Source organism: Canis lupus, chromosome 7 (assembly GCF_048164855.1).
Source record: "Canis lupus baileyi chromosome 7, mCanLup2.hap1, whole genome shotgun sequence".
NCBI classification, from domain to species: domain Eukaryota; kingdom Metazoa; phylum Chordata; class Mammalia; order Carnivora; family Canidae; genus Canis; species Canis lupus.
This window is the reverse complement of record NC_132844.1, coordinates 30,082,171-30,226,349: the sequence shown is the minus strand read 5'-3', so window position 1 is coordinate 30,226,349 and position 144,179 is coordinate 30,082,171. Positions and strand designations below refer to the sequence as shown.

General features: G+C 35.7%; 3 long non-coding RNA genes across 9 annotated transcripts; 2 read left to right on the top strand and 1 right to left on the bottom strand.

Moving 5' to 3' along the window:
• Window positions 1-54,711: 54,711 nt before the first annotated feature.
• LOC140636267 (uncharacterized) lies at window positions 54,712-109,332 on the bottom strand. Of its 6 annotated transcripts, none has more exons than XR_012033563.1 (6): window positions 109,049-109,332; window positions 101,142-101,211; window positions 80,034-80,110; window positions 62,504-62,602; window positions 55,951-56,102; window positions 54,712-55,527 (listed from the first exon to the last, which is right to left on the bottom strand). It is a non-coding gene; the product is annotated as an uncharacterized lncRNA (long non-coding RNA). The 6 variants fall into 6 exon arrangements; XR_012033562.1 differs by having other exon boundaries at window positions 101,142-101,207; window positions 109,049-109,331; XR_012033564.1 differs by lacking the exon at window positions 80,034-80,110 and having other exon boundaries at window positions 109,049-109,329.
• Window positions 79,704-97,801, top strand: LOC140636269 (uncharacterized). Its single transcript, XR_012033569.1, has 3 exons — window positions 79,704-80,241; window positions 92,843-92,952; window positions 97,637-97,801. It is a non-coding gene; the product is annotated as an uncharacterized lncRNA (long non-coding RNA).
• LOC140636268 (uncharacterized) lies at window positions 107,217-114,765 on the top strand. 2 transcript variants are annotated; one of them, XR_012033567.1, is made up of 3 exons: window positions 107,217-107,361; window positions 110,662-110,799; window positions 114,663-114,765. It is a non-coding gene; the product is annotated as an uncharacterized lncRNA (long non-coding RNA). The 2 variants fall into 2 exon arrangements; XR_012033568.1 differs by lacking the exon at window positions 107,217-107,361 and adding an exon at window positions 109,212-109,439.
• Window positions 114,766-144,179: the final 29,414 nt, after the last annotated feature.

The following is a 144,179-nucleotide window of genomic DNA, read 5'->3' as shown; positions in this document are numbered from 1 at the left end:
GTGAGACTTAGAGCTGAGTCCATCATGGGATCACTTCATAGCCATGTTGACTTGAATCAATCCCTTAAACTTTCTAAACTTCAATTTTCTTGTGTAGACAGTAGAAGGCATTAGAGATGGGCAGGCAGAAAGACCTAGTCATTCTGGTGACAGATTCCTAAGGTTATATTGCAACTCTACTTTTAGCTGAGTAAAGGAGCAAATGAATATCTCCAAGCCTTGATGTCTTCCTCAACAAAAGTATGAATAATAGTACCCATTTCCTAGGGTTGCTGTGAGGATTTGTTAAGGTATACAGCACCGACACACTATTACATGGTAAGCACTCAGTCCAGGTTAATTATTACCATTATTATTATGAGGCTTTTGTAAAGACTCAAGGACTATGTATGTGTGCTGGACATCTATTTGCCTCTTCTAGATCTGCCTCCCAACTTTCTGCAGCCTAATTTATGCTGGGTCTAAACTGAGCTCAGAGGCATCTATCAGAGGCATCTTTGTCCTCTGACTCCAGTCAGACCAGTGGAGACATAAGGAGATGGGCTGCCTCCCTGGGAAGGCTCCACTGGTCAGCTCTCTGCTGATGGCCCCAGCTCCTATTGGATGGCTCTCTCCACAGAGCTCTCTGTTCTCTCTCTCTCAGAGCTAGTAACCATTCTCTCCTTTTGATAATGACTTCCTGCTATTATGAGCTCTGGGGTACTATACTATATTGGTTTTCCTTGACTCTGTCTGCTTCCTTGTTTGTAAGTAGTCCCTTTATTAAATTCTGCACAGTTTGATCATGTGAACCGTTTCTTACCTGAAATTCAGTTGATATAATGTACATCAGGGTATTTTTTTTTAAGATTTTATTTATTCATGAGAGACACAAAGAGAGAGAGAGAGAGAGAGGCAGAGACACAGGCAGAGGGAGAAGCAGGCTCCATGCAGGGAGCCTGACATGGGACTCGATGCCGGGTCCCCAGGATCAGGCCCTGGACAGAAGGCGGCACTAAACCAGGCTGCCCCATCAGAGTAATTTGTGAAGTTACAACACACATGCCTTTAGCCTTCATGCTTATTTTTCTTTGCATCCTGAGCAACTAGTAGCAGTATTTAAACACTTACAAGAATAATTTTTTTTAAAAATCCGTTGTTCCAGGGCAGCCTGGGTGACTCAGCAGTTTAGCGCCGCCTTCATCCCAGGGCATGACCCTGGAGATCTGAGATCGAGTCCCACGTCAGGCTCCCTGCATGGAGCCTGCTTCTCCCTTTGCCTGTCTCTCTCTCTCTCTCTCTCTCTCTCTCTCATAAATAAATAAATAAATAAATAAATAAATAAATAAATAAATAAATAAATAAATCTTAAAAATATCATGAAAATCCATTGTTCCAGATTTTAAAAACTGTACTGTCTACAAAATATCTCCTAGATATCCCTTAGGAACCTCCACCTCAACATGTCTACCACTGATTCATCATCTACCACCTTGTCAACCTGCTCCTCCTTTTGTATTCTTAAACATTGTTGTTAAGAATATCACCACCATTCTGACTACCCATGTGAAAACCTTGAGTCATGTTAGCCTCTCCCTAGGACCTCATGTCCAATATGTATAAGGGGAAGGCAAATATCAAGAAAACTGGATAAAGTAGCATTGATCTGTGTACCATTTACTCCTTTTTCACAACTATTTCTTCAGTTACACTTTCCAGCATAGCTGTGATCACAATTGCTATCATCTGATAAATCTCTTATAACTTTGTTTTATCCCTTCGGACAATAAAGGATAAAAATATCCTCACTAGAGGGTAGTGATTTTTGAAGGTTTAAGTGTGTCTTATTCATTGTTTATTCTGAGCACAATTCTGAGCTTCTGGCACATAGTAGATATTCAACAAGTGAATGAATAAAAGATGGAGAAAGAATTAACTTTCTCTGGAAAAAAACTATGTTCTGTTTCTGAATCTTTGTGATACAAGATTAGAAACAAGTAATTTAAAAGGCACTGATATTTTGCAGAATGACACTTCTCATTCTTACTAGGTGTTCTTGGCTAAACCTTTTGTAAGAAGTTTAGCATCTCTCGTCAGCACCAAAGGACAAAAACCATTACCAGGTGCTAAGTTCACCTTTGCAAGGTGAATACCTTAGAGCCATTGGAGAACTAGAGATGCTTATGTTGCTCCACAAGACTTTGCCTCTGTGACTTCCCTCTAACACCCTCATTCTCTGGCCTCTTTGTCTAAGCTTCCAGGTTAAAGTCCTCTTGCTATTGTCACCTGTTTGCTTGAACCATAGTTTTTTCCAGCTGTTAGCTGTAGTGCAGTAACCATTTAAAGGCCTATCACACTTCCTCCTAGAGATAATTGATTCTAATGAGGCATGAAAGAATCCATTGGAATAAGTAGTAGACAAGTTTCAGTTTCTTTTCCTAAAAAATAAAATTCTTAAATTTGATCATGTGTGAAAGTAAGCCATTTTAATGAAAGGAACTGATTTTAAAAAATCATCTTTTGTCATTAAACTCTCTGAACAGAGAGGGTAGTTGGGCCAAGGCAACGTAATTGAGATTCATGTTTATTATTCCTTTGGTCCTGCCCTAATGGATTCATGAGAATTGACTATAATGAACAAACAATGGTTCTGATGAATGAGTTTATTGGTTAATTCATAAAACATATGGCAGGCTTCCTCTGCCAGAAGTATTTGGGCAAAGGAAAAGCAAATGAAAATCAAGAATAAATAAATGATATGACATGAAAACAATGTTTTGAAGCAAACTAGAAAGGTCAACTAATTAGGATTTTATTGATCCGGAAAAAAGAAAATCCCAGTTCGATTCTAAGCACATTTATATAAAGCTCAGTTTAAATTGAATGTAAAGACTGTTTCATTAAAACCCAATGGAAGCTGCCCCAATTCTCACATTCTTCTCTATGTTATCACAGTTTTGCTCTATAAAATGCATGCTACAAAATTAATGAGTGCTATACAGAAGAAGTAGTTACCATCTTCATATTAGTCTAGACAAGTATGCCTATGCTGTTTTATTTTTAAAAAACTCAAAAACACAATGATTTAACAAAAAATTATTTCTGTCTCATTCAAAGTGTACTGCCACTCCAGGTAATTCTTTGATTTTGTTTTACTTCCATTGTAACATGTACTTCCAAGATGATTGATCAGTTTATCAGAGAAGATGGTGGTAAAGGATCTTCTACCAATAATTAAATACTCTAGCCAAACTATGTCACATAATACCTGTCACATAATAATAACAAAATTCTTTGATTTTGTTTTACTTCCATTGTAACATGTACTTCCAAGATGATTGATCAGTTTATCAGAGAAGATGGTGCTAAAGGATCTTCTACCAATAATTAAATACTCCAGCCAAACTATGTCACATAATACCTGATGTCAAGGACTCAGAACCATTACCATAACACAAAATGCTATAGAACTGCAATAAGTACTGCCTCAATTCCCTCCAAGTGCAGACCATAGTCAAGATTCTTCTTGGTTTGTATCTTATTCTGCATTGGAGGATGCTATATCTTTACCAGAAGATTATAGTAGGAGGCACCTCCATTTGACCTCTGGTTGCACCATTTCCAGGATGATTAAGTCTGGACAAATTATTGAACTTCTCCAAGTCTCATTTTTCTTATTTGTTAGGTAGGAATAATAGTATCTATTGTATAAGATTGTAAGATTAAAAGGAATGATATATGGAAAGTGTTAGCACTGAATAAGAAGTGAATATATGCTTGGCCATCCCAGAAAGTTCACTCAGACCCAAATATGCACTTGCTATCTATGTATTCATATCTTTCCCATCTACTGATTAATGCCTGTGAGAAAAAGAAATTAAGCAGCATTGGCCAGAGAAGACTGAACTAGGGGACAAGCAAATGTTGGGATCTAAAATCTCAGTGTAGAGACTATGAAGTGTCTGTGTCACTAGATTGAGAGCTGTCTCTGAGTCCTATAAATGCTATACTATAAATGAACTTCAGTAAGAGCTTTGCCAGTTCTTTAAAAACGATGGTGATAGACAATAGGCAATCTAATTCTCTGGAACCAATTCGAAGCTGATTTAAGTTTATTTTGAAATATAAACAATAGTCTATATTTGCCTTGTAGATAAAGCTTACATAAGACATGACTCAAAAGTACGGTTTGCTTTTTAAACTTGCTTTTAGGAAGAGGGATAGCTGTAACTCTATTTAAACAAAGCCCATTATATGAAAAATTGGAAAATGTGTAAAATAATTGGAGGTATAATTCCTTACTCTACAACAGGATTCAGGATAGAATCTATTTAAATATCAACATATGCCTTCACTTTAAAACATTTTTATTCATCAAAATTTTCAGAGTACAACTCTAATTGTATGGGTGTCTATGAAAGCTGTGGATCATGACAAGAAGACATTATTTCCCTTCTTCCTTTCTGCGGCTTTCCAAAAGAATTGTGTCAGTATCCAAGTAAGCATAATTGTAGGAATTTAAATTATGATTTCCAACCCTCAGAGAAAAAGATTATTTCTAGAATGACTATATTTTTGAAATGTCTAGTTTTCAACAATAAATGTAATGAAAGAAATAAGTATGGCCTGTAATTAAGGGAAGAAAAAGAAAAAACATAAAAATCTCTAGAAGCTGTTCCTGACAAAGCCGTGATGTCAGATTTACTAAACAAAGACTTTAAATGGTTTAGATGTATTGAAAGTACAAAAGGAAACCATGTCTGAAGAACTACAGGAAAATTTGAGAACAAAATCACCAAACATGTCAATAAAGACATAGAAAGTATAAAAAGATACTCAGAAAGTCTGGAGTTGAAAAGTATAGTAACTGAAATGAGAAATTCTATAAAAATTCTGAGCAGATTTGAGCTAACAAAATAGAGGAGCAGTGAACTTGAAGGTAGTTTACTCAGTCAATGGAACAGAAAGAAAAAACACATAAAAGTGAACAGAGCCTCAGAGAATTAGTGGACCACCATCAACTGTACCAACATAGGTATAATGATAATCTCAGAAGGAGAGAAAAGATATAAGGAAGCAGAACATTTGGAGAAATAATGGCTGAAACTTCCCAAGTTTGATTTAAAAAAACTAACCTTCACACCCAAGAAACTGAATGAATTACAAATAGGATAAACCAATGAGATCCCCACCAAGATAAATCATAATAGAACTATTGAAAGTCAAAGATAAGGAAAAATCTTGAAAGCAATAAGAAAAGACAAACCAATTTTAAAAATGAGCTAAGGATCTGAATAGAAATTTCTCAAAATAATACATACAAATGGCCAATAAGCACATGAAAAGATGCTCAATACCATTAGCCAATTAGGGTAAACCAAATCAAAACCAAAATGTATAAACATCCAACAAGATGGCTAGAATTAAAAAGGCAGGCAAATACAAGCACTGGCATAGATGTAAAGAAATTGGAAGCCTCAAATTTTGCTGATATAAAAGTAAAATGGTGTAGCCATTACAATTTAGCAGTTACTCTAAAAGTCAAGTGTAGAGTTACCATAAATAAGATCTAGCAATCCCATTCCTGTGTATGCCCAAGAGAATTGGAAACATATATCCATATAAAAACTTATACACAAAGGTCAGGACAGCATTATTTGTGGGTTTTTAAAAGATTTTATTTATTTATTTGAGAGAGAGAGTGAGATCATGAGCAAAGGGAAGGGGCAGAGGGAGAGAGAGAAGCAAACTCCCTGCTGAGGAGGGAGCCCAATATGGGGCTGGATCTCAGAACCCTGAGATCATGACATAAGCCAAAAGCAGATGCTTAACTGACTGAGCCACCCAGGTACCCCGTAACAGCATTATTTGTAATAGCCAATAAGTAAAAACAACCCAAATGGTCACGAATTGATGAGTGGAAAAACGAAATGTAGTGTAGTCATACAATGGAATATTATTCAGTCATACAAAAGGAAGGAAGTACTGATGCATGATACGATATAGATGAACCTTGAAAACATTACACTAAGTCAAAGAAAAGAGACACAAAAGATCAGATATTGTGTGATTCCATTTATATGAAATTTCAAAAATAGGCAATTTGGTAAAGACAATTTAGAAAATTGCTTAGTGGTTGCCAGGGGCTAGAAGTGGGGAGGAATATGGAATGAGTGCTAATGGGGACAGAGTCTCTTTTGGGTGTGGAAAAAATGTTTTAGAGTTAGGTAGGTGGTGATTTCATAACCTTGTGAATATACTAAAATACACTGAATTTTACACTTTAAAAGTATGAATTTTTATGGTATGGTATGTGAATTTTTAAAAAACCTATGGAAATATCTAAAAATTTTTTTTAAATAATCAAATAACTTTATAACCTGGAAACAAGCACCACTCTACTAACATTCCTGAGTATTCCATTCCAGTCTCTCTTATATACATATTTTTATTAGATTTGTTTGTGTGTATTATATACTTATATATATAAATCCCCCCCCCCCGCCATGGTATTGTGAGGTGTTTTTTTTTTTTAAGGACAAAATATTAAGATATATTCTAAAGGAATCATTTTTTGAAAAAGTCAGCTAGTCTTATGTCAATATTTCAGTTTACACCACTCTGCTGCTTGGGCATAAAATGCATTCTAGGGGCAGGTCTTCACCTTGAAAATGATTTTGAAGAGTGATGAAATTGAGTGTTGAGATTTACTAAGTACCAAGATGTAACAAGAACATTTTTCAGCATGATATCTTTACAAAACTTTTTCTTTCTCCCTGAGCATTCCTTCCTTTTATAAAAGTATCCCTGTTTTTGAGCACAGGTCTGTAGTCAAAGGCTATAAGATAGCTAATGATTAACTGCCTGCCCTGATTACTTGCCAAGCTAATGTTATACAGGAATACTGCATGTTGAATGATAAAAACCTTGGTTACCACACATTAACTCTGGTACAATGTGTATTTTAAATGTTCCCCATTTGAGTAGGAAAGTTCAGTACATTTTAAGTGTTTTTTTTGTTTGTTTGTATTTCACTCAAGTACTAAAACGGCATACCATGCTTTTCCGAGTGTACAAACAACTCCAGTGTCCTAATTTAGAAATAAAAATTAAGAATAGATTAAGACATCAAATTAAGATACAGAAGGATTGTGATCCTTCCCAGGCATTTACATGATATAAAAGATTTTTGAAGCAAAGAATGATTCTTGTAAAATCCTACCCATAGTATAGATATATTTCAAAAGATGGTTTAAGTTAAATATATGGTCTAGCTGCTAGCCATTAGAAAGCATTCATATAATGCTTTGTTTTCTAGGCCCTTGACAGTATTAGATTGATTATCAGTTATAGCATAATAATGGCCCATTTTATTTAGATAATTTAGATAATAATGGCAATTGAAATGCTCATGGTTAAATTTGCTCAAACCCACTCCGGGACTCAATAGCAGCTTGAAAATCTTGGTCCTTTAATTCTCAGGCCTGGTTCTAATGCAGCTGGGTCACAAGGCCTTTATAATAGAACTCATACAAACATATTTTGTGTGAGGCAACTAGTTAGAAAAAATATGACCTTTCAAATTATATCACCATTTTCCACATAAAAGCCATAGCCAGCCTTTTAATTCATGCAACCTTTGGAAGCCATAAAATCGCTCTCCAGGGAGAGTTGTAGATTTGATTGGGTGACTGTTCCTTTAGACTCAGAGTAGGTGGGAGCCAGCCACACACAGCACATCCCAGGAAGTATTGAAATCCACTCAACATGGTGAAATTTGCTGCCTGAAGAAGACTTGTTTGAGCCTGCAATGGACTTCCTAAAGACAGAGTTATTTATGCTGGCTAAAGGTTTAATCTTTATCTCTTGATTGCAAACCAAAGAAAACTTTTAGACTTGCCAAATACCTAGAGAGGAATGTTTCATAACTGTTAACAAATACAAGACCCTATAAATGGAAATGCTAAGAGTATTTATGCATAAAAATCGAAGTCATCATAAAATAAAATGCTCTATGATGAAAAATAGGTATATTTAATGGAATTTCCATTTTTTAGGCAATATTACCCTCCTTTTATGTTTTTTTTTTTTCACCTTGGTTGGTATACTCTTTAATCCCCATCACCTATTTCACCTATCCCCCCATTCTCTCTGGTAACCATCAGTTTGTTCTGTCTACTTAAAGGCCTATTTCTTGGTTTGTCTCTCTCTCTCTATTTCTTTTGCTAGCTTGTTTTGTTTCTTCAATTCCACGTATGAGTGAGATCATATAAGATTTGTCTTTCTCTGACTGACTTATTTTGCTTAGCATTATATTCTCTACCTCTTGCCTCTTGTAAATGGCAAGATTTCATTCTTTGTTATGGCTGAAAAGTACATCTATCAAAGGACTCTTGGGCTGCTTCCATAGTTCGGCTATTGTAAATAATGTTCCAATAAACATAGGGGTGCATTTATCTCTTTGAGTTAGTGTTTTTGGATTTTGGGGGTAAATACCCATCCCAACAACACTGCAAGGAGGTTCCTTTTTCTCTGTCTTTGCCATACCAAAACTAAAGCTGGGATTTCTATCTTTTAGTAGGGTAGTTTTACTTTAGAACTTGGTGAATGGCTGGTTAAACAAAGGAAAAAGCAGAGGGCTTGAAAACTGTCTATTTTAATATCTTAAAAAGTTATCCTGTTTTTGATATGAAGTCTTCTTTATACTATAGCTGCCTTGTAGGAAATACTAAAAAGTTGAATGAAGGGAAAAATACAACTAAAAATTTTTTAATTTATGTTTAGTACTTTTTTTAACATAGAGATTTATATATACAGGTGGGATTTTATTTTGTATATATCTTTAAATCTACTTTTGTTCATAGAACCATAAAATATAGCATTCCCTCCATGTAATTACAAATTCTGTGAGACCATCCTTTTAAACTGCTGTTTAATTTTCCAATATAAAAATGTACCATAATTTACTGAAATATTCCATTATTGATGAACATTTAGACAATTTTCCATTTTTTGTATTATAAGTAACAATAGTGAACATCTTTGTGAATAAAAGGTTTTCATGTATTTCAGCTTCTGTTTGGAATTGATGAACAGATAACATACTAACTCACCTTCATCACTGAAGATGAAAATCACCAACAGCCTTTCTTTTTCCTTCAGGTATATTACAGTCTTTTTGCATTTATAATCATTAAATTTGGCTACAAGCCAAGGAATTGGGTTCAGTACTGCATTTTTTACTTGCATATCACTAATATTCCTTAGATTTCTTGGATGATAATTCCTTTGCCTTAACACCACAAAGCCATTTAAGCTATAAAAATGAACTTTGAACAAGAGATAACTAGAAAAATGATCTAACAAAGAAGCAGAGTTAGTTATACTCGACTCTGGTGATTCTGAAGCAGCTTTGAAAATCATTTTATCGTATGCTTTATTGCCATAAAGTTTAAACCCTAGTAGGGCCTGAAGGGACAACTTTTCAAATACAGGTTTTCTTGTATAGCTGCCTCCTAGAAATGCCTAGAGTTCTCTAAACTACATTAGAAAACTCACTGGTTTGGGGACATGTAACAATAGCACACAGACTTTCATAACTGGGTGAACAAACAGTTCTTTTCTGTTTCAGGGAAATTTTAAAATGCAAAGCAAGGCCTGCCATCCTCAGAGGCAATATTGGCATCCTGAGACAATTTTGGCCATCAGATTCCTGAGTGTTTGGCCAACAGCTGTGGCCAAAATGGATAATTGTACCTAGTTAAATATAGTTCTCTCTGACATCACACATCATAGAGGAAAGCAGCACCACACATTTTTCTTCAAAGAGGGTGAATTCGTATAGATGATTCAGAATCAAGGAATGAAAATGACAACAGACATTCAGATGCAACACTGAAAACAAAAATCTCTCCAAGTTTGTTGGCTAAAGAGACAGTAGAAAATTCCCAAGTAGAATGGAGAGACGTGACTCCTGTGGTTAGTGACAAGGAGTCATTTGCAGCACCACCAGAAAGTAAAGGGGAGGCAACAGAGCAAGGCCCTGTTACGTCTGTTTACTAAGCTCTGTAGGCTTCACCAGCTATCATGTAGTCTTTTTATGGAAACTAGATAAACAACATGCGTCACTGTGGCCATTTCACTCTATCAGTGAAGTAGGAAGAAGAGTTCTATGAACTGTAGATATCTGTAGTATCTAAGTCTCACCAAGCAATTATTAGACAAAAGAAAGAAATTGAAATGTATTCTGCCAAAGACTGAATTTTTTTAAAATTTTATTTATTTATTCATGAGAGACACAGAGAGAGGCAGAGACATAGCGGGAGAAACAAGCTCCTCACAGGATGCCCAATGTGGGACTTGAGCCATGGACCTGGGATTACACCCTGAGCTGAAGGCAGACCCTCAACTGCTGAGCCACTCTGGTGTCCCAAGACTCAATTTTTAAAAAACAAATCAAACAGAAAAATATTTCTAAACATACAGAGCCTACCAAATGTTCCCAGGGGCATCCGTGTGAGTATAACACCCTCCCTATCATCCCCCATGTTTGGGGTTTTCCAGGTCAACTTTCTATCCCCAACTCAGAAACACTTCTAGGAACTCTAATCCTCCCAAGATTTAAAATATCTGGACCTGTGTCTCCTACTACAGTCTTGTGCTTTAGGCATAGAAAGGAGAGGAATGAGGGCAGAGGATGTCTACCCTCTCTTCAACTCTACCTTCCTCTAATGTCTGCTTATCAACAGTTGTTGATTGAGGAGTTGGTATATTGTGGGCTTGCTTCTTTTTGTGCTTGCTGAGTTGTTTTTTGTTTTTGTTTGTTTATGTGCTTGCTGAGTTTTGATGGATCCTTACCCTTCCTTCTCATCCCTCTTCTTGGTGATTTCAGGTTATTTAACAGGATATATCCCTGAGGGGATTGGGGTGTGTAGGAATGAACATAATGTGGTGTGCATAATGTGGAACAGGCCGATACCTACTTATGTAATAATGGAAAGGGAAATGGGTTTGGAGTCAATCAGGGTCAGAATCCTGGAGACACCATTTACACAGACAGTTCTTTTAAGCTTGAATGTCAGTTTTCCTTAAAATGCACCTAGTAACATCCAATGCAAGGAACTTCTGGATATACTAAGTAAACTAATGCACGTGAAATGATTGTTAAGTTATAGATGGTCAGTCTTGGGGTTAGTTTCCTTCCCTCTCCTACTCAGTTTTCTATCTTCCTAGACCCTCTTTCATAGCATATCTGACACAGACAAACCAATTAGTGGCTGTTGACTGAATGAACTAGTGTGAATATGCTGATAAATAGGCTCTGTTTGCAAATATGTATAGTGAAATCCCCTTTGTGATCAGCCCAAATTCTTGATGTGCTCGGGGACTTCCTTGGGCTCCAGAATTCTCCAAGCAGGCAGCAAGAGGGAAATGAGATGTATGCTATTGTTGTTTTTTACGTGGGTCAATGTATATAAGTACCCTATCAAGTAGATTTTTGCACAGAGTAGATTTATACTAATTTTCTATTTCTAGGGAAGAGTTTCTCATATTATATTCTTCTGTGCTTACTAGAAAAGCCTTAAATAGCATGATCTCTGCTAACCTCTCCATCCCATTTCCTGTTATCTTGCCTCCCTTCCAGTACTTCAACACCTTCTAAATTAAATTTTAAATAATTCTCAGTGCTTCCGCATGAGTCATTCCTTCATTGATTCATCTTTCCCTCAATCCCTCCACCCACTATCAATTAACTAATCCTTTAGTCAATGGTTACTTCTGGGAAGACTTTCCTAAAATCACCTTTCCCCTTTTCATGGTTCTCTGGACTTTTCCTTTTTCATCTACCATGTTTAAAATCTTATTGTCTGCTAGTTTGGTTGCTGTCTTCCTCTCTAAATTCTCATCTTCATGAGAGCAGAATGGACATCTCTTTTGCTTTCTTTTGTGTTCCTTTAGTACTCCACATTTCCTGGCACATAGTAGATGTTTTAAAATATGTGTTCAAGGAATGAGTAAGGAGAGAAAGATACTTCATTAATTCACACTTTCCTCTTCTTCAAGTAATACTCTTCTCAGTAAGAAATGGTTGGATATATTTCCCACAGCATCATTTTATATAATTTGGGGAACCTGAAGATGACTATTTCTATCTGAACTTTTGGTGCCTAATGTTGTTGAAAACCAGCTTCTCATAATAAAATACAACCAAATTTCCAGTGGGCAAACATAGGAACTATAGGAGGAAACACCCTTTTTAAAAAGGCAAGTTCTGTGGGTCATTCACTTCTGATGAGCCACAGAAGCAATTTATTTATTATCTCCAATTTTATTAACACCTACCCATGACTTTTTAATAAGGATACAACTATATACTTCTGATTTCCTCAGAATCTTTATGATGTTATAGGTGCAGGTACACTCCTTCAGTAAATACAAAATTATTCATAAGGTGTATAACATCACAGAAAGTTTGTCAAAGAAAATTTTAAAAGGTAACTAGAGTGCAATTGCTTGAGTGGTGTTACTAGGTTACTATTCAGTAAACCTTCCACTTATCTTGGGCTTCTGGTGTTTTCAATTCCATTTAACGAGGGTTGGAGCTACCTTGATGTGTCTAGCCCTGTAATTTATTAAGAGTCTGGCCAGAAGGGTGGTTATTCATAATAACAGGAGGCTGAGTGTGTTTTTTAAAAACCTACAGCTAGAGAAATGAACCAAATTATCAAGAAGGACAGTGGAAGGAAGTTTTGAATGACTTATTTTGATTTTTTTTCTTAGTATCTGACTGCATGTAATTTTTCAGAATACTCACCCTACCAGTATAAATTGGAAAATTGATAACTGTTCATGGTATTAACATTTTAAACTATAAGACACATATATTGTGTCCCTAAATGTTGTCTGTTAGCACAGGTAGAAGAAAATTGAATGGTATGTTTTTCACTTGTTCAAGTTATTTGCTTATTAAAATGGAACAATGGCAGCACAGCTTTCTCAGAAATATAAGAAGAACCATCCATAGACTTTCATAAAACATGAATATTGAGTGATATAAATGGAACATAAAAATAGCTATGGACTTTGATCTTCATATAGGTCTAACAGAGCTGTAAAAAAAATTAAAAGAAACTCAGTAAATAAGAAGAGTGATTCATTTATTAAGGCAGGAAATCTTATGTATCTTTTAGCAGCTAATATCTGTCAGAGATAGCACTGGGAGCAAGGAGGAAGAGGAATTAAAACTGTGGAAGAATAGAGAGGGATGCTGAACTCTGGGAGTCAGACCTCCAAATTAAATACTTCTAGTAATGTTGGGCAGGTGTTTTCATAGATAAGCAAAGGACTAAGAAAACACAGCAAGAATTCTAATGCTTCCCGGAGGAGTTCAGAGGGGCTTCAGAAAACAGCCTTGAACGGGCAATCAGAAATGGGTGCATATTTCTCTACTGAAATATCCATAGGGTACTAAGACAGTCTACTGCACTGCTGCACTGAAAGCTTGATGAAAGAAAATCAAACAAATCTGAGAACAGATCGCTATTATAAATTACCTGACGTAAGCCTTTCTATGTGGACCTCAGGTTCACACAACTAAATCCAAGATAACATTAACAACCACAACAGTTACTACTACTGCTATAACTAACATTCATTCATGATCTATTAAAAATTACCATTTATTAAATATTAAAAATCTATAGTATGTAATGCTAGGTACCAGTCTTTAATTTCTATAGCCAGGTGATGAAAATATCATCCCCACTTAACAGATGAAAACTTTGGGATGAAGGGAGGTTAAGTAAATTGTCTAAGTTATACAGTCAGGAGTGGTGGAATGAGGATTCAAATTAGAGTCTGACTTCAAGGTGTATGTTTCTACTTTCTTTCAATCCAGGAAAGTATTTAAGAAATTAAGGTTTTAAAGGCATGAGACAGATAAGATGACAGGTTCTCTTCAATTAACAGTGAAGATATGTGATGCACTGAAGCAAGAGGCAGAAGTAGAATGTGCCTGGAAGTGGCAAACATGGTTCTTTTATTCTGGAAAATTTCAAACAGCAAAAAAAGGCATACTATAGTAAAACAAACCCATGCACTCATCACCTGCTTTCAGCAATTATCAACATTTTGCCAGTTCTGTCTTATCTCCCCCAACTTTGTTTTTTACTTGAGTATTTAAATGCAAATGCAAGATATCAAATCTTTTTTTTTCTCCTATAAATACTTCAATATGTATCTCTATTTGAAAAGGATATTTTCCCTCTGTTACCATCATAGACATATTTGAAAAGTATTATTCTCTTTAAATAGAAAATGATACGACTTGAATGTTTTCAAAATTAAAATATAGCTCATATAAGAATAAAAATAACAAAAAAACTTTTAGCTATACTATTTAACATGTAAAGTCATATTGACATTACTCAAATCACATGCAAATAAAGTGATTCTGAATGATCAACTTTTGATTATTTTAGGGACACATAATTTATAGGTGTAAGGAAGCAGAAATCCTTCATTGACTCGATGAATGAGGACATGTATTGAACAGTGAAATACAGCTTAAAAATGTGTCTTGTGAAAATACATAAGACATAATTTAAAAATCCTGCTCTTTAAACATATTAGACAAGAAGAAAATATACAAACACAAAATAAATAATGCTAGAAAACACATAGGTGTTCTCATTCAGCTGTATTAAAACAATAAAAGGGGGTTCCTGGGTGTCTCAGTCAGTTAAGCGTCTTCCTTCCACTCAGCTCATAATCCTAGGGTCTGGGATTGAGCCCTGTGTCAGGCTCTCTGTTCAGCAGGGAGCCTGCTTCTCCCTCTCCCTCTGCTTCTGCTGTTCTGCCTACTTGTGTGTACCCATGTGCTCTCTATCTCTCTCTCTCTGTCTGTCAAATAAATAAATAAAATCTTTAAAATAAATAAATAAATAAAACAAAAAAGAAAGAGCTAGAATAAATTCAACTACACATTTATTCTAGTCAATATTTATGTCAATACATGTGTCATTTTTATAAGCAAGTTTCTTTTCCTCTTTCAAAACCATTCAGCTATAATGCCCATCTCACAATCACCTGCACCCCAGTTGTGTAGATCAAAGTCTCAAGTCATTATGTTAAACAAGGAGCCAAGCTCTAACAAACATAATTGAATCATGATAAAAATGGATAATTGGTTAAATAGTTTACTGGCCCAACTTATGCACAAGGAAAATAAAGCATAAAATATAATTTTGCCAGAATATCACAGTAGAGCCTTCATAAAGGGTATTGAGGCTAGGTCTACAAAAATTTAGCCAAATTGGACTGGAAATCAATAACAAAATAAACAAAATCCATGTTTCTGATTAGTACATTGCTTGCCAGTAGCTCCACTAGCAGCTAGAACCCCCAGCATTTTCCTCCACTGATCTTGAGGCCATCTTTTCAAACAAAAATGCTCTTGAAAGGCCCCAAAGTCAGTTCCTACAGGCATATGCTGACTCAGTGAAGAAAGGCCAGCCAAGCACCACTGAAAGCTCACCTGGTTGAGGATCCATGAGCTGGTCAGTTCACCTCTGATGTGAGAAAAAGAACAGTTCGTTTCTTCTCTAATTAGATACTAGCAAACTAAATGAGTAGATTCATAAGAGTAGGCTATCATTTTACCACCTGGATGAGAAAACGAGAGATGCCAGAGATATGATTCTTCAGCAAATTGGCTACAGCTGCCAAATTGCAGATTTAGGCAGCCCAAGACAGCAACTATACAACAGAATATCTGTGTTAGACCTAAAATTTTCCTGAAACATGTTTTTATATATCTTCTGCTGCAATCATCAGGTATGTTCGCGTATATGCTAAGAAGTGCAGATTGGGTATTAGTTTGTCTTTCTAACTGGATTGAGTCAGTCAAAGGGCACTGAAAGGATTGACTCATTTAAAGTTCATGACTTTAACTTTTCTGTGCCTCAACTTTTTCATCTGTAAAATGAATAAGACAGACTAATATCTTTCTAACAGTACCTTCTACTTTGAGCTGAAAATAAATAAAATGCATTTTAAAAATTAAACATGCAAACTATAATTTTTATCGTGGATGACTTTCCTCTTTAAGCTATTTTTTGGTCTCATTTTCTTGTGTTTTGTACCTACTTTTGTAGCACAGGACTTCTTAATATTTTACACATAAAGGAAAATTGGTCAAATGTAATGGTTAAAACAATCAGATGTTAGTCTATGAAGGTGCTTAAATCTTCAAGATCAATAATATTTTAAGTAACAAGCTCAAAGAACATGTAATTAATGAACAAAATAAATATAATCTCAAGAAATAGATAATTTGCAACTTTCTTGGGTTTAGTATGTGTAAACTTCTTTTTGGACTTCAGGAAAAAGATGCAGCAAAAGTAATTATTGTACACATCACATGTTGATTTTAGACTTCACTAAAAAATGTGATTAGAGTTTGGTTCACAAAATGTTAACAGAGAAATTGTTTTAATATCTGGTAATTTTCATTGAGTAAAAAGTTTAGGGAAGTAAGAAAGACTAATGTCCTTTTTGTCCTTTATATTCTATTCCTCCCCATTCTGTCCTTGTATATATGTATTAGGGGAGGATGAGGGATAATAGGAGGAAAGCTTTATTTTAAAAGGACTATTTTTTCTGGACAATTTCCAATCTAAATTCCTAAGGAAAAAAATGTTTTCTGTGGAACTTCTACTTTGTAGATACTAGTTTCTACTGTTATTCTCAGAACAGCACAGTGATTTGGTGTGTTCACTCTGAAATTAGACTTACTGAGTTTGTATCTCTGCTTCACCACTGAACTAGATATGTTACAGAGATCAAATTATTTAGCAATTCTGTTTCCATAATCTGATCCATGGAGTAGGAATAATGTGAAGTGGTTATGAAGGTTCAATGAGCTAATACAGTATAATTGCTCAATAAGTTTTACTTATTCCAGATATGTTGCACATTAAATAAAACCTCTGTTTGCTGTGGAAAGTACTTTAATCTTCTTTGCTATGTTTGAAAATAAGAGATGCTTAAAGTAAAAAGAAATAAAAAAAAAAAAGAATTCTACTAGCTGTAGAAGAAACAGATACTAAATATAACTTAGAATTGAAAGGGAAGACTCCTGGTAAGGAAAGACCTAATCATGTCAGAAGAAAGAATTGCCCATAAAACTTTTCCTTTTTTCTCATGAAACTTGAACTGTTGCTAACAGAGGTCACCTTGGGAAAGCAGAATCCTGCAGGCACTGGTGTAGACACAGTTCTTTTGGAGTACAGCCCAGAGATACAAATCAAAATTATCCAGCTTTCATTCTCTGTAACTTAGTGAGTAATTCCTGAGAACCTAAGTTCTAAGAAATTAGTCAAGAGGGGAATAATCTCTATCAGGTTCATAAAAATGGTCATTGTAATATTATGTATAATAATGAAAAACCAACAAATGACTTAAATATCTCATGGGAGAAAGTCTAATTGATGGAATATTATATCATTAATAAACTCATACATGTAACTTTAATACATAAAAATAAAGCTTAATATTAAGAGAAAAAAGGTCTTGAAAGTGTATATATCACATTACTATAACTGTGTAAACAAGTTATAAATATTTTGTGTAATTATATAATTACAGGCAATAAGGGACTTGGAAGAAAACAACTGGGTTTTGTCTGGAACAATCAAGAGTAAATTTCTTTGAATTGTTCCATATTGATACTTAAAGAATAATACAAAATTAAAGCACAAACATATATGAAATACAACACAAGAACTAATCAATTTGTTTTTAAAAACTGATAGTTTAAATTACTGCTGGAGTTCACTAACTCTTGAAGGATTTTTCTATTGCCTTTCTGCTGGTACACTGTACAACATACATGTGATAGGAAACCTGCATTATGACTTGGTAGGTTTGAAGTGAGAAAATAACTATAAAGAATAGGAGACAGAGTAGAAACCAACATGAACCAAACACCTACTATGTAATATGTAAGCTTTTAAAAATATGACTTCTCATTGGAAATACTATAAGAAAATTATGATTTATTCCAAATTACAAAAATGTATCCAGTACCACTCTAGACAAGCACAATGCTAGCCTCTAGGAATTCCATAAAACTGCAAATGTAGACTGGAAAGAGTATGTGTCCAGTCATAAGTAGATCCTGAATCCTGTCATTGCTGACTTCAGCAACAAATTTCAGCCTCATGCTCAGAAACGTGACTCCACAAAGCACAACTGAGCTGATTGGACCTAAGGATTGGACCGGCAACCTCATGGCAGAAACCAGCAGAATACCAATATAAGACCGACTGTCTGCTCTTCCCAGTGTCAAGGGGAATCATAAGGACAAAGAGACACCATCTTGGGAAGGAAAAAGGAAAAGGGAGAAGACACCATGATGAGGACACAAACTTAGAACTCTTGGGAATATTTACCTCAAAAAGAGATCTGAAATCTCAACAGACTGATTAAACTGGAGGAGGCAGAGAAACCATTATCTGGGAATACTTTTCTTTCTCCTTGCCACTTTGAGGAGTATCATGGGAAGGGAGGGGGAGGAGTTTATAGGAACATTAGACAGGTGATAGAAAATAGTGTTAATTTTCTTTGCTTAAGCAGTATATGAATACCCTTCTATGTTGTAGGCACTCGTAAAGCAGAAATTACATTTTATTATTCTACTTCCCTGACATTAAAAATTAGAACATTTGCCCCTAATAGTTATATAAGAAATGACACTAAATGAATAAATCATAAGAATTGAAGGGATCAAAGAAGCATCCTAATTCATCATCCTGATTTCAGGTAGACTCATAATTCAGCACAGAAACCTTTTGCCTGAGGACCTGAAGCATTTATAGTGGGATTTGTTCTTTGTCTGTTGTGATAAAGATGCAGAACAGCCACTCTGCCAGGCCTCTATTTCCTTTTCCTTCTTCCTTTCATTTTGGTTGCGGACTGTTGGTGGTGATGGTTTTTTTGGGCTTTTTTTTGTTTTGTTTTGTTTTGTTTTGTTTTTCACTATTAATAAATTTCTGTCCTTCCTGTCTCCACTCCTCATATAGTTTATACTTCCGACTAAGAAAACGCTACTCTTATTGAATCATTTAGGACAAATATTAGACCAAAATAGCAAAAGGATTGTTTAATCAAGGAAAAAAACTTGTCTGAAGATTACTCTTTGAGTGTTTGAATCCTCCTGATAAACTAGCCCAATCAATTTTATACAATAATTAAACTATAAAACACACCATATACCCAGTTTTCCAGCTTCACCAAGTTTTGTTTTGCTTTTTTCTCATTTTCCTTTTATCTTATTCATTTGCTGATTTTTTTTCCTTTAAAGAGAGGGCAAAGCCTTACCTAGTTACATCTGCTTTGGGGACATTTATTTAGAATGAAATAATGATTTGTAATTACAGTTTAATGTTTCAAAGTAGAAAACTGTGCCAAAATGCTTAACCAAATGTAGATTTGGTTGGGACTCCAGAGTTCCTTCTAAGTTAAGGCCTTGGAAAGTCTAAACCATTGCTTATCTTTAATTTATGGTTCTCACCTAAAGGCGTCACTGAACTGATTGTTCACCAGGTTAAAATTTTGGCTTAGAAAAGTTGTGTAACGCAGAACAAACTTCAAGACAAATTCACATTGTATTCTTTTTCTGTTATGTCATCTGTTTCTCTCAACTAAAAACTCCCTCGTTTAGATGTATCCAATCCTAATTAACAGAGCCATCTACAAAAGTGGTCTAAGATAATGGCAGAGCATTGGATGAGCTCTCCTGAGATTTCCACGCTCTTTCATTTCCTTTTTTCTAATTTTGGCTTCATAAAATACTGCTTGTAGCTTCCCATCAGAAATTATCTGGAACATTTTAGCCTTCTAATCTGCACAATATAAAGGATCTGTGTATCTATAAGTTTAGAGTAAAATATTATGACGTAGAACTGTGTTTTTCTTGAGTTTTCTTAAACTTCCAGACCTTTGGCACTTCATTTTTTTAAAAAAGATTTAATTTATTTATTAGAGAGAGCAAGGACAGCATGAGCAGGGAGTGGAGGGAGGGAGAAGCAGACTTCCCCTGAGTAGGGAGCCTCATGTGGGACTCCATTCCAGGACTCCAGGATCATGACCTGAGGCAAAAGCAGATACCTAACTGACTGAGCCACCCAGGTGCCCACCCCCCCCCCCCCCGCCTTGGCACTTTAAATGGAAATCCTTACAAAATAAAATTTTCCCCTTTGTGCCTGGACACACAGTCCAGCCTTCTAGAGAACCAGAGATGATCAAGGTAACTATGGGATACTGAGGGCACCATGGCTTCATTCCAGCATTTAGTACAGTACTCTGCCATAGTGAAGTGCGTCATACAGGATATTAGCAAGAAACAGATTGTACACTCAAACTGGGTCTTTTGAGGAAAGATTTGCACAGGTACTATTTATGAAGGTGAGGGAAAGTTAAGGAAACCACAAGTACCTAGAAGTGAAGAACAGCAGGATCAGAATGAGTGACTGATAGCATTCTGAGGCTGAAGTGCCAAAAGGAGGAAGCAGTTACCAGAACTTATTGACAGGGGGCAGAGATAGAAGACTCATGTGGAAAAGGCTGTTGGCAAGGTTGATCTAAGTAGAGAGATGCAACCCACCCACATGAACTCCTCCTTGTGCTCCATAGCTTGCAACAGATGATAAGTGAGTCTACTGATGCAGGTCAGACTCTTGGAGAAACAGAAGGGTGGACCCTGGATCTGAAGGAGCAAATAAATGAGATATAAAATTAGTTGGGATTGATCAGCTCAACGAGGGATATATGGCTGGGGGACTACTGAACTTGCAAGCCAGCTGAGGCTGGGGTCCCTTCATGATCTGGGAGAACTGTTATTGGCCTTGGGGTACAGGTGGCTCTGTACATGGGTAAAGAGCACCGTAGCTTACAGAAAGTAGTGCAGTGGTAGCTGTGACAGAGAGAGAGCATGTTTTGAGGTTAAGGCAGTCAGCCCTGTTTTTAATTTTATTTTTATTTTTTTAATTTTTTTAAAAAGATTTTATTTATTTATTTTAGAGAGAGAGAGAGAGAAAGCATGAGCAGGCAGGAGAGCAGAAGGAGAGGGAGGGGGAAAGAATCTCTCAGCAGACTCCACACTAAGCACAGAGTCCAACAGGGTGCTCAGTCTCAAGACCCTGATATCAAGAGCTGAAACCAAGAGTCAGATGCTTAACTGACTGAGCCACTCAGGCACTGGGGCAAAGAGAGGGAGGGAGACTAAAAGGCCCCATAACCAGTTGTCAGAGACCAACTTGAGAGGAAAGAGAACATTGAAGGATGGGCCACCAATGCAAAAGAATGAAGGGACCAAGATTGCCTGTAGTTACCATAGGCCACAAGGTTTAGGAGAGAGACATTAGAACCTGACCACAACAACATTATTCTCTGCTCTGATTGGTTATGTCTGTGCCCAGGATCACTAAGAAAGCATATATATAAATTTTCCTAGAATGCCACTTTGATTCTTTTCAATTAATTACCTTTTATTTCTAAAACCCCATATTAAAGGTACTAGAAACTGTTCTTTAACAGAGAAAAAAAAAAGCTGCCAATGTAATTATGATATATTGTCAATTGTAAGATGCAATCTGGTTGTAAAGATTTTTTTTTAAAGGAGGACTGTCTTAGAGCCTATAAAATATTGTACCTATATTCTATCAGTTCATTGCCACTGATGTTAGAATTAATGTTAACTTGAATGAGTCATCTAGGATACTGTGTACCCTAAAAATGTTCCCTGCTGATGCCAGACGGGACATTAACATGTCAGTAAAGTATATAAGATGATGCCAACCAAGGAGGCAAAACCTTTTTTAAGCCGGACATGGGATATATTTTTTATTTAAATATCATGCAGTGTTCAGTTCTTACCCCTAGATAATATCAAACCTAGGAAAATGGAATTTGAATGAAGTTAGCATGACTTGTTCCCTACCCCTTTCTTTCACGTTATTCTTGTGGTATTCTTTTCTATCATCATCACCATTGCTTTCATTTTGCAGTCTCTTGGAATTGCTGACAATTTAAGTCAGTGGTCCTCAACCTGACTGTACATCAGAATTACCTGAGAAACTTTTGGAAAAATATACTCCTAAAATTCAAAAGCTTAATAATATACTCTGGTGACCAGACTATGGAGAAAGCCTCAAACAATGCTGGTGGGAATGGAAAATAGCATACAACCCCTATGGAGGAGAGTTTGGCAATATATATCAAAATGCCTTCTGACCCAGAAATCCTACTGATAAGAATTTACCCTAACGGATAAACTGCTGTAAGTATATACATGCACACAGAGAAGGTTAGTCACTGTAGCAAATTATTATTTGTCATGGCCAAATATTGGAAACCACCCAGCTCTATCCATAGGAGGCCGGTTGAAGAAACCCTGCTACATCTACACAATAGACCACTATTTTACAGTAGAGTTGTAAGAAAGAATGAGGATCACCTCTGAGAATGGATATGGATTGGAAAAAAGCAAGGTACCAAAAAATGTGCTACCATTTTTAATATATCTACCTACATAAATATAGAGTTGTTTATTTTGACCAAATATATATATATATGGTGTGTCTGGGTGGCTCAGTTAGTTAAGCATCCTACTCTTGGTTTCAGCTCAGATCATGACCTCAGGGTCATGAGATGGAGCCCTACATTGAGCTCTGCACTCAGCATAGCATCTGCGCATCCCTCTTCCTCTGCTTCTCCCTTCACTTGTGCCCTCTCTCTCTCTCAAATAAATAAATAAATAAAATCTTTTTTAAAAAGCTAGATCAAAAGAATATAAACAATTCCCTCTTTGCGATCGGAAGAAGAAAGGGAGTGGTGACAGGAATTGGAAGGTATATGAGACTTCTCTGAGTACAGTCTTTTTATAGTTGAGGATGTTTTTGAGCCCTGTCAATATTTCATGTTTTCAAAAATCAAATTATATCAACAAGGATGAAAAAAGACTCTAAATTTAATTCAAACAGAAAAAATGAACTCAGTGTTGTATTACTATGATAACGGAAGTGTTTTTTGTTTATTTGTTTGTTTTTAAAGATTTCATGAGAGACAGAGAGAGAGAGGCAGAGACCTAGGCAGAGAGAGAAGCAGGCTCCCTGCAGGAGCCTGATGTGGGACTTTATCCCAGACCCTGGGATCATTCCCTGAGTCAAATGTAGACGGTCAAGTAGACGGTCAACCGTTGAGCCACCCATCATCCTGATGACACAAGTTTTAAAAGGAGTATTCAGATAACTCTTGAACACATTTTTCTTGACTGTATAACCTTAATGAGACATTTTCTGAAGGTAGAAAGAAAAATAATAATATCATGAACATTACTTAGGAGGATTGTCTATGATTCTTAAAACTACTTTTTTGTGTGTATTGTAAGACAAAGCCAATGAGTAAATATATTGATGGTGTTCAGATTTAGTGTTCTCACTGTGGGAGAAGCAATGTATAAATATGGAGTAGGGAAGGTAAAGAGAAGCCCTGGAGTGCGGATTTGAAGTGGAGTTGACACTGTGAACCTATCATTTAAAAAATATATAAATTCCTAGCTCAGTCCACCAGAGGGGCCCAGAAGCAATTTCACCCAGAGGAAATGAACATTCTAGTACCAAGATCTTGGTTTTAAAATACCATTCACCACTGAAAGGAACCAGTGTTCTCTGGATAAAGATTTGACTCCAGATCAGAGACGAGAACATACAAGGTGAGCCTGGAACATATCACGTGAGAAAGCAGTGTAAGTGTCCAGAAAATGATAAGTACATGTCAAAAGGACAAAGCAAGCATGAAGCACCAAATAATGGATACACTGGGACAGTATGGTGATTAGAAAATTGAAAAAAATGAATTTTTAAAAAATCCACGGTATATAAAAATACTGGAGGAGGGAGTCTTCACAAAAGATACCAACTAATAAATGTAGAAAGAATAATAAAATTAGGAAATCATTATTTTGCAGTCTCCAATGTGGCTCAGAAAAGATCACCAATTCATGCTAAAAGTGCTGGATAAAAGTGTGTGGGGAATATAATATTCACATAGTATCAAAATATCATCCCATGGATTATTTATTAATTGTAAAGGGAAAGGGATACTTTTAAAATGAAAAAAAAAAAAAAGTGGCAGACATCATCTTAACCAGGTGACCAAACTTAATACAAAACTAGCATACTGCTATCTCTTGAAGTGATGTAATGGGATATATATATAATAGCATCTGTGTAGTATTTTTACTGAAAATGTTTAACCTGACTCATGAGAATATAATCAGGACGCCTGGGTGGCTTGGGACACCTGGGTGGCTCAGCGGTTAAGCATCTGCCTTTGGCTCATGGCATGATCCCAGAGTCCTGGGATCGAGTCCCACATCGGGCTCCCTGCATGAGGCCTGCTTCTCCCTCTGTCTCTTCTCTCTCCCTCTCATGAATAAATAAATAATATCTTTAAAGAAAAAAGAATATAATCATATAATCATATTCAGAGACATTCCACAAAACAATTAGCCTGAACTCTCCAAAAATAGCAATTTCATGAAAGGAAAAACATAGGTAGGAAAATGTTTTGGACTAAAAAAGTCTACAAACAGAACAACTAAATACAATTCAATGATCAAACATTATTAATATTTAAATATACAGGTATTCTCTAAGGCATTTTTAAGGCTTTTTAAACTGGTTAGAGTGTTTTATTTCACAATGAAAATATAATTTCAAGTGTAGGAATTGTTTTACATTTGTTAAAAATAAAAGCTGTAGCTTATATGATTTCTCCTTTTCTCTCTGCCCAACCAATTTAGAATAATTGTTTTACAGCTAGTTGACCACATAAAAACTCACCAAAGAAAGGAAGTTGAAAAGTAACCACAACAAATAAACCAAAGAAGAAAGCAAATTGAAACAATTCATGCATATGGACAAGGGCCTTGGCTTTTTAATCATTTCTTCTAATTAGCACAAGACCTTTTATATGACAGGTGCTTGTCATAGCCCAAGACTGAGCCAGTTAAATAAAGGTTATAAGATGACTCAGGAATATAGCACAACATGGGGATAAAGTTTCTAGAACATAGAACAAGGCAGAAAAGCCATGGTGATGACTGAAGCACAGGAATAGAATTTCCAGTGATAGATGATACATCCCAAAGTGTGGGTCAGCAGTGCGGATGGTAAAAACCTGGTGTTCAAGCTGCCCCTCTTTTTTTCTACACCCTTGGCAGACATCAGTTTTTAATTGCCATATTATTTCCCATTGTCTCACTATCTTTTTCAACCCGGTGCTCAAAGTCACCACCGACAGTTTGAAAATAAATGCATTCTAGATGAAATAAATAAGGACTGAAGTTTAAAAATTCTTCTTATTTCAGATTAGACTAGAGTTTCAAGCAGAGGAGAGGCCATATCCCCATAGCTTTGAGAGGAAGCTTGCCAGGCTAGCAACCGAGAAGGATGAACAGTGCTCAATAACTTTTAAATTAGAAAGTGAACTAAAGTATGGAAGTGCAACAAAAAATAATTTCCTTCTACATTGCAGCATGTATCATGTCCTCAAAACATGATATGTCAATTGGTTGTCTAAGTGAGAGCAAGACTGCTGACCCATTTCATAAAGGCAAGTTTCTGACTGAGATATCAGAAAGCAAGTCTGAACTAGATGGCTATAAAGGTGTTATCTTAGAGTTTTTGTGGGGCTGGTGGTACCTGCTAACCTGTAGTGTTTGAAATACATTCAAAGGAATTCTTGATTGTGGTTTCCCTATCTGATTCCTTTATAAATAACACCCATGCTTTTTCACTTTTTGAAGTTTTACCATTATAAATTTTCTTCCAAAACTAGGCTATCAGGCACAAAATAGAATCTACAATAAAGCAGTTTGAAATTGTATGTAAAATGACATGTTTTTGAGAAATGTTTGTGCAGCATTTTTTGTTTGGAAAATATTTTTTATTGCAAACATCCTATCTAATTATACTTCCTAGTTATTTACGGGCTGGCTCACCCTTACATTACATATGTGAAAAACAAGACAGACAAGTAAATTCAATTTGAGTTAGCTAACCTTTGCATGCCTCCTAGCCAATGGAAATCAAAATAACTTGCCCAAATTATACAGTAAAATCAATCATCCAGCCATGATCAAAACCTTCAATCTCTAAAGCTTTAGCTCAGTTCACTGAACAATTCAGCCCTTCATAAGGATTTTATTACTTTGTAATATACCGATTTTTTTCTTGAAAAATTGAAGTCTGCCTTTCAGCTTCCATGTTTAAGTATATAGTTGTCAAAATTATAATTGTTGACTATTTAAGAAATAATGTAACCATTTATTTGATCTGTATCTTCTTTAATAGTCCCCAATATTGCTGTATTTTTTCCACAACTTGTAATTATAAACATGCCCAGTATTCTTCAATTTTATGAAATCTCCTAACCCTATGACTTCTTTGATTATTACTTTCATTCTCCTTCTTGTTTCAGTCAAACTTACTGACAGAGTAGTCTACATTCACAGTCTTAATTCTGGCACTACTCAATCACTTTTCAGTCCACTGAATTTTGCTCTCTGCTCCAACCAATCAACTGATAAGGTTTTTTTTCAACTGATAAGTTTTGTTCAAGTGTATCAATAAGTCTTCATCTTACATAACTAAAACTTTATACCAATTGCTCTACAACATAACACCTACTGTAATGTGCACTTAAAAGCTTGTTAACAGAGTAGATCTCATGCTAAGTTGTTTTTTGTTTTGTTTTGTTTTGTTTTACCACAAATAAAAATTTACGAGACACAAGGAAATTTGGAGGTGACAGATACATCATTTGGTGGTACCTATGGCTTCACAGGCATATATATATGCCCCAAACCCTAAAATTGTATACATTAGAAATGTGAAAATTTTTGTATAGCAATTACACTCAATAAAGCTGTTTAAGAGTTGTATATCAGTAACCTTAATTATTTCCAACTCCAAATGGCACTTTAAGACTTTATCTTTCTGGATCTCACTGATGCATCTGACTTTGTTGAGTTCTCTTTGTTGCCTCTCTTTTTGCCTCTGTCCATTCCTATTTTCTCTCTTTCATGTACTATTACTATTTGTATTTCTGAGCTCCATTCTTGTTCCACTGCTTTTCTTTATTTAAAGATTTTATTTATTTGACAGAGAGAAAGAACACAAGCAAGGGGAGCGGGAGAGGGAGAAGCAGACTCTCCATTGAGTAGGGAAGCCCAACGTGGGGCTCGATCCCAGGATCCTGGGATCATGACCTGAGTCAAAGGCAGATACTTTAACCAACTGAACCACCCAGGTGCCTGGTCCACTACTTTTCATATGGCAGAGCTTCTCTTTTGACTGTCATCCACTCTCAGGACCTTGACTACCTCCTGTATGCTAGTGATTTCCAAAACTAAATCCCTATCCATGACTTTTACTCCAGATTTCAGACTCACATTTACAAATATGTATTGGACATTTCCAATCTTATGAGATCCATAGGCTAATTATTCAAAGTACATTTTATCCTCAATCCTGCTCTTTTTGTGTTCTCTATGTCACTTAATGAATCAACATTTACCAAATCTTAAATCTGAGAGCTTTGCTGGCTTTCTTCTTGCCCTTACCTTCAATATTCAATTAATCAATTTCCTTCAATTATATGTCCTAAATATTTATTAATCTTATATTCTATACATCGACTATCTCCATCATAATTTAATTGTCTCTGATAATTTTAATTGTGTTCTGGTTGAGTTCCTTGTTTCTAGTCTTGACTTCTTCAAATTCATTCATTGCACCAAAGCCACAATAAAAAATCTGACAATCATTCTCCAAAGTTTCCCTATAGCTTACAGAATAAAATCCAAGCTTATCAGGTTGGCAAAAAGGATTTTATAACTTGGCTCCAATCTACCATTGCCAAATATGCCTGATACTCCCTGCTTCAGAATTTATTTAGCAATACCAAAATGTTTATAATTTCCCATCCACATAAAACTTTATCAGGCCTTGTCTTTTGGCTCTGTCTGGTTTTTCCCCATGACAGTCATTAGTACTATCCACCACTATTTCCAAACATTCTCCTGTGGATACATGATAGGATAGTACTTGCCACTACTGAAGTTAGCCACAATCTTGTGACTTGCTTTGGCCAATGAAAAGTGAGTAAAGGCAATGTGTGTCATATCCAAGCATAAGCTTTTATGGAGCAGGTGTATGATTTTCCATCTTTTTTCCTCCTGTCATGGCAACTAACAACATTACAGATAATGGACTATCAGTTTCAGTCCTTGAGTAAGGATAATGTCCTGAGAGGAACATGAAACATAAGGTTGAAATAAACCTGTGTTTTCAGCCCTTAAGAATTTTGAGATATTACTGCAGCATATTCTAACTTATCCTGACACACATTCCTTATTATAATCTTTTTATATAATTATTACTTATGCTTCAAATTTGACTTGGTTATTATTTCCTTGAATTTCTAGGGTATTTCCTTAACTATAAAATGGGGATAATAGAGCCATTGTAGGCTTAAAAGGGTTAATTCATGCAAAATACTTAAAATGGTAATTATCTAGCTATTAGCTTAATAAGACATGCCTATTTATGTGGTTGTTATTATGACGAAACTATCAGTTACCTGATTCACATCTCTTTCCGTTTTGCATTTCATGTATATACATGAAACTATAGTTGCTAATGTCAGGACTAGTAATGTCCAGAATAAAAAAGGAAGTGGTATAGACACTGCAGTCAGGCTTCAGCAACACTCATAGTCAAGGTTTGTTCATGCAGTTAATGTCTCTGAGCTTCAGTTTCTTCAGTTGTAATACAGGAATAGTAATATATGAATTTTTTTTTAATTTCAGGATTGAACTAAAGCACACATACTAACACCATATCTGCTACATGGTAATTTCTCAATATGTGATTATCATTTCTAGTTACTGTCACGCTTAACATCTATCATCACAAATTCTGTGGAAAGGCTGTCATTCTGTGTTGTGAATAGATTATGACTTTGTTGCATACACTACAATTTACAAGACTAGGAGTTACCTAAGGGCAGGTATCCCCATTTATCCAGAATACCACATATAGTGTTCAATAAATATGTATTGAATTCAGCTGACTTTTTTTTTAAAGATTTTGTTTATTTGAGAGAGACAGAGAGATAGCAAGAAAGAGCACAAGCAGGGAGAAGAGGGAGACGCAGGTTCCCTGAGGGCAGGGAGCCTAACCTGGACCCTGGGATCATGACCTGAGCCAAAGGCAGACAGACACTTAACCAACTAAGCCACTCAGGCACCCTACAGCTGGCGTTTTAATTAAATGTCTTGCTTAGTAACCTAAACTTATAAGGTAAGTCATCATGTTGAGAACAGAGTTAAGGCTACATTTAATGATGGCATAAATCCCAGTTGTCTTGCAGCTGGGAGACCGCCACCTTCGGTATGCTGTTGGTGTATAAAATTGCCCCTCCATCTGAACTGTTCGGAGTTGCCACCTATGATATAGCTAATTGTTCACAAATAGTGAGCACACATTTGTATCAGGAGAACAATGAGTGTGTCTTCGGGCAATGAGATACTGACGTATTTATCTGCAAGCTTCAGCTGGCTGGAGAATAAAAAATATTTGGAGGTTGAAATCTCAGCTCCCATTTTAAGGGGCAGCAACAAACACAAACTGCCGAAAGGATCTGTTGAGCTCTATGTGAAGGCAACCAGTGGAGTAACTGATAAAAGACTGTATTATTAATTGAGGAATTGCATGGGCACTTGGGTGGCATAGCCCCTTATGCATCTGTTTCTTCTTAATCAGGTCATGATCTCAGGGTTATGAGATTCAGCCGCATGCACGGGGCTCAGCTCAGCAAGGACTCTGCTTGCCCCCCACCCATGCCAAATAAATAAATAAATAAATAAATAAATAAATAAATAAATAAATTCCTTTAAAAAATAAATTTAGGAATTCTGTCACTTACCTCATGGAAATAATTAGCATAGAAATTCGAAAATTGGGGAAACTGGCTATAAAAGTATAATATACTTTGTATTTCATGCTTTGAATTATTTTCAACAGAGAATGGGAGCATGGGAGTTTTAAAACAATCTATAGAAACTCAATAACCTGCCAAACAACCACAAATCAGAAGAAAAAAAGACAAAACTCAGAATAATTGAATGCAGTTCAATAAGCACACAGAAAATACCATCAGAAGGTTCTGACAAACTAGTATTGAACAAAGAGAATTTGTGATTCTTTTTTCCATGCCACATGGTTCAGAAAAAGAAATCCTTACAACTAAGGTCACACAAATATTATGACAGTCAACTGGGAAACAGACCACTTGTCCTTTATGACGTGATACATGACTTGTTCAGTTTGCTCTTTGAATACTATAATCATTTCAGGTATCTCAAAGATACCTACAGGAAAGAAAACCAAAGACCAGCCTTCATCCTACACAGTGAAGATAATGCCATTGGCAAGACACCAGCCCGCCAGACCACACCAGCACTTTTGGCCTATGACCACCAATGACAATGCTGTAGACAATAAGTAACTAAACACCAAGTCTTGAGGAATCCATGTGATCTTGTTCTGCTTCCTTATGCAAATGCATTCATATTTCTTACCTACCTGATCATGCACAGGTTCCAATTAAAGTAGCTAGCATAAAATAGCTAAAGTTTCCATTAGCTAAAATAAATATGTGCATACATTAATTTTTTAAGGTGCATTATTCTTTGTCTAATTTACATTTTGTCAGGCACAAGAAAAATTGTTTTTGGCAAAAAAAAACCATAAAGAAAACACAGAAGAAAAAGAAACAGTTGCTAGAACATTTTATTCAGATCTCTTCCTGAAACTTTATCTGGAAAGTCATTTTAGAAAGCATAATACATAATCTGCTAAAAATTTTAAAAGTGACTGGGAATTTTTATTATCAATTCTGATGTTTTGACCAAAACTTTATTTTCTACCTCTAAGGGCCAAATTCTGCATTGACAAATGCTTTTATTCCCACAGCCTTTCTGGATTTCATGGTGCATAAAGTTATTCCAAGATTTTAGGAATTGGATGACTTTTTGATTCCTAGTGGTTTTGTGAGAAACGATATTTGTGAAGAAAGCAATGAACTGAGATTTAATTTCTCCAGCATTTTTTTTTCTAGCTCAAACAATTAATTTTGTGGGCACCATAGAAATGCTTGATTCTTACCTATATTGCTTAGTGTGGCAGAATGGAAGAGGAAAAAAAATGCTGGGCTTGAAAATTAAATCAAAATTGAGTTCTCACTCAACCTCTTACTAGTTTCATGAAAGCTATATAACTACTCAGAAATATAGTTTCCTTCCCTTTCCTACCCCCTCTCCTTCCCTTCTCTCTTCATTCCCTACCTTCTTTCTTTTCCCTCCTTTCTTTCTTTGTCCTTTCTTTCCCTTTCTTCTCTTTTTTCTTCCCTGCCTCTGTTTCTCTTGCTCCCTCCCTTCCTTCTGTCTCTCTTCCTTCTTTCTTTTTCCTCTCATTTATCTGAGTTATCTAGAACTATCTACATTAAAAGATTATTGGGAAGAATAAGCATATGAGAACACATTGAACAGTGCCTGGAATGTAGGTCCTCCATAAGCATTAGTTTAATTTCTTCACCATCTTGCCATCTGAGCAGTCCCAATTTGCTGATGAACAGAACACCTCACGCTTCTCACATTTTGGCATATATCAGAGTTATCTGGAAGTCTTGTTAAACACAGATTACTAGGATGCCTGGGTGGCTGAGCGGTTGGTTGAGTGTCTGCCTTTGGCTCAGGGTGTGATCCTGGAGTCCCAGGATTGACTCCCACGTTGGTCTCCTTGTATGGAGCCTGCTTCACCCTCTGCCTATGTCTCTGCCTCTCTCGGTGTCTCTCGTGAATAAATAAATAAAATCTTTTAAAAAATAAAATAAACACAGATTCCTGAGCTTCACCCACAGAAAAGTAGGCCTTGAGTGTCACTGATTATTCAAACAGATGGCAAACAAGTTTTATCTTTTGGATCAACTCCAATTGACTGGTGTGCTGTGTTCAGTTCTGAGGCCAGAAGATTGTGTTTTGAAGTGCTGAATATTTAACATCTCTACTCTCCCTGCAGTAACTTTTTTTCCTCATCCAACTTGTCCATTTCTCAGTCAAAATGCTGAATCAATCTCGGATTCTAGCAACTGTAAGCCATATGACCAATCCTCATACAAATCAGCACAATTCAGCATTTCTTCATCTACTTCCTGGTACCAGATCTCTCAAACCCAAAGATACCTCAGGGATAAATACCCATACATGTCCATCAGGCACAGAGAACTCATAAAGTCCAGAAAAAGAAGTAGTAACAACAAAATAAAAATAAGTAATAACTTATCTGACTATGGGCCAGACCCTAAAATAAATGCTTTAATAAGCATTATTTTATTTAATTTTCCCAACAATTCTATGAAATAAATATACATACCCCAGCTTAGAAATAAATGATGTTTAGAAGAATTTTCCCAAAGTCATCCAGAAAGTAAGTTAAATATTTCTGATCCCAAAGGCTGTGTTTGAAATCCCTGTAGAACTAGGAGGTAAAAACATCAAGCACGTTCTCTGGTTATTAGGAAAAAACCTATTGTCTTTTGGGGGTTAGGATTTGTTTTGTTTTGTTTCATAAAATGGATGAGATCCATCACTTTTATATGTAATATTTAAGTGAAGTATTGGACACCTGTATAAATGGTGTTCTATGCAATTATAGAGTCACTTCTAAATATAAATCATGTATATGTGCTCTACCTTAGTATTCTTCAATAGTAGTCTTTGTTATCAGCTGTTCTTTTTTATTATTTTTTTAATGTATTTATTCATGAGAGACAGACAGAGAGAGAGACGCAGAGACACAGGCAGAGGGAGAAGCAGGCTCCATGTAGGGAGCCTGACGTGGAACTCGATCCTAGGTCTCCAGGATCACACCCTGGGCCGAAGGCAGCGCTAAACCACTGAGCCACCGGGGCTGCCTGTTATCAGCTGTTCCTCCCATAGAAATACCTCATGTAAAAAGCAACACATTTTTTGAAAGAGTGGGGGAGGGGCAGAATGAAGGGGAGAGAGAATCTTAAGCAGGCTCCATACCCAGTGTGACACCCAGAGCAAGGCTCAGTTTCATAACACTGAGATCACAGCCTGAGCCAAAATCAAGAGTCAGACAGCTTAACCAATTGAGCCACCCAGGTACCCTAAAAAAATAACACATCTTAACTCAGGTCTGATGATTCTTGTTCATCCCCAGGTTCTAAATTTAATGCATATTCAATGCTTTGCTAGCCTTTAATATTAAAATGCCCTTACTTTTTACTTGTAAGGCACCAGGGTCATTTTTGATTAAAGATTTCTTCCTTCTGCATGTTCATTATCAAATTAATTTAATTTATGTATATCAATGCCTGATCCATCCCTTATTTTTAAGAAAGTGTGTATTTTAAAGTGTGTCAGTTCATTGGTGAATTACAAGTATGCTAGGAATAATTTAATATGACTGCTTAATAAAGAAGGGCTGCTATAAAAATCATTTCCTCAAAGCTCTAGAGAATTTAGTTAGTGGTAAAATCAGGAGTTGCCCCCACCCAGGGTGGTGGTATGTTTATGAAAATGGATAATCAAAGCCATTTTGAAATGTCATTCATTCTATTCCTTTTATGTTTGGGAAACTTCTCTGAAATAACATATTTGTTTGTGTTGATAGAAATTAATTTGACACTTGGAAATGTTGCTTCAAGGATAGTACTATCAATTGTTTTTAAGCTTTCTTATTCCCTTGGACAACTCATACTGCCATGAGCACCATGGAGGGAAATAGCCTGGTATTTGTTTTGCTCTGCACCTCACAGAGCTGTCTTTGAGATCAAAGAGATTCCTGTGTGAGAAGGAGGTCCACGGAGTACAGGGTGAACAAGCAGCTGATGCCAAACAGGCAGGGGAGTATGATTGTTGAGACCAACTTCCAAGTCACCAAAAATATCATCAGCTAACTTACAGAAATAAGAATCACAGGATTATAGAGCTTTAAAGCCCAAAAGTACATTAAAGAAAACCCAGTCTGACATTTTTATTTCACAACTGATTATACTAAAGGAGAAAGAGCATCCTAAGGCCACAAAGCCAACTGAAAAAAAAAAAAAAGTATATTAAAATAATCACAAATAATGCTATGAGAAATCCTTACAGTCTTGGCCCAAGTCAGAATTTTTCAGAATAAAAATCAAGTGACACATTCATCAACATACAGCCACATATAGGTGGGGAAGAGCTTCAAGATAATATGGAGGAAGAAAACCAAAAGTCAAGAGTCTTTTGTAAAAAAGTGGAAATTAGATTTTTCATACTCCATTTACTTATGTCTATAAACATCTTAAGAATGAATTAGAGAAACAGTTACTGAAAAAGTGAAAAAAATCCTTTTGACTGGGACATCTTTTGTTCCGTTTCAGACCAACGTATATCTGGTTTCCATGGTGACTTCCAGGGAGTTACATTCAGCAAGTGACCTATGAATAGATGACTTTGGTCACTAGGAGAAGAGAAGCATTAAGATGGGATCCTAACGAAAAGACTGGGAGGACACAAAGAAGAAATTTTGCCCACTTTACACTCTGGCTTATGTAGTGATATCCAGTACTAACTGTGGTACCATCATGGCTTAACCACAAGACTAATGAGTTTGATACCATGATTCTAAAATAGACTTTATCTAAGCAAATCTACTATAGAATTTGGGTCTACAAATTATGATAAATATAGTAATACAGCATAAAGCTACAAATTAATACACACACATGGGCAAATAATGCCCCTAGAATTAACTCAAAATGTTACAGAAGGAAACTTGTCATATTTATCAGTACAGTGAGTAAATGTTTGCCTTCTCTGCCAATAGGTGGTATAGGTACTTAAGCAGTATAGGTACCTGTTTACTTACAAGGCTGGCATTGATTCCCTTGTTGCTAAGGGAGACTATTTAAGTTGATTTCACACTATAACCAAAAGGTTTCATATCTCTACTTTGGGAGGAGTGGATGACTTCTATAACTGAAAGCCGGGGTGTTCTCTATGTGATCAGGCCCTGCCTATGTGTTTGTTTGAATAATTTCTAATAATGTTGGTGTTAAAACCAGGTATGGTGTTCTTTCTGGTTATCATACACATTTAACTGGCATTCATGACAGTATTCAAGAGAAGAAAATGATAATATAAAATTAGCAACTGGTTGATTTGGTATGTATTCTAGATGGACTATTCACTATCTTCTGAACATCTGTGCTCTTTCATACCTATGTTAATTGCACACTCCATCTTAGCTGCTTAGAATACCCTTTCTTTCCCAGCAGTGCATTCCTAGCTACTCCGGAAGAGTCAATTTTCTTTATCTTTCCTTTAGTATTATAAAATAATGTATGGATAGCATTACAGATTGCTTTCCTCATCTAACAATGTATTTAGATTATTCCATACTCCTTCATTCCACATTAGCATATATGGATGTATTTTTAATCCACTGCAAGATTCCATTGGGTCACATAACATAATCTGTTTAATCAAACTCTTACTGAAGGATATTAGTTGTGTCTGCTGTGTGCAATTACACAAAAGACTGCAAAGATAGAGCGTAGTTTGTATGTATGTGTCTTTAAACACATGTGAACGTATAGCTAGAAATTACTGGGTTAAAGAGCATTGTTTATTTTAAATTAAAAGACTCATTAAAAGACTTCATTATATTTATCCCTGCTAAACTTCATTTTGTTTGTTTCAACCATTCTGCCAGCCTGTTTTGCAATGCCATGGTTCATTGCATTCAGTCCCCCTCCCCAGCCTGTGCTTATGTCCTTCAGTAAAGTACAGCATTGACTTCATTCAAGTTTTTGGTCACAATGTGCAGTGACCAGGGCCTATCCACTTTATGTCCTTTGGCCCTGCCCATTCTTACAGAATATCCCATGGGGCCTCTTAGTCCTGGGCTTGTTATAGAGGCTCAGTGTCCTATCTCTGAGCTCTGAAACATGCTTAGTACTCTCCTTCACAGGAGCTATAAATGGGGCTGTTTCTGCCATATTTAAATGAGTGTTGTTTACCCCCACCTCTCACCACTCATCCTGCCTTCTCATAGTTGTTTTTGTCAGCTGTATAATCAATCCTGGTGAGTCATATCTTAACTACTGAGGGAAAGGAGATGAAGGAAAAGCTGAGAGAAACAGGTTCCTGATTTAGCGTATAAAATCCACTGACTAGATGAACAGAAGTTCCGGGTTTGTTTTCCACCAACTGATATACTTGAATGTTATGAAATCATCTGATTTATCAGATATATTCACAGAAAGTTTTCTTTTTTGTTTCTTTCCTTTAAAATGGTAAATTTATTTTTTGAAAAATAAAACTGATCACCGGTTGACTGAACTTAACTCAATCCCCTTTGCCATTCTTTTCTTTTCTTATTATAGTCATCATATTTTAATCTGCATATGATTAAAATTTATTCTAATTCCTAGCACATTCTTCCAGATCTTTTCTCCAAATCTTTTAATCGGTATGCACTGCCTAGACATACCCACAGAGCTATGTCCCAGGGCATGAGATGCCCAAACCCCTTGTCAGAGGACAAGAAGGGTGGGGCAGGCAGGAAGGGGTAGACTTTTTCAAATCACAGCATGTCTAGACTTATGCCCAAATACATTGGTTCATGATAAAGTAGTAAGTAGGACTTTTGTGGAAAAATATATGGTAGAGAAAACAACACAGAAGCTTACATCCTTTGAAAATTGGACATAGCATAGGGTTCAGGAATTGTCTAGCCACAGGTTGTTTACATGTGGTCTGAGCATTTTCTTAATGTAATCCTGTACTTAAGTGTATATAGGTTTAGCTAGAAAAGAGAAAGATGAACATCAAAGTTGTTGCAATGCCAGAAGAAAATTACAGGGTGTTTCCATGTTGAAAGATCACTAGTTTTCACTATTGGTTTGGGGCAATGAATTATCCATAAATAAAAACCTTAGAGACTTCTGACCAAAAACATATACTGTGTTTACAAAAAGTACAAGTTCAGTGAGTAGGAGCTCCTATCTCAAAAGATCAAGTATGCTCAATTAGGAAAAAAGAATTAGAGGAACTGAAGGTATTTAAGTAGCTTTGGAAACCTTGTGCCAACACATTCTAGAGGTTTGTTTGTTTGTTTGTTCCCAATATTGATTTATTAATGCTACAAAAAAACGCTAAAATCTTGTAATAGCTAATTTTATTTAGAAAGGTTTGGAAACAATAATGACTTTCACTTATTGTTTGCTTACTCTGTGCCAGGCATTATAGAAGTTTACTTGCATCATCCCATATGATCCTCACAATAATCCTTCCATTCATCGGTCAGCACAGGTTCTGTAGCTATGACAAACCCAGATATCTCAGCACACTTAACAACACACAAGTTTATATGATCCAGTGTGAATCAGGTAACTTTCCAGGGTGATCATTCTATGCTTTCAGATCACTTCAACACAGGACAGGTAAAGATTGCACTATAGCAAGAAAATTCTTTGGGCTAGAAGTAACATACATCACTTTTTTTCACAGCCCATTGACCATAATGAAGTCATGTGGCTAAGCATAACTGCAAAGGAGCTTGTAAATGTGAAGTATATGAATATTTAGTGAGCAGTAAATGTCTTTTTCATATTCTGTGAAGTATACATTATCTCCATCTTATAAATGAAGAAAGTGAAGCATATCTATACATTCTAAAGCTAGGGAGGTAAATCTGGAATTCAAACCCTAAACAACCAGCTGCTCAAATCTGTGAGCCATTTTTGTTTTGCAAATAGTCATGCCTTATTCATCTTTGTAAAAATTCTATATACTGACAAATTAGCAAATGATTTGAATGTGGCTATATGTGGCTTTTCCATGAATTAAGTCATATAATTATTTCTTAAGTCCTTAAATAGATTATAATTGACATACTTGTTATCTCTACAATCCCAAAACACAGAACACACAAAGAAGACTAAACTATTTAGTTGAATGAAACAATTTTTAGCTCCCCATTATTACTTTCATTTTTGGCCAGATATTTGTAATTTTACCTTCTGATAGCAGAATAAATAAAAGCAAAGGCCTTTCCAGAAAAATAAGAAATTTATTTATTTTCATTTTTCTAAGCTTGACTTTTAATTCAGGTAAAGAAAACATCACTGAAAAATTATTAAAGGCTGACATATACTATAAAGTAGCAGAAAAGGAAACATTACTACCCGTCATCATCATTTTATATGATTTGGCTATTGCTTTCTTTTTTACTCATAATTATTATTTTCAGTTTCTGGGATAGTTATGATTTTACATGAGTTTTTACCAGATTCCTTCCTCTGTCTTTGTATGTATGTATGTGTGTGTGTGTATATAGATTTTTTTCCTAATTGTTCCTTTCAATTGTCCAGATATTTTCACTTTACAGCTTTACCAGAACCTCTTTGTACCCTCAAATAACACTGTTCTTAGCACCAACACATACTTAAGTATTACTTACAGAGTTAAGAGGTGACATGAGCTTTTTATAATGTCTTTCCCAATGAATGTTCATTTTCTTTATTTTCTCCAAGTGTCTATGATGTTTTGGTCTGTCCTTTCAAAGAGATCATACATTTTTCTAACATCCCAACCTTGATTATGTAATACCTTTAGCATTACCTGTTCATTATATGTCTTTGTCACTCATTTTCTATATAACATCTATATAACTATATGTTAATGAACAAATGTTCTTTTTTGCTTTTTCAATTATGTCTTTTTGTGTAAATTCATCTATTGATACTTCAGCACTTTGAATAAAATGACCAAGTAATCAAATCTGCTTGAGCATAATTTGTTTTGTTGATATTGCTGTTTTTTATATTCAAACATGAATAAAGTTTAAAACTTCAAATATGTTGTGATTAATTTCTCTTTAACCAGTGAGTTACTTTCTTAAAATTGTCAAGCCAATTAATTGGAACCTCACCACTGGCATTCTAAGGGTTGCCATAAAAATAAGTCTTAATTTTTTTAAACAAATATTGGGTGCCAAACATCATGTTGTGTACAAAAGGCACATCAGAGAAAAACATAGGCAAAGTGCAGACCTTCATAGAGCTTACATTCTGGTCAAAGAGGAAGAAAATAAATAAAGCAAACAGCTATAAAAATTATTATGACAAAGTTATGTGATATAAAACAAAACACAACAACAAAAAACTTAAGGTATCTGTATTCTCAATAGTGACATCAGGAAAGACTTCCCTGAGGCAGTCATAGTTAAACTCTTGTCTACTAAACAAAAAGGTTCTTAAAGTGGGATTAGCATGGGGTCTTGAGGAGAGAGAGAACTCTGTATTGAGAGAAGTTTGAATTTTATTGTGGAAATGGGAAGTACTTGAGTTTTAAGCAGGGAAGTAGAATGATTCCAGTTGTGTTTGCATCAACAGGTATTTTTTAAGCACCTATTATGTGTCAGGCACTGTTCTGGCATTGGGGATACAGCAATCAATAAATATCATCTGGTGGTGTGGAGATCTCATTCTAGTGTTTTAAAAATATCCTAATGATTGCTAGGGGGAGAAGGGAGTTGGGCAGACAAGATTATGAGAAGTCAAAAAAGAAGTTTATTACAAGAATCCAGGGGAGAGATGATGAATGCAGCAGTCCAGTTGAAAGACTCACCTACCCTAGGATGATTTCATGAATAAGATGCTTTTAATACATATACCCTGTCTTTTACAATCAAACCAGGGCAAAATTGAAAACTACAAAGGTACAAAGTAATATGTAACAGAGTATACATTAATCATTAAATCAAAATATATTGTATACAAATATAAATTCCAGATTGATTATAGATCTTAACATACATAAATAAAAATATAAAATGTACAGAAATATTTTCCCAATCTTGCTGTGGGGAAAAGCTTTTGTAAGTATAATGTGAAACACAGAAACAATAAAAGAAAAAGTGAAAAATTTAACTACATAAAAACAAAAATGGTAGGGGAGCTAGCAACATGCATACAAAGGTTAAATGATAATACAGAAAGACTTCCAAAAATCAATACAAAGCATTTTTTTAGAAACACACTTTAATTTTTGTCAATATTAGCAGGATATATTCCATCTAACTTGAATGCCTCCTACTGTTCTCATTCAACAAAGTTCAATAAATGTCTCTTTACTCCTAATACATGCCAAATGCTAGGGAGTTCAGTATGAACAAAACAGAATTTTACCACTCACTAGCTTCCAGTTCAGATTTGATACTTGTATGATAAAAGCACTTAATAATAATCAGATGTTATAGGATCATCTCTCTACATCCCCAATAATAAATAATCTCAATGTTTGTCTTTCCTCATAGTTCTGTAATTATTTCCATTGTTCTTTATAAATATAGTTCTCACACTATAGAGTTCCAAATGGGGTTATGGATATTTTTTGAAGGAATACTTCCTATTTCCTAATTAATCATCCTTTTAACAAATGTATTGAGCTCACACTGTGTACTCAGACTATAATATATGCTGGGATTATAAAGATGAATAAATAAGGTTCTTGCATTCAAGGAATTTACAGGCTAGAGGAAAAGTAGACTAATAAACCAACAAATATGAAATGGTAAGGTATATGCTATGATAGAAAATCATATGGTCCTAGCTAGAAAAATAGAAGAAGGCCATCCAAATTGGTACTGGGAAAGGAGAAAGTCTGTGGAGGTTTCTGGATTAATGGTGGTAAAATTTAATCAAAATCCTCAAGAACAAGTAGATTTCAGCTAAGTCAAAAAGGGTGGGGGACATTCTCAGCAGAGGGACTAGAATATACAAGGGCACACAATAGTGTTTGGGAAATTGCGAAAGAGTAAAATGTGCATGACAATAAGGACAGAAAATGAGGTTAAAAGGAAGATAGGGTTTTAAGAAGTATTCTGAAAGCTATTGGGAAATGATGAAGAAATTTAAAGAGGAGTTTGACAAGATACATTTAAATTTAACAATTACCGTGGAAGTATTATGGAACATCATTAAGTGGCAATTGCATAAATCCATCTCAAAAGTGATAGGAACTGAATGAAAGCAAGGCTGGATCAGCTATAATGAATATGAGAAAAATTTAAAACACAGTTGCTGACTATTAGATGAGGAGATGGGAGAATAAATGAAAAAGAAAGGTCCAAAATGACCCCAAGTTTTCTAGTGTTGATGCTACAGTGAATAATGGTTCCATTCATGAAGATGAGGCTTTAAAGAAGAGGTCTGGAAGTAAAGAAGATAAATTCAATTTGCTCACATTGGATTTAAGGTGACTTCATTAGCTAACTAAAGATATCCAGGAGGTTATCAAGTATTTGGGTTTGGGGTTCAGGAAAGATGACTGGACAGCATTCAGATTCATTACTATACAAATGAAAACAAAAGTCATGGGTTAATATAAGACCACCCAGGCAGAATATGTTGAGTGAGAAGACTAGATATATATATATTTTTTAAAGATTTTATTTATTCATGAGAGACACAGAGAGAGAGAGAGAGGCAGAGACACAGAGGGAGAAGTAGGCTCCATGCAGGGAGCCCCATATGGGACGGAGTCTGGGACCATAGGATCACGCCCTGGGCTGAAGACGCTCAACCATTGAGCCACCCAGGCAACCCAAGAAAACTGTATACATTAAAAAAGAGTCCTAGAAGCCAACTTGGAGTGAACAAAGTGGTAAGGAGTAGCCAGAAGAATATGAAATTAATCAGGAGCCTATAATGACACAAACGCCAATGGAAGAACTGTAGGGTATATCATTGATACATTACAAGATAAATAAAAACATAAATTTGTCTCTTCATGATTTTTCTGAACAATGTGATTTAGTTTCATGGATTTAAGTATTTTTTTTAATTTTTTATTTATTTATTTATGATAGTCACAGAGAGAGAGAGAGACAGAGACAGAGACAGAGACACAGGCAGAGGGAGAAGCAGGCTCCATGCACCGGGAGCCCGATGTGGGATTCGATCCCGGGTCTCCAGGATCACGCCCTGGGCCAAAGGCAGGCGCTAAACCGCTACGCCACCCAGGGATCCCTGGATTTAAGTATTTCTTATATGTAGATGATTCCCAAATGTTTATCTGTATATAGATAACTATTTCTTTTATGCATTCCATTTACCTTCCAAAATTCTCTATCAATCCCAAAGCATCTACAAAGCAGTATGTCTTAGTAATAAGACTGTGGACTCAAGAACTGGGCTGCCTCTTAGATGGACCTAGAGAGTATTATGCTAAGTGAAATAAGTCAGACTAAGAAAGACAAATACAATATGATTTCACTCATATGGGGAATCTAAAAAAACAAAACAAGTCAATAAGCAAAAAACAAAATCAAATCTATAAATGCAGAGAATAAACTGATGGTTACTAGAAGGAAGAGAGGGGAGAGGATAGGCATAAGGAGTGAAGAAGAGTGGGAGTTGGAGGCTTCCAGTTATGGAGTGAATAAGTCATGGAAATAAAAGGCACAGCATAGAGAATATAGTCAATGATATTGTAATAGCATTGTAAGATGACAGATGGTAGTTACAATTGTGGTGAACATAGCATAATTTATAAAGAAGTTAAATTGCTATGTTGGACACCTGAAACTAATATAATATTGTGTGTTAACTACTAAAAAATTAAGAAATAAAAAAGCTGAGCTGCCTTTGTTTGATCCTTATTTCTTCACATCATTTAGTCTTTGTATGCCTTGGTTCCTCATCTGTATAATGGGGATGATGATAATAATAAAAATAATACCTAATTCATAGGATTATAACAAGGATTAGTTAGTACATGCAAAGTAGTTAAAAGTATTGTGTGTGGCACAAAGTGAATACACAATAAGTATGTACAAAACTAAATATATTAACCTTTCTCTGACACTTCCCATATTCTTCTATTAATGGTCTCATCATCTTCCAATCCCTCAGGTTGCAGTTTTGGTGTTATTCAATGGAATGTGAACTCTGAGGACTGGGACTGTGCCTGCCCTTTCTACTGCTCTGATGGCATCATCTAGATAGAGTGTGTCTCACACTGAGTGTTCAACAAATACCTGTTGAATGAATATTCAGTGTTGAATGACTTACAATTATTCCTTCTCTCCCTTACTCTTAACACTTCAGCTATTAAACCTATTGATTCTGCTTCTATAATATCACTCACTTTTACATCTTCTTTTTTGTCCACTGTCTCTACTTTAATTCAGATTCTTATTATCTTTAGGTTGACTACTGTGAAGCCTTCTACCTGGACTCCTGTGTCTCTCCCTCTCCACTCAGGCTCTCTTTCCTCCTTTTCACCTTTTCCTCTCCTTACACACATGCATCTACATGGATCACACTGACACTAGATTAACCTTCTCAAAATAATTCTAGTTACCCTAGAATTAAGACCTTTTCTCATATCACCCTAATTGGTTTTTCAATCTTGTGTCCTGATTTGGATCAGAGAACTAAAATGGAAATATATATGAACAAATTTAAATTTCAATGTACATTAAGTTGCAAGACATAGTAAATAAATTATTATCATATCTTATGGAGGAGATTCCTTAGATTGGTACAACTAGGAAATGTTTTTAATGAACTATAGTTCTGGATTGAGCCTTTAAAAAAGGGTAGAACTCAGGTAAGCAGCACAGTTCAGAGAAGGGTGTTCTAAGATGACAGAATATGCAAATATAGGAATGCCTACGGAATGTACATGGACCAGCAGTAGATTTGAAATACTTTAAAAGAAGGTAAGTTAGATAGAAAACATGGGGTTTGAATTGTGATGATGAAATTCAAATGCAAAGTAATTGAAGAATCAAATAACATATCAGAGAAAGAATTCATTGATCTGAGTGGTATATCCAATGTCAATAGAAAGGAGAGAGAGAATTCTAAAATGGTTTTGAGTTATCAGGAGTGTTGATAAATATGGGACTATGTTGAAAGAAAGCTGTTTAGAGCCAAAAGAAGATAAGCACAGAATCAGATCTGTTAAGTTCCAAAAGAGGACCCCAGTGGAGATATCCAATGGAGAAGAGCTTGAGCTCAAGTGAGTATTATGGTCTAGACCAAGAATTTTGAAGACATCTAAAAACAGATGGTTGTTGTAGCAATGAAAGTGGATAAAATCGCTGAGTAGACGGGGAATGAGTATTGGTGGGAGGAGAAGCCACCAACTGAGAGTAAATATTGGGTTGGACTAAGAATAGAAGTGTGTCCTAAATACTAAAAGTTTCAAATAGTGTTGGTGAAGAGACCCTTATGTTTTCAATAAAGACAAATATGGATTTTGTTGTGTTCAATAAGGGCCCAAGTAATGTTAGGTAACCAGAATGCACAATGGACTATTTAACAAACGCTATAAACCTTATTCAACAATGCTAAGTGACCTAGGAGGATTAAGATTTTAAATATGCTTTGGAGCTAGGGATTAGTATGATATTCAGAGTAGAAGGCCATCATCTCATAGATAAATAATTACCTTGGAACTACTCATCTTTGGCTAACATCATTCAAAGATGGGTTATCTAATAGCTTTTACCTTGAATAAAGTTCAAAAGCTGATTTTGGAGAGAGAGGAATGGCAAAGTAGAGCAAGAATCCCAGGGTTCTAGGATGGAAATGAAGGAAATAAGTAGGACATACATTGACCATCAGAGGTTGGTCACTTAAATGCATTAGAAGATTCTACAATACACAGTGAGATATGTAGAAATAGCATATAAATGCAAAACATGATGATGATGATGACAAGGTTATTTTGTCTGTTTTGTTCATTAATCTATCCCCAGAGCAGTCATGTTACATAATAGGTTTTTATAAATGTTAGTTGAGTGAATGACTGAATTTATTAATAACCCTTGACAGAACATAAAGGAACAAAATTATGGGAAAAAAGATCTACAAGAAGGAATTTTTTTTTTGTTTTGATTTGTTTGCTGAGAAATAAAGATCTAGTACAGAGAATGAGTCCAAAAGGAAAAAGACTTTTTGAAACAATATAATTCACAGAATGTGCATACATCCCAAGAGCCCTCAGCTTATTGACACATCTTCCCCAGTCTGATTATGTCAATGCACAATATTTAATATATTTAATCTGAAAGGTACAAAACAAACATGAATATCTTCCTCTATAGTATCATCTGTGTCTAAAGACTCTGGCTATAATCCTTAGTTGTATTTTATTTTTATTTTTTTAATATTTTATTTATTATTCATGAGAGACATACAGAGAGAGAGGCAGTGACACAGGCAGAGGGAGAAGCAGGCTCCATGAAGGGAGCCCGATGTAGGACTCGATCCTGGAAGTCCAGGATTACGCCCTGAGCTGAGGGTAGACGCTCAACCTCTGAGCCACCTACATGTCCCCTTAGTTGTATTTTAGCATAGAAGGCATATTAAGGGACATTTGACCACATCCAGTCAAACAAAGGCTTAATTGTTTTGATACTATTCAAATATTAGGAATTATAAACATTGATAGCAATCTACATTTCTTTAACCTGCTACATTTACAAATATTCTTCACTTCTTTTACTTTACTTGCCAGTTGGAACTACTCTATATATAGACAAGACAAGATAGATGAATAATGAATGCTCAGGGAGCTTACAGGATTTACTTTGGACCACCTGATTAGAGGCCGAGCAGGGACTAGAATTTAGTGTGCCCAACCCAAACCAGCATTCTTTCCAGTACCCCAGACAGACAAATCTTAGACCACAATTGAGTCACATTTGAGAACATGGCTATGGCCCATGGTGCACAAGCTCTTTCTTAGTCTGGTGGTTTAAGCACCACTTGGCTTCAGCACAGAACTTCAGCCTAGTGACCTAGTGCTGCATCTCAGAGTACACTGTAGAAATCTGGGTATGAATCTTAAGGCAAACACTGTCCTTTTCCAGAACAGTAGGCACTGGCATCCCTTAGTGTACATTTTGTTCAGGGAAAGTAATTGTTCTGAGGTCAAGACAGAGCATCTGAGCCATAGACTTCTATCAGCTTTCCTTCACAGCACTGGTTCTGGGTAATGTTATTGGGAAACACCAGCCAATTCCCCTTTCGATGAACAATATAAAATGCTGCAAGTAGCCACTCCAAAATTACTTTATGAAAGATTTAAAAATACTGTAGTAGACTAATAAACCTATTTTTCAATCCTTTTGTTGCATATCTTAGAAAGGCACATATCCTGAAGGAAAGCACATTCTATCCTATACCGGATTTGGTTTTTCATTCTTTGCCTGCTATGAGACTTTGATCAAAGCACTTGCTTTTCCTAAGCCTCAATTTCCTTATAAGAAAAAAAATCTCTTCTGTGATATCATTTGGGTATTTTAAATACTGAGATTTGATTGAATTACATTTTAAAACTTGAACACTAAAATATCTGAAATATAAAAATAAGTTTAAAAATGTTGAATCTGTTAATACCTGTCAAAACTGGGGGTTATCTCTTTTTTTTTTTTCCATATCTCTTTTTTTTCATTCTGAGCTTTCTTGGGTCCTTATTCATTTACCCAAGAAAGCTTAATTTAGAATTGGCCTGATTCAGAGTCTTTAGGATTGGTTAGGAGAATCTTAAGTGCCACTTAAATGCCACCTTCCATTTCCTGGGCAAGAGTGCCTGGGCTGGCACAACCCCACAGCCCAGCAGGGCAGTGGCAGTTGTGGTAGGAGCTGCAGAGGGGTTGCTGTTTCAGCCCCTAAAATTAGTGCTTGGAGAGGTGGAAATTCCAGTAGTCTCTGATCAGATGGTCCGGAACTAGAAATAACAGGAGTGAGAAGTTCATGAAAGAGAAGGCTACAATCCCAAGGGAAATTTGCACAAGTGCTACACACGACTTTCAGCAAAAAGGATTTCTACTCCATTCCTCCCTGTCTATCTCTTGATTTTCTGTCTTCTTCCAGCTATTGACATTTAATAATATTAAATTTTGTGGCAACTGTATCTGGACTCACACAGAGAGAACACCCTCCTCACCTCTCCTGTCCTCCTCTTTCCTCTTCCTCACATTCTTTTTTCTGTTTTTCTTTATCACCTCCCCCTCTTTCTGATTGCAATACCTCTAATACAATATATACCCCAGCAATTCTTACACACTTTTTGAAATGTCAGGCAAGGAATAAACACAAAATGCACAAAAGGACCTGTGAAAACCCACGTGAGACTTCTCTCCCAGACCTCATCTCATGGTCACTCATTCAGTGACTGATTAGGTGACCTGTAAAAGTGTAATCTTCCAGTAAAGGAGGAAAATATATAATACACGTCAGTGCCAACAGTCAATTTTTCAAGAAGTTCCTTACCTTTTTGGAAGTAAGATAAATTATGAACCCCTAAATTGGTATTCAAAGCTGGCACACAACAGCTCCATCTAGAACCTAGCAGCTCGTGATTCCTGATAATGAGGCAAGGAGCTGATAGAAATAGAGACACTGATAGTTCTGATTATTCAGCCATTGAACTGATAATTAAGAGGAAGGCCTGGGATTATCTACATCAAGATAAAGAGCTCCAAAAGATTAATCAGTTTGAGAAGGGGAATATCAGTTAACTGCCTTCTTAACTATTTTGAGAGTATTGGCACTAAGCAAAAGAATGACAAAGACAATACGTACATCCATTCTTACCCATCTTCAAGCTGTGCCTATAAATTCAGTAAAGCAGAATCATCTATAATTATTTACATGACAAAAGGAAGCTAATCAAATATTGTAGATTCTCTGGTCATATACCTTACACTCCAACTATATCAATTTTCTTACGTTTTTCAAACAACCCTGGCCTATTCATGACCACTAAGCATTTGAAAACATTAACTTCCCTGTCTGAAATCTCTTCTCTCCAGGTTGTGGTATACTGCTATCCATTCTTCAAAACCAACTCAAATGTTCTTTGTGAAGCAGTTTTTTGCAGTAGACTCCCCTAACAGAGTTAAAAACTTTCTCATGGGAGTGGCCCCCAAAATTGATTTCTTTCTTTTTATAGAATTAGGCACATTATATTGTAATTAAATGTGTGTGTCATTTCTTTCTGTCTTCCCTCTCTACCTTACCGCAGAACCTGGGTTTCACTGGAGAAGAGCCATTTCCTAATTATCTTCTTGTCCTTAGCACAGATGTAATACATAGTAAGTGCTCAATATATACTGAAGATGAGTTGAGAATGCAGATGAAGTGGTTAGAGATGGGATTGGAGGTACCAGGGGCCTAGCGAGTAAATTCACAAAAGTCCATGGATGGCCAGGCCTTGGGCAAAGCTCTCATCTCTCCATGCAATATTAGATAATACCTAAAAGATAAGTAAGTTGTATGTTCGTGCTGTAAGATTTTGAAGAGTAGTCCACAAAATGGAATGAACTTTCTATAACCATTTAGAAAACTAAAGACAAGGAAACCATTCCTGAACATAGTTCAATGATAAAAAAAAAATTAAAAAAAAAAAAAGCTATCTAAAGTCTCAGATGAGGATTAATCCCCATTAGTGAATTCTGGATTAACTCAAACATCCAAGTTTCCAAAACTCTGGAGTGGAACATTAAGAAGGAAAAAAATCTACAACCACAAGTAGAGCAGTGATGAGTACTTCACAAACATAAAAGAATCGTAATCTCTAGTTTTTCTTCCTTTTTACAGAAAGCTTACAAATGCTTCACTCTGCATAATTAATGTAATGATATGAAAAGCTACTGCTTATAACTTCCCATAGTTGACCAGATGGGGAGATGTCCGGGAAGGCTGGGAAAAGCTTGTTGTTACCTCACAGATTCTGGGAACAGATCTCACTCATCTGTATGACTTCACGCACATTGCACTTGAATCTGAAGTGAAGTCCAAGACAATTTCACAAGAGGTGAAATTTAGAATTTTTCAAAGAAGGGAAAATAAAACATCATCCATGTCTGGGCAAGAGCACTGAGGCAGACTCAACATGTGTTTATGAACATGGGAATGATGACTTATGCATGTTAAAGGAGGCAGAAATATATTTTTCTTTGCAATTATCTCTGCATTTTTGAGGTACAGAAATGTGTGAACCCTGAGACAAAAGCAGGGGAAAAAAAACATCAAGAAGACAGCAAAACTATACCACAGTTTCCACTGAGGTGTGGTATGCAAGAACCTGCAGGCAAAGAGACCAACAAGGGGAATTACCCATTGAGAGGCTCAGGCATGACTCTGTATTTGGCTTAGCCTCTCTAAAAAGCACTGAGAAAGAACTTGAGAGGAGAAACACCAGGACTTGTATTCATAAATCCACTCTGGGAAGACACAGCTGTAAAGACTGCTGGTTCATCAGAGGACAGGAGGAAGAGCAGGTTTGACAGGAATGGTATTTGTGCTGCTGACAGTTCTGTTGTGCTCTGTGCTGCTGCAAAGCTATAAGGGAAGCAAGGACAAAAGGGCATTGATGCTTGCTTGGCACTGTCTGAATGAGAGAAAGTTGTGTAAGGGGCCAGCAGGCCGGTAGAATGAATGGCATCATTTAGAGCCAGAAGTCAAGCAGAAGGGATGAGGCAGGAACATTTTCATTTCTATGTTCCATCCACACAGTCCCTAGAATTGTTCCCCATATACTTGGGAACTTGGTCAATATTAATTAGGAAGAAGGAGGAAGCACACTTAGAAGCATGAAGTACCATTGAAAAAGACTAAACGTGGGTAGAGAAAAACAGAAGAAAAAAAAAATAGGGAAGGCATACTCATTTTGAAAGTTGGGGTTAAATCTGTAAGCTTTTAGCCTGATTGAAAAGCCGAATCCAAGCATAAATTCAGTTTTAGGATCTTAAAGCAGTCAAGACTGAGTTCGTGACTGTAGCAAAAAAAAGTTTTCCTTCGTTTGTGTTTGTTTGTTTGTTTGTTTTATAATGGAAAGAAAGAGAAAGAATAAGGTCCAGAATATCAAGCATTGCTGAAATTCTCTGTTATTAATGAACTGGGGGCCTGAAAGGCAAGAAGCTCATTAGTGGCTTCTGTGGAGAAGTCTGGGGCACTCAATGCTAGAAGGAAATGGAAAAGCGGCCAGTTAACAGCAGGAACATCTAAATCATCACACTTAGGAGGAGAACTGGAAAAACAAGACAGCATTTTACCCTCCACAGAAAAATAATAGTGAAAGAAAGCCTTCATTGAGTATATATTCGGAATGTCTTAAGTCAGGCTGCTAAATAAATAGTTGCTGTTGATGAAGGCAAGAAGATAAACAGGCATTCATAACAGTCAGAAGGGGAGGGAGCCTTGGCTGTGGGATTGAGTGCACCTACAATTCTAGATCACTAAATCTAACATATCCTAGATAATACTTTTTTTCTTTTTTTTTAAGATTGATTGATTGATTGATTGATTGATTCATGAGAGACACAGAGGGAAACAGAGAGGCAGAGACACAGGCAGAGGGAGAAGCAGGCTCCACACAGGGAGCCTGATGTGGGACTCGATCCTGGGTCTCCAGGATCATGCCCTGGGTTGAAGGCAGACGCTAAACCACTGAGCCACCCAGGGATCCCACCCTAGGTAATACTGACTCAGAAATGACAATACAATTTCCCTTCAGTCTGTGGCAAGTACTAGGTACAACCTATTAAAATATAATATGGCTTGGTGTGGTGGTCTGGGTCATATCAAATAATCCACCAATATTTATTAACTATACTATGTACAAGGTACTACGCTAATCACTGTGGTGGGACATGGAAGCATCCCTCTTCCCAAAACATTTCCTACGTATGTGGAGAAACAGGATTTAAACACATAAAAGGATAGTATAACCAGCAGTGCAATTCCCAGCATAGCACTGAATGGCCAAATGATGATAAATATTCCAGGAGTTAAAAGGAGGGCAAGACTGCCGGAGTACAAGGCATTTGAGTGCACTATTCAGAGACAAAAGTACACTTGATTGAAAGGGAGTTTAGAAAGCAATGCAGTACAAAACTTTTTAGAAATAAAATGAAGGTCCTAAGAAATAGTAATTTATCTACAGTGTCACAGTGACTAGTAGTCTTTCAGAGGGATTTAGTAGTATTTGAATCCAAACTCCACCATGTATTATTGGCAAGTTACTTAACCTGTCTACATTTAGTTAATGAATAAAATAGGGATAATAATACTCAGCACAAACTAAAGGGAGAATTAACTACAATTATTATTATTGCAATTATTCAGACACGATGTTCTTTCCCTCTGATCCAAACTCAGCCTCAAAATCTTTCTCAACACAGAGCACCAATCAGATTTTCCTAATTGTACAGAATTTCTAGTGATAATAAACATATTTTTCAATATCAAGGAAGTTTTTACTGTTATTGATGACAAAGACTAGAAACAGATTTAAAAACACAATTCTTTTTAAATGTGCCATCTAACTCCTCGTTAAACCTAAATTATTTCTTGGTTTGATTTGCAGTTTCCACGCCCCACTAGATTATTTCCATTAACTCAAACCAATTACTCAGAGATTCTCCAAAATACCTGATTGCTCCCACAGAGTCTTCTTCAAAATGCAGTTTACCTTTTCATTTTTAGATATGCCAAGCAGTGTTGTAGTTTAGTTTATTAGGTGGCATGTCATGAGGAGGATGTTCATTAGTCTCTTATATTGGAAAAGCTGAACTTCCCCCCACTTCAGCCTTTCAAATGAGGAGGCTCAGGCCAATTATAGTCACCTCCAGTTATTTTAAATATTCCCTTCCACCATCATTTAGCTGCTTTTCATTTACTAGGCAGCGTAATCTAGAAGCCACCAAATGTTAAATGTGGGAAGGGACCTTAGAAGTGATTTCGTTCACTCCTATCTAATGCACAGATCCTTGTCACTGAAGATTATCTTCTGAGGCAAGTTGGAAGTTACCCATCCCATTTATTCAGCAAAACTGAATTAAAGACATGTTCATCACATGAAGAAAAGTCAAAATACTAGATCAGGAGCACCAGTGAAACAGAGAGCCTACCTATTCCTGGTATTTTCCAGGTATTCCATTCCTGTTCCTCCCTCCCAGGCCATTGACTGCTTACCCAATTCAGTGCAATATTGTATTTGTATCAGACACTGTGGAACTCTGAGAGGTGAGGCTGAAGACACCTTCATGCTGAGTGATCAACAACATCATAAGTAAAAAACAGAACAATGTGAAAATAATTGAGATTAAAATGCCAGCCCTACATGGTTCAAAGGGCATGTTTGCAATGCAGCAACTCCCAACTGCAGAAAGAAGAGGATGTTGGGATGGGAATAGCATGGATGACAGTTCTTTCCAGACTATTTAATGGGAAGATTGTGTGTTGTGTCCAGCTTCATAATGGAGGAAATTTAAAAGCCTTGCTGAAGAAATTCTGATGGAAGTGCTCAGTTGCAGACCACTATTTACCTCCTTTGATTCGCTAAAGTATAAATAATCAAAATGATACATAAATTTAATTGCTGGTGTCGTGTAGTTATTTTTGAGGAACAGCCACAAATCTGAGATCTGGTATTTAACAAACAACTCAGGCTACCTACTCAGACTAAACACATAGTGTGTTTTCCAGGCTGTAATTTTATAAAAACAAAATGTCTTGAGAGAGAGAACAAGCTAGTACTATTGCTTTAAAAATCACGTTAGGAAAAGTTTCCTTACTAAACTAAAATAAAACATAGACAATCTAATCCATTTTGCTGGCTGGTCCTGATCCGCCGTCCTGCTGTGCCGTGTTATTACCTTCATTTCATTGACATCCTACACGTTTGTCTTCCCTCTAACAGTCTTTAGGAGCTGGTAAACTCTTTTCTCTTGTGTTTTGTTTCTCCAAGAACAGAGGTTTATAGACATTTTAGTTCTGGACTCCCTAAACTCTTAAAACTTAGAGACCCAAAAGATCTTTTGGTGTGTGTGTTATATCTATCAATATCTGACATATTGGAAATTAAACACATCTTTATAAAAAATAATTGCTTTAAAGCCAAACACAATTTAGTGAGAAGAGTGGCACTTTTTTTTACTTTTTTAATGTGAATCTCTTTAATGTCTGGAAGCTGGATTCTCATATTTACATCTATGTTTAATCTGCTGGGATATGTTATTTGAGTTGAAGTATATAAAAAAATCCAGCCTCATACAGATATGCAGATAGAAAAGGGAAATTTATTCTAATAACCTTTCAGAGAATTATATTCTTCCAACATTCTACTCAAAATCAACTAGTAGTAATTTCTTAAAGATTAGTTGCAATGTGAAATCTGAAATATTTTTAATGAACACTTCATATTCTGTTACACTAAAATCCATTGGTATATCTTGCATTTTGGGGGGCTTTAAAAAGAGTTTTTTTAAAGATTTTATTTGAGAAAGAGAGAGAGAGAGTTTGAGTAGGATGAGGGGCAGAGGGAGAAGCAGACTCCCTGCTGAGCAGGGATGATGCCAGGCTTAATCTTGGGACTCCAGGATCATGACCTGAGATGAAGACAGATGCTCAACTGACTGAGCCACCCAGGCCCCCTGTATTTTGCATTTTGAATGGACCTTTTAGTCATGAATGACTTTACAACATCACACATTGATCATTTACAGTTGTTATTGTTGGCCTGGCTGAGAGACAGGGGCACCCAAAATGGCGGACATCTCAAATTGGGTCAAAATGGCTGATCTTCCCGCCAAAGCAGCCATGACCACCACATCATCTCCAGTAAATCAAAGCCTAGATGGGAAACCGAAACTTTCCATCCAGGACTTTCCAGCCAAGGACCACCCCCAACCAATCACCTAGGGACACGGTGTTCCCTTGCCTAATTTGGCAAGGGACCCACCCGGATCTGGACCCAGAACCAATAAGGCTTAAAAACCCCCACACTCCCCAACCCTGGTGCGACTTCCCTGACTCAGGCCACCTCTCCGAGTCACGGAACCTCGCCCGGGAGTGCTCCCCATTAAAGCACTCTCGAAGCTACTGCCTGGCTCTGCTGTTTTTTTTTGTTTTTTTTTTTTTGGTTTTTTTGTTTTTTGTTTTTTGTTTTCTTTTTCTTGGAAAAAGCCTAACAGTTATCATATAGTAACTTTAAAAAATCACATGCATCTGTGAGATCACAGTCGCTTTAGAAAGTCTTGAAATATTAGGAAGATTTTAAGCTCATGCTAGTGGATATGTTTTCCAAAATTCTGGGTATTGTTTTAAAAGTTGTATTTTATCATTGACAATAAATATTGTCAGTTATTTTCTCTGCAGTGTCAGTCACACTTTATTCATGTTTCAGAAAATGTGTACCCAACTCTGAACTATCATGGTCTGTCTGTCAGACATTCTTTCACATAAAAAATAGAAAGCACTTTCCATGGGAAAAGTGGCTGGTTCAACTCACAACCCAATTGATTACACAGTACTTTACCTAGAGATAACCACTATACTTTGATATGTAGTAGAAGTGATTTACTGTACCTCTCATAGAATATCAAAAAGATGTGTACTCAAAGATCAAGACAACTATTTAGTAATTTATGTTGCTTTAGCAAGAACAATTTAAATGAAGCTGCTTTTTTAAAAAATTGTTTGTTTGTTTATTGTGACTATTTAGTGAAGAAGAATACAATGACCCCTAGTACAGTTTGGAACCACTGCCTTGATTTGTGGTAAGGCACCAGTAGTGTTATTCACCATTGTTTTTCCCCATCAGTGTAAATGCAACACAGTGAGAAATGCAAATAATGCTTAGTATTGTTATGAAAATCATTTTGACCTTCAGACACCCTAAAAGTGGTTTGAACACCCATAGGGATCCAAGGAACGAAGTTTGAGAACTTTTCCGTAGAGTACCTCAACAAAATTTGCAAGCCAGCAAAACTCTGTGTTACAGGAAGACCAACCAAATGGATAGCAGTCATTTAAAAAGCTTTCTTCATAAGTGATTTATAATAAAGCCAATGAGAATCTCAGATACAAGAATGCTGCATTCCCAAAATAAAACCTGTACCTTTTGCACCACAAATTTTGCCCATAACTCTTGATTACTTAAATCCATCTGTGCCTCAGATCTTGCAGCTATAAAAAATGGAAATAAAAAGCACTTATAAGAATTTTTGGAAGATGAGATAACTTCAAGTCAGGAGAGTACTTAGCACAGTGCTTGGCACATAGTAAGTACAAAATAAATCTTACTGGCTACTATTTTATCCATAATCCATCAGCCTTAATTTCCCTCACTGTTGCTCAAAATGGATATCCTCCCTTGTGAATGTTATAGACATTTCATTTTTTCACAAGTGCAAGTTCTTCAAAGAGGACATCTTTGACTCATGAGTGTGAAGTTATTTACAGTACTTATCTTTGATGAAAATATAACTGTGCTCCTCCTTCTTTTAGTGTTCTCACATCACAATGCTGTTTGAAATTTTCTTCCTGAAAAGATTTTAAAAATAAACTTAATACTGTCAAGGTAAAAATCCAAAACAAAATGCAGAGCCTATATAATTAATGCCTACTATGTTTTATCTATAAACTGAGGGCAAAGCGTAGCTCTCAGCCCTTATACAGTGCAACTGTTAACTCAGAATGATGGAAGTTATAGTGAGTTTAAGAGTTTCATTGTACAGCTCAAGATTTTAATAGCTGAATAGCATAAAATATTACTCTTGACATAGCTTGACATTTTCTTTTATTAGAAAATATTTTTAAATAGCTAAGGAACAACACCATTAGCAAAAATATTTAATTTTTCAGAATATTACACTGGGTGCCGGCTGGCAGAGGATGAGACATGCTGCTCGGTACAAATTTTGCAAGCTGAATGAAGGCTTTGAATTTGAATGAATGTTCACATACCTCACAAAATGTTGCCTTCCTTCTGGCTTGGACTTTGAGAAATACCTCTGTCAGTGTTTACACAGTATTAGGAGGGCTCCATGGTTTATGCTCAGATTAGCCTATTTTCCTCCCAGCGCATGGCTCTCAAATCCACATGTGGAAGTGTTTCTCTGAGGGCAGGAATAAGTTAAGCATGTGCTTCAAGAGTTCCTGCAGTCATGAATAATCAAAGTCTAATAGAGGCAATCAGTTTGAGAAATATTTGATTTCAGACAAGGTCTCATCTTAGCAAGCCACATTATAGGGAGAAAAACTTGAGTTCTTAAACAATATGTGAAAGTAAGTCCTCCCTATCCCATTTCCCTGAAAACCCATAAAACATCTATATGAGTTTTAGGCAACAATTGCCATATTAAAAATGAAAGTTAGACATAGGATTAGGATAGTGTAAAATGTAGCTAAATCACTTTCTATGTCTCTGATACATGCTTCTGAACTGGCCTTGAAATGAGGAAATACTGAGTTAATTGAAAGACACACCCCCCTTCCCGACACTGACACTGACTATGGACATATATGGAAATGGATGATGACGTGTTATCTAATCAGTTTATGGATATTAAGCCAGTGAGGAATACCTTTGCTAGAACAATATGAAGAAGAACTGTGCATTGTAGGTATCAATGGCTAGAAAACAATGGTAGGAACGCATCCGTCTAAGCACACTCTTATCAGGATGCCGGGTGGCTCAGTGGTTGAGTATTTGCCTTCCATTCAGGGCATGATCCTGGAGTCCTAGGATGGAGTCCCACATAGGACTCTCTGTGGGGAGTCTGCTTCTCCCTCTGCCTATGTCTCTGCCTCTCTCTGTGTGTCTCTCATGAATAAATAAATAAACAAATGTTTAAAAAAAATAGGCACACCCTATCAATCAAAGTCTTAATGTGTATTTAATTGTGTTCAGTGGACTTAGACTCCATTTCAACAACAATGCTTGGTGCAGATCATGAGCCTAAGAGGGAGACACTACAAGGGGCAACATGTGCTAAAGAAAGGGTATCCAGTGGGCAGAGTGCTCTTGGCTATAGGAAGGAAAGAATATGAAGCTCTGCCATCCTCCTAAGCAGCAAAAACATGTCTTCAAATATACCCATAAAGACAAGTGAATGAGTGAGTATGTAGACAAATAGACAGATCACAAGTAATTCATCAGTAGAGAACCCAAGCATCTTCTGCAACTTGCATAGGTACTACAATGAATAATTCACTTTCTTCCTTCATTTCTGCAGCCCCTTGAGCTCTACTTAATCCTTGCATAAAGTGACAGCTGGAAGTAGTATTTCACTTTTATAACTTTCAGAACATTTCTTGCAGTCAAGTATTTGGTTTTATGCCCATGTTTGTTTTTGCACCTCCTTGTGCTACACAGCAACCCTGCCTTCTCCAAGCCAAGGCCAGACAGTCTGGAAGACAAATTCCAAATGGCTGACAGTGCCAGGTTCCAGATATAAAAAGGCATCTTTCCTCTGTCTCTCTCTTTTCTGGTGACAGAGAGAGTGATTTCTCTGCAATGTGACATTTGAAATTATGCCTAGCTTTTGCTAAAGATAAGCAAGCTTCCAGCCCTGAAAGAATTGGGAGGACAGAGGATTTGAGAGCCCAAAAAGTGTCGAGAGGTTTATTTCTCACCCACTTGTATGATTCTGGTAAAAGCCAACCACACTCAATCACCTTCTCTCCATTTCTAGGATTCTGGACATTCCAATGAGACACACAAGTGCACACACACAAGCAGAAATAAAATAAAATAGTCAAAGATAGTTAATTGAATAAGAGAAGTAGCTAGACTTTCTAGTAAAGAGAATAAGAAAGAAAACCAGAGACATATTGTACATAAGTATCTTTTATCATTTCATAATGTCAAAATTAAGGCAATATTAATGTTTAAAAAACTGTGGAAGACTTTACTAAAATTAAAAGCTTACATGTTTACCTCTGGAAACAGGTTGTCTTCCCTTCTGTTGAACTTACAAAGTATTTAATAGTTTTCTGTCTTTGACACTTTATACCAGCATTAAACATAGTAGGCACCAGTTACAATGAGAATTATAAAAAAATGAAATTCTGGGGAATCAAAAGCCACAATCCTATAGCTTCTTATTACCTCCCATTCTTACTATCAACAGCAGACTTCACACCATCCCTGAAAAATTTCAGATGCCAATTCCCTTTTATTCTAATTACTCTCTGCAAGTATCATCTGGATAGTATCACCTTCTTAAATTTCTATAACAGTTCCCAAATTTCTTCAGTTAAAAGCAAAGCTCATGGGGTGCCTGAGTGGCCCAGTTGGTTGAGCATCCTACTCCTGATCTCAGCTCAGGTCTTGATCTCAGGGTCTTGAGTTCAGACCCCACATTAAGCTCCATGCTTTTTTTTTTTTTCTTTTTAAGTACAACAACAAAAAAAGACATCAAGGTGAATGAAGTCCATACACAGGGAACAACATGATGTACAAGGGCACAGAGGAAAGAAAGAATATAGTTCAGCGAAGTAAAGGAGAAACAGCATGTGGCCAAAGTATAAAGCATATGTGGTGGGTCATGAAACCCTTCTATTAGGTAAGGGTCACTCACTGAAAGCTCTCATAGCATTTGATTTTAACTCTAGTATAATGAGATAACATCAAAGATTTTAAGTAAGAGGACTTAAACATGGTAATTTTGGTATTTTAGAAAGATTTCTCCAAGAGATCCATGGAAAATGGATTTATAAAGGACCAATCCAAAAATTATATATATATATATATATATATATATATATATATATATATATATATATATGGAGAGTATGGAAAGAAAGATATGGACAGATGAAACCCAGAAACCAAACAGAAAAAAATCTAGTCATAAATTGTATTGGGGATTTGTTGCGAGAGAGAGAAATCAAATGATTCCCAGTTAATGATTTTGTGACTTTGAAGAATGATCAGGTCTGGGAGAAGATATAAACTCAATTATGGACATGTTGCTTTTGAATGACCTCTGCCTATGTACAAGCCTTTGCTGTAAGGCATGTAGTGGAGCAGGAGGTACATATTTTGGAGTCATCAGCCTAATAGTTACAAATGTATTAATTAAAAACTAGGGAAGTAGATGAGATTTATTTGGGTTTTATACCTAAAACACATAATCAGTGGTCTAAAAGGTGAGTCAAAAGACTGATGTCATTGAAACCAAGGGAGAAGAGAGTTCTAAGAAAAAGTGGTTAACAGTATAAAAACAGCAAAAGTGTCCAGTAAGATAAAGCCTAAAACTATCAGTGTATGTGGCACCTCTGTTACCTTTCCACAACAGTTTCAAATGTTAGGCATAGAAATCAGAGTGTAAGAAGTTGAGGAGGCAAGAAAGGCCAGACATGGAGAAAATACAGCATCTGAATCACCCAAGATGGGCTAGATTTTGCTGCTAGAACCACTTTCAAATTTAAGTGGTTCTACACACACAAAGGTTTATTTTTCATTATGCTATAGGTTTAATGCGGGTCATCAGGAGATTCTGCTCCACACAGGAGACTCCACTCAACACATGCATTAGCAATTGTGGCAACAAGATAAAGAGAGAACTACACACTGACAACTAAGTACCTTATCCTGGAAGCAACACTTGACACTTCATTCTTATTTTACTGGCCAACACAAGCCATATGGCCACAGAAGGCAGAGAAATACAATACTACCTTGTGTCCAGAAAAAGAACTAGAATATTCATGTACAGGCTTCATGAGGGGATTAGGGCATCGCTAAATACAAAAGGTTATTAAATTGAAGGACAGATTTCTGTTTTTAAGAGGAGACAGGCAACGGCACTGGTGAAATGCATTTCCACAGCTCATACTTTGTGCTCTTCTGTGCAACTTACTCAGTAAGCCTCATTCATGTCTAACCTCTTTGTAGGAATATCCTTCATACTAGATTGGTTATATCTTCAAAACTCTGCTCAAGAATTACTTCATGTGTGAAGCTATCCATGGATAAGACTACATGGCTATATGTGTCTAATTTTGTAAGGTAAGTATATTTCCTCCTGTTTTTGTTGTTAACTTTTCACATGTTGAAGTCTTTCCTGCTATCCCTCTAAAGAGCAAGAATGTTCCCTCTTGTTTCTTTTCTTTCCATGTGGTAACTGGCCACAAGGTGTATATACTCAATCCATGATGTTTCTTTATGTCCAGAGAAGTCCCTTCTGCAGTATTTTGAGTCTGACCACCCCTGAGGACATAGAGTCATTTATACAATGGTTTATGAAGAAAACTGCAGCTTGTTTTTTTCCATGGCTAAAGAAGCAGGAAATTCAGCAGCAGTGGCCTAACTCTTATGGAAACTCCACCCTGTGTACTGGCACCATGGTAATTTTGCCTAGTGTGCTTTCTGGGACTAGCCCAAACCTGTCAAGTTCTCCCTTTAAGAACTTGCAGATGCATCCACCACATATTTATGCACTCACATTCATATGCAAAGAAGTTGCTACTGCTACCGAGATGAGACACCTCATCAAGAAGGTTTACAACTGAGTTGTTTTTATGATGACAGATGTATTCAGATTTGCCTTCATTCTTTCATCTGGTCCTCCAGGACCATGGCCATACATGTGCAGAGTACTTTTCTGAGTTCAGAGTACAATCTGGCCTGCAGGACATGTGTGCTAACTGGCTCCTATGCATTGAAACCATAACCTAGGCCTCACTAGCACAATCCAATCTCCTGAGCTAAACAACCACAGATATGCAAACTCAGATGGGCTTTGGAAGTGAAACAGGTGCACATGCATTGTGCTAAGGATTTCCATTATGCTCAGAGCTGAAAATTTAGATTCAGTCATTACATTTCTGAGCTAGGAGGAGTCACAGAAACCACCCACACACAAAATAAATAGGTCAATACATAACCCAGACAGACTAGAAGAGAGTTTTTAAAGAAAAGGGAAAATTTGTCAAGAAATGTGGTTAGTGGGAAGATGAGTTAGGCAGCAAGGACAGTGTATAATTGAGAAAAGCTAAACAGCAGCTATTTGGATGTGTCCTAAGGACAGGATCTATTGTGATCCAGTAAAGCTACTAAAGGTCTTTCTCACAGAAGTGAGAAAATACAATTTTTGGCCCTAATTCCAATTCTTGATTCAGGGTAAAAGAAATACTAAAGAAGACTTACCGCCAAATTGTAATCATAAATAACTTTCTTCTCAAGTGAGTTGACGCTAGTTGGCACTTATCAGCTTACAGGTCAGCACAAATGTTTTTATAATGAACCATAAAGGCGGAAAAGTATAGTCTAGACTGGCATCAGAAAGCTTGCTGCTTTCTTTCAGCAATTCGATTGAGTCTGACTTGGGATGACTGGCCAAAACTGATAGTATCAACTCCCTGACCTGTTGAAGGGCAGAATCTTACCTTTTAAGTGGTGTAAATTGTTGGAACAATAGGCAATGTGTATCTCAGAGCTGGGTGGTCTGGGCCACTGAGTGGCTCCCAGTGTAATTAATTGCTCATGCTTTTCTCCCTACCTCTTCTCACTAAGCACACATTTCTTTTATTAATTTTTTCTCTATACTCCTGCTATTTTCTTATTCAGTTTGTCTCTATCTAATACGGTTTAGTCCTGCTAATCTGCTAATGGTTCCCACTACAAGCTTCATGGAAGGATTGAAGAGCCTGCTGTCTCATTATCTATAGTGAAGTGCTGCTAAAATGGAAGCTCCCCAAGGGCAGAAATCATATCTGCTTTGCACATATTAGGCCCTCAATAAACATAGACACATAGTGTTTAATATGTTTTCAATAGTTGAAACATATTTCTCTTAAACCTTTGATAAAAATATGTATGAACAATATTGTGGTACTATATCCCATCCCCACTCCCCAGACATGCTAAAGCACCAGGAGCAGAAAGCTGCTTGTTATAGACTGCATCCCCCCAAAATTAATACACTGAAATCTAATCCCCAAAGTGATAGTATTTGGAGTGGGGCATTTGAGAGGAATTTAGGTCATAAAAGCAGAGTCCTCATGAATGGGATTAGTGTCTTTATATCAAGAGACCAGAAAGCCCTCTCTCCACCACATGAAAATACAAAATGTTAGCAGTCTGCATCCCAGAATTGGGCCCTCACCAAAGCCTGACCATGCTATCCCTCTGATCTCAGATTTTTCAGCCTCTAGAACTATGAGAAATATATTTCTATTGTTTATAAGCCACCCAGTTTATGACTTTTTGTTATAATAGCCCAAACAGACTAAGACACTGTTTATGGAGTATCAAGTGTTTCCAGCCAGACTCTCAATCAATGGTTCTATTTCAGTAAAATCAAGAGAATAGAAATGGCAATAGAACTAGGAAATAGTTTGGATGTCCCTAGCTTGTATACTCATTTAGAACAAGACTTCACAGGATTTTGGAAACTCATGTTGTCACTTTTGGCTTTCTAATATTTTCCCCAACAGCTAAAAATCTCATTCCATTAAAAAAAAAAAAAAAAAAAAAGAAAAAAGAAAAAAAAAGGAGTGTGATAAGTACAATAGGAAGTCTGTAGGAAACTCTGAGGAATGTGAGCTTCTTATCGGAGAGGTCCTGGGGTGCAGCTCAGCAGACTTGTTGAAAGAGGATAGGTCCAAACTGCAGTAGAAAGAAACAAGCAATGTTTAGCACTTCTGATCTATAAAAGAGGGGAGATGTTTTCCAATTTTATACCTCAAGTACCTAATGTCCTGACCTATCCTTTCAAATTCCATTGACTGGTTACCAGCACAGGCCAGTTGACCCATGAAGCCCTCCAAATAATTATTCAAATTTTTTTTTTTTTACATACTTTGAATTTAGAGACTCAAACTAAAATCACCTACTATAAAAGACTTTTCTATTTTAAATTTGAGGCTTTTTTTTTTTTTTTTTTTTTTTTGACAAGAGCAATAGAAATTTTAGAGTAAACCATCATTAGTGCACCCAGCATTCTACCTTCCAAATTGTCTTTAGGAAAATCAATAGTCTACAACCTTGCTATTCTTTGAAAGCAGAAACACAGACTACTTTTATCCAGGAGACCGAGGAGGGTCTTTGCAGATACAGGCCATTCCTACAATTTAAATGTAAATAGAAGGAAATGACTTAAGAAATTCAAAGATCTGTAATTTCTTATGGCCTAGCCAGGTGAAACTAAGTCTCACCCCATTTACCAATGGGATGACAAAGTCTTTTACCTTAATATCACAACTCAATTTTGTGACATACTTTTTGGCTACTACATATTAATACATGGTCTAGTAGTGGTCTAGTGGTCTAGTGGTGCTTTTCCCAGTTCCTGTGTTAACCCAGGAATGTGCATCAGAGAGCTTGCCCCTTAGGGAGGGAAGTTAGTATTTTCCAAGGGAAGAGAGCCCAAAAGAATGATATTGTGATAACCTCACCTTATCTCAACATGCCCCTATGTACATTAGATAAACCTTTTACATCTAGAAATGTAATGGCCACCTCATATCTTAGCACACCTTAGCATAGGAATCCCTAAAACCCAAGAGCCAAAATTACAAAACAAAAAGTAATCTTTAGTGGAATAATTTGAAACCAAATCTTATCTCCTTTCAGGCACTGAAAAGAAAAAGAAAAACCTTGTGAAGTAGTGAAATACTCTAAATTCACAGATAAAACATCATCTGAGGGGATCCCTGGGTGGCTCAGCAGTTTAGCACCTGCCTTTGGCCGAGGGTGCGATCCTGGAGACCGGGGATCCAGTCCCATGTCGGGCTCCCGGCATGGAGCCTGCTTCTCCCTCCTCCTGTGTCTCTGCCTCTCTCTCTCTCTCTCTCTCTCTCTGTCTGTCTGTCTATCATGGATAAATAAGTAAATAAATAAATTTTTTAAAAAATACATCATCTGAATCATTAGATTTAAGTAGACATACCCTGAACAGTGAAACAAATTTTTTTCATTTTTAAAAAACAAATAAACTGATTATTCTTTTAGGGGATCCAAACTATTCACTCTAAGAAAGAATATGAAATAGCCACTTTCTGTGTAAAAAAAAAAAAAATGAGTTCTTAGATTTGGACAACCTGGAAAATCCCACTTCTCTCTCTCCTAAATAAATATCTTTGTTTGTCCTTTTGAAGATTAAAAATTTAACACTTTAAACACTCTGTAGTATTAGTAGTAGTTGGGATAAAGCATAGGCAAAATCAAGATTTTTTTTCAGAAAAATTTAATTATACCTTAATGGTATACTTTTCAGTGAAAGGGGGAACATTTTAAAGCAAACTTACTCTATTTGCTTATTAAGGGATAACTCCATTGGATTTTTAAACTTCTAAAAAATAATGACACCAAAGTATTAATCAAAGTTTATCAACAGCCACATGTGGTTCAAGGCAACATCGTGGTCTACCTTAGACAACACTGTCATTTCAAAATAATAAATAGTAAGGAATGAAGGAGACTGTAATTACCATTAACCACAATGAGTACTGCAGAACTTTCATCCAAGTTAAGGCAAGTCACGTGATGGTGGTTGAAAAAGCAAGAAGGAAATTAATAATCATAGAAAGTTTAATATGAATTAGAACACTCTCTCAAAGTATCTCACTTAATCTTCACAACAAACTTTAAAATACATATTATTATCCTGAGGCAAATGATGAAACCAAAGCTCCAAGACAAATTATTTCCTCAAGTTCTGTAAGCGAATGATCAGCAGGGCCTTAAGGTATACACACTATGAACTGTACTAGGTAGCCAGTATATGCCTATATTTGTGTTTTAAGATCACATTGTACTTCTGAGCCTTGCTTAGAGACACTGATGACTGTTAGCAGTACTGGCATGTTACAAAATAGCTCAGTGAGTTTGCATCCAGATCCTGAGGCTCAGCTGTCATATGTGAGTAATAAAACCAGTGAGAGGCAAAACTGTGAAGTTGGCAGACATGGTCTTTATTGCTTCTACCCTATTTTCCCCGAAGGCACCCGGATGCCTTTCAGATGCCTGGCACCTTCAGCTAGCCCAAGCACTGAAATGAAGTGGCCACACCAGCCCATACAGAACTGCATATTGCCTTGATTTATAATCACTTGAGTGTCTACCTGCCCATACTCTCCACTAGATTGTGAACTCCAAAAGGACACTGAGAGCATCTCATTTTTCTATGTTCTGTGATACCCCAAAATAGGTGCGCAATGAATATTTCCAGAGAAAATTTATGACAGGATTGAACTCCCTCCCAACAGTAACCAAAATATTTTAGGCCTGTATTTCCACTGTACAGTTCTCCAGTCTTTGCTTCTTAAGATGACAAACAAGCAGGAGTGTCTGGGTGGATCAGTCAGTTAAGCATCTGCCTTCAGCTCAGGTCATTATCTCAGGGTCCTGTGATTGAGCTCTGTATCAGGGTCCCTGCTCAGTGGGGAGTCTGCTTCTTCTGCCTCTCCCCGTTGCTTGTGCTGATTGAACTCTCTCTTTCACTCAAATAAATAAATAAAATATTTTTTTAAAAGATGACAAACAACTAATAATATGGGCTATTAACCTATTAAGAAAGGACTCACTGCTTGACACTCTCAGATCCATATATCAGTATTGTTGTATATGCATGCATGTGTTTTGAAGACTAAATACCTAGTCTTTGTGGTATATCCACTGGCTACTTCAAACTTGGGCATTTCAACACAAGTTATTAGAGCAGTATCTCATTAAGATCAAATATGGCACAATAACAATGCATAGAGCACAACCATCATGCCAATGCCTAGGGTGGTCTCGTTAACAACAGTAGAAAACTATAGGCAGAAAGCAGATGAATGCTAATAGTACACACTTGACACATATTATCTTATTTAATCCTTGTAACATTCTTTAAGGCAGATACTATTCTAATTTTATTAAAGAAAAAAAAGCCAGAAAAAATATATATTTTGCCAGGACCAAACGTGAAGTAAATGATAGAGATAGCATTCAGAACTGTCCTAGCAATAGCTTCCTTTTACTACACCTGAATCCCCTGGTCCTCGAAGCACAACATCTCCAAAGAAACGAGAGCTTTAAATGATACACTGGACCAGATGGATTTCACAGATATCTACAGAACTTTACATCCAAAATCAACTGAATACACATTCTTCTCAAGTTCACATGGAACTTTCTCCAGAATAAACCACATACTGGGTCACAAATCGGGTCTGAACCAATACCAAAAGATTAGGATCGTCCCCTGCATATTCTCAGACCATAATGCCCTAAGATCAGGAACAAGACAGGGATGTCCACTCTCACCACTGCTATTCAACATAGTACTGGAAGTCCTAGCCTCAGCAATCAGACAACAAAAATACATTAAAGGCATTCAAATTGGCAAAAAAAGAAGTCAAACTCTCCCTCTTCGCTGATGACATGATACTCTACATAGAAAACCCAAAAGCCTCCATGCCAAGATTGTTAGAACTCATACAGCAATTTGGTAGCGTGGCAGGATACAAAATCAATGCCCAGAAATCAGTGGCATTTCTATACACTAACAATGAGACTGAAGAAAGAGAAATTAAGGAGTCAATCCCATTTACAATTGCACCCAAAAGCATAAGATACCTAGGAATAAACCTAACCAAAGAGGTAAAGGATCTATACCCTCAAAACTATAGAACACTTCTGAAAGAAATTGAGGAAGACACAAAGAGATGGAAAAATATTCCATGCTCATGGACTGGCAGAATTAATATTGTGAAAATGTCAATGTTACCCAGGGCAATATACACGTTTAATGCAATCCCTATCAAAATACCATGGACTTTCTTCAGAGAGTTAGAACAAATTATTTTAAGATTTGTGTGGAATCAGAAAAGACCATATCTGGGGGCATCACAATGCCAGATTTCAAGTTGTACTACAAAGCTGTGGTCATCAAGACAGTGTGGTACTGGCACAAAAACAGACACATAGATCAATGGAACAGAATAGAAAACCGAGAAGTGGACCCTCAACTTTATGGTCAACTAATATTCGATAAAGGAGGAAACACTATCCATTGGAAGAAAAACAGTCTCCTCAATAAATGGTGCTGGGAAAATTGGACATCCACCTGCAGAAGAATGAAACTAGACCACTCTCTTTCATCATACACAAAGATAAACTCAAAATGGATGAAAGATCTTAATGTGAGACAAGATTCCATCAAAATCCTAGAGGAGAACACAGGCAACACCCTTTTTGAACTCAGCCACAGTAACTTCTTGCAAGATACATCCATGAAGGCAAAAGAAACAAAAGCAAAAATTAACTATTGGGACTTCATCAAGATAAGAAGCTTTTGCACAGCAAAAGAAACAGTCAACAAAACTATCAGACAAGCTACAGAATAGGAGAAGATATTTGCAAATGACGTATCTGAAAGGGCTAGTTTCCAGTGAGAATGGGGAACATTAACAAGGCAGGAAACCACAAATGTTGGAGAGGATGCAGAGAAAAGGGAACCCTCTTACGCTGTTGGTGGGAATGTGAAGTGATGCAGCCACTCTGGAAAACTGTGTGGAGGTTCCTCAAAGAGTTAAAAATAGACCTGCCCTATGACCCAGCAATTGCACTGTTGGGGATTTACCCCAAAGATACAGATGCAATGAAACGCCGAGACACCTGCACCCCGATGTTTATAGCATAATGTCCACAATAGCCAAACTGTGGAAGGAGCCTCGGTGTCCATCGAAAGATGAATGGATAAAGAAGATGTGGTTTATGTATACAATGGAATATTACTCAGCCGCTAAAAATGACAAATAACCACCATTTGCTTCAACGTGGATAGACCTGGAGGGTATTATGCTGAGCGAAGTAAGTCAATCGGAGAAGGACAAACATTATATGTTCTCTCATTCATTTGGGGAATATAAATAATAGTGAAAGGGAATATAAGGGAAGGGAGAAGAAATGTGTGGGAAATACCAGAAAGGGAGACAGAACATAAAGACTCCTAACTCTGGGAAATGAACTAGAGGTGGTGGGGGGTGAATGGGTGATGGGCACTGGGGGGGCACTTGACGGGATGAGCACTGGGTGTTATTCTGTATGTTGGTAAATTGAACACCAATAAAAAATAAATTTATTATAAAAAAAAAAGAAAGAGAAATTAGAAAGGGAAATTAGCCAATATGAGCAATCAACCAAAAGAAAATACACTAGAAGAAGGAGGAGGAGGAGAAGTAGAGGAGGAGAGACTTGGGGGCCAATGGGGCTATAACAAAATACTAACATTTGTGTCATTGGAATCCTGGAAGGGGAAGAGAAAGAAAGTGATCCTGAAAATCTATACTTTTCAAACATATAATTCACCCAAACTTAAAGTAATAATGGCTGCTAACTTCCCAAACTTGATAAGAGATGTAAACTAAGAGATTCAAGAAGTTTAGCAAACCATAAATAGAATAAAGCCAAAGAAATCCACTTTAAGATATATCCTAATTAAACTCAAAGTGACACAATGTTTTAAAAGTGCTGCAAGAAAATAACCATCAACCCTGAATCCCATTCTCAGAAAAAATATCCTTTAAGAATGAAGGGGAAATCAAGAAATTCTCAGATGAAGGAAAACAAAGAGTTTGTTACCAGCAGAGCTATCCTAAAAGTATAGCTAAGTAAAGTTGTCTAAGAGGAAAGGAAATAAGAAAGAAAGAACCTTGGAACATCAGGAAGGATCAACAGTACAACAAGCAGAAATATGGGTTAAAAAATACATTTTGTTCTTCTTGTGAATTTTCTAAATTAGTTTGATAGCTAAAGCAAAAGTTTTTGCATTGTATTTTGCACTTCTAAATGAATGTAAAGGAAACATTTAAGACAATTATATTATAAATTTGATAGAATAAAAGGATGTAATAGGAGATAGGATTTCTATACTTTACCCAAACTGGTAAAATGGCAACATAAGTGGATGGTTATGTTATGCATATACAACAGAATATCTAGTCATATGTCAAGTCTTTTTTTAAAGTTACACAAAGAAATACACTAAAAAATACTATGGATAAATAAAAAATGGAATTCTAAAAAATATTCAAATAACCCACAGGAAGATAGAGAATAAAAACAGAAATGAAAAACTGAAGGAACAAACAGAAACCAAAAGGAAAATGGCAGACTTATGTTCTAACTTATCAATAACTGTATTAAATCTAAATATATTTGACAGAAGAAGCAAAATTCACAATTTAAACTCCCCTCCAAAAAGAGAAGTTCCCATACCTAGATGTTTCCACTAGAGAATTTTACCAAATGTATATGTAAGAATCAAGCCAAGTCTACACAATGTTTTGCAGAAAATAGAAGAGAAGGGAACACTTCCCAACTCATTTTATGAAACTAGTATTACCTTGATTCCAAAATCCATATAAAAACAGTACAAAAAAAAAGACTATTATTGCTCATGAATATGTTAAGCATATAAAAATACTTAACAAATATTAGCAAATAGAATTAAGCTATATATAAAAAGATCATACACAATGACCAAGTGGGGTTTTTCTATGAATTCAAGTCTGAGTCAATATTCAAAAATCAGTCTCTACATTTTACCATATTAACAGGCCAAAGAAGAAAAATTGCATGATCATATCAGTTGATGTAGAAAATTAGACAAAACTCAAAAACTATTCATATTAAAAATTCTTATCAAAATGTAAATAGAGGAAAGTTTCCTTAGCGTGATAAATAGAATCCTTAAAAAAAAAAGCCTATAGCTATATTATACTTAATGATGAAATACTGAATAATTTCGCCCTAAAATCAGCAATAAGGTAAAGATGTCCTCTTTTATTCAAGATAGTGCTTAAAGTTCTAGTCAATGCAATAAGGCAAGAAGAGGAAATAAAAAGCATACATGTCAGGAATGAAGAAATAAAACTCTCCCTTTTTGTAGATGACATCAAATAATCTACAGAAAGACTACAAGACCTACAGAGTCCAACAAGGTCACAGGAAAAAAAGCAAACATGAAAGTCTATTGTATTTCCATCTACTGATAGAGGACACAAGTACCTAAATTAAAAACACAATACAATTTACAATTGCTCAAAATTTGAAATACTCAAATATAAATTTAGTAACATGTACACAATTTATATTAAAAACTACACAACGCTGATGAAAGAAAAGGTTTAAACAAATGGGGAGATATACCATGTTCATGGATTGGTTCATGGTTTAATATGTCAGTTCTCTCCAAAACTGATATATAAATTTAACATCATATTTAAGCAAAATCCTAGCGACACTATTTGCAAATACAGGCAAAATTATTCTAAAATTTATGTAGAAAGGCAGTTATGTAGTTTAGGTAAAATAATTTTTTAAAAAAAGAATAAAATGAGAGGAACAAATCTGCTTGATTCCAAGACTTATTACATAGTTACAGTAATCAACCCTTACATAGATACATACGTCATTAAATCAGAACACAGAAATAGACCTACACAAATATGATGTCAATTTTTTTTTAAATATTTTATTTATTTATTCATGATAGTCACACAGAGAGAGAGAGGCAGAGACACAGGCAGAGGGAGAAGCAGGCTCCATGCACCGGGAGCCCGACGTGGGATTCGATCCCGGGTCTCCAGGATCATGCCCTGGGCCAAAGGCAGGCACCAAACCGCTGCGCCACCCAAAAATTGATAAGTCAATTTTTGACAAAACTGCAAAAACATTTCAGTGGAGGAAAGAAAGCTTTTCTAACAAATGATGTTAAAGCAATTGAGCATCCATAGTCAGAGAGAACAAGAGAGGGAGAAAGAAGAAGAGGAAGAAGAAGGAGGAGGAGGAAGAAGCTGGCGGAGGGGGAAAAGAATAGAAAAAGAAGAAGAAAAGGAGGAGATCACAGGGTTGGGGTGGGGGTGGGGTAGGGATTAAAATTCTCCAAACACAGCAACAATAACATCAAAATCCTATTAGAAAATGGGCACAAGACAAAGAGATATTTTATGGAGGAGAATATACAGATGGCAAATAATAAGTACATGAAAAATGTTCAGTATCATCACCCATTAGGGCAATAGGAATTGAAACCACAATAGGACCTCACTGTGTATCTATGAGAATGGCTAAAATAAAAAACAATAGTGACATAGACTGCTGGCAAGAATGCAGAGGAACTAGATCTCTTCTATATTGCTGCTGGAAGTGTAAATGCTACAGCCACTCTGCAAGACCAGTTTGGAGGTTTCTTTTAAAAAGTAAACATACACTCATGTGGAATTTAAGAAATAAAACAGATGAACATAAGAGAAGGGAAGGAAAAATAAAATACGATGAAAATAGAGAGGGAGGCAAACCATAGGAGATGCTGAACTTAGGAGGCAAACTAAGAGTTTGCTAGAGGGGTGATGGTTGGGGGGAATGGTAATTGGGTGATGGGAATTAAGGAGGGCACTTAATGTAACAACTATAGAAATATCCCTCGAAGTATAATCTTAAGGAGGGTACTTGATGTAATGAGCACTGAGTGTTTTAGGCAACAGATGAATCACTAAATCCTACCGCTGAAACTAATAAAAATAAAAACTTTAAAAAAAAAGTAAACATGCACCTATCTTGTGGCCCAGCAACTATACTACTGGATATATTTTCCACAAAGAAAAGAGACATTTTTATACACAATTTTGAACACAAACTAAATATAAATTTTTGTAGCAGCTTTGTTCATAACAGACTCAAACTGGAAACAACCCAGATGTTTAACAGGTGAATTGTTAAACAAACTGTGGTACATCCATACTGTGAAATACTACCAAGAAATAAAACAAACTATTGCCACACAGAGTGATCTGGATGGATCTTCAGAGAAATATGCTGTGTGGAAAAAGCCAGTCAGAAAAGATAACATACTGCATGATTCTATTTTTATAGCATTCTTGAAATGACAAAATCATAAAAATGGTAAACATATTAGTGATTCCCAGTGGTTAGGCAAGGGATGAGGGCAGGTGAGAAGTGGATGTGCCTTAAAAGAGCAGCATGAGAGGTCCTCGTGCTAATGGAATGTTTTAGATCTTGACTGTATCAATGTCAACATCCAGGTTGTGATACTGTACTCTAGTTCTGCAAGATGTTACCTTTGGGAGAAACTGGGAAACAGGTCCGTGAATATCTTTGTATTATTTCTTACAATTGCATATGAATCTATAGTTTTCTTAAAACAAAACCCCAAAAAGCTTAATCAAAAAAATAATACCCAGAAGTCTCCAAAATAGAATAAATACAGATCATTTGAAAAATACATTTTTTGAGATGTACCTATATGGTACTTGATATCTTCTAGTAGCTATTTAGAAACTGAAAATTTTCATCATGGAGATTAAATTAATGTTACTTTTTCTAAAAAAGAGAGAGAGAGAGACTTGGAAGAGGTATGGCAAATAGTATTGAACTCAGAGGCATTCTTCATGGAAAAGGGGGTTATAATGAAAAAGCAATGTCTGTCATGGGTCTTGGAGGTGGGAGGTTATCTGTAGCCTATGTGCCATGTAATTACCATTTCTGACGTGGAGTTTAGAGATTTAACTTAAAGGTTTATTGGTAGGATTTCTGACAGCTTGGGAGCTCCAAAGACTAGAACTTTCCAAAACAGCACTCATTTTAGCTTCACTCAAAACCTAGAGTTTAGAAGTGTACGTGGGCTGTCATTTTGGCTGTGCCGAGTTAAAATCCCTGGGCTACAGAGTTGGCTGTTTAGCTGATATTCCACATTGATCATTTGCTGGCCCACAAATACATTATGCAGTTCATTGCTCAAGAAAATTTTCTCTTTGTTTGAGTTACGGGGATTAAAAGCATTACAGTTTAATCCCTTTGATGCATCCAGGCCATTTTGAAATTGAATGTTTTTCTATTAACTCTCCTACTGGGAACCAATTCACTGCCACTGTAGCAACAGAGCCAGGCAATCCTGATTAATTACAGAATTTCTGCCCTTCTGCCTCCATGAGTCTTTCTAAAATATCTAATAACAAAAGCACTTAAATAAATCTATGGATTTAATCAATATTTCATGTAGTTTGGAATAAGAAACCTCAAAATTTTTCAATATAGTGAGGGAGAGAGATGAAAATTAGTAGATGAAAGAATCTGGTGTTTAAGAATTCATATGTATTAGAGGCTCAGGCCGTGTCAACTTGCAAACTCACCAAAAAATGAATCCTATGTTAAAAAATCAGCATACATTAGGTTTATTACAACTGTTGAAGGGAAGAACATGAGTTTCTAAGTTAAATTATACATTTAATTCAGAAACTATCATGCTGCTGTCAGATTTATAGCCTCCAATTTATAGAAACCAAGGCATAATAAACTGTCAGGGAAGGAATTGTCTGCTCATTAGATCTGCTTTTAGAAGATGAGCTAGACTGAACATTCTCCATATGGGAACCACAAGATGAATGAAGAATTCAATTTGGGCAGCCCAGGTGGCTCAGCGGTTTAGCACCGCCTTCAGCCCAGGGGGTGATCCTGGAGAGACCCGGGATGGAGTCCCATGTCAGGCTCCCTGCATGGAACCTGCTTCTCCCTCTGCCTGTGTCTCTGCCTCTCTCTCTCTCTCTCTCTCTCTGTCTCTCTCTCTCTCTGTCTCTCATGAATAAATAAATAAAATCTTTTTTAAAAATTTTGATTTGCTTTCTTTTGTCAACAGTGCCTATGGAAAGAACTGTATCAGAAGGACATGCCTGATAGAGAAAAAATGAATATAATACTTCACTTTCTATACCACAGAAAAATGAAAGAAAATACAGGGGAAATTTTAAGCATCTCAAATGCAGGCTAGCACATATCAAAAAATAAATCTGCCCATTGAATAATAAACGAAAAAGTGGTGTGACTTCAGAAGGTCTAGCATCATAGGAAAGCCACAGTATGGAATCTGTTTCTATGCTTAAAAACCAGAATTTGTACTAACTTAAAATTCATAACCACTTCAACATCATTTATCACTGGCATCCATTCGGCAAAATATTTCATACATCAACAAGGATCAGCTCTACACATGACTATTTTTCGTGGCATTATCTTATTTTCTTACACTCAAAAATGGGATTCATTTCTTGAGACCTGCATTATAGACATATGCTAAAGAGAACAGCAATGCTGGGGAATCATGGTTAAAAACAAAGCACTATGCTCAATACATCATGAAATTATTACCTGGTGTCCGTACACACAGAGTCCTCAGAAATGAATTTAGTCATTTGCATGAGTGCAGTGAACTACACCTCTTTGAAATTTGAAAGGTAAAGTTTAAGAGGTGTCATTTGTCAATCTCATAAGAAAATCATAATCTGCTTTTCCCTAAATATTATCCTGGGAGCTATACTCTTTTCTCAAGATCATCTGTGCTTTCAAATGTTATAAAATTCATTTCCTTTATTTAGCAAAATTTATTCATTTGGAATACCACCAACTATTCATAGATTTTATATTTTTATTCTCTAACAAATATTTTCATTCCCATTTTCTTTTGTATTTTCTTTTTACTTTTCGAAATTTAATCATTTTTACTAGCATTATTTGGTTTCTATGTTTGCATAGCATTGTGCTAAATGCTGAAAGACATATATAGTGATGAGTCCTGGTTTCCACCCTCTGGGTAGCTTTCTCTCTATTGGGAGAAATCATATAAACCAAACAGAGGGAGCTTCATTGAGGATCCTGCTGCTCAGAGGGTGGTTTTCAGACAGAAATGCGCATCTGAGAGTTTGTTAGAAATGCAGAGTCTGATATATTCTCCCATTCAGGAGGTTTTCTTTTTGTTTTGTTAATGGTTTCCTACGGTGTGCAAAAGTTTTTACCAAATAGTTGTAGTTCCTATAGTTTATCTTTGCTGTTATCTCCTTTGCCTCAGGAGATCTATCTAGAAAAAATGTTGCTATGCCTTATGTCAGAGAAGTCACTGCCTATTCTAGGATTTTTATGGTTTCAGGTCTCACGTTTTTTTTTCTTCTAAGTTTTTATTTAAATTCCAGCTAGTTAACATACAGTACAATATTAGCTTCAGAGGTAAAATTTTGTGATTCATCACTTATATGCAATACCTGGTGCTCATCACTATACCTATATATGCCCTTTTTAATATCTATCACCTGTGTAACCCATTCCATACCAAATCCACCCCCCACACACACACCCACACATCTCTCCTCCAGTAACCATCAGTTTGGGCTCTTTCCATAGTTTGGCTATTGTTGATAATGCTGCTATAAACATAAGAGTGCATGTATCCCTTCAAATCAGTATTTTTATATCCTTTGGGTAAATATCTAGTAGTGCAATTGCTGAATAGTTGGATGGTTTTATTTTTAACTTTTTGAGGAACCTCTCTACTGTTTTCCAGAGTGGCTGCACCAGTTTGCATTCCCACCAACAGTAAGAGTTTGCCTTTCTGCACATCCTCCCCAACACCTCGAGTTTCCTATCTTGTTAACTTAGTCATTTTGACTGGTATGAGTGACATCTCATTGTAGTTTTAATTTGTTTATCCCTGATGATGAGTGATGTTGAGCATCTTTTCATGTGTCTGTTAGCCATCTGTATGTCTTCTATGGAAAAATGTCTATTCATGTCTTCTGCCAATTTTTAATTGGATTATTTGGGTTTGGGATGTTCAGTTTTATAAGTTCTTTTATCTATTTTGGATATTAACCCTTTATCAGATATGTCTTCTCCCATTCTATGGGTTACCTATTAGTTTTGTTGGTTGTTTCCTTCACTATGCAGAAGATTTTTATGTTAATGAAGTACCAATAGTTTATTTTTGCTTTGTTTCCCTTGCCTTAGGTGATCTATCTAATAAGAAGTTTATGCAGCTGATGCCAAAGAGGGTACTGCCTTGTTCTCCATGTTGTGCCCAAGATTGTGAATCCGAGAAACCACCAAGGAGCCGACACCCATGCAAGCCACGAGGGTTTATTAGCAAGCTCGAGCTTGGGTCCAAGTATACCCTACACAGCGGAGCAGGGACTTGGACCCAAAGTGGGTTACAGCTGGGTTTTTTATAAGCTGGTCTAGGGGATTTTCAGAAGGGATGGAGGAATTTCTCAAGTTCTGTTTACATTCTGATATGGGGCTTTCAAGGGCATTGAGCTCTGTTCTCATTCTAATATGGGACTTTCTACCATGGACCTGGGCTCTGTTGTCTTTCTGATATGGGATTCTCTGCCGAGGGCAATTCTGAGCTCTGTTGTCTTTTTGATATGGGATTCCCTGCGAGGACATTGAGGACATTCTGCAGTTCTTCCTATAAAGTTCAGCTCTTATTCACAGGGGCCTAAGATGGCTGTACTTGTGCTAATGCTAAACTTGAGGTGGAATGGCCTTGATTTTTCTCGGCCTCCATACTCCAGGATTTTGATGGTTTCCTATTTCACATTTAGGCCATTTTGAATTTATTTTTGTGTATGGTGTAAGACAGTGGTCCAATTTCCTTCTTTTGCATGTAGCTGTTCAGTTTTCTCAACATCATTTGTTGAAGAGACTGTCTTTTTTTCCACTGGATATTCTTTTCTTCTTTGTCAAAGACCAATTCCCCCCCCCCCAAAAAAAAGACCAATTGCCCATATAGTTGTGGGACCATTTCTGGGTTCCATTGATCTATATATCTTTTTTTGTGCCAGTACCATACTGTCTTGATGAATACAGTCTGTAATACAGTTTGAAGTCCAGAATTGTGATACCACCAGCTTTTCTTTTCTTTTTCAATATTGCTTTGGCTATTCAGGCTTGGGGTCTTTTGTAGTTCCATACACATTTTATGATTGTTTGTTCTAGCAGTGTGAAAAATGACGATGATATTTTGATAGAGATTACATTAAATGTATAGATTTCTTTGGGTAATATAGACATTTTAAAAATATTTGTTCTTCCAAGCCATGGACATGGCATGTTTTTCCATTTCTTTGTGTCATCTTCAATTTCTTTCATAAGTGTTCTGTAGTTCTCAGAGTACAGATCTTTTACTTCTTTGGTAAGATTTATTCCTGGGCTTCTTATGGTTTTTGGTGCAATTGTAAATGTGATCAATTCCTTGATTTCTCTTTCTGCCACTTTATTATTTCTGTACATTGATTTAGGATCCTGCAATTTTACTAAATTCATGTAGCAATTCTAGCAGTTTTTTGGTGGAGTCTTTTTGGATTTACTATGTAGAGTAGATTACTACATAATCTGCAAATAGTGAAAGTTTGGCTTCTTCCTTGTCCATTTGGATGCTCTTCATTTCTTTTTGTTGTCTGATTGCTGTGGCTAGGATTTCCAGTCCTATGTTAAATAACAGTGGTAAGAGTGAACATCCCTTTCTTGTTTTTGTCATGTCTCATTTTTAGTTCGTTAATCCATTTTGAGTTTATTTTTGTGCATGGTACAAGAAAGTGGTCCAGTTTCAGTCTTTTACATGTAACTGTCCAGTTTTACCACCACTATTTATTGAAGATACTATCTTTCCTCCTTTGTATATTCTTGCCTCCTTTCTCATAGGTTGCCAGACCCTGTAAGTTTGTGTTTACTTCTGGATTCTCTATTCTATTTCATTGATCTGTGTGTCAATTTCTGCAATACTCTACTGTGGAGAAAAAGGAACCATCATACATTGTGAGAATGTAAATCAGCACAGCCACTGTGGCAATTAGTATGGAGGTTTCTCAAAGAATTAAAAATAGAAATACCATATACAACAATAATTCCACCACTGGTATTTACCCAAAGGATAAAAGAATCCACTAATTTGAAAAAATATATGCAGCCATATGTTTATTACAGCATTATTGATGGAAGATATGGAAGCGACCTAAGAATTCACTGATAGATGAATGGATAAAGAAGACGTGGTATACACATACACACACCCCTGATATTACACAGCTTAAAAAAAAAGGATGAGACTGTGCCATTTTCAACAACATGGATGGACCTAGAGGGTATTATGGTAAATGAAATATGTCAGACTGAGAAAGACAAATACCATATGAATACACTCATAGGTGGAATTAAAAAAATGAATAAACAAAAAGCAGAATCAGAGCTGTTAATACAGAGAACCAGTTAATGGTTGCCAGAGGGAAGGAGATAGGCTTGGGCAAAATGGGTGTAGAGAAGTAAGAGATATAATCTTCCAGTTATGGAATTAATAAGTCATGAGAATAAAAGATACAACATAGGGAACATAATAGTCAATGATATTGCAATAGCATTATGTGTTGATAAATGGTAACTATACTTGTGCTGAGCATAGCATAACATATAGAGAATATAGAGAAGTTGAGTCACTATGTTGTACACCTGAAACTAATCTAACATTGTATGTCAACTGTATTCAAATTTAAAAATTATTTTTTAAAAATACAGAGTCTGAGGCCCCTCACCTGTCTTATTGGATCAGAAGCTGCATTTTAAAACAGTTTTCAGATTAGTTCCTAATACAGTATGAAGATTGGATAAGGGGTTGGTATTGAATATGAATTGAGTATTCTGAAAACCAGCCTCAAAGTTCCACAGAGTATCATTGGCAGAACAATTTTGGAAGAACTTCTTCACAGTCATTTTTTGGTGTCATATTTAGATTTTGAATCTTACCTGGGTCTGAGGATAACTGAGCAATTAAATGGATGGGAATCCATTTAAAAATAAATAACTTAAAGGCTTTAAGAAAACTTTTAAATTAAAAGATGCCACAGTTCTGCCTGTTATTCTGTGTATCAGATTTTTTAATGTAATTCAGAATTCTCCTGACATCACTAGCTTACAAGTAAAAATAAGGTCGGATTTATATTAATACTCAAATTACTTAGATTTCTAGCTCCCTAGTGATCAGAGGAGCAATGAAGTTATTCACTAACCCAACCTCTAACACCTTACTAACTTTATAAAAATTTATTGTTGTAAAATATAGATAAGATTAAATTTACCATTGTAACCACTTTTAAGTGCACAATTCAGTGGCATTAAGTACATTCACATTGTTGTGAAACCATCACCACTATCTATTTCCAGAACTTTTTTTTATCACTTTAAATAGAACCTCTTGTATGTAATAGCAGTAGTTCCCTCTTGCCTCTTCTCCCAGTCCCTGGCAACCCACCATTCTGCTTTCTGTCTCTATAAATTTGACTATGCTAAATACTTCATGTTGGTGGACTCTTACAGTATTTGTCCTTTTGTTACTAGCTCGTTTCACTTAGTATAATGTCTTTAGGATACATCCATGTTGTAGTATATGCCAAAATTCCGTTCCTTCTTAGAGCTGAATAATATTCTATTATCTGTACATAACACTTTTTGTTTACCTACTCATCTATTAAAGATATATGGGCTGTGTCCACCTTTTGGCTATTGTGAATAATACTGCTACTACAGCTTGCTATATTACTGAAAGCTATTGAGAGCTACCTTTGTCTTGCTGTTAAGCTGGGCAAGTTAGGCTCATTCCATAGAGACTGTCACCACATACATAACAGAACCCCCGGGGGAAATGTATCCCATTCCATTCTACTGTTGCTAAAGTTTAGCATCACTGCCCAAACAAAACACTCACTGCAAGTGCTAGCTATCAGAGTTGCTGTTACTTCTTTCCAAAACACAGAATTCCTGGTGAGAAGAAGATCCCTTCCCCCAGCATTAAGCTTACACTCAAAACTGACCTGGTTGCTATGTGTACAATATTGTCAGCCATTACCTGTCATTCAGAGGCAGGTGATTTCCCCCAAAGCACTCCATGAGTGTGTTAGAGGTGACCCCAGTGTCAATCAGAATATTCCAGAATCAGTCAGTTCTCTATGCCAACAACCCATGGCCTAGAGTACAATCTAAGAAGCCAGTTTTTGGAATGTGTACCTTATACCTTATAACCTCTAAGACCTATAGACCACTAGGTTTCATGGAGCAGCATGAAGACTCCATCTGCCTACAGAGATAGAGCCAGGCTTGGCTTAGTCAAGAAGTGTCATTGTATTCTCTATAGTACAGGAGTGAATATTTGTTTTATATCTCTATGAAACTAAATCTGATTTCTCCGGGATACTCCATTAGACATGTATACACTTACCTTTGGAGGTCTGCTGGGGCAGGCCCACAAGAACTCTAATCAAATAAAGGAGTAGCCCTCTGCAAGAAGAACTCATCCTGGGAGAAAGGAGAATCAATCAAATGAATTTGATCTAACAACTAAACCTCAGGTGTTTAATAAGAGTCATGGCAATTCTGAATGCAGTATGGCATCTATCTCTCAGGTCTGACCTCAAACACACAAACAGGTGAGTCCTAGGGAGCAAGGTATTCTGAGAAACACTAGAAACATTCTTTCTATTAACTCTATAAGGTACTGACACTTAGCAAATACACTGGTGGTGTGTATGTGCTATCATGTAATGCAAAAGTGGTGGTTTGTAAGGAGTGAGCACTCCAGTTCTGCAAGGAACATATAAAGCTTTGGTGCCTGTGTGACTTGAGGCAACCTGATGGACCAGTATACAGGCTAGTGTCTGAAGCAAGTGTGAGGATGGAGGTGAGTGGCAAAAAAGAGTGGCATTGGTGTGAGTAGAAGTGATTTCAAAGTTGCACAGGTAGGGGCGCCTGGGTGGTTCAGCGGTTGAGCCTCTGTCTTTGGCTCAGGGCATGATCCCAGAGTCCTAGGATCAAGTTCCACATTGGGCTTCCTGTGTGGAACCTGCTTCTCCTTCTGCTTGTGTCTCTGCCCCTCCCCCTCTGTGTCTCTCATGAGTAAATAAATAAAATCTTTAAAAAAAAAGTTTCACAGGTATTGGTGCTCACAGAGATGCTCATGCCAGCTGATGGAAGCATTGTGATTAGAAAGGGCAAGTGGGGAGCAACTTCATACAACTTTGCTAGTCATGGCCTTTCCTTAAGGGAACTGGGGCAGGAGAGTAGAAAATGGTACATGCTATGGTGTGTCATAGGATCTGTGTCTGACCATGTGTGAACACTCCAAGGGACTCTCAATTAGGATGAGATGAAATTCCAACTCATACTATCAAAGGGTTCCAATTACTTTTATCATGGATTTGTTTGGACTTAGGAGGCACATGGCTCCTTAACTGAGGTACATAAAGGCTAATTTGAGAATGTTTCTTTAACATAATCAGATGATCAAATTTTCACTTCTTACCTGTCTCCTAGACAAGATTTTATTTCCCTATGCTATTTGTTTCTAATAGTGTCTTTTATGTTTGTAAGAATGAGGAACATTTAACTATTTACTGTTCTTAAATAGTGAACTATTTACTTCTTATAATATAGAGTAGGGGTCACAGCTTCAAGGACAATGGGTGATTAAACAGGTAACTATGTGTGAGTGAGTGACATGATGATTATAAGACAATAGGGAGTGGCTAGAGAAAGTGCAGTCCCTTTCTAAAGGCATGCTATTTCACTAAAAACAAAACTCAAAACTCAAACCCAAAACTTTTCTAGGCCTAACAAAACTTATCTATGGGCCATATTAAGCCAAGACCAACTCTCCTCCCAGGATCATCACCCAGTCTTCATTTTCTAATCCTCACGACAAAGAAAGTTACTCTCACCGCAACACTAATGAGATCAATGATCTTTTTCATTAACATGGATGAACACCAACAGAAATATATTACTTCAGTTATTCTAGAAACTTATCAAAATCAGAGACCCTACTGTTTTGTACTCTGAGTACTTAACCAATTTACAAATACCAGGCATCATGATCTCATGGGGAAACCACATCAGATATATAGGAGTGGTAACATCTAACAATCACAGAGTGCTCATTTCTTGCTAGGCATTATATTAAGAATGTTCCATATGCTGTCTTATTTGCTCTTCCCAACTAACTTACTATATAAGTGTTATCATTATCCTGGGTTTACATATGAAGGGACTAATGCTAAAGTCAAAAAATGGTAAGCAGAGATTCCATGACTCCAAAGTCCATGATTTTAACCAAAATGTAAATACTTATGATAAAGCAAGAGTGTGAGTCAGCAGCTCAAGTATTGCATAATCAGGTGGAGCAAAGATATTGTATATAGGTAAAATTTAACAGAGAATTATTGCTTGCAAAAATAAACCTTTGGCACTTCATACAGAAGGTAGGAGTAGGGAGGGGGTCCCAGGGATTTTGGATGGGAGTTTGGTGGTAGGAGGTGGATGTCAGTGGGTTAGTGTGAGGTGGGGTCTGACCAAGGGTGTATGGAGATAGCCTTGAAGCCCAGCTACCCCTCTACCATAATTTCTCTCTGTCCCTCCCTCCTCCTCTACCCTCATCTGTCCAATTATACAACTTCCAACTAAGAAGAACTAAACTAAAACTTAGGGGAAAAAAATACTCTATTTCATATATTTGAAGCACATTTGATTTTTCTGTCTACCTCCCAACCTACCTCTTGGGGGTTTATCCTCTACCAAATTAGGAAAATAGAAAAGTTGTAAACTTTAATAATATAGAGAAAAGGACAGAATACTTTTCCGTTTATAACATACCAGTTATGTTCTAGGCAGTGAGTTTGATTATGCACTGGCTGTTTCCCTCAGAGGGAAGGGCTGGAAGAGATCAGAGAGAATGAACCCCAACTCCCACAGAAGTTTGAGAGGCAGAGTAAAGTGTTTCTCTGCCTTGTCTTTGGACTGTATGTGGATGGGTGGGGGGGGATTTGTGGCACTAATGTTTCTGACAATGAACAAAATCTCCCCATGCTTCCTAATGTCACTCTGTGATGGCTTATTTTATGTGCCAATTTGTCTAGGTTATAGCACCCACACATATGGTAGAACATTATTCTAGATGTTTCTGTGAATATAGTTTTTATATGAGATTTACATTTAAATCAGTATACTTTAAGTAAGGCAGATCACCCTTCATAATGAGGTGGACCTTATCCAATCAATTGGAAGCCTTAATAGAAAAAGACTGATCTCCCTAGAAGAAAGGTTAGTTCTACCATCAGACCACCTCTGGACTCAAATGGGCACACTTCCCTGGGTTTCCAGCCTGCCAGCCAGCCTTCAGATTTTGGACTTTTTAAGCTTCTTTAACTGCATTAGCCAGCTTTTTAAAAATCTCTCTTTCTCTCTTTCTCTAAAAAGAAAAAGAGATACATATATATACAGATATATGCAGCTACACACACATACCACACATCTCACATCTTGTTCTATTTCTCTGGAGAAACTTGACTAATATCTTATTTTATCACTTTTTTTTTTTTTTTTTAAAGACTATTTGAGAGAGAAAGAGCACAAGCAGGGGACAGGAGCAGAGGGAGAGGAAGCAGCAGACTTTCTGCTGTGCAGGGAGCTCCATGCAGGGATTGATCCCAGGGCCCTGGACCATGACTTGAGCCCAAAGCAGGCACTATAACTGACTAAGCCATCCAGGTACCCCTATCAGTTCTAAGATATACTTTTCTCTCTCTCTCTTTTTTTTTTTTTTTTGCATTTTAACATCTCTGAAGTCATAAGGTATCTTAAATTGATATTATTTTAAATGAAATCTGATTTTTCTTAGTTTGACAAAATATTCAGCATCCCCCCAACTAGATCTTAATTTGCAACATGCAGGCCAATAGATTGTTGGATTGAGCCAACTGATTATATAGTACAACCATCTATGATATGTGTAGTTATGCAGTGACTTCTCTCCAAAGGACCTAGGAACTCTGTGAAGTTTTAAATAATTATTTCCTGGGGGCCTGGATGGCTTAGTTGGTTAAGCATCTGCCTTTGGCTCAGGTCATGATCCCGGATCCTGGGACTGAGCAACCTTGTCAGGCTCCTGCTCAGCGGGGAGTCTGTTTTTCCCTCTGCCCCTCCTCCTCTGCTCATGCTCTGTCTCTGGCTTTCTTTCTCTCATATAAATAAATAAAGAAAGAAATATTTTCCATAATCCTATCATTCGGCTGCCATCTGTAAACTCTGAAAAATAATTTTTTTCTAGGGAATGAACATTATGAATGCTATGAAGGACATAGAATCTTAAAAGAATGTTTTGGAAGGGGAGACTATGAAAAGATAATACAAGATATTTCTTCTTAAGTAAGCCTCATTGCACGACTTACATCCCACTTTCTTTCAGTACAGTTTTCTAATACTTCAGCCACTTTACTCTGTTGCAAGTGATGGCATTTTGTTTTTCTACCAGCCAAATTTTCAAAAGAACTGGATAACTGGCCAATGCTACAACACTTTTTTGACATATCAGCTTGTTATATAAGATTAAGAGCTCCTTGAAGGTAGGAGTAGGTCTTAGGTGTGTATGTATCTCTAGTACTAAGCATGTGTACATGGTGTACATTGATATTTGTCAATACGTGCATGTCATTGAATGTGTTGACTACATTGTAGAGTGTTAGTGAATGTCCAGGCATCCAAGGCAGATTGTCTTTTCCAGGTTGTGAAAACCCTGAAGGTGGCTTATTCAAAATAGCAAAGGCTTGGTGCTTCAAAACACTGGTTTGAATTCTGGTTCTGCCACTTACAGGCTGGGTGACTAGTATATTAGTTAATTTTTCTGAGCTTCAGATTTTCGCACTTGGAAAGGAAACATTATAATATCTATGTTGAAGAGTTTTGTGAGGGTTAAAGTAACTTTTGAAAGAAGCAGGCACTTCATACTCTCATAGAAATGTGGTAGGTAACTCTCAGTGTTCTATTACCCCTCTTTGCTTCCCTACTATAGCACTAGGCACAGTGCCTAGCACTTGGAAGATATTCAATCATGTTTGTTGAATGAATCACAAAGAAGTGTCTTGATGGAAAACACACACTATTTTTGGCTTTCTATACAACATGCAATAAATTTTACAGCCTGACTCTTAAGAATCATTCATGATGCTTCTTTTACTCAGAATTCAATATTTTCAACTTAAGAGCCTAGGCTCTCTCCCTCTCATTTATAAAAATTATCTTAATTTAAATGAAAACCAACCAACCATCAAACAAAATTACGAGTACTTTAAATCACAGAACTTACCTCACGTTTATGGTATTACTAGGTTGGATTTTCATATGGGGAACTAAAATGCTTATTTTTAGCTTTTAAGAGATAATCACAACACTGACATTTTAGTGTCAAAATTATTTCCTCTCTCATTTCTTACTTTCCTTCCTTTTTCTTCTGTCCTACCCACCATCTGTTTGAGAGTTCAATGAATGAATCATCCAACAGGCAAACGAACTCTGGATGACACATTACTTTAAGCCACATCTGAAATAAATTGAAAGTTTAAAAGGCCACATAGCATCAATCGATGTGCATGCTATTCTCGCTGAAAGACAATCAGATGCCAGAAGGGCCTTTTGTAACACACTGTCCCAGGAACTATCAGTTCCAACATCCACATGTACATTCTTCATGTGAAACATTGGCAGCCATTTTGTACTTACTGTTGCATGTTCATAACTCTTGATATAAATGATTCACCACATTATGGTAGCATTTGGTCAGAGAAGTGAAACTAATAGCTAAAAGACAATGTCAAAACCAAGTTTCAGGAGGCAATAGGAAGAACAAAGCCTAGACAGACTAGAAGCTGAGTGCAGACAGATGGAAGGAAGGTAGGAAGGAAGGAGATGTGGGTTGGTGGATGGATTTAGGGCCAGATTAGCTCAAAAACCTGAATCAAATTTCAACTCTACATTGTAGAAATTGAGCAGAAGCTCAATTTGTTCCCAAATAATCTGTTGCCAAACAGAAACTTCATATATTCAGTGGAATCATTTAACAAAGGACATGAGGGATATATCACTGAACAAAACAAAAATCTATAAACTCAGAGATTTTGCTCCAGTAGGGAAAGATATAATAAACAATTAATGTAACCAATAAATAAACTATAAAATATATTGAAAGAGAAAGAGAAGTCCTATAGAGGAAGAAAAAGGTCAGAATAAGGAGTAGTATAAATGCGAGACTACCAGAGTGAAAGTTTCAATTTAAATGAATATGTAGCCTTAACATGAGGATTACTTAAATATCAATTGGAATGACTGAAATGGCAGAATCACAAAATTTTTTTAAAAAGCAACATTAAACAAAGAGGGATGCCTGGGTGGCTCAGTGGTTGAGCGTCTGCCTTAGGCTCCGGACGTGGTCACAGAGACCCGGGATCAAGTCCCATATTGGGCTCCCTGCAGGAAGCCTGCTTCTCCCTCTACCTATGTCTCTGCCTCTGTCTCTGTGTCTCTCATGGATAAATAAATGAAATCTTTTTTTTTTCTTTAAGCAACATTCCACAAAGAGAGGAATTTTATGACATATAAAAAAACACAGTCTTCATTGAACTTAAATAAAGCCCTGAAAACATTTCAAAGATACTTATTTATATTCTTTTTAATAAAACTCTGTACTATTAAAACAAAGAACACAGGTATGTGAATTTCACTTACTGGCAAGGTTAAAGTCCTTTAAACTCAGTCTCATCTCATTGTCCATGTGACTGATATTATCCCTATTTTACAGGTGGGGACATTGAGGGCCAAAGAATGTTTATGACTAAACACAATGAGTCAGTGGTAAGGATTATGGAAAATGAATGACCTAGGCAGCATACAAATGACTTCATCTTATGTGGGTTTGGCTATGTAAGTTACATTATCTCAGCAGTTTTGTGAACATGGTTTTCTTCATGATTATCCCTCTTCCTGTCTGGTTGTCCCAAGAGACCTGGCTATTGAGAAAAGCTCTGTGAGAGCTGAGAATGAGTGCAAATGCCTGAGAGATACCATAGCTGTATGCAGAATGTGCCATGCTACAGATTTTTCTCTAATGAAGGAATTCAGAAAAAAGACTAGCTACTGCCAACCAGTTTAAGTTCCAAGGGTTTTTTTTTTTTTTTTTTCCTCCTAGAAAAGTGCCTTCTTGGCTCTCACTTCATAGGAAAGTGACAGTCTTTACAGTAAATCAGTCCCTTATCTCCTTTTCACTTTTTCAATCTTAAGAACATGGTTAATACCATGATGTGTGGTTCAGCTAATGAACTCCCTGATTACACTTGGCAAATGACAGGAATGACAGCAACTCCATTAAACTTATGGGATGATTATTCATTTAAATTTGGAATTCAAGATAAAATTGGGAAATTCGTCAAGGAGAGGCAAACTTTTCAGGTGGTCCTATCATATAATTTGAAATTTTGGGTCAACAGAATGCAGCTAAGTATTTATTTCTGTAACTGGATTATTTTGAAAATTTTCCAAGTTACTGCAGACTAAACTTAAAACAGGATATTATATTAATCAAATCCTAAATATGGTTTAAGAGTTTATGATAAACTGGTTTCCTTGAAACTTCTTTCATTTGTGTTAACTGTACTATTTTCTCATTAAAGCGTTAAAGATAAATGTGCAATGCTGTTAACCCATTTTGCTTCTTGGATTATTATGTTCACACATTTACACACACAGATGGAGTGCCTAATTATCCAGGATAAAAGGCTTTGAATATTCAAACTATTTTTGCCCAAGGCTACTTAATTTATCCACCTTTATTCCATTAGTGGCCATTTTCCTTACCTTGAAAGTTATCAGGTTTAAAACCCCAGGAATTCCAAAACAAACAACTCTTCCCTCCCTCTGTCATCCTTGTTCTGCTGCTTCTGACCTTGACCCTAAAAACTAATCATGCCTTATAAGAGCCAGTCAAGCTGACTTGAGTTAAGGTCAATTTAATTAGAACTTGAGTGTGCGATCAGGTGTATGAATTTTTCCCCCTTCCAGAAAGAGGTCAGAAACATGAGAATGGAGCCCCGATCTGGTTTAAGAGAAAAATAAATTGGTTTCACAGTGACCACTGTGATGTCTGGCTATCTAATTTCTCAGTTGGATTACAACTAGGCGCCCTACATACAGCTAGTCTCAATAGTTACACAAGGCTACCAGAAGGAAACTTTAACTGGTGAGAATGCTGGACCTAGAGCTGTCCAGGAAACTGGGAACAGGGTGACATCAGCTGGCCTCCAGAAATTTTGAGAACTTCCATTTGGCTTCCAAGAACAATTGAAGGTGTTAATTCTGATTTATAAAACTGTCTGTGTTTTGGATGCTAGTTACCTTAGAAATCAGCTCCGAGGTTGTAAAGAGTTCCCAGATTTACACTTCAGACACCCAGAAGCAACACCCTTCCATGAAAAGCCAAGATGACTAGAATTAATGGCAGCCTTAATCACAGGACCCTATTTTGTACATTCAGTTCCCACCACCAACCCCGGCTTCCCTTACTAAGTAGAAATGTGAATGTAGGAAAACTTTAGCACTAAAAGCTTAATATTTCTGACATTGAAGGTCCAATTTTAGAAGAGTTTAACAAAAATTTTAAGTATATATTTTAATAAATTATTGCTTATACATTATACCATATGTTTATTTTTATTAGATCTCACTAGCAAGGACACATTCTCATGAGCAGTGAGATTTAAATACATTAAGGGGTCACCTTCTGTGAATGGATTTTTTTTTTAATCTACCTTATATTTATACCAGCTTTTAAAAAGGATTTGGTAGAATTTTTTTTCCATAAGCCTTCTGTGAGGTTGATTAACCTGCATACACTTGTACCCTTACTATCATATTCTAATTACTCAACTATCTTCTCATTTTTCCAAGAAATCCTAAAAATTCTTTGATCCAAATAGTGAACTATTGAGGCTGTCTGGTAGTTCAAGTATTCCCTGGAACTAGCAGTATCCTCAATGCTCAGTGCTACTCCTTTTTAATATTTTATAGTGTTCTAGGACAATTCTGTAACATTCTTTTCACCTGCAGCTTGTCTTCCTCATATTTTCTTCACAAAGAATAAAATAGAAGTAAACTGGTTAAGAGGCTTACTTAAAGCCATCCAACAGATTGATAATAGAAGTAGCATTGGCATACCCTGTCTCCTTGAAGAAAGCTTTTTGTGGGTATGCATTTTTCTACCAACTAAATTACCCTGTACAATATCAGCAGACAGTCTCAAGACAAACTGTTCTTGCTGGTTTTGTTAAAACATGGATATGGAGCACACATATATGAGAAGATCATAGAAAAGAATAAGAAATAAGTAGAGTCAATTCAATATTTAAGTATGAGTAAAATACATAAATTATGTACAATTAAAAGTGTATAACTTTGAAATTGGACAGTTATTGATAGCCTTAAATACTCTTGCATTGGTATCAAAAGCAGAGAACTGTTGTGCTAACACACTAGGAAGACCAGCAGTTACTCATTCCCTTTCATAAACTCACCAGTACAGTCAGAGCATAAAAAGTAAAGATTGTTAGCAATGTCTGACCTCCTCATTGCCCAAGTAACCGTCTTTTCTTATTGTCTTGAGCATGAAGGAAGTGGCAAACCAGTAGGACTGTAATCTGTTATCTGTTACCACTGAGAGCAGTGCCGTTTTGTGACACCAAGACAGAAAGCCCAGAGAGGCAGACATAGGGGAAACTCATCCAATGAAAGCTGTACTAGACATTTTCTTCATCTTTCCTTCAAATGACTCATTTATAACTGTGATGTGTTTATTCATGGGAAGAAGGAAAAGAGATGTATTTGAAGAAAAGTTTAGAAAAGATAGAATAGGGTAGGCAAAGGGTGACTGCACCAGAGTAGGTAGTCTCCTGGTCCTGATCCACATGCTGTCGATAATTTTGTGTGTGCACACACTTTCCCATGAACTAGTTGTCTCCACAGATTATTGGATAAAGAAGCCTATACATACACTGGTGGGCAGAACATATGATGAATCCTCATGCCAGGAGCCTTGAATGGTGCATACGGAGGAAATTGGATAGCACACATCAAGGCACACTTGTTCTAGTCACTAGAAAGCACATGAATAAAAGTAAACTCCAAAAGGTGTTGAATGGTAATGCTGTTTTACTAAAGCTTGTCTGGCTGCCAAATATGGTCAAAACAGCTTTTTGTTTGCTTGTTTTAAGCCCTAGAGCTTGTAGCTGTTGGCTTTTATGATTAAGACATCAATTTTGAGAAAATCCTTTAATTGTTAGGCTTTTTAAACCTTAATGCCTGGATACTACTCTAAAGATGCCCTTGCCTCCCTTCTGTTCTACTCTGTAAAATGTCAGCTCTAGAGTTCTTTCACAATCCAGTACAAAGCTGACTAGAAAGATCATAAAATTAGGGGATCACAAACATTAAGATAAAATAGTTCTTTGTCCCATGAACTAAAAACTAATGTACCCTCCCAGTGCTTCCCCATCCTTTATTCCCAAGTGACATTTTTAGTCTTTCAAAATAAAAATAAATAAATAAATAAAAAATAGTGTAAACTTTTATATAGTGTGAACTTAAAGTTAAGCTTCAAATGATCTTGGAATCAGTCAGTATGAATCATGGGATAATAACAGTGAAGAGACCATGTTTTTATTAACATATTGGTTCTGTAGAAAAACATTTTTAAACAATCTTATCTTTTTTAAGATTTCATTTGTGTTGATTCATGAGAGACACAGAGAAAGAAGCTGAGACATAAGTAGAGGGATTAGCGAGCTCCCTATCGAACCCCGGGGATCACACCCTGAGCCCAATGCAGATGCTCAACCGCTGAGCCACCAGGCATCCCATTTTTAAACATTCTTAATGAATGTTTTAAGAATCTAAATTGAAAGAAACACTTGCTTGAAGTAGTCTGGTTGACTTATTTTACTCTAAATTATAAATAAAATATAGATGCTAAAATACTAGATATCATTTTATAGTTGATACTTATAGTTTTATAGAAAATGGTGTGTTATGTAAGCATATTTGATTGGACCCTTGAAGATCTATGGACGTATTTTAGATAGCATATCTTTTACACTGGTATGAAAAATTATGCACCTATGTGTAGATATCTTCTGTCAAACTTCAAATGGGTTCAAGACATATATAAGAAAGCTTTAAAAACACTGACCCAAAGGCTATATCTTACACAATTCAAATCTTTTTAGTAACCAGTAGTGCTTTTCTTTTTTGAGTGGTTTTCCAACTTAAAGTTGTTCTGCTTACCCAACTGGTAAGGCATTATCTCAAACTTTTGTAATATTTGGTCTGTGCACTCATTGCACAATGCAAATTTCTTTTCATTAGCCATGCTGTGCGGAGAAAAGGTATGAAGTGTCTAACAGAATAAAGACTATCTTATAGACTAGTAAGAGTGGTTTTAGAACCTTAGAGAATTTATTTAAAACCAAAACGAAAATGCATATATACAGCCCAATATTATTATCTATAAATTACAAGGCAGTTTCTTTTTTTAAATTATCTTTCAGAGAAAGAAAAAACTTTCCTCCCCTGCATTTTAAATATATTTATAGGCACTATGAGTATCTTATAAAAAGTTACTTGGCAATATGTTTAATGATTTGCAACTAAACAGTAACTTTAAATTAGACAGACTTTTTTACTTAAATTAACAGGCAGTCTTTCATTTCCAGAACCATCTCATTAAAAAAACAAAAACAAACAAACAAAAAAACAAAATAGTTTCTCATCTTTGCTGTCCAAGAGAAATGAGCAAAGACCGGAATATTTTTATTGAAAGATGTATTTTTCTTCTCCAGATTTCTTTTTTTAGATGTATGTATGTATGTATTTGAGAGAGAGAGGGAAAGTGCATGAGCAAGTGTCAGGGCAGGAGGGCAGAAAGAGAGGGAAAGAGAAACCCAAACAGACTTGGTACTGAGTGCAAAGCCCAACACAGGCCCTATCTCATGACCCTGAAGTGAAACAGTCTGAGGCTTATCCAACTGTGCCACCTAGGCACCTCTGTTCTTCAGATTCCTATGCATCAAAAGCATCCTGACTATGGGGCACAAAAAGAATTTTCACAAAGCTGATAGTCAAAAGTTCCCTGTGCAATGGCAAAGGACTTGTTGACACAAGAATAAATAATAATTGCTTGATTGTCACTCTGCATCATACAGATAAAAAGAATGTGTGGTTCTTTGGTAATGTGTGGTTCATCCTCTTTTATTAATAAAGAATCCATGGTTCATCTTCTTTTATTAATTTTATATAAACACAATTAAAGAGATGGTTTGAGGAAGCCATAGACTCCCAGTATTGAAGTCTTATCTTTATGTATTTTCTGATTAAGTATCAACCAGTTTTGAAAGTTAACTACATACTTACCTAACCCATAAAGCATTATCTCAGACATTTGTAATATTCAGCTTTTGCACATACTGTGTCCCACTTTCTCATCAATGGACTCCAAAATCAAAAGACAATAAAATATCACAGAAGGAGAAAAACAAGATGTTTGAACATTCCACTTTTTGGTTCAGTTTTCAAGGGTTTGGTTACTGGTTTTCTATAAAATATTACCCTGCAAAACAATTTCTGGACTCCTTATTCTATACGTTCAAAGTTTTTATAACTTTATCCTAAAATTTGCTTCCCAATTTAATAGTGCACTTAAGGTTTTGGGACCAGAGAAACCTGAATTCCAGCCCCAGGTCCAGCATTTACCTAGTGATGGACCTCAGTAACTTGTTTAATGTCCATAAGCCTTAGTTTTCTTGTTTATGAATTTCTCCACTCTTTTTTTCATCAGGTAATTATTGACTCACTTATCATTTGATAGTTCATTGTTTACTATCTGTTATTTATCTCTAATTCCCTGAACTATTATTTATTCTATTATTTCAATCTTTATTACTTCCATTGTTAAGGATTTATGTTCAATACCCCAAACCAGACTGTAAGGGCAAGTATATCTTACATTATTTTTTATTCTCTATAAAACCTAGCAGAATGTCTTGTTCTATATGTACTATGTAGTGTTGACTTAATTTTTAAGTCTGCATATGTGTGTGTGAGAGAAAGAATCCAAAATTATCTTAAATATATATATATATATTTTTTTTTTTTTTTTCTTTACAGAACTCATGCCTATAGCACTGAGTTACATGATGAGATTTGGAGTCCTGAAAAATTATCACAGCCAGTAATGTGCTGGAGCTAAACTCTACTCTTCCAAAAGCCGATGAATAGTATGTATCTCTTTTCCAATTCTGCATGTAATGATACCTCATTGGTAGTTTGAAACAAGCCGTATTAGGAGTATTTATACTATGGGAATTGGCAAACACTACAAACCTGGGCTTTCTTTTTCTCATTTCTTTTGTTCTCTTCATTTATTCTTTTTTCCTTTATTTCCTTCCTTCCTTTCTTTTTTTCTCTCTTTCTCTCTCCCTTCCTCTCTCCCTGTCCCTTTCTTTGTTTGTTTTCACAGAAAGTTATTATATATTTACCAGGACATCACTGTTTAGAGCCCACAAAGATAGATTTAGAACCATCCATAAGATGTGTATAGATTTAAATGTCTTATTGACTTATTGAGAAAACCTAGATAATCTATGACTCTTTCCCAAAATCAGAGGGCATCCTATGCACATAGAAATAGCATACTCATATATTATAATTTACAGTTACCATTTAAATCCTTTGCAGATTTCCAGTAATCCACTTAAACTTCTGCTTATTGCTGTTCAGTTCTCCCAACACCGTTGTTGAAAAGACTGTCTTTTCTTCACTGGTTATTCTTTCCTGCTTTGTCAAAAATTAGTTGGCCATATAATTGTGAGTCCATTTCTGGGTTTTCTATTCTGTTCCATTGATCTATATCTGTTTTTGTGTCAGTACCATTCTGTCTTGATGACTACAGCTTTGTAATATAGCTTGAAATCCAGAATTGTTATGCTTCCAGCTTTGCTTTTCTTTTTCAAGATTGCTTTTGTTCTTCAGGGTCTTTTGTCATAAAAAAGAATGAAATCTTGCCATTTACAATGACACGGATGGAGCTACAGTGTATTATGCTAAACAAAATAAGTCAGAAAAAGACAAATACCATAGGATTTTATTCATATGGAATTTAAAAAGCAAAACAGGTGAACATGGAAGAAAAAAAAGAGAGGCAAATCATAAAACAAACTCTTAACTATGGAGAACAAACTGAGGGTTACCAGAGGGAAGGTGGGCAGAGGGATGGATTAAGTAGGTGATGGATATTAAGGAGGGCACATGTGATGAGCACTGGGTGTTATATGTAAGTGATGAATCACTAAGTTCTACTTCTGAGACTCTTATACTGTATGCTAACTGTAATTTTAAAAAAAACTTGAAACAAAATAATATCCTTTGCAAATGGTCTTGATATTTGGCAATAGTCCATATGTTTGTATAGTGTAGCTATGGCCTTAGTAGTTATTTTCCACAGATTTTATGTATGTAAAATTTGTATTCCTTCTAAGCCATGAGCTCCTCAGAGGAATTTACTGGACTAAAGACAAGTGTCAATCAAGAGCTATACTAATGACTGTACTGGGTTCAAAATAGTCACTTAAGGAAAAAATATATGTCCATTTATTACTTAATTTTAAAATTTAATATTTTTATAACAAAGAATTTAAAAGAAAAAGAATGTGTTCCAGAAACCAAATAATTACCAATGCACAATTACAGTCTCAACCTTGGATATCCAGATAGAGATTGCAGCAGCTTTTTAAAAATGTCTCCTTTTGTCATTTGTTCTAAAATTCAAGCTTCAGTGTTTAAAAGATCCATTGTCTGCATTAGATCAGCAATATAATCCTTGAGAAACTTATATCTGTTCTTTAAAACCATCAGTTTTTTTTGTTTTGTTTTTTTTCCTAAAGCACCTCCAGTTCAGGTCCTGGAGTCAGCTCTCTGTATTGCATTCAGGAGAAATATTCTTGAATGTGAGAGGAGGAACAAGAGGAAGGCACATTAGTAAAATATTGGTTTGCATACGATATATTTTCCTGCCTTGAAAAAATTTGCTATGAAGGCTGATATAAAATACCCCTGAAAATAAAAATATCATTCCATATCATAATCACATACTAAAAGTCCAGTGATCCATCAAACACTCAAGACGACTATTGTATGTGAGCCTAGAAACTGATCTCCTATTTCAGGAAAACCAGAAACTCTTGTCTTACCACAGAGGCATTGTGGTTAAATCACCTTGACTAAGAAATCCAAAGGAGAGCTGAATCCCCAGTATACAGTGAAACAGACATGGAGTTCTAACTCCCTTGCAGTAAGTTAGATTTTAATGATCGGATTTCTTCATTTGCAACTTCCCAATTTTGCCAGTTCAAGACTTTGGTCCTGGATTGCTCCCTGTGCTCCTTGCCAGGGCCTGAGTGCCTTATGTTCCCCTCCTCCAGCAGTAGCTACCTGCAGACAGACCAAATCTAGGACCTAACTTTTCTGTTAGAATGAAGATTAGCAGGTATTAAAGACATATTAGTATTTAGTTAAGAGTCTCACCCAGATATTAACGGAAGAAATTAAAGAATATGTTGGACAGAAACTGCATCTCTGGAATATATATTGTGACAGGGACAAACATTCCAAATATTTGCCTTTTGTGGGATCACTAGAACCTTTCTGCTCACATTCTAAATGAGGATAGTATCCGTGATGGGATGTCTAAATAGAGACCCAAGATTATGGTGCTTACTGGGGCAAAGCAGCAAGGAAAAACATCCAAACTAAAAGGGCAGTTTACTCTGTAAACAGTAATTTTAAATTGACATTTGACTTCAGATAAGTTGAAACATCTGAGCCTGAATCCCATGCCAAATTAAAACATACATAAAAACCATACTTTGGGGTTACAGACCTTTCAGAGATGGAGTGGAAATATAAGTATATTCTTTACACAGACCTGTTCCTAATCATGTATCTTCCATGTTTAAAACACTTCAGTTGTTTCCATTTCACTATAAAACAAATCCAAGCCTCAGAATGGCAGGCAAAGCCCTAATGATCTGACTCTTCCTGTCTCACGGTTCACCCCTTTGCCCCCAAACATCCTCTGGGCCACTCATACCACATTTCTCCCGGTTACCTGTTTTCAGGCCTTTCCACAAGCTATTCTGTACCCAAAGCTCTGGCTGATTCCTATATATTTGGGAGGCCTTAACTTGGGCCTTTCCTCTGGGAAACCTTTGCAGACTCCTAAAGGCATGGTTAGATGACTTTTATATTTTCTCCATACCCCAGGTACTTCTTCATATAATGCACTGATATATTTTAAGTGTTCATTTACTTTTCCCTATCTACTAAGAGGCAGTCCACTTCATAAGGGTAAGAGACAGTTCATTTTGTTCATGCTGTGTCCTCAGTATACTACCTGCCTGTCAGTAATTACTGCTTACTTAATGAATAATTTAAGCTCTTGTAACATTCTGTTTGATTAATGACCACAAGTAGCTGAATGATTAGTATCATTGCAGGGAAATTCATGAGAGAAGAGAACCTGTTCTGTTCATTGTATGCACAGCACTAACATCATACCTGACAATGGGAGATGTTCCATAAATATTTATTGAAGAAGAATTTGGAATACTGAGTAACATTTAAAGTATAATTCATTGCCTTTGAGGTAATGGTTAACATGACATTAACACTAATGTCTCTAACAAAAATGCTAAACGGTTTCAGATCTGATACAATCAAAATAACCCAGGAGAAAAAAATTACCATTCTTGTTATAGTAATCATTACTACTGTAAATATTAATGATTTTGCCTATGATAGATCAAGAATTTTTCCCCTTTCAAGTACTGTCCCGATTAAATATCTTTCAGCCTATTGAGTAGTGTTTTCATATTTGCATCTTTGATTTTCAGTAACATCTAGCATCCTTGAAATATGTTATTTTTCAACTACATAAAAGTGCTTCTTGATTCCTACAACAGAAACATGGTTGGGCTTCTACATTCCTCAGAGAGAAAAACAAAGAAGTTATTTGTACACATCTTCACCTGCAAAACTTTTGGAGAAAATCAAAATATCTAGATAGAAGAAAAGGTACCTGAGGGATGATCTGGTTCAGCACCACACTTAGGGATAAGTGGTTTGTTCCTCCTTTTAAAGGAAGAGGCAACTAGTATTTGACTAGTCTGCTTCAAATAGTTAAATATTTTTCCTTAAAAATAACACTACTCCACAAACACATATACAACACATCACTCTAGTCATTACCTCCACACATAGTGCAGACAATTTGCATACAACTTGATCAAGGAGAGGTATGTACAGTTTGCATAGATTTATGGTAATCAGGGCAGCCCAGGTAGTTCAGCGGTTTAGCGCCGCCTTCAGCCCAGGGTGTGATCCTGGAGACCCGGGATCGAGTCCCACGTCGGGCTCCCTGCATGGAGCCTGCTTCTCCCTCTGCCTGTGTCTCTGCCTCCCTCTCTCTCTCTCTCTGTGTCTCTCATGAATAAATAAATAAAATCTTAAAAAAAAAGATTTATGGTAATCATATCAGATTCACACAAGTGGTACTCTCCACTCCTCTTCCCTATCCTTACCATTGAAGTGAAGGAATCTCTTTTACAGTCCTAAGTCAAGAAAACATTGAGTCATAATGATTTTAGTGCTGTAAATTATATTACTATAAAAATATACCCTTAGTTTATTTTTAATAAAGTGAAAGACCAACAACAAAAATTATTTGGTATTAATTTCTTATCTAGAGAAATGATTTAAATTTGAGCTTCCTGAGTTAAGAAAAATGAGCAAATTACAAAGTTAGTCTGCATATTTCCCTTCTCTCTCACCTAGCACATTGCTCCTTACCTCCATAGCTCTCTATTTGGGCCTGACTTCTTAAAACATTTTTTCTCTGAACTCCAGAATCATCAGGCAAAACCAGTAACATCAGAGGTGTCCACTGAATGGCTCAGAATTGAGAAAATCCACCTTTCTGGAAGCAGAGTGACAGAGGAGCTGAAACTGGAGGCTCCTACATAGTGGTCTGGAGAATATGGCATTTCCTTTCACAATCAGAGCAACAGGAGAAGCCAGGTAAGAGCAGGATAGTGGAGCTTCTTAAGCTAGTGCAAAAGAAGAGTTTCAGGAAAAGCAGGATGGATGATACTGGCTATGCAGTAGGTTACTCATTAGGTGACGGGTCAGGAACCTGCATTTACGTTTGAAGTCAGGGACTCAGGGAAACAAACAAGAATATATCAGGGGTCCAAGGCCAAAGGGGAATGAGAGTACCAAAAAGGATACTAGAATAGAGCTTTGAACACAAAGATCAAGGTAGAAGAAGTTTATCAAACTTGGGTCAATACTGGGTGACTGATGATGCTGAGCCACTGAGTGTTGGTCTAAATGATAAAGATCCTGGAGAAGGGTGTGCTGGGCCATGAGATATGTTTAGAGACACCAGACTTACAGAGAGTACAGAGGTAGAGTATTGGAATTGATTTCTGGACCTTTCTCTCATCTCATGATTTTCTTCAGAATTTCCTGCACTGGTCTCAGGGTTTTCTATATATATGATTAACCCTTTCTGCTTATGTAATCTTAACTATAGGGCGGCCCCTTACCAGTTAAGACTGTCCCTTTCCACATCTCCAGAAGGCCTTCACAAATCAAGGAAGAAGCAAATTGTCAGCAAAATCAGCCCAGTGAGCACAGGAAAATACTGAAGCTCCACCTCTGCTTCTCACATTTTTATCTCATACAGGATGGCAGCCAGAGTAGAAGAGTATACTCAAGGAGAAAATGTGTTGCACTGATAAAAGGCAAAAATTCCTAACTAAACGTACTTAGAGCAAAAATGACCAAAGCTGACCATTAATCAACTCTCTATCACTCTCACTAAAAATAATCTATTACATATTCCCTCATTCCTTTTAGCCATCATTATCCCTAATCAAGCCTGTTACTGCTAATTTGGAATTTTAGAGTTCTCTGCTGGACAAACCCATAGCATTTGACTTTTCTCTGCTCCAATCCTATCTATATATCAAAGCCACTGAGATTTTTGTCACTATGTTATTCCATATATATCAATGGTTACATATGGCCTACCAAATTAAGTTCACTTTTTAAAATCTGACCTAAACATTTTTGCAACACTACTTTCCACCATCCAATCTGTACCCAAGGAAGCTATAAATATTTGTTATTCCTGATTTCCCAAATATATTTATCTTTTTCTCACATTAGGCCTTAGTCTTTGCTCTTTCCCACTGAGTATGTCTTACTTCCCTCTCTATCTGATAAAATCCTACCCATTCTTCTAGATTCTGCTTAAATGTCTAAAGTACCCCCTCCTCACCTCTTCAATTTTCCATAGTTCTCTCTCTCTCTCTCTCTTATGCCAACTGTACTCATCACATTCTGTGCTTCTTTAAGAGTTTTCTGTGTCCATGGCATAGAGCTTGCTCCTCTTAATATTAATAAATACTTGTTGAATTTAAAAGAAACAAGCATGATTCATAGATAGATAGATGATAGATAGATAGATAGATAGATAGATAGATAGATAGATAGATATAGATGCACACATGAGTCACACACAAACAGCACTATTTTATAATTGAGTTCTATGCCCAAAAAATTCAGAATATTTTTTAAAGTAATACCAGACACTAAGCCTCTACAGAGAAAGTATAGAGATTCTAATCTTATAGAGACATGATCAAAATGTAAAGTGTATTTTCAGTTTTCTAAAGTTTGATTTTGGCCACCATCTTCTTGAAAAGACTCATGTCTACAAAGCTTTCAGAATCTTTATAGAAACCACCATGTAGTCAAATGAGAGAAGAGAATTGAACTAATCAGGAAATCATAAAAATCATATTTTAGACATTCAGTCATTCTGATAAAATCTATGGAAGCTGAACATAGTAACCAGAGGCCCTTTTTTCTTTATCAAATCATACAGTTAATTCAAAAAGAAATCTCCATGGCAAGGTTTGTTTTGTTTCCTTTGTAGTGGTTTCATAAGCACATGGGTCAGGTTGGAGATAAATGTTAAAGCCCTCTTAACTTAGAGGGGTGCCTGAATGGCTTAGTTGGTTAAGTGTCTACCTTCAGCTCAGGTCATGGTACCAAGGGTCCTAGGATCAAGCCCCTGTCTCTCTCTTCCCTTGGCCCGCTGCCCCCCTGCTTGTGCTTTCCTTCTCTTTCTTTCTCTCTTTCTTTCTCTCTCTCTGTCAAACAAACAAACAAACAACTCTGTTAACTTAGAAACTCCAGCCCCTGTCTTCTTGGTATCTGAATAGTGCTAGGGGGAAAAATGACATATTTCATGTGACTCTGAAAATAAACATGATCAATATCCTGAAACCAAAACTTGACATGGCTTTCAATTTTATTTTATTTTATTTTATTTTATTTTATTTTATTTTATTTTATTTTATTTTATTATTTTATTTTATTTATTTTATTTTATTTTATTTTATTTTATTTTATTTATTTATTTTATTTTTTTGGCTTTCAATTTTAAATGAAATCAGTATAGTCTTTTTAAATTATTCATAACCCTCTGCCCCAAATAACAAAGCACCCAGCCAAACCCCTAATTTTTATTCTGCCACAGCAAAAACAAATTGTGTAGTAAAAAGAGAAGAGCTAAGACAATGAGAAGGTTTGGGTTCTAGTTCTAATTTAATCTCTGGCTGTGTAAACTTGAGTAAAACACTTCACCGTTTAAATATTCTACCTCCAATCTATAAAATAAGGAAATAATCCTATTGCCTTGCCTATTTAATGATGAAGATTAAATGAAATAAATTAAGGGAAAGCATTTTATAAATTAAGTCCCAAAAGCTCTGATGATCCTGATGCCACTTCCCATTAATCCTCCAATGATCTCCATCCAAGCAGTTGTATAGTCAGGCTAGCTGTCTTCTTTTCCACTTCATAGGCAACCATCTTGACGGATCCTGTGGTATTTTAGTTGCCTGTACTTGTGACGGCTTCTCGCTCTTCCTGTCTGCCTAGCTGAGTCTTGTATTTGTTTCAGAGACTTCATTCCCCATGAAACCTTCAACCTACCAGGATCTTTTTTTTTTTTTAAGAATTTTTTGTACACTTAGCCCCTTCACCTCAAATAGAACATTCGTTTATGACTTTGTATACTCTATTACAATTTGCAAGTCTTGGTGCCATTAGAGTTTGAATTTCTATGTGTAAACACTCTGTCATCTACTTCTTTTATATAACTCAAAGTGCATAGCTCAGGGCTAGGTACTCTTTAAAAGAATGAACTGCTTATTTTCTAACTTTCTTTTCCCAGAGTTACTGACTAAAGGACACTTCATGCCCTAATTTCTGATATCTAATCAATCATAAAGTCCTCTTTATTTTATCTTCAAAATAAAGTCTCAAAGATACCCACCTTTCTTTCTCCCCCACTCATGTCCAAATTTCATCTGCAGCACTTCAAAAACTTCATTAGTGCACCCTTGCTTCAATAATGGTTTCAAATAATACACAAAGCCAGAAAAATCCACTTTTAGAAATCCAATTATGCAGTTGGATGGTTAGAACACTTTAGAATTTTATCACATTTTAAATAATTTAAATAAATCATGTATCTGATAAGGTATCCAGAATATATAAAAATCCTACAACCCAATAACAAAAAACAAATAACCCAATTAAAATAGAGGCAAAAGACTTGAACATATATTTCTCTAAAGAAAATATGCAAATAGCCAGAAAAACACATGAAAAGATGCTTAATATTACTAATCATTAGGGAAGTGTAAATCAGTCAAACTTGCAATGAGATACCACCCCACACAAATTTGAATGGCTGTTATTTAAAAAAAAATAGAAATAACAATTTTTGACAAGGATCTGGAAAAACTGGAACCTTTGTGCATTTCTGGTGGGAATTTAAAGTGGTACAGTCACTATGGAAAGCAATATAAAATCAAAAAATGGGCATATCAGGTGATCTGGTGATTCCATTTCTGGCATATTTTCAAAAGAATTTAAAGCAAGGACTTGAACCAATATTTGTACACCAACATTCATAGCAGCATTATTCACAATAGCCAAAGCATAAAAGCAACCCATTGTCCATCAGTAGATGAATATATAAACAAAACATGGCCTGTATAACAAGTAACTTTCAAAAAGGAAGAAAATTCTAACCCATGCTTAAACATGGTAAATCTTGATGACGTTATGCTAAGTTAAATAAAACAATCTTACAAAAGGACAAGTACTGTATGACTGCACTTTATATGTGGTACTTAGAGTAGTCAAATTCATGGACACAGAAAGTAGAGTGGTGGTTGCTGAGGGTTAAGAGGAGAGAAGGGGAGTTCTGTTTAATTGGTATGGAGTTTCTGTTTAGGAAGATGGAAAAAGGCTGGGAGTGGATGGTGGTGATGGTTGCACAATGATGTGAGCACTATACATTTAAAATGGGCAAAACAGCAAATTATATGTTATGTATAGTCTATCACAACAAAAAATAGTTACAAAAAATGTTATGCAAGTATATCAGAGCAAATAGCTGGATTAGGAGAGATTCTGCTGTGGGAACTAGGACTTCACAGAAGAAGAGGTCACGTCTAAACATAAAGAAGGGGAGGGATCCCTGGGTGGCGCAGCGGCTTGGCGCCTGCCTTTGGCCTAGGGCGCGATCCTGGAGACCCGGGATGGAATCCCACGTCGGGCTCCTGGCATGGAGCCTGCTACTCCCTGTGCCTCTCTCTCTCTCTCTCTCTCTCTCTCTCTCTCTCTCTGTGACTATCATAAATAAATTTAAAAAATTTAAAGAAGGGGAAAATATTTCTGGACAGAGGTAAAGGATGTACAAAGGAAAAGCATATGAGAACGTAGGGTATATTCAAGGGATGGCAGTTTGGTGAAGGCTGGTCACAGAGCTATCCCTGAGCAGTAACCATCAAAAGATACCAACAGCTCTGAATTAAAGAAATGTTACATTTCTACTTATTTGCAACTTGACAGTTTACATGCCTTGTATTTGGTATTCACCAAACTATATAATTAGCCAGCATATGCGCTTTCCTGTTCTTACTAGATTTCAGACAGTTTACTCAGTTTAATGGTAAAGTTGAAAGTGAGAATTTTGCCCAAGAACTGGAGAACTATATTTTATAGATGGCAGGCAAAAGAGATTTTCAAAGGACAACTGGGTGGGTCAGTCTAAGTGCCTGATTCTTGATTTCAGCTCAGATCATCAACTCAGGGTTGTGAGATCAAGCCCCATGTTGGGCTCCATGCTGGGGTATGGAGCCTGCTTAAGATTCTCTCTTTCTCTCTCTCTGCCCCATTCCCATCCAAAAATAAAAAGAGAGAGAGGATTTTCAACATCCAAAAGCCAGAGTGAGAATAACTGATATCAGTGCGTTCCAGAGCCAATACACCAACCCTAAGCCTCAGGTAACAAATTAATTCTCTGTTTAAGATGCTTTCAAGAGTTATTAAAAATTTTATTATATTCTTTTCTCAATCCAAAAAAGTAAATGTTTTAAGCCTAAGGTCAATGCTTTATCTTTCATGATTAGTTATACAGGTTTATTATAAAGCAGCCAAATAAATCTTATCTATTATTGCCACTTTGACCATAAAGAGTTGACCACAGTGAAGTAAAAATCATAATATTCTGTCAAATGATTCAGCATGGGTTATGTCAATATCACTATTTCCAGCACCAAAGCAATTGAATAACTAGATCTAGGAAAACCTGCTTCATTTCATCTAAATGGATTGGAATGGTTCATATCTCTCAGAGATGTGTCATAAGGTCTAAAGATTCTCCCACAATAAAGTCTCATGTACAGAGGATCTAAATGAAGGAAGAAATGAATAAGCAGAGGAATGAGTTTTAAACAAACAAAAAATTTGAGAGATTCTCTTTTGTCTGTTTCTCTGCATTAAATATGGGTTAAACATCTTCTGAAAAGGTAATTTGTAGGCCTTCCACTGAAAAACTAAAGGCATTTCTTCTGAACAAAAGGGTTGTCAATTTATTTTAAGGGTTTTCAATTTTGATCATTTTTATTCCTTTTATATATCATCTCACTCTACCCTGTTTTGTCCTTCTTTCTCTACTCTCATTATAATCTGCAAGAGAACCTCATTTAGTTAAACATCCTCCACCCAGTTCCTTTGGAGAATGGAGGTTGCTTCTGTCTTTTGGGTTTGGTTTTTCCTGTAAGTATGTTGTAAAAACTATATTCTTCCTTCATATCAAAACGCAGGCAGTTTCTTTCTAATTTTAGTTTCCCTCTGTGAACAGAAACCTGCAATCAAATTTTTTATACTACAGGGCTTCTCATTTTATGAGTGCTGCTGTTGAACTTGGACATATAGTATGGGAATATAAAGAATATTTTTCATGCCAATCATTAATCTCCTCCTCCTCTTTGTTTCCATCACACTGTAACTCCACCTCTATTATTGCCTATACCATTTCCAATGTGATTAGTACTATATTCTCTGCTCCATGAAGGCAAGATTAAATTTAATTTACTCTTTCACTCAACAAGCATTTATTGAGTGACAGCTGTGGGCCAAACACTAGACTATTGATTGGAGATATAAAGAGAAATCAAAGAGGGTCCCTCTCCTCAAGGAACCCACTTTTTCCCCTATTCTATCCCATGCACTGTAGATATGTTTGTTCATCAAAATTAGTAGATAATGCTTGAGCTTGAACATGGCTAAAGGACTTTGGTCTAATTAAATAATAAAATGTTTCTATAATGTTCTCATTATATGGCATCACATGCTTATTTCCTCTGGAAGGTCTTCAATATTGAATATTAAAGGAACTGTACTCCCAAAGATGGCAGAGAAAAGGAAGAGAAAAGGTCTATCCAGGTAGTACAGAAGATGAAGAAAGAGGCCAGAGGGAAGTGGAAAGTAAGAACTGACCATGTTCTTTTGAGTCTATGTCTGTAGTAATGGGCAGCCTTGTCGACCTTGGATGGTTCTAATTCATACAGGGTTTCTCTACTTTTAAAACTTGATCAAACTCAGAATTCAAAGCTAAAGTTGAGACATAATTCAAACTTTTCACAAAGTTGGGTCAAGTTATCAACTAAAATATTTCTTTCATGTCTTCATATGGTGACTTATAATTAGGCATATCATAGACACAGGTATATAGACACAGATGAAGAAAGAGACTAAGTGGTAAGACCACCATGGCCAATTAAAATCAAACAAATAATCTTTGGATAAGGAGTCTTAGAATCTTCTTGGTTGTACTAGAGATTAAAAACCAAGTTCATTTTTTATGAATTTCTATTTAAGAAGTCCTTTATAGAAAAATAATGATTTTCAACATTTATCCAACTAAATATTATTATGTGCCAGGCCCTATGTTGAGTGTTGTAGACACAGAGATAAATATGACACGCCCTCAAGGAGCTCCCAGTCCAGTGAAGGAACAAATAAGTGTGCTGCTAGGGACCAGATTTTTAATCCTTTAATTCACAACTTATCTAGTCACGTATGTCTTCCTTTTAACTAAGGAAGAGTATTTACTAACTTTATTGCTTAGCTTTGTGAGACCTTTTGAGACACAAAATTGGAAAAATAGGGAGAAGAAAGAGACAGGAAATGATAGCAGTGGAATGAAGGGATAAAGGAGCTAAATTAGACTGCATAAGGGAAAAAATGAAGTAGTGAGAAAAAGAATAGACACATGAAACTAAAGCTAAAGAGAGCATTTTGAAGGCTCTAATGTAAGCACATTTATAATGTGGAGCATAAGAAAACAGAAGAATGGATAAAATAATTCTGAGAAGAGTTACTCTGAAGTAAAATTGAATCCCCTTTGTTATTTGGAGAGAGAGTTAGAATATATTATGAAATCATTTTTGTCCTGTCCAGCCATGCTTCTTTGGATGTGATTCTTTACAGAGACTGAGCCACATGAGGCCGCAAGATTTAGTGTGCATTTGGAGTGTATATATATAAGTGGAGTGTGTAAAGGAGCATAAACATGTTGAGGTTCATAATTTGGAAATGCCAACATTATTTAGCTAAGCAGAGCTTTTCTCAAGCTAAAGTCTCCTAATAGGTGATTTATTTCAATGTAATGTTATCTTATAATATCAGTGAAGACTCCAGAAAGCAGGTGATTCATGAATAGTTGAGCTGCATTAGATAGATTAGATAGATAGATAGATGATAGATAGATGATAGATAGATAGATAGATAGATAGATAGATAGATAGATAGATAGATTTTTTTCCGAAATCAAGACAGGTAATCAACAGTAAAAAGATGGAGAAAGGATGGGAAGAGAAGAGCAAGTAGAAATTCAACAGCCTAATAAGGTTGGAGAACATAAGGAAGAGCATAGAGTGGATGGGCCTATGAGCTGAGAGTTGTCATCCTCAGCTGTAGCATCAGATGCTGCAATCCTGATGACACTCATTCAGCTTCTCCAAAGTGAAAATGCTCACAATTTGATTTTCTGTTTTGATGATAAATGTTTTTACACAATGACATAAAAAATTGTCATGTTTTAATGGGATTACTGGCTTTTCTTCCCCTTTAGAGAAGCTAGTGTAACGTATTTCTATTCTCCATCACAGCATTATGGAGTATTCTAGACCAAAGGCAGACCAATATGAAATAGCATGGCTTGTATAAGAATTTGCAAGTTGTTCCTTGGAACTTTAACAGATGAATAAACTTGTATGGATCATTTGATATGGGCCAGACACCAGACTGAGTTCTTGTTTCATTTCATAATCCTAACAACAAATCTAAAGGAGGTGCCATTATAATCTCTGTTTTATGAGTTTAGAGGGATTAAATAACTTGCCCAAGATCATACAACTAGCAAACAACAGAATCAGGATTCAAATAAGCAATTAAATTCCACAGCCTATATTCCTAACCATTTGACAATACTGACCCTCATGAACGTTGTACAAAGAAGTCTGATCTTTATACATTAGGTGCATCTCTAACTAGGGCATATGTTCAGGGATACATGGAAGTCAGAAAATCTATATGGCCATTTGCCTAGGAAATCAATTGTACTCAAAGACCTGGGAGGGAAAATCTACTCAAGTGAGAAAATATTAAAAAGTAATAATTTTAAAACATCTTAATAAAAAAATAAAGACATGTTGTGGATTAATATGTAAAATTACATAAGTTATAAGGGTAAATCATGAGATTTTGGAAAATATCTCATGCTGGCTGGTCATTTTGGCCTACATTCCCTTTCCTACCAGCTTATTCATCTTCACTCTTTTTTTAGGGCTTTCATAGAGATATCTGTGAAATATTTCTGTAGGCATGAGAGCTGTGGAGAGTTTCAATCGCATTGCATAGTCAAGTTAACATTTTGGAAAGCTTTTTTACAGGTGAGGGAGGAATATAAGGAGAGAATTAGACTTCCCTGGTAGAATGGGGGCATGGACTACAGGACAATGAGCTCACTTTCAGACAGTCCTGGGGAACCTCCAAGTGTAGTGTGTCTGTTGAGGACAATGTGGATCTGGAACTCAGGAGAAAGAGTGTTTACAAAGACCTTGTATCACCTTCTTGTACTATCAACATTCAAGATGGGATCACCACCTCATGTCTAGAACAGTGTTTGGTACAGAGTAGGTACTTTAAATTATTTGTTGAATGAAGGAAGTAGAAATAAGAAGTCATGTACTAATGTATTTGATAAGATATTCTGTTTTTAATAAACTACAACAAATATTTAGAATTAAAGAAACTTTTGTAACTATATATGTGCATATTAAATTCACAAATATAGGGTTCAAATGGCATAATGATATTAATCCCTGTAAGAAAACTACTTTCAAGAGCACAAAGTTTTTATGTAGTCCTATAACATTTTTTTTCTTAAACTTTTGCTTAGCCAAAATACAGAAGCAGCCCAAGTGTTCCACCATCGATAGATGAATGGATAAATATGTGGTATATATGCACAATTAAATATTACTCAGAAATAGAATGAAATTTTGCCATTGCAACAACATGGATGGATCTAGAGAGTATAATGCTAAGCAAAACAAGTCAGTCAAAGATAAATACCATATGATTTCACTCATATGTGGAATTTAAGAAACAAAAACAAAGAAAAAAGAAAGACATCAAAAAACAGACTCTTAACTATAAAGAACAAATGTTACTAAAGGTAAATGTTCATAAAGAGCTTTTAAATAAATCCTCTGTCAGAGAATAGAAATTGTCTCTTTACAAATCTCTGAGAGGTTCTTGGCTGCTACTACCATGTGCCTTGCCAAAGTTTGGCCTTTCTAAAATAGTGATTGAATAAATATATTCAACTTTTATATATGGAAAATACATATGATGTATATGTATACATATGTCTGTGTGAGGATATACTTGTATGTACATGTTATAAATATATGTATCACAGAATATAATTTCCTGTTTTCCAATTTGAACTGTGCAGTATAGCAAATCATTTGAATGTTTATTTTGTCTGAAAAATTTCTCTCAGTGCTTTCATTAACTTTTTTTTTTTAACTGTACAGTCACATTTCCTAAGAGACTTATTTACTTCTGAGTTTCCTAGTTACAGCTTTATAGATTGCTAGGAGTTCTGTAGCCTTTTGTTACTATGAGATTGAGTTCTTACTTTATGACTCACTTTCTGGAAGTCAATTTTCTAACCCAGAATCCATTTAATTTCATTGGCCATGATAATTTTGAAATAAAGTCCTATATGTCCATAGATAATACTTTAGAAAGTACTATCAGCTCAGGTTTTACATTAAATTCCATTTTAATGTTCACGTTGGGCTCTATAATATTCGCTTCCTTTCAATGCACTTTTAGTGGGAAAATAAAATTTTATTTTTATAGTAAACTTATCATAAAAGGATGCAGCTGTATACGTAACTGAACATTGCTGCTGGTAAATCTTGAAGGTTTAGTCTGTCTTTCCTTCTACAAGTCATTGAGTAGCTATGTATGTTTGCAGAACAGGAAATACCCTATCATGATTCTCTTCTGAAGCAACCAATTAGAGATGGGCATTAGGATAGTGTTCTGTGACTGCCTTCTCTGGACTTTGTCATTCCATTCCTAATACTTTCATTATGCTTCAGTCCCTGGCCCTGCCACTAAACTCATTCCACCTTCTTGCCTTAATTGAAACTTCACTCTACTCTGAGACACTTGCTATTTCTCCATAGGTCTCCCCAAATGGAGAGTGTGGCTAACTACACCCTTGGTGTCTCAGAATGAGGAAGCAGAGGTCATACCCTCTGCATCTAGTGGTGCTTCAAACCAATCGTGTAAAATCCCCACCTCTTTGGAGGTCCAAGTTTTCCAGCCATACCATATTCCATCTTCCCTGTACTCCAAGGAATCCCTGGAGTATAAGGGACAATCCTTCCCTTGTCCATGGAATCCCAAGTTCCCAGGGATTCCATAGACAATTCCCTCATATCTACTAGACATTTCAGCACCTGACATGGTCTTCCTTTTCGTGTCACTCTCACTGTAATTCTGGGTGACATCCTGTCCATGCAGTATCCAAGCTTCATAATTTGCTGACCTCATCTTCAGTTACCTTCTCCACTTTATTTCAGCCATCCTCTGTTATGACAAATCTGTACTGTGGAATCACAGCTTCACCTATGAAAACCAAAATTTAGAATATCATTATAAGTGCATAGTCAGAGTAGTAGGTTCAGAGGTACTCAAATCAATTATATGTGTATGATACCTTATCACTTTGACAAAATGGCTAATTTATTTCTACTTGTATTTAGGTTTAGGGTTTATTTTCTTCATTTATAATAAAACCTTATTTTACTCTTTGTATATGCACAAATTTTCACATGGTTCACATTAAACAGTAAATTCAAATCTTATTTGTATCCTATCCATTCCATCCCAGTCCCACCCACCCCGAGGGGTAATCATTTTCACTAAGTTCTGGTATATCCATCTTGCATTTTTTAAATAAAAATTATGTATATACTTCTTACACCCATATTTCTTCACAAATGCTACCATATGATATACATTTCTTGCACTTGCTATTTTCACTTAACAATACATCCTGGGATCCCTGGGTGGCGCAGCGGTTTAGCGCCTGCCTTTGGCCCAGGGCGCGATCCTGGAGACCCGGGATCGAATCCCACGTCAGGCTCCCGGTGCATGGAGCCTGCTTCTCCCTCTGCCTATGTCTCTGCCTCTCTCTCTCTCTCTCTCTCTCTGTGACTATCATAAATTTAAAAAAAAAACACAAAAAACAAACAATACATCCTGTTTCAAGTCTGTAATATTATATTTACTATGTGTATTATTTATGTTTGCTGTGTTTCTCCATATGATATTTCTTCATCTTTTGCTATTTCTTTTGGTATTTAGAAGGATTTTTCTTTTCTCTCAGTGGTTATAACCTCTCCAGTGTCTTTTTGTGAAAAATAGCCCACTTTTTCCTGAAGCTTCTACTGTTTGGTTTGTCAACTCTAATGATATATTTTGACTGCACATATTATCTGTACAATAATGAATTTATTTTTCTACCTTCTCTCCTCACTCTCCTGTCATTTTTGTGAGGGGTTGGTTTATTTCCATTTTTTCAGGACATGTAATGCTTACATAATCTTCCCCACCCTTTGTTTTAATCTTAGATGTACATTGAAATATATTCAATATATACCATCAATCCTTGTGCCTGGATTTCTTCAGTCTTCTTTTGGTTAGATAATGCTCACCTTCTAGTTATATTTTTAATATAGTACTCTTTAAGTTCTCACATTTTCATTGTTTTTATATAGCTGTCTTGTCTAGATATAAAGTCTTTGACTCGAATGTTTTGCTCTTGCTTTTTAAACGTTTTTGCTACAGAATTGTCTTGCTTTGTATCTTTTTTTTTTTAAAGATTTATTTTTATTTATTTACGATAGACATAGAGAGAGAGAGGCAGAGACACAGGCAGAAGGAGAAGCAGGCTCCATGCCGGGAGCCCGTCGCGGGACTCGATCCCAGGACTACAGGATCATCCCCTGGGCCAAAGGCAGGCGTGAAACTGCTGAACCACCCAGGTATCGCCTTGCTTTGTATCTTGCTGTCACAAGGTCTGATTTCAAATTGATTTTGTTTCCTTGAAGGTTATTTGGTCTTTTTGCCAGAAAGCCTAGACATTTTTTTTTAACTCTATCATTAAAGTCTAAGAGTTTCACCATCTGGGAAGTTTTTTAAAATTATAACTTTAAATGACATCTTTACTCCATCACTTTGTTTTTCTTATTCAAAGACTCCACTTATATGTATGTGAGATCATCTTTGTCTATTTTCTGTAGCTGTCACTGTCTCTGATTGTTTTTCACTCTATCTTATTTTTATGATCTTAACTATTTAAATATATTTCCCCAATACCCTGTTTTAGATTTTCCATTCATTCTATTCTATCCTGGTCAGCTTATAGTTTAGTCTTCATTCCTGAGATGATTTTTGCTTTTTTCTTCTGTTTCTTTCTGGAGTCTGCTTAATTCTTATATTCCTTTCCCCCCTTCCCTTCTGAATTTCTGATTAGGGAGTGTTTCTTAATATATGTAAATGCTTATTTAATGGTATTTAATTCAGTTTTCCTACTTTTTATGGCCTTTTTTAATAATTTTCATTAACATATATATTTTGATTCCTATTATCTATCTTCTTTTTGTAATATTCTTTATGGTTATTGTTAGCTATTTTTGATTTATTTTAAATGTCTTGTATTTTATTAGATTAGCAAATAGAAATAATTCTACCTAGACAGGTATGAGGCAGTTGGTGACTTACTAGTTTTCTTAGTTCAAGAGCACCCTCTTCTGTTGATATAATGAACTGTAATTTCCTTAATAAATGGCACATTTTATGAAGAGAATTGATTTGTCTTTTTAGTTAGTATTTCTTTGTTTACTTGTATCTTCATTTTCTACTTTTTTTTTTTTTTGCCTTATTTTCTTCACTACCGACTCCTTTTAATTCCCTGCGAGTGAGACCCTAACAAGATTTCCATCTTAGGTCCCTGCACTTTTGAGCCAACTTCTTTTTAACTTTCAGGGATTAGGTGTTCTGGTATACGAGGTCGTATTTTAAAAAGGTGTATATTCTACTACCATCAGCCTAAAATTGCCTTCTCTCTTTCCTGAAATCCCCACCTGACTCTAGTGTGTTCTCCAGATTTGTCTTTGCTCTGCCTATCTATCTATTTATCTATCATCTATCTATCTATCTATCTATCTATCTATCATCTATCTCCCTTCTTCTCTGTAAATTAATTTATGGTATTCTTTATCTTCTAGTTATGTTGTGGGCATGGATCTGTGTGGTTTTACTTATTCTTTTTATCTGTATAGTTTTTGGAAGATATATGTAGAGTTTTGGATTCAGATGGCTATAATTTCCTTAAATTGCAATGTTTTTCAGGGTCCTATCTTAGAACTCTTCTCCTTTTGCCCTTCACAAACACTCTTTTAAGTGATCACAACCACTTCTATTCCTTTAATTGAATTAATTCTAAAACTTACAGGCTGAGGACTACCAAACTTTATTTTATTGCTGGGCTCCACATCTTTCATTAATGATCAATGAAATATCTCAACAGGTTATCTCCCACAGTTATAACCTACTTCACATATATAAAATTACATATCTTTTATTCTCCACCCCAGCCCATATGGCTTCTCATTCTGTGTCTCTTATCTTCATAAATGGTGCCATGTCACCTTCCCCAGTGTGCCTTGTCATAATCATCTAAGTTAGACAGAAGGCTGCCTATAACTCTTGGCCCCAGTCAGTCTCGAAATGCTAATGATTCTACCTCCTAAATATCTTAAAACTGTCTTCCACCACTCTTGAAATTCTGTGTTTAGGGCAGTATTAATTCTTGACTGGATTATTGCAGCAGCCTCCTAACTATAGTTCCTCCTTCCGTTTTTGCTTCTTCTACTCCACAGCTCACATAATTCTGATAAAAGTTTAATTTGATTATGTCAATATACACCTTCAGAATAATACATTGCCTTCATAATAGATTTTAACTCTATTAGGATGTTCTAAATGACCGTATATAATCTAATGACTGCTTTCTTCTCTAGACTTCTCTCTTACCAATCCCTGTTCTCATCTCTCCCCTACCCCAATAAAACACACAGAAATATAAATGCCATGAATATTATAGTATCCAAATTGACCACAGCAATATTTCTAGTCCATGATCTGATATAGAGTCATACCACTTCCACTCAAAAAGTGAAGTCTAATTTCCCTCCCCTGAATATGCTCCAGTGTTAGTGACTCACTTCTGATAAATGAAATTCTGTGGAAGTAATGCTGCATGATTTCCAATACCAGGTCATAGTGTCAGTATAGTTTCAGACTGATGTTCTCCTCCACCCTGAGTGACCAAATAAGAACCCTAGCTACTATACTGGAAATACCATGTTGAGAAATCATGTAGAAATAGAGGAAGATGTATAAGGACTCCACTTTTCCAACCCTAGTAATTTATGTCTTCCTGGTCTAAGCACCAGCCATATGAGTAAGTCACATTCAATTATTTCAATTCCAAGACCTTAAGCCAAACCTATGGTGAAACAAATATAAATATTCTGATGAACTGTCTAGCCTGCAGATTAATAAGTAAAATGTAATCCACAAAGTTGGGAGGTAGTTTGCTACACAACGATGGAGAAGTAAAATAAGCAATCATACACATCCTAGGTGCATTAAACTATTTTTAGTTCCCAGGTATTTCTTGGTATACTTTGTGTACTTCATACCTGTAATATTCCCTATTGTTCTCCCTAACTCTACCCTTTCAGCTACATAATGGTTTCTTTTCCTTTAGGATTCAGTACAGAAATTGCTTTTGAACCTTTCTAAGTCTACCAAGATTGTGCTGATTACTTCCATGAGCCTTCACATCTATATTTACATCAAACATTAATTATAATTCTAAATTATATTTAAGTTGCACTTATTGTCCCATAAAGTCTGGAACATCATTGTATCTCTAGAAAGTAGCATACTGTCTGAGACCAAAATTATTGTTGGATAAATAAATAAAGATAAATTAGATGTGAAATTGGGTTAAGAAATTCAAGTCATGCTTGTCTTAAAACCACAATGATTATTAAATAATTAATAACTTATTAATAACAACTGATATCATCAGTGGAACACCTGGTACATGTCAGTTGCCATTACAAAGCATCTTATAGGCATTATCTCATTAAATTGCAACTCAATTCTATAAAAAGAGACAGGCTACAAGTATAGTTTTTGTTATCTTGGTTTAAATCCCACCTTCACTCAACTTTTTTATCTGTGAAGCATTGATCAAGTCAGTTGAACTCCCAGTTTTCTCATCTGTAAAACAAAGATAAAATTGTTCTGATATGAGAACTAAGTGAAATCATGTATACACCATGCCTGGTGTATGACAGATATTTCATAAATTATATTTACTATCATTCTCATTTTTCAAATGAAGAAACTGAGACATGTAAGGATATGTAAAGGTTAAATAAGTTTCCCAAGGTCATATGGCCAGTAAGAGGCATAACTAGAATTATATCCTAAGTCTGTCAGACTTAAGCCCATGTCACAAACCAGTATGCTGTACAATAGACTCATTCTTTTCTTATTTTTCTCTTTGGCATTTACTGATTACATTCCATATTCTGGTAATTCACACTTTTAAATGATAGCCTAATTGAACTTCAAGGAGAGGACTGAACAACTAAAGCAGAAGATATTAAAGCAGAAGCATTAACTCCCGGAATGAGGGACTATAAATGAAATGAAAGTATGCTACGGTAATGTACCTGTTGGCTGAAAAGTAAACAATATTTGAATGTTATAAAAATTTAAACACTTATTTGACCCAACCAAAATTCTGATATTACTATGTTTACAGGAGATGGTGCTAAGAGGAATGAGAAGTATTTCAACATGATAAGCCCTCATCTGTCATGGAAGGAAGTCAACTCATGTTAAAAGCAAATAAACTAAGAAATAGCTATACATCTATATTATTTAGAAATAAAAGCTAGGAAGGTTCCAGTCCAAGACAATGACATATAAGGTTCCTGAACTCACCTCTTTCCACAGACACACCAAATGTATAACTACATATGGAGAAATTCCCTCTGAAAGAGATATAGAAACTACTGACTCCTACCCACTGGGTGAAGAAGAAAATGTTCACATCATATTGATAGGAAAGGCTGAGACACACTCACCATAAACTCCAACCTAGACATAGAAATATAATCAAGAGGGAACTCAACACTCTAAGATACTCCCTAAAGAGTGAAGATCTGGACTCAACATCATGAGCGAGTTGAGAATTCCAATAAAAAGAAAATTTAAGAAAATACTAAACAGAAATCACAGAGCAGAAGTATACAATAACTATACTAAAAAAAATTCAATAAAGGGGCTCAACACCATACTAGATCAAGTGGAAGAAAGTATCAGCTAACTTGAAAACAGTGGAATCATCCAATTAGAGAAATAAAAAGAAAAAAAAGAGTAAAGACAGTTTAAGGGAGTTATAATAGGTTACCATCAAGCAGACCAATGTTCTCACTATGCGGGGGAGGGGGGGGGTCCCTTAAAGAGAGACAGAGAAAGGGGCAAAAATCTTAAATAAAAAAATAATGATTGTAAGCTTTCCTAACCTAGGGAAAAAAACAGACATCCAGATCCAAGATGCTCAGAAAGTGCTAAACAAGATGACTCGAAAGATCCTCACATCTCAAAACACTATAAGTACACTGTAAAAAGTCAAAGAAGAGAATCATAAAAACAGCAAGAGAGAAACTGCTTATTACATATAGGAGAACCCCCCCCCATAAGATTATCAGCAGATTTTTTTGCAGAAATTTTTCAAGCCAGCAGTGAGTCACATGATATATTCAAAGTGCTAAAAGAAAAAACTGCCAACTAATTATACTTACCCAGCAAAATTGTCCCTCAAAGCTGAAGGAGAACTAGAGATTTTCAGGCAAGCAACAGCTGACATAATTTATCACCATTAGGCCACTTTACAAAAATAATAAGTAGATTTCATCAAGCTGAAATGAATTAATGCTACTTAGTAAAAGGAAAACATGTGAAAGTATAAATGTTACTGATAATTATATATATATATATATATATATATATATCTTTAGATTCAGAATATTCTAATACTGGAAAGGTGGAGGATGAATTGCTTAAAAATCTAGTAAAAAGGTTAAAAGATATGAAAAATAACTATAGCTATAATAATTTGTTAATGGATACATAGGATAAAAAACACAAATTGTCACATCAAAAACAACATGGGCAGAGAGAGTAAAAATATAGTGCTTTAATATGTATGCAAGATTAAATTATTATCAGCTTAAAATAAACTGGTAGGTAAATAAACTGTTTTGTGTAAACAAAGTAACCATAAAGCTAAAACCTATTGTGGATATACGAAAGAAAACGAGAGGAATTTAAGCACGCCACTACAGAAAGTCAACAAATCACAAAGTCACAAAGAACAGAAGAAAAGAATAAAGTAAATACAAAACAACCAGAATACTATTAACAAAATGGCAATATATGTCCATACCATCATAATTACCTTAAATGTGAATGGACTAAATAGCCAATTAAAAGAATAGCTGAACAAATTAAACACACACACACACACACACACACACACACACACACAAGACCCAACTATATGCTGCCTAGAAGAGACTCACTGCAGCTTTTAAAGACACACCAGATAGGAAGGGATGTAAAAAGATACTCCATATAATATATAATGATAAAGGAGTCAGTCCAATAAGAGGAGTTCCTAACACATAAAGCAAATATTAACAGACATGAAGGAAGACATAGATTGCAATACAATATTACTAGGTGACTTCAATACCCCACACTTAACAATGTATAAATCATCTAGACATAAAATCAATAAGGAAACATTGGATTTAATACATGTTTATAGAATATTTCATCCAACAGAAGCAGAATATGCATATTTCTCAAGTGTACATGGAACATTCCTCAGGATAGATTATTTGTAAGGCCATAAAACAAGTCTTAATAAATTTAGGAATATTAAAATCGTATCAAGCATTTTTCCAACATCTAGTTCCATCTAGTTCCATCTAGTTTCCATCTAGTTCCTAGTTTTTATGTATAAACCTAGAAATCAGTTAAAAGAAAACAGAAAAATTTACAAATATGTGAAGATTAAATGACATATTACCAAAAAAACCAATGAGTCAAAGAATAAATGAGAAGTTAAAAAATAACTTGAAACAAATGCAAATAGAAATTAAACCTATCAAAACTTGTGGGATTCAGCAAAAGCCATTTTAAGAGGGAAGTTTATAGTGATAAACTCCTACATTAAAAAAAAATCACATAAGCAATCTAACTTTATACCTCCAAGAACTAGGGAAAAAAAGAACAAACTAAGCCCAAATTTAGCAGAAGGAAGGAAATAACAAAGATCAGAGAGGAAATAATGAAAGAAATGAGAAAGATAATATAAAAGATCAATGAAACTAAGAGCTGGTTTTATGTAAAGATAAATTAAAATGACAAATCTTTATGGAGACTTAACAAGAAAAAAGGGGATTCAACTAAATGCAATTAGAAATGAAAGAGAAGACATTACAATCTGTATTAACAAATACAAAGGATCATAAGAAACTACTATAAACAATTATATGCCAACAAATAAGACAACCTAAATTATTAGATAAATTTCTAGTGATATACAATCTACCAAGACTGAATCATGAAGAAAAAGAAAATATGAACCTACTACTTATTAATAAAAAGAGTGATTCAGTAATCAAAAACCACACAAGAAACAAAAGTCCAGGGCCAGAGACTTCACTTATTTTTATCAAGCATTCAAATTAATGCCAATTCCAAAAAAAAATAGACAAGGAAGGAAAATGTCCAAATTCCTTTTATGAGGCCAGCATTACCCTGATACCAAAATCAGACAAGGACAATACAAGAAAATAAAATTATAGTCAATATTCTTGACTCAACATAGATGTAAAAATTCTCAACAAAATATTATCAAACTGAATTCAACAGTACATTAAAGGATCAAGTGGGATTTACTCCAGGGATACAGAATGGGTTCAACATTTACTTATCAGTCTATTAATATGATATATCACATTAATAAAATGAAGTATAAAAATCATATGGTCAACTCCCACTCTTCTTGAGAGAGATGCAAACCGTAAGAGATGCCAAATTCTAGGAAAACAAACTGATGATTTCTGGAGAGGAGGTGGGTGGGGAGAAGGAATACTTGGATGATGGGCATTAACGAGGGCACTTGATATAATAAGCACAGGTGTTATGTGCAACTGATGAATCACTAAATTCTACCACTGAAACTAATAATACAGTATATGTAAACTAAACTAAATTTAAATGAAGAAATTTTTAAATTATATGATTATCTCAATAAATGCAAGAGACATTTGATAAAATTCAACACTCATGATAAAAACTCTTAATAAAGTGAGCATACAGGCAATATACCTCAACATAATAAGGTCCGTATTTGGCAGGCCCACAGCTAACATACTTAATAATGAAAAACTGAAAGCTTTTCCTCTACAATCAAGAGCAGGACAGGGATGCCTTTTCTTGTCCCTTTTATTCAACATAGTATTATAGATCCTAGCCAGAGCAATTAGGCAAGAAAAAAGAAATAAAAGGCAACAAAATAGGAAAGGGAAGGAAATAAAACCTTTTCTATTTGTAGATGACATATTATATATAGAAAATCCTAAAAACTCCACCAAAAAACTGTTAAAACTAATAAATTCTGTAAAGATGCAGGATACAAAAATCAATATATAAAAATCAGCTGTGTTTCTATACACTAATGAACTATCAGAAAGAGAAATTATGAAACTAATCCCATCTACAATTGCATCAAAAAGAATAAAATATCTAGGGATAAATTTAACCAAAGAGGTGAAAGACCTGTACACTGAAAACTATAAGATGTGATGAAATAAACTGAAGAAGTCACAAGAAATGGAAAGATATTCTATCCTCATGGATTGAAAGAATTAATATTGCTACAATGTCCATTCTACCCAAAATGATGTAGAGATTGATGTAATCCTCATCAAAATACAAATGGTATTTTCTACAGAAATAGAAAAAGCAACCCTAAAATGTATGTGGAATCAAAAAAGACCCTGAAGAGCCAAAGAAAACTTGAGAAGGAACAAAGCTGGAGGCATCATACTTCCTGATTACAAACTGTATTACAAAACCATAGTAATCAAAACAGAATAGTACTGGCATAAAAATGGAAACACAGATCAATGGAACAGAATAGAGAGCCCAGAAATAAACTCATGCATATATGGCCAATTAACTTATGACAAAAGACCCAAGAATTTATAATCAAGAAGGGACAGTCTCCGGTAAATGGTATTGGGAGAACTGGAAGGACTCATGCACTGAATGAAGTGAAAATGAGTGAATGATAGCCACAGACAGATACTGGACCCCTATCTTACACCATACATAAAAAAAATCCACTCAAAATGGGTAAAAGACTTGGATGTAAGACCTAAAAGCATAAAACTTCTGGGAAAAAATGTAATGGGTAGTTTCCTTAATGTCAATCTTCATAATGACTTTTTGGATTTGACACCAAGAGCAAGCATAAAACAAACAAATGAAAATCAAGGGGATCCCCGGGTGGCTCAGCGGTTTAGTGCCTACCTTCAGCCCAGGGATGATCCTGGAGTCCTGGGATCGAGTCCCACATCAGGCTCTCTGCATGGGGCCTGCTTCTCCCTCTTCCTGTGTTTCTGCCTCTCTCTCTCTCTCTCTGTGTCTGTCATGAATAAGTAAACAAAATCTTAAAAAAAAAAGCAAACAAATGAAAATCAACAAGTGACACTATGCAAAACTAAAAATCTTCTGCACAGCAAAGAAAACTATCAACAAAATGAAAAGACAACCCATTAAATGGATTAAACCTATTAAATCCATTAAAATACTGGTAAATCATATATTTAATAAAGAGTTAATATCCAAAATATATAGAGAACTCATACAACTCAATAGCAAAAACCAAACAAACCAATTAAAAAAAATAAAGGCAGAGGCACTAAATAGACATTTTCAAAAAAAAAAAAAAAAAACACATACAAATAGCCAACAGGTATATGAAAAAGTGTTCAACATCACTAATCTTCAGGGAAAGGTAGATCAGAACCAGAAAGATTTTACCTCATATATGTTAGAATGGCTATCATCAAAAAGACAAGAGATAACAAGCATTGGTGAGGATATGGAGTAAAGGGAACCCTTGTACACTTTTGGTAAGAATGTTACTCGGTGTAACAACTAAAAAGTATGCAGGGGAAAGGATATGAAGTTTCCTCAGAAATTAAAAATAGAACTGCCATGGGATCTAGCCATTCCATTTCTGGATATACATTCAAAGGAAATGAAATCACTATATCAAAGACATACCTGTACCCCCAGGTTCATTACAGTATTATTTACTATAGCGAAGGGCTGGAAACAACCTAAGTATCCATCAAAAAATAAATAAATAAAGAGAATGTGTGTGTGTGTGTGTGTGTGTGTAATAATATGTAATAGTAGTCAATAAAAAGGAAGGAAATCTTGTTATTTGCAACAACATGGATATACCTTGAGGGTATTATGCTAAGTGAAATAAATCAGAGAGAAAAGACAAATACCAAATGATCTCACTTATACATGGAATTTAAAACAAACAAACAAAAACTCATACAGACAAATAACAGATTCGTCATTGCCAGAGGCAAAATAGGTGAAGGTGGTCAAGAGGTACAAACTTCCAGTTATAAAATCAGTTAGTCAAACAATCCCTTGGGTATAGTGTACAGTATGTTGAATTTACTTGACAATACTGTATTGCATATTTAAAAGTTGCTAAGAGAGTAGATCTTAAAAGTTTTTATTATAAGAAAAAAAGTGAGTATGTAAGATGATGGATATTAACTAAACTCGCTGCGGTGATTACTTCACAACATATGCATATATCAAAACATGTTGTATACCTTACATGATTATAATGATATATGTCAATTATATCTCAGTAAAAATAGAAAAAAATCAATTCAATTAAAATATAGGATATTAAGTCTAAGCATAGCTGAAATTTTTGAAGTTTTCTGCCAATGGGTAAGAAGGTAGAAGAGAAAAGAACTAATATTTCCATTATAAACTTTTAGGAAACATTTGACTTTATAAAAAATGAGTATGTGTTTGATTCAAAATAATTAAAATAGTTTTTTCTCCATCTGGAATTTATATTAGTGAATGGAGTAAGATAGAGATCTAACATCATAGTTTTCCAACTGCCTGTCCAGTTGTGATTTAGGCCAATTTTAATTATAGAGAAAAGAGCTTTTTTTCTTTCTTTCTCCCCTTTTCACATTATTATTATTTCATGGAACACCAAGAAACATAAAAATATAGAATCATACACATACTAGTTCTTTTTCTTCAAGGTTAATGCCATACGCCTAGATAACTTACATCTGCTTTTGTTCAAGTCACACATGGGATGGTCAGATAGGTCAGAAACATCAGGTGTAATATCAGAACTAACTTTTTAGAGGATGGACACATTGAGAACATTTGTTTCACACAGGTTTTCCTAAGAATCTCTAGGTACTCTCTATTAAGTGTGCATTAAAATAATCTAGCATACAAATGGCCAACAAGCACATGCAAAAGTATTCTACATTACAGGGAAAATGCAAATTAAAGCCACATCCACATAAATAACTACACACCCACCTGAATGACTAAAATGTGGTAATACCAAATGTTAATAAGGATTTGGAGTAACTGGAGTTCTCATAAATTGATAGTAGGAATGTTACTCATGCAACCTCTTTGAAAAATTTTCTGGAAGTTTGCAATGAAGTTAAACCTACATCCACTCCTATGACCAGCAATTCCACTCCTAGATATTGAGCCAAGATAAATGAAAACATAAGTTGGTAAAAAGACTTGTATAATAATGCTCAAGTTGCTTCATTCATAAAAAAACAAAAACAGGAAGCATCCTAAGGAATGTCCATTAATAAAATAAATAAACTGTAGTATATTCACATAATGAAATACTACTCAGAAATTTAAAAAGATCAAACTACTGATATAAACAATGTGGCTAAATCTCAAAAACACTTTTGTGATTAAAAAAAAAACTGCAATGAGCTAAATTGTAATTCCTCAAATTTAAATATTGAAGTCCTAACCCCTAGTACCTCCTCAGTATGTAACTATATTTCAAGATAGGGCCTTTCAAGAGGTAATTAGGGTAAAATGAGGTTGTATGGGTGGGCCCTAATACAATATGCTGGTGTCTTATAAGAAAAGGAACTTAGGACACAGACAACACAGAGACAGAGGGACAACCATAGAGGACACAGAAAGAATGTGGTCATTTGCAAGCCAAAGAGAGAGAAAAAAATAAATCTGCTAACATCTGCATCTATTTCTATTGTTTACACCATCAGTCCGTGGTATTTTTTATGGCAGTCCTAGCAAACTATTACAGAAACCTTACACAAAATGGTACATATAATACAAATCCAATTTTACGGAATTCTAGAATAAGCAAAAATATTCTATAGTGAAAAAAAAATCATAAGAGTCATTGCCTCTGAGGAGTGGGTTAGGGCATTAACTAATTGCAAAGGGACATAACAGAAGTTTCTGGGATAATGATAAATTTGGGTAATGACAAATTCTATTCAGTAAAGGATTTGGAAGAGCTACCCTTCTGAAATATGACTGAGTGATATGGTATCATTAATGTGTCTAATGCGTAAATACTAAACTACAGGCATTTTTCCTTTATCTAATGCTGGTGAATGTTTCTAAAACTCCTCACCATTTTTCAGGAAATTGAGTAGTATAATGGTAGTGTATTTGTCAAAACTCATGATTGTTCACTTAAAACTTGTGCATTTCATTATACATAAATTCTACATCAAAAGAAAAAAATTGTCAACTGTCATTGAGCCCTTCTCTGACATTAGAAGCCATTCTCTTCCCATTTCTTCTTTTATCATTGGAGTGGTACACCCAGTGTACAAAAATACCAGTGGTGCTATTATATTTTGTATTTATTATTTGAATATTTCCTAAAATGCATCAAGGTGAAATTCTCTAGTTTAACATGCCTCCACTGTGTTCACTTATCCAAAAAAGATTGGTTGAAGAATGAAACTAACTTGAGAGGATACTAAAATTTTTACTCCCTACATAGGAAAAAAACCCCTCAATTATACCACTGTCCAAAAGATTTTTTGAACTTCAGCCAGTGAATCTTACAGAATGAAAAACATAAATTTATAATATTCAGGGTCCTACGATGAACATTAATGGACTGAGAAGGACTAACCCTTAAACTTATTTGAGGAACAAGGAATTAGATTTGCAAGAGACTAAGTGATAGCAGCTGAACATATGCATGGTATGTGGTTCTGGTTTTCTTCAGGTGTAAATTGAGGAAGCCCCTAGACTGGTTCAAAGTTCAGGTACATTTTGTATAAAGGGAAAGAAAAACTCCACTGTTGTACCTATGCCCTCCTGCCAATGGGTTGTCTAACAGGTCATCCAGATGCTAATATTCTACTTATTGAAAACTCTACCCTTTCTGCCTTTTAGTAGATTTATATAATTTCTTAAATTGCCTTAGGGCATCAGCTGCATAGTCTCTTTGGTGTTTTGACTCTTTCTGACTTAGATATCGAGTTCATTTGTTTTTCAGTGAGTCAAATCTTTTTTATATACTAAGCTTTCTCATTCAACAGGAAGTAAGTGGAAAGCCATGGCTAAGGGTGACCCACAGAGGTAAGGCTTCACAGATCTGATCTTAAAGAAGGAAACAAACAGTGGTCCTAAATCTCTGAGTTTGGAGATAAGACATAATATGGGATCTTTGTTTATATTACTAGAGTTCTCACAATTGTCACCTTTTGGAATATACCTGAGAAACCTTGTCTAGCTTTCAGCATAATAGCACCTCTGAAGAAATTTATTACTGTGTGAACTCTTCATTTTTCTCCTATGTAGTCTTCTAAAATTGAAAAAAATATTGACTAGAACTGTCCAGAACTTCAGTATGGAATAGGATAAAGGCTGCTCTAAGTCTGTGGAGTTAACCTAATCTTATACCATTTAGCTGTGAGAACCAATACCTAGTTATAATTTGAAAGACTATGAGTTCCCTCAAAATGCAAATCTTCATTTTCTAGGCCTTTCTTTCTTTCTTTCTTTCTTTCTTTCTTTCTTTCTTTCTTTCTTTCTTTCTTTCTTCTTTCCTCTTTTTTTTCATGTTTATTTTATTATTTTATTTTATTTATTTTATTTTATTTTATTTTATTTATTTACTTGACAGAGAGAGAGCACAGCAGCAGGAAGAGGGAGAAGCAGGCTCTCCACAGAGCAAGGAAACTGATGCAGGGCTTGATCCCAGGATTGTGGAATCATGACCTGAGCCAAAGGCAGACATTCAGTGGACTGAGCCACCCAGGCACCCCTAGGTCTATTTTTCTATAAAAACATTATAGAGAAGTATATTTTTTATTCCTTTTATATATACATAAATAAATCCTTAAATAAAAAAGTAAAACCCTAAATAAAAGCCTTATAAAACTGAATAATACATAAGATCTCAACTAGAAAAGTAGTATAAGAAATATTATTATTGCTCTGTGAAGTTTCTACATACTACTTTATCCTGTCCAATTTCACTCTGACACACATTGCACTGGGGATTTTGCTCTATTTATGAACTCTGATGTGATAGCACTTCAAAGACAATCCTCTATATGTTTTTTGAGTTTCTGTCTTTGGTCAATCTCTACTTCACATAGATTTCATTAAGTATCTCCCTCCTCAGTATAGATCACAATCAATTGATGCCTCAACTAAATCCTTTTCAAATCTCCCTGCCGTTTAGATGCAATGAAGTATGAAGCTCATTAATTCTCCCAATAAAATAACTGTACTATGATGTTTTATCTCAGCCTAAATCAACGGGAATTAGAAAATCCCAGAAATAGAAGAGTGCCTGCTTGGCTTAGTCAGTCAAGCATTTGACTCTCAGTCTCGACTTAAGTCTTGATCTCAGGGTCATGAGTTCAAGTCCTACACTGAGTTCCACACTGGGCATGGAGCCTACTTGAAAACAAAATAAAGAAAGAAAAGAAAAATTCTGGAAATAGGCCCAATCAATAACCCAATGACTGTAGGACTTTATTGTCCAAACCCCAAGAACTAATTAAATGGATATTGGTCGAGCCTGATAGCACTTCTGATCACATTTTTCACTGACTAAATATCATTTCTCAGGATATGGCAAGATGGAAAGTAAATTAAAATATATTAATCTCTGAAGGGTCCATAAAAGCATTTCTATTATGTCCAATCTCTCAGGCTTCTTTAGAACTCAAGCTAACAGAAAAATTATTTGATGCACACCCAATTTTAGCTAACCTCACAAAAGGAGCTTTTGAGCTATTGACTCTATATAAGACAACTATACATTTCTCAATTCAATTTCCAAAAGACATTAATGTGGCAAGTTTCAGTGTGTATGTACTGATTAACAAGATACAATTACTTTTTCTGTGGAATCAATTTAGTAGATAACTGAAGATTATATTAACTAAATATTCATTAAATAATACCATAGTGCTAGAAGGTAATATAAGCTGTGCCAGTGGTTCATTCAAGTTTTCATCCACAGGAAATCTAAATGTATTAGATCACTCTACATCTACTCTTTCCAGGCCTTTATCTAGAGAGTTGAATGAAAATGAAACTTAGGTTGTTAAACTCATTCATTATCATAACTTTACAATATTAAATGCAATCTCTGAGATAAATCTAAAAGTAATTTCACATATATTTTTAAGAGGTCAGCATTATTAAATATTCCAAGTCAATTCATTGCAGTATTCTCACCTGGAAGTGCTAAAATGTGAAATGATTTCCTTTTAAAACTTAATTTGAACTTTATCAGCACTGCTGAAACTGTGTCATCACAATAGTAGAGCAAGTAGCATAATAGACATAAGCAACAAGTATGGAATGACAATTTCTATCACTGCCACTAAAGATTAATAATGAAAGAATTTATAGCACTTTTTTTCTGTAGAAGGAGAATGCTTCTTTTTAATACACAGATAGAAGGTAGACTGAAACCACTGCTGACCATATCTATTCTGAGGATATATAGTTGTCTATCCTATGTCTTGATTTCACAATATCTATAGGGAAAAATGTAAAATCCCCTTTTCCCTTGAGTTTCTTCCCTAAAGCTACTAAATTAATTTTTATTTAAATCACTCAATTACTCACTCATAAAGTTCATATGTATTGCTAAAAGATAGATCTAAACAGAAGGCTCAATAATTAGTAACAACAATAAGTAAAAATATTTTGGGACATTTGTCACTCATGGTAAGACATTTGAAAAAGGAATGATAGAAATATAAATATCCATTGAATCTAGATTCTAGATTCTCTAGTTGTCTAGAATCTAGACAACTCTGAGCATCAGAGGCAAAGCCTGAGAATCAGGATGACAAACATGATAATCAATAAGAAAACCCAAACAGAAAAGTTGTCATTTACCCATAGCTTATATATTAACCACCTGATGAACCTATATACCTTATATATGAAACAAATACATAACAATAAAAATCTCTCATTATTTCAGATATTCCAAAGAATATTAAGAGTAATATGCCTTTTGAAATTTAATTTATTTCTAACAGATTTATTGAGGTATAATTGATATCCAAAACCTGCACATATTTAATGTATAATTTGATGAGTCTGAAATATGTATACATCTGTGAAATTGTTACCACGATCAAGGTAATAAACATAACCATCACCTTCGAAAGTTTCCTTCAGCCAACATGGTAATTTTAAACACCATAAATTTTATTATCTTGGGGAATTCAGGTAAATACAGGTACAAAGGGGATTTAGCATTTCAATGGCTTCACAGTATAAGACAAACTCTTTATATTTTGTAGATTGAAATGCCGTCAGTTGAAAGGGGTTGGGAATGTACAACTATAATGTGTCATTAATCTCATAAGAAATAAATATCCCCAAGAAAAACTCTTTTGATATAGACTTGGTTATCATCTACTCAAAATGGGTAAATGAAGCATTCCCAAACTGGTTTAAATGAGGGGGGGGAGGTGTTAGATGGGATGAGCACTGGGTGTTATACTATATGTTGGCAAATCGAACTCCAATTAAAAAATATACAAAAAAATAATAAATAAATAAATAAATAAATAAATAAATAAATAAATAATCCTAAAGAGATTGTAAGTATAATTTCCTACCTGATACCAAAAAGTGAATTCCTTCATCTTCTCAAATTAAAAATATTCAATCTATAAACTTCCTGCAAAAAGTAGTTGATCAATGAGAAGCCAATGTCACAATTTTAATTTCATTCTATAATATATATGAAAACATAAAAACCAGAAAACATACAATAAAAACTAAAATTGTTAACCTGTTGCCTTCATATAAGAGAAATTTTAACTAATTACAAAGACAATGAGCTGATATCAAACACAAGCACTCACCTACTGTGTTTTACTTCATTAAACATAATGAACCTGCCAACTTGAGAGTAGGCAAAAGACTTTGACAACATCCCATTATCTATTCTCCAGCTCAGAGAGACACACTATCCATCAACCTGAGAAGTGAGGAAGGCTTCTCTGTCAATGTTCAGCCAAATTTCTGAATCAGCCAAAATATAAATTTCCATCCTACACCACACACTCTTATCCAGTAAGTCAATAAAAATACTGAGCAACTATAATGTACATAAGAGAAATAGACTGTGAAACAGAAGAGTTTCCATCTCATGCCAACAGAGCCTCATCAGAGAATTGCTTTTGGGCTAGGCATTTTGTGTATCACATCGTCCTACAGCTACAGATCTAAGAATCTATAACTCCCAAGTGTTCAGTGAGTAGCACACACATTGTATAGCCGAGAGAGAGAGAGAGAGAGAGAGAGAGAAAGGAAGAAGAAGAAGAAGAAGAAGAAGAAGAAGAAGAAGAAGGAGGAGGAGGAGGAGGAGGAGGAGGAGGAGGAGGAGGAGGAGGAGGAGGGAGAGAGATCCTTGAAGCTCAAATGAATACAATCTCATTCTCCTTAGTCCTAAAAGAATAAACTTTGGATATTAAGTTATGATTTAAAAAAAAACAGAAGAAATTTTTATAAAAATGCTTGAATGGCTCAATAGGGTGAGGTAGACATGGTTTATATGATGAAATAGTAGAAACTTATAAGGAATGGACTGATTGAGATTTAAAGATAAGAGAGTGAGATATAACAACTTCAAGTAAGAAAATTAAATATGCAATAAATAAAAAGTATATATAGCAAAAAAGTTTTTTGCACAGTTTAAATCTAGTAATAAGTGTGAATAATAGATTTGAGAATGTATTTTGGAATGTAGAGGAGAATGGTAAATATTAAAGTATTGAGTCAATATGAAAGGAAAATAATGTATCTATCATACAAAGTCTAGATGTTCATAAGAAAGTTCTAAGAGTAGGAAGAAGTAAGAAGTTAGAAATAATGCAGTCACCAAACGTACAGTGAAAAACAATCTTCCCAAACTAAAACAAAACAATGTATGAATATACATTCGTTTATGATTTATGTAATTGGGTCCCATCTACAAAATACACGGGATAAATAAAACAAAAAGGGACATGTGCCACATTCTTGTCTTTGTGGGTAATTGGAGAGACAGACAGATAATAATATGAATAAATATAAAATTACAACCAGGTCAGGAGTAGATTGTGTATAAGAGCATGTAATGAGGGATTTGACCTCGTCAGGAAGTTAGAGGTTTCTCTAAAAAAGTTAAGTTTCATATGAGCTCTGAGGGACAGTGGGAATTAACCAGGGAACTGGAGCATCCCAGGCAGAGAAATAACATATGTAAAGTCTTTTAGTAAAAATGAGCATAGCGTGGTTGAGGAATCATAAGAAGGCCAATGGACTGGAGCCGAGAGATTCAAGAGAACATGTATGAGATGATAGGGAAGAGGTGGGCAGTGGCTAGACCATCTAGGGTACTGCAGGTCAGAGACTTTATGTTTACCATGGCCTTCAGTAAGAAATACTTTTTACACCATAGCCCAGTACATACACTTATATGTACATACGTAGAGATCAATTTTCTAGTTCATGGAAGCATTAAAAAACAACTATGAAATAGAACAGAATATGACAGGACATATCAGAGTATTTTTCTCATAGTAAGAGTAGGCAACAGTTGATAAAATCCTTTGTTTAGATTTATTTATGTGTGTTATGTTTTATGTGTGTATATATATACATACATTCACATATGTGTATTTCATGTATATAATTCTTAAAACTCTTATGATCTAACCATTGTTTTATAACTCATCTATAGATTCCCACATGCAATTTGAAAAAATCTGTGGCAAATCCATGTTAGAGATTTTGCTATTTCTTCAAAAGCCATTGAGGTCCTATAAGCAGATATGTGAGGAGAACAGATTTGAATTTAGGGGGAGAATAATTTCTTTTGCTACAATGCAGAGGTCTTTTTTTAGAGAAACAAGTCAGAGGCTTTTACAATGAGACTCCAGGTAAGAGATAGTAGGGGTTTTTTTCTTTTTCTTTCTCTTTTTTTTAACCTTAGAGAGTAGCAGAAGAGAGTAAGAGAGATTCCAGAGATGATTAGGAGTAAAAAATCAACAGCACTTTGTGATAAAATTTTAAATGTGGACACATCTGTCAAAGATGACTGTTTGGTTGAAAGAGGCCTGGAGTATTATTGAAAAGAAATCCAAGAGTAACAAAATATTGGATTTACAAGAATAAACAAAACCATCTAACAAGAAATCCTCCAGAAAACACATGTTACTAACAGAGAAATTGAAATTGCGTTGGCTTCAGACTATTCTTTTGCAATGTGAAATGCCAAGAGGCAATGAAAAAATAAGCCACAGAATTTTGAAGGAAAAAAGTTGGTGAGCGAAAGACTTTATGCTAAGCCAGCTTGCCATTCAGGCATGAAGGAAATAGAAAGTTATTACAAAATGCAGACATACTGAGAAAAATATATCATCCACAATCTTGAAAAGAAATTACTTGAAGATATGCTTCTACCAAGAGATAAATCCAGATTTCAAACTAAAGAATAAGGAGGTCATGGTAAACACACACACACACACACACACACACACACACACAAGAATAATAGTAGATAAATTAAAACAATTTAAAATAGAATTGAGTTTAAATGTTTATTAAAAATAAAGTAAAAACAATACAAAGTAAGAAAAAATTCTGGAAAGAAAAGATGTATACTATAAAAAATGAAATTACAATTAGAGAATAAAGCATAAAGTATATTAAGAGTTGTTTAAAAGCATGCTAAATTCCTCACCTAACACAGGAAAAAAATGACCCAAAAGATGCAATTGCACTTGATTTTGCTGATTAGGAAAAAACTTAAGGCATATGTTTGAATAAATAGAAGTACAGCTACTAGTCAAATGTAGAACATAGTGGAAATCTTCAAAATCTCTGAATTTGAAGTTTATAATAATAACAAAGTTTAAAATAGTAAAAATCCAGAAAAAATAGAGAATGGTTACATTTAAAAAGCAAATAAGGGGACAAAACAAAAACATTTCACACAAGACAAAAAACATCAAACATTATCACTTATGAAAATAAAAAGTACCCCCATTTTAAAGACAGACTCTTAGATTGCTTCAAATTCAATTATAAATTCTTTCCAAACTAACATAAATTAAATTTTACAAAAATTACCTTTTAAAAATTACTTAGGTCCAAATGATTTACCAGTGAAATCTTTCAAGTATCCAAGCTATAAACATTAGCTGGTTACCCTTTAAAACATTTTACTTGACTGCATTAAAAAGTAAAAGTCTTTTAATAAATTTTCTGAAGCCAACATAATTCTTGTGACACAGGTTAATGTATCAACACTTTTCAATCACTTGAGAAACTGATTTAGAAAATAATGCAGATGGGACACCTGGCTAACTCAGTAAGTTAAGCATCTGCCTTTGGCTCAGGTCATGATCTCAGGGTCCTGGGATTGAGACCCATATCAGGCTCTCCGTTCAATGTGGAGTCTGTTTCTCCTTCTCCCCCTCCCCACTACTTGTGATATCTCTCTCTATCTCTCTCTTTCACCCTCTCTCTCAAATAAATAAAATCTTTTTTAAAAGTCAGAAGAATAACAAAACAGAACAGAAGCAAAGTTGGAAGAAAAAAATTGACAAATTAAAATAATTCCTTAAATTTGAAAACAATAGAAGTTGATTTTAAAATTTCAAAAGTTGGTTCTTTGTAAAAACTAATACTCTTTGATAAATTTAGCAAAAGAGAAAAAAACACTAAGATAATTAGTAATGACAAAGCATATATTGGAGAAGAAAGCAGAGTAGGAGGGTCTTGAGCTCATTTTATTCCACAGATACATAAAGGCAACAACTGCATTTATGCAACTAACTCCAAAAATGACCTGAATACTGGCAGAACAGATTTCTACATTTAGTTCTAAGATAAACCCACATGGAAAGGAAGAGGAGAGGCAGAGATGTGGTTGAGAACCAAACCCCCAGCATGACTAACCATAAACAGGAGGGACATAACAAACATGGAGGAATAAGAGAATCAGACCTCATATTGGACACCCTCGGCCCTGTTGACTTGCACTGGAAAGACAAGTCCCCATAATGTCTAGGTTTGGGAACCAGTATGACTCCTAGAGCTTTAAAAATCAGTGAGACTTAACTCTAGGGATCTGAAAGTAACAAGAAACTGAGTCCCCCCTCTTAAGGGGCAAGAAAACTAAATAACTTAAGTATGAAACAGCACAGAAGCAGCAGTTTGAAAAGTGCCTGGGGTACACGTGAAAGTGATTTATTGACTAATCTTGGAATGTGTGCCAGAGGGGCAGAGATCTGCAAGAGATTTCTCTGAGAACACATGTGCTGGCAGGTGCCATTTTTCATGCCTAGCCTAGATAGCAGGATACTTACAGGATCAGTTCTAACACTCTCTATTTACCCTACCAGGACTGTGTGCCATTCCCCAGCAGACCCACTCATCCAACCCATGAGCCTAGACAAGCATCCCTCCAAAGCAGCTCCTGCAGCACCACACCTTAACAGGCAGCTCAGGCTGGGACTGATGCCATTTCAAAGTGACTCCTCTTCTAGGGAGAGGAAGAAATAACCTTACACCCAGTGCACCCACAGTTCCTGCAGCTGGGCCTCATAGCTAACTGTGTAGTGGCAAGCCCTGCTCTTTTCTCTATCTCCATATGTGGCAAAAATTAATTGGATACAGGCTAAATGCTGGCCCCTCCCACCAATGAGCTCTCAGTGGCTACAACCAATCCTTTAAACAGTGCAAAATTAAACCCTGCCCAGTATGCCCAGAGCAGGCAAAGTGAGTCATTACAGCAAGCTGGGCTAAAGGGATTGTGGCACAGCCAGAAAAGGAGGGCATACATAGCCCACATAGGGTACATACCCTGGTTCTGGCAACTAGGGGCTATTGTGCTATAGGACACCACAATACCTTTCTACAAAAACTACTACTTCAAGATCAGAAAACATAGCTGCCCTACCTGGGTACAGAAAACATAAAAAAGTCAGAGCTAAAGGATATAATAACTAAAATGGAAAATACATGAGAGAGAGTCAATAGAGAATATAGAATGGATCAGCAATCTGGGAAAAGGGAATGGGAAGCAACCAACCTGAAGAGCAAAAAGGGAAAAAAAAAGAATAATAAAAAATGAGAATAGGTAAGAGAACTCTGTGAAATCATCAAGCATAATAACAATTGCATTATAGGGATCCCAGAAGGAGAAGAGAGAAAGGGGCAGAAAACTTATTTGAAGAAATTATAGCTGAAAACTTATCTAATCTGGAAAGAGACAGAATCCAGGTCCAAGAAGCACAAAAAGCCCTTAACAGATAAATCCAAAGAGGTCCACACCAACACAAATAATAATTAAAATGGCATAAAGTAATGATACAAGGAGAATCTTAAAATCATCAAGAGAAAAGAAAATAGTTACATATATGGGAAATCCCAAAACGATATCAGCTGATTTTTCAGTAGAAACTTAATAGGCCAGAAGAAAGGGACATGATATATTCAAAGTGCTAAGAGGAGAAAACCTACAATCAAGAATACTCTCTTGGTAAAACTATCATTCAGAATTGAGGAAGAGATTAAGAGTTTCCCAGATAAAAGTTAAAGGAGTTTATCATCACCAAATTATCTCTATGGAAAATGTTAAAGGGAATTTTCTAAGTAGAAAGAAAAGGCCATAACTAGAAGAAAGTTTGAAAAGAAAAAAAATTAAAGATAAAAGCAAACATAGTAAAGGTAATAGATTAATTATGTATAAGCCAGTATGGAAGTTAAAAACAAAAGTAGCAAAATCAATTATATCTACAAAACTTAGTCAAGGAATACACAAAATTTTTTTTGAAAAAGTAATATATGTTATCAAATACATAAAACTTGGAAGAGGAGTAAAATTTAGCACTTTTAGAATATGTTTGAACTTAAGCAACCATCAGCTTAATATAGACTACTATTTACATAGGATGTTATTTATGAACTGAACAATAACCACAAATTTTAAAAATCTTAGTAGAAATGCAAAAAATAAACAGGAATCCAAGGATAGTATTAAAGAAAGCCAAACCATAAGGAAAGAGAACAAAAGAAAAACTAAGAAACAGAGAACTACAAAAAATTAACAAAATGGCAATAAGTACATAGCTATCAATAATTACTTTAAATGTAAGTGGACTAGATGCTCCAATCAAAGGACATAGAATGTTGAATGGATAAAATAGGTATTATCTATGTGTTGCCTACAAGAGATTCACTTAGACCTAAAGACATCTACAGACTGAAAATGAAGGGATAGGAAAAGATATCCCATGCAAATGGAAGCAAAAAAAAAAAAATCCAGGATAGTAATACTGATATCAGACAAAATAGACTTTAAAATGAAGACTATAGCAAGAGACAAAGGACATGACACTATGATAAAGGGATCAATTCAACAAGTGTATATAACAGTTGCAAATATCTGTGCACCCAAAATAGGAGCACCTAAATACATAAAGCAAATAGTAACAGACAGAAAGAGAGAAGCTAATGGTAATAAATAAATAGTAGGGGACTTTAACACCCCATTTACATCAATGGAGAAATCATTCACACAGAAAATCAGCAAGGAAACAATGGCTTTAAATGACATATTAGACCAGATAACTTTAACAGATATTTACAAAATTTCCATACAAAAACAGCAGAATACACATTCTTTTTAAATGCACATGAAACATTTTCCAGAATAGATCACATTCTGGGCCACAAAACAAGTTTCAATAAATTCAAGAAAATTGAAATTACATCAAGCATACTTTCTGACAATGGTATAAATCTAGAAAGCAACTAGAAGGAAAAAACTGGAAAATGCAAACACATGGAAGCCAAACAACATGCTACTAAACATCCAATGGCTCAATGAAGAAAGCAAAGAGGAAATTTAAAATACATAGTGACAAATGAAAATGATAATACAATGATCCAAAATGTTTGGAATGCCACCAAAGAAGTTCTAAGAGAAAGGTTTTATAGGAATACAGGCCTACTTCAAAAAACAAGAAAAATCTCAAATAGACATCTAAACTTACACACACAGGAACTAGAAAAAGAAATAATCAAGCCCAAAGTTAGTAAAAGTACAGAAATAATAAAGACCAAAATGTAAATAAAAGAAATAGAGATTAAAGAAAAAAGAAAGGATCAATGAAACCAAGTGCTGGTTCTTTGAAGAGATAAACAAGTTGACAAACCTTCAGCCAGACTCATCAAGAAAAAAAGAGAAAGAATTCAAATAAAATCAGAAATGAACAAGCAAAAATAACAATCAACACCATAGGAATACAAAGAATTATAAGAAAATATCATAAAAATACCATAAAAATTATGCCTGCAAATTGGACAAATTAAAAGAGTGTATAAATTCCTAGAAACATAATCTTCCAAGACTGAATCAGAAGAAGTAGAAAATTTGAATAGACCAATTACTGATAATGGAATTGAATCAGTAATCAAAAAAACTCCCAACAAGCAAAAGTCCAGGACCAGATGGTTTCACATGTGAATTCTACCAAATATTTAAAGAGTTTATACCTATTCTTCTTGACCTGTTATGAAAAATAATAGAGGGAGGAATGCTTCCAAACTCATTCAATAAGGCCAGAATTACCCTGATATCAAAACCAAAGACACAACAAAAAAGAAAACTACAGCCAATATCTCTGATGAACACAGCGGCAAAAATCTTCAACAAAATATTAGCATATCAAATTCAGCAATACATTAAAAGGATCATTCACCATGATCAAGTGGGGTTTAAATGATGGATGCAAGGGTAGTCCAGGATTCACAAATTAATCAGTGTGATATATCATGTTAACAAGAGAAAGGATAAAAACCACATGATCATTTCTAGATGCAGCAAAGTATTTGACAAAGTACAATATCTATTCATGATAAAAACTCTCAACAAAGTAGGTTTAGAGGGAACTTACTTCAATATAATAAAGACCATATTTGAGAAACTCACAGATAACATCATACTCAATAGTGAAAAATTAGAAGCTTTTCCTCTAAGACCAGGAACAAGACAAGGATGTGCACTCTTCCCACTTTTACTCAACATAGTACTGAAAATCCTAGCTACAGAAATCAGACAAGGAAAATAAATAAAAGACATCCAAATTGACAAGCAAGAAGGAAAACTGTCATTATTTGCAGAAAACATGATACTATACTTAGAAAACCCTAAAGACTCCACCAAAACCTTATAGAACTCATCAATTTAGTAAAGTTGCAGAATACAATATCAATCTGCAAAAATCTGTTACATTTCTATACAGTAATAACAAAATAGAAAGAGAAAGTAATAATCCCATTTACAGTTGTACCAAAAAGAATAAAATGGTTAGGATTAAATTTAACCAAGGAAATGAAAGACCTATACTCTGAAAATTATAAAACATTGATAAAAGAAAGTGAAGGCAATACAAACACATGGGAAGATATACCATGCTCATGAATTAGAAGAATTAATGTTGTTAAAATATCCATTCTACCCAAAACAATCTATGGATTTAGTGCAATCCCTATCAAAATACCAATAGTATTTTTCACAGAACTCGAAAAAAAATAATCCTAAAATTTCTATGGAACCACCAAAGACATCAAATAGCAAAAATAATCTTGAGAAGAATAAAGCTGGAGGTAGATATCATAATTCCAGATTTCAACATATACTACAAAGCTATAGTAATTAAAACAATATGGTACTGGCACAAACATGACCACACACATTAATAGAACAGGGTAGAGAGTCCAGAAATAAACCTACACTTAGGTAGCTAATCTATATACAACAAAGTAGGCAAGAATATACAATAGAGAAAAGATAGTCTTTTCAATAAGTGGTGATAGGAAAATTGGATAGCTGTATGTAAAAGAATGAAAAAGGACCACTTTCTTTCACCATACACACACACAAAAATAATGGATTAAAGACATAAACGTGAGACCTACAGCCATAAAACTACTAAAGGAAAACATAGGCAGTTATCTCTTGGAAATCAACCTTAGCATCACCATTATGGGTGCTCCTCAGGCAAGGGAAACAAAGGCTAAGTAAACTATTGGGACTACACCAAACTAAAAAGCTTCTGCATGGTGATAGAAACTGTCAACAAAGCAGAAATACAACTACTGAATGGGAGAAGATATTTACAAATGATATTTCCAATCAGGGGTTAATATACAAAATATGTAAAGAATTCATACACTTCCACATCAAAGAAAAATAAAAATAAAAATATAATTTTAAAAAGGACAAATAGACATTTTCCAAATATAACATACAAGAGGCTAACAGACACATGGAAAGATGCTCAGCAACACTATTCATCAGGGAAATGTAAATCAAAACCACCATGACATATCACCTCACCCAGTCAGAATGGCTAGTATCAAAAAGACAAGAAATGGTAAGGATGTGTTGAAAAAGAAACCATTATTGGTGGGAATTTAAATTGGTACAGCCACTGTAAAGTGTATAGAGGGGCACATGACTGGCTCAGTGATTGAGTGTCTGGCTTTGGCTCAGGTCATGATCCCAGGTCCTGGGATCAAGTCCCGTATTGGGCTTTCCACAGGGAGCCTTCTTCCCCCTCTGCCTATGTCTCTGCCTCTCTCTCTGTGTCTCTCATGAATAAATAAAATTTGGAGAGAAAAAGAAAACAATATAGAGTTCCTCAAAAATTAAAAATATAAATACCATATGATTCAGTAATTCTACTAGGTATTGAATATTTACCCAAAGAAGATGAAAACACCAACCTGAAAATCTATATGCATTCCTATGTTTATTACACATTATTTACAATAGTCAAGATATGAAAACAACCCAAGTCCTTTAATAGATGAATGGATAAAGAATATGTTGTGTAGAAATAGACAATAGACTATTGGTCAGCCATAAAAAAATATAATGATTTCTTGTTATCAGCAACAACATGGATGGACCTAGGGAGGATTATGATAAATGAAGTAAGTCAGATAGAAAAAGACAAATGCCATATGATTTACTTATATGTAGAATCTAAACAATTTTTAAAAAGGAACAAAAAAATAGATGCTTAAGTACATAAAACAAACTGTTGTCAGGGGGAAGTGGGTTGGGGGGATGGGTGAAATAGATAAAGGAGATTAAGAGACACAAACTTCCAGTTATAAATTAAATAATTCAAGGGGATGAAAAGTACAACATGAAGATATAGTCTATTATATTATAATAACATCTGGTGACAGGTAGTGATTACATTTATCATGATGAATACAATAATAATAAAATTTTTAAAGCCTATATAATTAAGAATCATGGGAAAATTTAAATTATAAGAGAATACTATATACAAACATGGTATACAAATTTTATACAAATATTTTTAACATGAAAATGCTAAATGTTTTATGTAATAGAGAGTTATAATAAAATATAAATGATCAAGACAACTTAATAGCAATAAAATATCTTAATAGGTTCATAGATATAGACATTGTTTTTCAGATTTCAAGAAAGGTCTAAAATCCAATAGTTGTATAAGTCAATCTTTCAAATGTCAAGGAATAGATATTTCCCATGCTCTCTAAAGCATTTTAGAATATTAAAAAATGCTGAATGCTATTTTTAAAACACTTAATGAAACAAATACATTATCATTATCAACATTTGAGCAAAATATAAGAGACAAAGCTGTAAAAAGAAAGCTATCCTCAAAAGCCCTTGTTTTAGCCTTCCATGTCCTTGTATTCTCTGTGGCTTTTGTTATGTTTCCTCCTGAAGTAATTCTATCAATCGCTGGGATGAAAGAGCATTACCTTTCCCTTTGTACACTTTGTCTCTTTGGTGACTGCCCTTGCCAATCCTTTCCTCCCAAACACAAACATTTTACTTATACTTTCTCTTCTGGGAAACTTATCAATTCTTAGTAATACCTGAACTATCTATCATTTCTAGAAGGATGACTGTCATATTTTTGGCTCTCATTGACTCAAGATGCAGGCCCACATCGCCAAAGGCCCAGTTGATGCTTCACATGAACATCCCACCATTGCTTCAAACTCAAGAGACTTAAAATAAAATCCCCCATCTGCCCTAAACATGTGTTCACTCACCTGACTTTTAGTCTGTAGGTCTCTCAAACACCCAGACCTGACATCTGAAACCTGCTCCTCAAACCTTTAGATCTAGCTCTAATCCTCATTAGATCAGTTAGCTTGTTTTTTTGAGTATCTTGGTCTTGATTTCCCTTCCCTGTAGAATGGGTTAAGGTGAAGCTGAAATGAGGTGAAGTCATAGATGTTTTATTTTTTTTAATTTATTTTTTATTGGTGTTCAATTTACCAACATACAGAATAACCCCCAGTGCCCGTCACCCATTCACCCCCACCCGCCGACCTCCTCCCCTTCCACCACCCCTAGTTCGTTTCCCAGAGTTAGCAGTCTTTACATTCTGTCTCCCTTTCCCACACATTTCCTCTCCCTTCCCTTCTATTCCCTTTCACTATTATTTATATTCCCCAAATGAATGAGAACATATAATGTTTGTCCTTCTCCGACTGACTTACTTCACTCAGCATAATACCCTCCAGTGCCATCCACGTTGAAGCAAATGGTGGGTATTTGTCATTTCTAATGGCTGAGTAATATTCCATTGTATACATAAACCACATCTTCTTTATCCACTCATCTTTCGATGGACACCGAGGCTCCTTCCACAGTTTGGCTATTGTGGACATTATGCTATAAACATCGGGGTGCAGGTGTCCCGGCGTTTCATTGCATCTGTATCTTTGGGGTAAATCCCCAACAGTGCAATTGCTGGGTCGTAGGGCAGGTCTATTTTTAACTCTTTGAGGAACCTCCACACAGTTTTCCAGAGTGGCTTCACCAGTTCACATTCCCAACAGTGTAAGAGGGTTCCCTTTTCTCCGCATCCTCTCCAACATTTGTGGTTTCCTGCCTTGTTAATTTTCCCCATTCTCACTGGTGTGAGGTGGTATCTCATTGTGGTTTTGATTTGTATTTCCCTGATGACAAGTGATGCAGAGCATTTTCTCATGTGCGTGTTGGCCATGTGTATGTCTTCCTCTGTGAGATTTCTCTTCATGTCTTTTACCCATTTCATGATTGGATTGTTTGTTTCTTTGGTGTTGCGTTTAATAAGTTCTTTATAGATCTTGGAAACTAGCCCTTTATCTGATATGTCATTTGCAAATATCTTCTCCCATTCTGTAGGTTGTCTGTTAGTTTTGTTGACTGTACCCTTTGCTGTGCAAAAGCTTCTTATCTTGATGAAGTCCCAATAGTTCATTTTTGCTTTTGTTTCTTTTGCCTTGGTGGATGTATCTTGCAAGAAGTTACTGTGGCCAAGTTCAAAAAGGGTGTTGCCTGTGTTCTACTCTAGGATTTTGATGGAATCTTGTCTCACATTAAGATCTTTCATCCATTTTGAGTTTATCTTTGTGTATGGTGAAAGAGAATGGTCTAGTTTCATTCTTCTGCATGTGGATGTCCAATTTTCCCAGCACCATTTATTGAAGAGACTGTCTTTCTTCCAATGGATAGTCTTTCCTCCTTTATCGAATATTAGTTGACCATAAAGTTCAGGGTCCACTTCTGGATTCTCTATTCTGTTCCATTGATCTATGTGTCTATTTTTGTGCCAGTACCACACTGTCTTGATGACCACAGCTTTGTAGTACAACCTGAAATCTGGCATTGTGATGCCCCCAGATATGGTTTTCTTTTTTAAAATTCCCCTGGCTATTCGGGGTCTTTTCTGATTCCACACAAATCTTAAAATAATTTGTTCTAACTCTCTGAAGAAAGTCCATGGTATTTTGATAGGGATTGCATTAAACGTGTAAATTACCCTGGGTAACATTGACATTTTCACAATATTAATTCTGCCAATCCATGAGCATGGAATATTTTTCCATCTCTTTGTGTCTTCCTCAATTTCTTTCAGAAGTGTTCTAAGTTTTTAGGGTATAGATCATTTACCTCTTTGGTTAGGTTTATTCCTAGGTATCTTATGCTTTTGGGTGCAATTGTAAATGGGATTGACTCCTTAATTTCTCTTTCTTCAGTCTCATTGTTAGTGTATAGAAATGCCACTGATTTCTGGGCATTGATTTTGTATCCTGCCACGCTACCAAATTGCTGTATGAGTTCTAGCAATCTTGGGGTGGAGACTTTTGGGTTTTCTATGTAGAGTATCATGTCATCAGCGAAGAGGGAGAGTTTGACTTCTTTTTTGCCAATTTGAATGCCTTTAATGTCTTTTTGTTGTCTGATTGCTGAGGCTAGGACTTCCAGTACTATGTTGAATAGCAGTGGTGAGAGTGGACATCCCTGTCTTGTTCCTGATCTTAGGGGAAAGGCTCCCAGTGCTTCCCCATTGAGAATGATATTTGCTGTGGGCTTTTTGTAGATGGTTTTTAAGATGTTGAGGAATATTCCCTCTATCCCTACACTCTGAAGAGTTTTGATCAGGAATGGATGCTGTATTTTGTCAAATGCTTTCTCTGCATCTAATGAGAGGATCATATGGTTCTTGGTTTTTCTCTTGATGATATGTTGAATCACATTGATTGTTTTATGGGTGTTGAACCAGCCTTGTGTCTCGGGGATAATTCCTACTTGGTCATGGTGAATAATTGTCTTAATGTACTGTTGGATCCTATTGGCCAGTATCTTGTTGAGAATTTTTGCATCCATGTTCATCAGGGATATTGGTCTGTAATTCTCCTTTTTGGTGGGGTCTTTGTCTGGTTTTAGAATTAAGGTGGTGCTGGCCTCATAGAACGAATTTGGAAGTACTCCATCTCTTTCTATCTTTCCAAACAGCTTTAGGAGAATAGGTATGGTTTCTTCTTTAAACGTTTGATAGAATTCCCCTGGGAAGCCATCTTGCCCTGGACTCTTGTGTCTTGGGAGGTTTTTGATGACTGCTTCAATTTCCTCCCTGGTTATTGGCCTGTTCAGGTTTTCTACTTCTTCCTGTTCCAGTTTTGGTAGTTTGTGGCTTTCCAGGAATGCGTCCATTTCTCCTAGATTGCCTAATTTATTGGCATATAGCTGTTCATAATATGTTTTTAAAATCGTTTGTATTTCCTTGGTGTTGGTAGTGATCTCTCCTTTCTCATTCATGATTTTATTAATTTGAGTCTTCTCTCTCTTCTTTTCAATAAGGCTGGCTAATGGTTTATCTATCTTATTAATTCTTTCAAAGAACCAACTCCTGGTTCTGTTGATCTGTTCCACAGTTCTTCTGGTCTTGATTTTGTTGAGTTCTGCTCTAATCTTTATTAACTCTCTTCTTCTTCTGGGTGTAGGATCTATTTGCTGTTTTTTCTCTAGCTCCTTTATGTGTAAGGTTAGCTTTTGTATTTGAGTTCTTTCCAGTTTTTGAATGGATGCTTGTATTGCGATGTATTTCCCCCTCAGGACTGCTTTTGCTGCATCCCAAAGAGTTTGAATGGTTGTATCTTCATTCTCATTAGTTTCCATGAATCTTTTTAATACTTCCTTAATTTCCTGGTTGACCCTTTCATCTTTTAGCAGGATGGTCCTTAACCTCCACGTGTTTAAGGTCCTTCCAAACTTCTTGTTGTGATTTAGTTCTAATTTCAAGGCATTAGGGTCTGAGAATATGCAGGGGACGATCCCAATCTTTTGGTATTGGTTCAGACCCGATTTGTGACCCAGTATGTGGTCTATTCTGGAGAAAGTTCCATGTGCACTTGAGAAGAATGTGTATTCAGTTGAGTTTGGATGTAAAGTTCTGTAGATATCTGTGAAATCCATCTGGTCCTGTGTATCTTTTAAAGCACTTGTTTCTTTGGAGATGTTGTGCTTCGAGGGCCTATCGAGTATAGAAAGAGCTAGATTGAAGTCACCAAGTATAAGTGTATTATTATCTAAGTATTTCTTCACTTTGGTTAATAATTGATTTATATATTTGGCAGCTCCCACATTTGGGGCATATATATTGAGGATTGTTAAGTCCTCTTGTTGGATAGATCCTTTAAGTATGATATAGTGTCCCTCTTCATCTCTCACTACAGTCTTCGGCGTAAATTTTAGTTTATCTGATATAAGGATGGCTACCCCTGCTTTCTTTTGAGGACCATTCGAATGGTAAATGGTTCTCCAACCTTTTATTTTCAGGCTGTAGGTGTCCTTCTGTCTAAAATGAGTCTCTTGTAGACAGCAAATAGATGGGTCCTGCTTTTTTATGCAGCCTGAAACCCTGCGCCTTTTGATGGGGTCATTAAGCCCGTTCACGTTCAGAGTTACTATTGAGAGATATGAGTTTAGTGTCATCACAATATCTATTCAGTCCTTGTTTTTGTGGATTGTTCCACTGGACTTCTTCTTAAAGGGGGAATTTTGAGAGTCCCCCTTAAAATTTCTTGCAGAGCTGGTTTGGAGGTCACATATTCTTTCAGTTGCTGCCTGGTTTGGAAGCTCCTTCCATTTTGAATGAGAGCCTTGCTGGATAAAGTATTCTTGGTTGCATGTTCTTCTCATTTAGGACCCTGAATATATCCTGCCAGCCCTTTCTGGCCTGCCAGGTCTCTGTGGAGAGGTCTGCTGTTACCCTAATACTCCTCCCCATAAAAGTCAGGGCTTACTTGTCTCTTGCTGCTTTAAGGATCTTCTCTTTATCTTTGGATTTTGCAAGCTTCACTATTAAATGTCGAGGTTTTGAATGGTTTTTATTGATTTTAGGGGGGGTCTCTCTATTTCCTGGATTTGAATGCCTGTTTCCCTTCCCAGATTAGGAAAGTTTTCAGCTAGAATTTGTTCAAATACATATTCTGGCCCTCTGTCCCTTTCGGCGCCCTCGGGAACCCCAATTAAACGTAGGTTTTTCTTCCTCAGGCTGTCGTTTATTTCCCTTAATCTATCTTCATGGTCTTTTAATTGTTTGTCTCTTTTACTTCAGTTTCCCTCTTTGCCATCAACGTGTCTTCTATGTCACTCACTCGTTCTTCCACCTCGTTATCCCTCGTCGTTAGGACTTCTAGTTTGGATTGCATCTCATTCAAGAGATTTTTAATTTCTGCCTGATTAGCTCTAAATTCTGCAGTTGAAGTCTCTTGAGTCCTTTATGCTTTTTTCTAGAGCCACCAGTAGCTGTATAATAGTGCTTCTGAATTGGCTTTCTGACATTGAATTGTAATCCAGATTTTGTAACTCTGTGTGAGAGAGGACTGTTTCTGATTCTTTCTTTTGAGGTGAGGTTTTCCTTCTAGTCATTTTGCTCAGTGCAGAGTGGCCAAAAGTAAGTTGTATTGGGAAAAGGAGAAAAAGAGAGGAGAGAAAGAAGGAAAGAAAAGAGAAAGAAAAAAAAGGAAGAAAAAAAAACGAAAAAAAAGAAGAAAAAGAGAAAGAAAAAGAAAGGAGAAAAAAGGGGGGTGTGGGAAGGAAACAAATCAAAAAGCAAAACAAAACGAAACAAAAAAAAAAAAAAAAAAAAAGAACCACGGGGGAGTATCTTCTGATTCTGTGTACTTTAAGTCCCTTGACTTCCCCTGGACCTTGTCCGTCCAGCTGGTCTTCTGGGGGAGGGGCCTGTTGTGCTGATTTTCA